The sequence below is a fragment of the Motacilla alba genome, chromosome 3 (genome assembly GCF_015832195.1).
Source record: "Motacilla alba alba isolate MOTALB_02 chromosome 3, Motacilla_alba_V1.0_pri, whole genome shotgun sequence".
In the NCBI taxonomy this organism is placed as follows: domain Eukaryota; kingdom Metazoa; phylum Chordata; class Aves; order Passeriformes; family Motacillidae; genus Motacilla; species Motacilla alba.
The window spans coordinates 71,641,947-71,764,866 of record NC_052018.1 but is presented as its reverse complement, the minus strand read 5'-3'; the positions used below and the strand labels follow the sequence as shown (position 1 = coordinate 71,764,866).

The 122,920-nt window shown below is 42.1% G+C and overlaps 5 protein-coding genes across 6 annotated transcripts; 4 read left to right on the top strand and 1 right to left on the bottom strand.

Moving 5' to 3' along the window:
• The first annotated feature begins 7,251 nt into the window (after positions 1–7,251).
• On the top strand, positions 7,252–31,017 carry ABCB10 (ATP binding cassette subfamily B member 10). The gene is made up of 13 exons (XM_038131937.1): positions 7,252–8,242; positions 15,564–15,764; positions 16,118–16,320; positions 18,004–18,138; positions 19,532–19,678; positions 20,424–20,559; positions 22,931–23,026; positions 25,483–25,692; positions 25,955–26,034; positions 27,769–27,949; positions 28,191–28,234; positions 29,734–29,768; positions 30,398–31,017. Exons 1-13 carry the CDS (start codon positions 7,780–7,782, stop codon positions 30,687–30,689), a joined length of 2,223 nt encoding a protein of 740 aa, XP_037987865.1. The 5' UTR covers positions 7,252–7,779; the 3' UTR covers positions 30,690–31,017.
• A 150-nt stretch (positions 31,018–31,167) lies between these two features.
• Positions 31,168–62,681, top strand: NUP133 (nucleoporin 133). Of its 2 annotated transcripts, XM_038131935.1 has the most exons (26): positions 31,168–34,054; positions 35,238–35,356; positions 36,154–36,257; positions 37,277–37,384; positions 37,811–37,942; positions 38,344–38,514; positions 39,138–39,293; positions 39,389–39,459; positions 40,039–40,186; positions 41,004–41,151; positions 41,821–41,978; positions 42,721–42,812; positions 43,790–43,953; positions 45,354–45,448; positions 45,563–45,787; positions 46,819–46,941; positions 47,397–47,496; positions 48,478–48,720; positions 49,909–50,042; positions 51,668–51,826; positions 53,243–53,378; positions 55,190–55,308; positions 56,784–56,864; positions 57,901–57,965; positions 60,320–60,408; positions 61,439–62,681. In XM_038131935.1, the coding sequence occupies exons 1-26, from the start codon at positions 33,870–33,872 to the stop codon at positions 61,573–61,575; spliced, it is 3,462 nt and encodes a 1,153-aa protein (XP_037987863.1). In that variant the 5' UTR covers positions 31,168–33,869; the 3' UTR covers positions 61,576–62,681. The 2 variants fall into 2 exon arrangements, with proteins under 2 accessions (XP_037987863.1, XP_037987864.1); XM_038131936.1 differs by lacking the exons at positions 60,320–60,408; positions 61,439–62,681 and adding an exon at positions 58,601–60,298.
• A 3,010-nt stretch (positions 62,682–65,691) lies between these two features.
• Positions 65,692–68,090, top strand: ACTA1 (actin alpha 1, skeletal muscle). The gene is made up of 7 exons (XM_038133613.1): positions 65,692–65,840; positions 65,921–66,063; positions 66,222–66,546; positions 66,689–66,850; positions 67,064–67,255; positions 67,375–67,556; positions 67,673–68,090. Exons 2-7 carry the CDS (start codon positions 65,935–65,937, stop codon positions 67,814–67,816), a joined length of 1,134 nt encoding a protein of 377 aa, XP_037989541.1. The 5' UTR covers positions 65,692–65,840; positions 65,921–65,934; the 3' UTR covers positions 67,817–68,090.
• A 20,821-nt stretch (positions 68,091–88,911) lies between these two features.
• Positions 88,912–103,097, top strand: LOC119699184 (centriole, cilia and spindle associated protein). The gene is made up of 3 exons (XM_038132307.1): positions 88,912–89,574; positions 97,017–97,306; positions 99,055–103,097. The coding sequence occupies exons 1-3, from the start codon at positions 89,070–89,072 to the stop codon at positions 99,226–99,228; spliced, it is 969 nt and encodes a 322-aa protein (XP_037988235.1). The 5' UTR covers positions 88,912–89,069; the 3' UTR covers positions 99,229–103,097.
• A 687-nt stretch (positions 103,098–103,784) lies between these two features.
• Positions 103,785–121,958, bottom strand: RAB4A (RAB4A, member RAS oncogene family). The gene is made up of 8 exons (XM_038132308.1): positions 121,813–121,958; positions 113,844–113,924; positions 112,619–112,733; positions 111,372–111,434; positions 109,989–110,143; positions 109,002–109,097; positions 107,280–107,440; positions 103,785–105,997 (listed from the first exon to the last, which is right to left on the bottom strand). Exons 1-7 carry the CDS (start codon positions 121,841–121,843, stop codon positions 107,325–107,327), a joined length of 657 nt encoding a protein of 218 aa, XP_037988236.1. The 5' UTR covers positions 121,844–121,958; the 3' UTR covers positions 103,785–105,997; positions 107,280–107,324.
• Positions 121,959–122,920: the final 962 nt, after the last annotated feature.

The window sequence follows — 122,920 nt, the reverse complement described above, 5'->3', positions numbered from 1 at the left end:
AGGGAAGAGGAGGAGGGGAGGGGGAAAGAGTAGGGGGTGGAAGTAAGAATGAAATGGGCTGAGAACAAAGTTTCCCATTAACATCTTACTTCTACAGCAGAATTGGGCTTATTACTGCTTGGGTTGCTCTGAAGTATTGCATGTAGAAGTGACAAGGGTAGAGAGACTTCAGAAGCAAATCCTGTTATATGCACATAGGCTAAAAGATGTAAAAGTGATTCCTGAATTGTTGGAAAAAAAATCATTAGTTATGTGCTTCAAACATATAAGCAACAATGTACTGTGTGGAGAGTTTTTGGTGCTCTTTGAAGGAAGCTAGGAAATAATCTAAATACAAAATGTCCGCAGTTGATTGACAGGCTGAATTTTAAGGCAGAATTGGGTGGAAAGTATGAGTGGAAGGAAGGAATATCATAAAGTTAGCAAAATTTGGACTGTAGTCTCTATTAGCTATCTAGTTCGGAAATATTGCACAGACCACTTTCTGTTTTAAATATATACCAAAAACCACAAAAGCACTTAAGCACTCAAATGATAAGAAACATCATAGTAGGATCTTGCAGTTTGTGTGTCCATGTGTAACATAGTTCTCAGTTGGGTAACTGGGTCCTCCTTCCCCTGCAAAACTTTTTACTTCATGTAAAAGTGGATGATGCTCCTGGATGATGCACAGGGCACAAGGCACTGCATGGTACCAGCTAGTGGCTGTCAGGAGATACTCAGACAAAGAGGACAAACAGACAGCGATCCTTTAATGGTTTATAGAATCCTGTCTTCTCACAGTTAGCTGTGTTGGGGTTTGGGGTTTGTTACAGTAGACCCCCTGACACTGGAGGCTGTGTAGCTGCTGATGCATTTGGTTCATCTAAAATAGACTCATCTCTTTTATTAATCAGCTATATACTTGCAGCTTCCACAGTTTGCTACAGCAAGAAGTTCTACACCTTGATTTTATGGGTGGGGGGGGGGGGGGAATTTCCTTGGTTTTGACATTTGCTATCTGATAATTTTGTTCTGTTCCCTAACCTCTTGAATTGAAAAAGACAATGAAGAGCAAAACCCCTTTCCAGGTTTCCAGGGTGTAAGGTAGTCCAGGGTACAGACAAAGTTAAGGTTAAAGTCCATGCTTAGTCACTGAATAATGAGGAATGGAAAGGGTATGTGCTCTAATAAATTGCTACACCTATTCACAGGTCTATACTAAAGTCGCCCTTCTCACTTTCAACACAGGCATCTCCCAAGCAGTGCTGCCACCCTGTTCAGTCTAAATGTCTTAATTCCTGAAATGGTAAAGTTCATTCTATTCCTCCCCATTCTTGTCACTTTGTGAAAAGATTGTCTCTTAAAAGTGTTTTAAAAACATTTTACAGAAATGGTATTTCCATTAACAGGTCCTTCAGGTTCACCAAGAAAAACAAAAAGGACTTCAGGCCATGTTGCTAACCTTGTTTCAACACTTGCTGCCTTTTGTTAGACTTCTGGGCTCTGTGGGTTCTTCAAAAAAGTCCTGAAATGGCCTTTCTTCTGAGTGGTGTCTAGTTGCTCATGGTGAGCCAGGCTCTAAAACTGTACCACTACAAGACACTGATGTGACAGTAAAATTAAGTGCCTGGATGTCCCTTGCCAAAGGGACAACATCCTGGCATGTTGCACATCAGCTATGGGGTTTTTTTAAAAAAAGTACTGGATAGGAGCCCAAACTGACTGAAATAACAACGTTCACCCGGCTCAGTGTACTTCAAGTACAAAATACTAATAAAACTTTTCCTCTAGACTGGTAATGTTTTTGCAACAATTTTAAACCTCTCTCTGGCTTTCTGTTTCATGGACACTGCTATACAACAGCACTGAGCAGCAGGTGAATAGAGAAGGTGATACATTCTAAGTGCACAGTTTAAGGCAAGGTGTTATTTATCTGTGTTATCCAGAAGAAGCAGTCTCAGGACAAGGAAGTTGTTGAACACGGAAGCTGAAGAAGTTATTTCTATAACTTGATATTATAAGCATTACTCTTGCATTAAGCTGAGGGTTAGGGGAGGAAAGAGACAATTTCAGAAGCCTACTTTATAAGTAGCCGGATTTCCTACCTAGTTCAGGTCTTTGCAGTTCCTTTTAGGATAAAATTGTCTTCTCTTTGCACAGGTTTGTGATTTTCATTGAAGTTGTGGTCTTCTGTTTATCACAAGCCTGATAACAATATTTTAGCATATGCAGATGGGAGATCAGCTAACAGCAGGGCTTTATAGTGTTTGGTGCTGTACAAGCACATGGGCAGTGGTCCTCTGACACTTTGCCTGAGAACAGGAGACAATTCCATCCTAATCCCTCTACTGGGCTGCCAAAGGGAGGAGGTATGCTGGACTTGCCATCCCAGCTCTGGAGAATGGGATGAGAGGCAGCTCAGGAGCCATGAGTGTCGGGGCACAAGACAAGGATCATGATGGTATCCAGTTCTACTTTGCTATCACTCCTTTCCCCAACGGAGTAGTGATGCTTCTGTTCACTGCCGCACATCATGCATCAACACTTACTTCAGCAGCCCTGGTAGGGCAGCAGTGGGGCTGGTCAGGCAGCTAATTGAAATGATCACCCTGCATTCCTTGTAAATGGCCTGTAAATATCAAGCCTGGGGTTTGGGTTGGGGTGTTTCTTGTTTGTTGTTCTTTTGTTTGTTCGATTTTTATTTGCCTGCTTTTTGTTTTGTTTTGATTTGTTTTGTTTTGTTTGTTTTTCCTGTGGCTTAAAATTATTTTACAGAGGTAGTCCGTAGCAGACTGAATTGCCTGTTTCCATCTGAAAGCAACCTTTGATCTTGGGATATTTTCTGGGATTTTCAGGGCTATCTTGAACCCCCTGCCCCTAATTTGGAAGCTGCCAGATCAGACTCCATTTTTACACTTAGACAAGCGGGCTACCTAGACAGCAGTTGAGTGATGTAGCTCTGTTCATAGATACAGCAATACCCCACTGAAATATCCAAAGGCTGGATTGCACATGAACCTTGGGAAGTTCCTGGAAGTGATGAGGTAGGTGGACACTAAGGGGAGAAGGGCTGCTAGATAACAAACCACTCCTGCCAGAAGGTGTTTCTTGTTCTCTGGACAGCATTGATATTACCTGTGCTCTCTGATGTCTGCCTTAGGCCAGCTCTGCGCCTGGCTTTGCAACAGCCACCGGTGCTTTGTAGTTCATGGAGAGGGACAACAGGGCAAATAAGGGCAGAAGCTGCTGTGTGCTGCTGCAGTGATAAACTGGGGTCATGCTGTAAGACAACGCCAGACAAACTAGTGCCAACTGCATGTGGAGAATGGCCATTTGTCTGGCATCCAGAAAAGCACAACAAAACTCATGTACTGACAAGCTGCCCTTTAGAACTAGCACAGATCCTTCCGGAGCTGCATGTACTTCAACACCAGGAATCTGCCAAGCCCTAAACATTCGTTCCCAGGGACTGGAGTTGTGAGTGCACATGTGACTTTGTAGTATTTTAGGTTAACACGTCACAACTTCAGCCCATTACTGGAGTTGAAGCAAGGAATGTTTGCACCGATTTTTTTTTCTTTTTTTCTTTTTTTTTTTAATGGGTGACTAGCTTAGCAGGAGACTTGTGCAGGACTGCTGCTGCTGCTTTTTGCCATTTTTGCTTAAGGCAATAGCAGAGCAATCCGCATGTGGTTAACAGACTGGAAAAGAATAGCCAGAATTTTAGGCGCTCTCCTCCCCCCTGGCAACTCCACTAGTGCAAATATTTCATGACCATTTAGGATGACTATGGAACCATCTATGAGTTTGGAGGTGGTTGTGTTTTTATATATTATTTTTTAACCCAGAAATAAAGCCTAAACCAAACTGGAGTGTAAAGCTGTGCTGCACCTAAACTTTCCTTTGCTAGGCAAATCTCCTTGTCATGCAGGAGGTGGGAAGTGCTTGGCTTTCTCTTTTCTTTTTAAATTATTTATCTGTAAGTCTCACTTCCCCAAAGTCTCTCAAGAGAATACATCCTGGGTTTTCCAACAGCTCTCATCCTGCAACCAGCATAGGATAGACACAAGTGCTGAGAACCTGCCTTTCTGAAGCACTGTTTGTGTCTCCATGGATAGTTTTATTGCACAGAGAGACATCTATTATTGCACTCAGCGACATCTACATGCAGAGATGCTGGAGCCCCACCTTGCACACCTCACTGCTCAGGTACACTGGGAACTGTATGCTCCATTCAGGTTTAATTTCATAATGGAAATGTTTCATTTTCCTTTAAATAGCGCTTTGAAAGAACATGTATTATGGAATTTCATGCTCCGTTGCTTTTGTATTGCTTGCTTCGCTCAATGCAAAGACTTTTGTCCTGTAGTGCCTGTTTTTCTCTCCCTGAAAATGCAGAGAGGCTACAAAACTATTTCAGTAACATGCAATAACTAAATAGAAATTTAATGTTTGCAGTTTAATCTACAACATCTAACCCCATCAGCTTTTGCACACCCAGTCAGATAACCTGGGGACAGTACAGGTTTGACAGCACCTGAAGCTTCACTGCAAGACATAAACAAGAAGGATGTGTCCTTCTTGTGGTGCTTTCACCTGTATCCTCCCCTGCGTTCACTAAGTTTCCCCTCTGCATCTTCCAGCATCCCATATGGGCCAGAGCTGCGGCAGGTCTAGCAAGACCCTGGCCTGTAGCATCACACCCAGGTTTGAAGTTTGCTCTGTCCTGTGTCCCAGACGCCATTTAATCCCCAGCCCTCCTAGATGGGGGGCAGCCACCCTGGGGCTGGTGTGGGGGACGCAGTGCTGGCCCCTGGGGTGCACCATGGCACACAGCCTGCAGTGGCGTGAGGCTCCTCAGGCTACAGCAGCGTCAACTCACCAACCCTCTCAATAAAATGTCCTATTTGAGTGTTTCCCCCTTTAACAGCCTTGTGTAGTGTTGCCCCAAAACTACACCAGTAGTTTTCCAAGTCTAGGTTGTTTAGCCTACAGGAAGCTCAGGGGTGACCTTATCACTCTCTACAACCACCTGCAAGGAAGGTGTAGCCAGGTGGGAGTTGGCCTCTTCTCCCAGGAACTCAGCAACAGGACAAGAGGACACAGTCTTCAGCTGTGCCACGGGAGGTTTAAAGTTGGACATTAGGAGGAATTTGTTCACAGAAAGGGTGATTAGACACTGGAATGGGCTGCTGCCCAGGGAATTGGTGAAGTCACTTTTCCTGGAGGTGTTAAAGGAACGACTGGATGTGGCACTGGGTGCCACATTGACAGGGTGGTGTTGGTCATAGGTTGGACCTGATGATCGCAGAGGTCAAACCAATTGATTCCGCCCCTCTGTTTAGGAAACGCGAGTTCGGTCGGGACGATCCGAAAGGCGCCGCCCGGGCCCTCTCCTGGCCCGCGGGAAGCGGCCACGCGCTGCACCGCCTTTTCCAACGGGAGAGAATTACTGAAAAAAAAAAAAAATCGCCCTAAACCCCTGGGCTTGGGGCGAGCGCAGCCCAGATTCCACACACTTCCCCACCGCGCCTCACAGGGACGGCCCGGCCGGCCCGCCGGGAGCTCGGCGCGGGGAAGCGGCGCCCACAGCCGCCCCGCGCAGGCCGGGCCCTGCCCCCTGGCGGCCTCCGGGCCCGGCGCGCCGCTGGATCACCGGCCTGGCCGCCGTGAGGGCCCTCGAGCGCTGGGAAATAGCTACGGGATTTCGGCTCAAGACACCACGGAGAGGGGGCCTCATTAATGTGTGTAAATAGCTAAAGGGTGGGTGTGAGGAGGATTCGGCCAGGCTCTTCTCGGTGGTGCCAAGCAATAGGGCGTCAGGCAGTGGACAGAAACTGATACACAGGAAATTGCACCTGGGACAGGTTGTCCTGAGAGGTTGTGGAGTCTCCCTCACTGGAGATGTAATAGAATCATCTGGACACAATCCTGTGCCAGGTGCTGTAGGAGCAGGGAGACTGGACCAGATGACCCCCTGTGATCCTTTTTAGCCTGACCCATTCTGTGATTTAATATACAGTATATACACCATGCCCTCCTAGCAGCGTCTCAGAACAGCATTATGGAGGGCAGGTAGGCTGGGTGTGGGAAAGGAGGAACCACAGGTTCTGGGGTGAGGCTGTGGAGCTACTGCCCTTGCACTGCAGTGGAAGGTTTCTGCCCTTCCTGCAAGGAAGGTCTATGGGAATTCACTCAGGTATCAAGGGAAGTTTATGCTAATTCACTCAAATATCAAGGGAACCTGGTACAGTGGTTTTCCCAGGATGAGGCTCCATTCTTCAGCACTGCCACTGGGTGTGCTAACCCCTTGATTTCCCTAAATACTGGGAATTTGGCTGTATCATTTGCAGATAAAAAAGGCTGTTCATGTTTTCTCGTTATCTTTTAATACAATTTTAGTCATTTATAGACTTGAAAGTGTGATTGTTCAAACCACTGTGGCAAACCCAGTCTCACAAACTGATGTTAACTAATTTATACAGAAATTTGACCCAAAAATTTAAAATTAAAGTACAGGTATCCCTATTCTGGGCACTCTGGTGGAGAAAACAGGATAGTCAGTTCCCTGCTCTGGCTGCTGGTAGCGTGTGGCCTCAGGAAAGCTATGGTTTCTTATTCTTAAATCAGGTTTGGGGCAGGAGATTGTCTGGTAAATGGTTCCCACCTTGAGCAGTGATACGTGAAAAAAATAGTAACGTTAAGGGGTAGGAAGGGACCTTAAAGACCATCTAGTCCCAACTCCCCTGCAACAGGCAGAGACACCTACCACTGGATCACAGCTCCATCCCAAACAGCCTTAAACTTTTCCAGGGATGGGGCATCCAGAACTCTGAATAACATGTTGTAGTATCTCACCACCCTCACAGTAAAGAATTTCTTCCTAATATCTATCCTAAATTTCCTCTCTTTCCATTTGAACCAATTAGTCCTTCTAATCCTGTGGGCTCTAGCCCAAGCATGGGCACATAAGGCCAGTTTATATCGATCCTTTAGACACCAGCCTGAGCATGGGATCAGGCACATAGTGTTCCCAAAAGGCAGCTCTCCTCTGGATGGACATTTTCCCTTGTTTGGACCAAGACCAAACCCATGGACACAGGCTGGCAAGGTCTGGTGGCCAGCCTAAGATGACGGGAGACATTGCAACCCATGCAGGCCTGGAAGGGAGGAACAGGGGAGGGGGCCAAGTCCCTGCTTTCTTCTCCTGGGATCGGCTGCCTCAGCTCCCGTCCCCTCCCAGGTGGGTCTCTGCCATCACTGGGTAGGGCAGGGCAGGGTCAAACAATCATAGACTTGTTAGGGTTGGAAGGGACCACTGGAGATTTTTGAGTCCAACCCCATGGCAAGGCAGGGTCACCTCGAGCAGGTGACACAAGAACACGTCCAGGTGGTTTTTAATGTCTCCAGACAGCAAAAATCCACGACTTCCTCAGACAGCCTGTTCCAGTGCTCTGCCACCCTCAACCTCAAGCTCTTCCTCACGTTGAGATGGAACTTCTTATGCTTTCAGTTACAGACACTGCTCCTCGCTGTCTCCAAGGGCACCACTGAAAAAAGTCTGGCACCATCCTCTCGGCACCTGCCCTGAGATATGTATACGCATTAGCGAGGTCGCCTCTGTCTTCTCGGGCGCCATTTCGGCAGGCCCGGGCCCCCTCCCGTCCTTTCCCCGGGCCGGGCGGCGGCAGAGGGCGCTGGCCGGGGCGGCCGGGAGGAGGCCGACAGCCGCAGCCTTATCAGCGCGCCGCAGGCCGGGCCGGGCCCGCGCGGCCGCGGGTTCCCGGCCGCCGGCCCATGGGCGGCGGCGGCGGCTCGGAGGCGCCTCCTCCTCCTCCTCCTCCCGCCGCAGACCCGCGCGGCGGGGACCCGCGACCGCAGCAGCAGCTCGGGTGCCGCGCCGGCCGCATGGCGGGCTACGCGCCGCGCCTGCCCTGGCTGCTGCCGCTGCTGCGCCGGGCGGCGCCGCCCCCCTGGGCTCGGGCAGCGGCCGCGGCCGCCGGGCTCCGCGCCCCGCCGCGCCCGCCCGGCAGGTGCCGGGCGCACCCTCCGCCGCCGCCGCCGCTGCTGCTGCCGCCGGGCTCCCCGTCCTACCGCCGCCGCCTCCTCCCTGCCGCGGCGGCGGCGGCGGGCGGCGCCCCGCGCTCCCTGAGCACCGCGGCGGGCACGGAGCCGCCGCGGGGGGCTGCGGGCGCTCCGCCGCGCTTCGAGGCTCGGAGGCTGCTGGCCCTGGCGCACCCCGAGCGCCGGAGACTGACAGGTACCGGGGCCGCCCCGGGGCTTTGCCCGAGCGGGAGGGGGCGGCGGGCGCCCCGCCCGGAGGGGCTGCCGGGGCCGGGGTGCGCGGCCGGGGTGCGCCCCCAGAGCGGACGCCGCCGGGGCGAAGGAGAAGGTCGTGCTTCCCCGGAGAACCGGCGCTGCTGGCAGCATCCCAGCACAGCGCGGAGTCTTGGAGCGAGCCTTCCATACGTGTGAAAAGCTAAAAACATACATTCTCCCGCTTCTTCTCACTTTGCCATCTCTTAATCTCTTGGTTTTTGAAAGGAAGGCAAAAGTTTTGGAAGTTAACAGAACTCTGTTCCTTTTGTTTAATGTCTCTGTGCTGTTCAGCACTGGCTTCACAATCTACCTGCAATAAATTTGGGCCCAAGACTACATGAAATTAAGTAAAAAGGGGAACCTGATGCGTTTATTTTTAAAAAATAAAAAGGAATTTTCTCCCCCAATAATTTTTTTGCTTAAAACTTTTCTAAGGTGTTTTGAAAATTGTTTATTTTCTAGTGCCTGTGCAATGAAACCAAAACACTGTGGCTGTATAAATTACACCTTTAACACTGATATTTTCAACATAGTATAAATGAAATTTTCATGACATTGCTTCTCATAGGTTAATATGATAATAGCTGTTGGTAAGAAAACAATATCAAATTATTATGTGCTTTGGGTTTTTTAAGGTATCTTTGTTGGCAGACAGCATGTGCACTGTCTCATGAGTGAGAGGCCTGTAAAAAAATGTAGGTAGTTCCCATGGAATGAGTAAATGGCGTTTGAGAGGAGAGGTGAGGTAGTTAGACATATAAAGAGGTGGTTTATGGAATACAGAATACTTTGCACAAGATTTTATTCACAGTGGATATTTACAGAGTTTCATTACATGTTGGTATTGTATAGCCAACATAATTTGGATCCAAATGAATGTTTATAGATTTTAGACCAGCTGCTGGTTTTACAATTAAGTTTTAAAAGACTGTGGTTTTTCCATTTAAATTTAATCAAGTAAATCAATCAGTTATTTTAAGGCTGGTTTTAGGACCCAAGGCTTCTAAATAACTGAAAATTTTGTTTAGTTCACTTTACTGGGCACTCGCTGCCAGCTTGTTTGTCACAGGCAGGGTTATGGTATGCTTGTTTGTAATTATGTTTTGAAATAGAGAAAAGTATCCTTAGTCTGTGCAGTCTGCTGATGGTTTTATCTAAGTAATCAGCTATCACAGTTGCTAAAAACCAGCTACGTGTAGTTTAGTCTTTTGAGATAACAAAATGGCCTGAATTGAAGTTTAAAAAACCCCTAACACAACAACTTGATCATATCAAGTCACGAGGATTAAAAAAAATGTGGAAATGTAGTAACTGCTTTTCAGTGTTCAGTTGGTCTTCATTCTGGGAGAGGAGTGAATTTATGTAGCATTCTTCTTTATTGACACCCTGCTTAAGGGAAAAGTTATAGTTAAGTTGTGATTAGGTGGGGAGATAGAAAAGCTAACAGGGAAAATGCTTTTGGTTATTATAGATTGCAGGGATAACAAATATGAGTTAAATGCATTGCAGGTGGTAGTAGGGCAATTGCACGTACCCATTGTATCTAAAATATGTTAAAATAGTTGCATTTTTGTTGCTGTTGCAGCTTTGTGCAGAGAAACTAGTCCTCAAAAACCTAGTGTGTCTGGGTTTTCTCCATTCAAAAAAGAGGAAGGTTAATGTGAAACCATTAATAATGAAACCTATATGAAACAATGAACAAGGGTAAAACTTTTAATTTCCTCTTCGCGTCCATATAACTGTTAAGCAAATGCTGTGAGATCTCTTCAGAGGTCTGCAGGTGCTGTTCAGTTCTGCAGGAAGGCCGAGTTCTTCCAGATTTTCTGTATTGTATAGAATGGGCAGCTGGGGTGTAGCAGTACCAGTGTGGAGTGCTGTGTGCCTTTCCTGGCATCCCACATGGCACGAGTCGTGATGCTCTGCCTGCTCCTTGCAGTTGTGAGCTGAAATTCAGTCACAGAAGGTGAAGTGGTTGCTGTGAGGACAGTGGGAGAGATTGGGAGCAGAGGATGACTTACGAGGAAGTTGAGCAAGCCTAGCTTCACCCATCTTGATGCACTGGGGAAGTGGTGTCATCTGATGAGGTGAAGGTGACCTGCTCCCCTTGTGATTGGCAGCAGAGGAGAAGGTCCCATCTTGCTCTGTGCAGGGCCTCTTCACCAACCAATGGCTCAGCAAGAAGCAGTGTGCTCTGGCCCAGACTTCCCGTGTGCTGGCACACAGCACCTCTTGCAGCAGGAGCTTCTGACCCTCTGGAGGCTCCTAGGAATGAAAATAAATGTATCAAATGTCATACTGTCCAAAAAAAAAAGAGAAAGTATCAGTGTAATATATTCCATGTCCAGTTACTTCTACAGCAGGGTAGAGCTATGAATGTATTTTAAGTGGGACATGTGTATTAAATTTTGTTGTTTGCAATTGAAGTGGTAAAAAGAAGCCCAAATACTATGGTGGGAATTCACTCTGTTAGTGACCATAGTTTTGTGTAGTGATTAGGAGTTTGTAAATCCCGTAATACCTCCCAGATTTAACAAAGGAGAGAAGTAATTGTAGGAATTCCTTGGCCATCTACTCTAGTCAGGTAAGGTAAACCTACATCTTCAGTTAAGTTCAGTTCCTGGGGAAGAGGACAGGGCCATTGTTGGAATTATTAAATCCTGCTCTGTGTGTGTGAGACCACAAACATGCCTTTTCAAAATGATCCCTTTTATATCCTCCTGCCTCCTTGTTTCTCCCCGTGAGAATCTGTCTGTTGCACTTTATCCAAACCACACACGAAGGAAACAATAGTTGTATTGAATTGTAAAGTAAGCACAAGGAACTCTGAAATCTTTAATTCCGTAGCAAAGCGTGCTCTTTCCCTCTATGAAACTTTATGTGCACCGAGTAAGAAGGTTTGTTTTGTACACAGGTGTTTTTAGAGGTATTCAAGAAATGTTATCTCAGATATTTTATTTGGTATTTTTGGCAAATTTGTAATAGCTGCTTTCCTACAGATTAAAATTTCAATTAAGTTAGGAAAGCACTGGTTTTTTCATAATCGGATTTCATTTTACTTTAAAATTACACCAGGTGATGCACTTTGATTTTTTTGGAAGGCAATTCTTGTGGTTTTAAAATAAATCGTAATTCCTATATGTATATATATGTACAGGTAACTTACTGAGTGTTTTCTCATGTGCAGTGGCCCCATTAAAATATAGTCTAGGTGCTTTTTGTTGTTTCTCGCCCTAGTTTTTCTTCTGATTTTGTCGGTGTTTGGTATGGAATTCACAAAAGGTCCAAGCCGCCTTGCAGCTTTACCACAGAAAAGTTTGTTTTTCTGTGTAATTGGTTGTTTATTTCAACTGTTAGCGAAGCTACTTAAGTAAGACGTTGCAGAAAGAGTAGCTGCTTATCGCTGTGATCAGTTAGGTGCTTAGACCTTAATTTCCTTGGGAAATGTTGTTGCTGTATTATTTGTGTGGACTGTGGAAATAGAAGGAATAATATAGCTAGGTTGGGCTGACATAAACACTGTCTTCTATACAAGGTAAATATGAACAAGTTAAATGCCTTACTGTAAAACCTACGATTAAAAAAGAAGTCTTACTCTCTCCTCCAAACCTAGAGTTATTTGTTACTTTCTATCATTTTGCGAACTGTATTTTTTTTTTCTGAGCACAGTAACACCGTTGTTCTTATCAATGTAAGGGGTATGGTTCTAAAAAGATCTTGCATAATAAGAGATGCAGTGCAGATGTCATGTGTGAATTTACTTTAACACAGAAAGAAAAACACACCACTCATACCTAACCTAGAACTATACAGAACATCATTAAGTGCTCACAATGTACTATGGAAGAAGATTTTTATCTTGTAGTAAGTATTTGAAGAGCTGACTCTTTGCAGGGTTGATACCCAAAAATATTGTGGTTCAGGATCCACTGAAAGGAAATTAGCTTTATTTGACCAACAAATATAAAATTCAGCAGTGCATCTTTCTCCCATAAAAGAACACTTGAAGAGCCCAATCTTCCTGAATGCACATTATAATGTGGTAGGTTTTATTCAGCACTCCAAATGCCCTTGTGGAAGGCCAGTCAGTGTTCAGCTTAAAAATTCCCCACATATTAAATAAAACTGCAGAGATAACTGGTAAAGGACAGACAGTCATTGTTACTGGTAGAAGGATATTCCTCACAAATCCAAAGCTTGTTTCTGACCCACCAGCCCTCCATATTTAAATGAAACCAGTACAGTACCTAAAAGATTTCAGGAAGTAATACTCATAGCTTATGGAATAGTAAAATCTAACTACTGTGACCTGTTGCTGGGTGACTGTGCCCTGCCAGATCTCATCAATACCTCATTTTTCTGCCTTTCATCCCTGATTGGCTTGCATGATCTTAAATCATCTGCGGTAAAATCCTTATGTATTTGTCTTCAAAACAGTCCCTCACCTAACAGGCTTGCAAGTATTTTGTCTTCACACACTTCCAGATACTATGCTGGGTGAGAAGGGTGTTCTGATAAAAACCAGCAAAATTAGAAACATTCACTGTCTTGGTGTTGTTTTTGTGTGTAGAAAATTAAGTCATGATTCTTTGGAGTCACTTAGTCTACGTTCTGAAGAGAGGTTTCTGATAGCTCTGTATTGCTTGTAAGCATCGTGGTTTATCAGTTACCTTGTCCTTTTAGGAAGTTGCAGGTTTGCTGTCAAAAAGCAAACCATGTCAGCCTTAACAGAGAGTGTGTTGATCTTAATAGTGATAAAGGCATCACTTTGTGCAGCAATCTGGATTTCTGTGCAAGTAGACAAGCAAAATGTTTGCCTTATGTTTCCAAGAGGGTTGCTCAGCTGCTGCTGCAGCCAGCTTTCCTGGTCATTTCACCTGTTGCCACTTTGAAGTCCTGGTTTTATAAGTTCCAGTGATCTACCTCACATTTTCTTAATTGTCATCTCAGAGCCTACCCAAAAAATCACTTTAAAAAATAAAAGGGTGTGTTTTGGGTCTTTGTTTGATGTAATTTTCTGGTTAACAGAGTAAGCCATGTGAAACTAATACTACAGAGTTTATTCTGACCTTTTTTTCTATCAGCAACAACCTTCAGTGTCACTGGCATGTCTTCATATCTGGTTGCTGAACACATTGAACTCCTCCCTTCAGCCAGTTATCACCATGACAGCTCCTTTGAAGGAGGCAATACAATGAGTGTTTGCTGGTTCCTATTTTTTCAACTAGTCAACATTTTAAAAGAAACAAAAAAGAGCAGCCACTTGTCAACTGTGCTGTTTTCTACTGCTGGTATAATCAACACAAGAGTTTCAGTTAGGGAACCTTATTTTACATGTGATTTGTGATTAAATTAATAAAGACATGTGTGTTTTCAGTTTGCTTTAGATACTAGTATTTGCTTTTCATTCAGTTAAGGCTGTTGGAAGTAATTACAGTGAAACCCGTGCTAGTTTGAATAAAGAAGAACTGAAAATAAATTCAAGCCACAAGACAGAAACATATGAGGGGTTTAGCCATACAGTCCTCTTCCCTCTGTGAATATTTATATCTGCAGTTCATATGTACTGTTCCATCCATAACTGAGAAATTGTCTGGACTAATGGAGACTGAGCTGGCATGCAGTACTGTGCTTATAATCAATGCTTTTGTCCATCTCCAGCTGCCTTGCAGACCAACCAGCTTTTCCTGACAGGAAATAACCTGGGTTTTATTGGATTTTCCCCTGCTGCTTCACAGCTTGAATCACCAGTGCTGCCAGGCTGTAAATAAGTCATTTATGTATTTTTCGCTAATAAGTAATATCCTTATGGGATGTGCCTATGGCATAGATCAATCAGTTTGCACCAGAAAGTTTTTCACTTTCTCCTCTGGTTTCTTATAGTTTTTATAGCTTCAAGTTAAAGATCCAAATCCTGTATGTTTCACACACTTGCTGGCTGGACTGTAACACAAGGGAAAGATTGCAAATAAATCTTGACTAAGAAGCACAGGCTGCAGCTATGCATTTTTTGTACTCTGAATTCTTCCTTACAAATACACAGCTGTATTTACACCTCAAGTACAAACTGAAACAAAGCTTTCTATGTGTGTGTGAAGGTGGTAAGAGGCATCAAACCACGTGTGTCAGGTGTTAGAAATACTGCTTACAGCAGTGTGCAATAGGGAGGCTGGCTGCTGTCTTCATCATAGAAGTGATACAAGAAGCTCAGTGGAATGGGTCTAAACTTCAGCACTTTCAGCACAGTATATTTTTTGTCTTCAATGACATTATTTGCTAGTAGTTTTGCAGCAGTCCTATGGATGGTTGCTGTAAGTGTGTGGTTGGTTCTTGGAAAACGATGCTATATAAATGTCATTGTTTGTTGTGGTTTTCATATCAAGTTTGTTCAGTTTTCAATTAAGATGTGGTTTTTTCCTAGCTTTCAGCCTTCCAAGCTTGGCTTGCCTTTTTAGAATTAAACTTTGTTCTTGGCTCAAGAAATTTCTTGGCAGATTTAAGTTCAACAGGCTAAGTTTTGGTCTGGTGTAGTTTTCCTACTTTGTGATACACCTTCAAAAAGCTATACAGGCTGTTCCATGGGTAATCCTGCACCTTGAATTCAAGAGCTCTGCTCATCAGCAAATGTACTTCTAATTAAGACTTACACTATATTTCTTTTAGACCAACAATAGTAAAGAGTAAAACTAAATAGATGTTTATAAAATCTAAAATAAAAATAAATTCTAAAATTTATCAGTTAAGAGAAAATCAAATTTGGGGGTTATTTTAGTTTTGGCTTTGTTTGGTTTTTATTTCCCAATAAAATTGCATAGTTCTCAGATCAGATCTTTACTTCAGTCCATTGTTACCTCAAAAACAGATAACTGGAAGCTTCCATACAGTGACAAGCATGAATAATAAAACCCAAACCAAACAGGAGCTGAAGGATTGTGTGTCAGAATTTGGTAACTGTCAATGTTCTCTAAGGGTGACACCTGTGAAAAGTTAACCTTTTTGGATGGTGCTGTTGAAGATTAGACAAGAGAAGTGATACCAGGATTGTAATTGTATACAGAGGCTTTTTAGAGTCTTAAAATGTGCCTTGCCTAAGTTAATTTCTACAGTGGCTTAAAATACCCCTTTCACTGGGTGTAAAAGACTGCTGATTATTTCAATTGGCACTTGCAAGCTTAATAGAAGTTTCAAGTGAAAAATCATTTCATTTGTACTATTAACGATCGTGTAAGTTCAGAATAACTTTCCTTTTTCTTGTTGATTTGCAGCTGCTGTTGGCTTTCTGGCAGTTTCCAGTGTCATTACCATGTCAGCTCCTTTCTTTATGGGGAAAGTTATTGACATTATTTATACAAATCCCAGTGAGGATTTCACTGACAGCCTGACCAGCCTGTGTGCCTTGCTGAGTGGAATTTTTTTATGTGGTGCTGCTGCTAATGCTACACGTGTCTACCTCATGCAGACTGCAGGTAAAAACAGAAGGAAAAGTGGTATGGAGAGTCATCTTGTTTTTTGCAGAGTCAGGATATCTAATGATCTTAAACAAATTCTTGGCCATGACCAAGAGATGATTTTGGCATTGGTATCTTTTTTTTAACCAGAGCAAAGGTAAACTAATAGTGCAAAGATAAGTATGCTGGAATGATTGCTCATTTTTATTTGCTGTTAAGTGAGATCTTAAACATCTCATCTAACACATCTTACCAGACTCTATTCCCTGTAATGTGCCTTGTTCGGTGCTGTGCAATCCTGTAATTTTTATATTGTTGGTGTCTGTGTAAAGTCTCTTCTGTTATGCTTGACTGACTTATGCTTTTGACAGGACAAAGAATTGTGAAACGTTTGAGAGCAACCATGTTCTCCTCTATTGTGAAGCAAGAAACGGCTTTCTTTGACAAGACCAGAACAGGAGAGCTGATAAACCGCTTATCTTCAGATACAGCCCTTTTGGGCCGCTCAGTGACTGAAAACCTTTCAGACGGGCTCAGGGCAGGAGCACAAGTATCTGTTGGGGTTGGAATGATGGTATGGTGGTCTCTTACTTGCTTGACACTACTTGTAGTCTCACATTTGTTTTAGTTCTATTAGGTGAGTGTGAGTCAGACCAGTAACAATTGTGTGCTCTTGGGTACAAGTGTATTTCACTGGTTCTCTACAACAGATGCAGAGATTATTGCAGTAGGTGATGTGCCTGTAGCCAGCCACTTGATGTTTACTCACAAGCAAAATTTGGAAGATGATGGATTGACATTAACTACTGTTTCTACCCAAAGTTATCAAACAAAATGTAGTAGGAAAATTGCTGAATTCCATTCTTTCTGAAGATACTAAAATCAGTGATAACATGCAGGTAAAATCAGTGATAACATGCAGGTTGCAGGTAAAATACAGTGTGAAGGGCTTGATAGAAAATCATTGAAGTTGGTTGATTCTGGTTAAGCAAAGGCAGCATTGCATATCTAATTAATGCCAAGGATTTTTACAAGTATTAGTCTTTCTGCTTTAGTCTGTCAGTAAAGAATATGTTTATGTAGGAACCTTGTTAATGGAGGCTTCAGTGCAGGGCATCAGTTAATATTCCTTGGTGGTCAGTTGGACTACATGAACATCTGACTTCTCTTGAGGGTTTTGTTTTTGGTTTTGTTTTGGTTTGTTTTGGGGTTTTTTTGTGGCCTTAATTTTTTTTATGCTTATGCGTTGGTGTGGTAATTTCTGCTGTCTACTTGGAGTTAAAACCAGACAGCAAATAGTCTCCTCATAAAAATAAGCATCCAATATTGTCATTATTAGAAACTGTTAAGAGTTTCCACTATGAAACTTTAAAGCTTTAGTATTTTGTCACTGGTAAGAATTGCTGATAAAAATGGCTTTCTGTGCTCTCTTACAAAGGGGCTCAAAGGCTTTATCTTACCATAGATAAAATGAGATAACTTTATATAATGCATTCTGCTCCAAAATACTGCCATAGGATGGTTGTAAGATGAGAGCCATAAAAGCTTGCCAAAGAAAGAAAGAAGATATTATTATTAAATAATTATTAAGCCTATCAATTATGTTGATTTTGAATATTTCTGGAGATTTTTGTTTTCAATAGAGAAAGCAAGCTGAAATTAAAACACATTAGATCTAATGTCAGTAAATGTTATGAAGAGAACCTCTTTAGGTTCATTACAAGCAATGATCATTACAAGTGATAAGTTTTTCAGCAATAAATTAATTACCCTGTTCCACCCCTTCGTGGGTGCTAGGGAGTACTGGTGACTCCATCTGTTTGTTTCTCAGTTACCCAGAAGTACAGTATGTTATTTCTCTACTCAGAGCTTCTGTATTACACCATTTGTTTAATTGTTGTGAAAGCACTTTAGAAACTGTATAATAGTTTATGTCTTTCAGCATCCCCAAGAGATTTCCTGGTAGGCCTGTTTACTGGCAGGTTAAGGTGCTTGACTAAGACCACACAGAGAACCAGTGAGAAAGCTAGAAATTAAATCCAGATGGCTTTCTTTATAGTCCTTTGTTCTAACTTCCCAAATGCTATGGAAGAATGGATATTTTGCCTGGAAAAAAAATTAAAACATGATAAATGAAAGCATGGCAGCACTAAATCCCTACTAGTTTTAGAAAAGTAGCAAGCGAAGTTGCACTTCAGTACTCCAGGGATTGTTTTTAATCTGAATGTTAAACCCTGACAATACCTTTTTCTTCTAGTTTTTTGTTTCCCCTAGCCTTGCTGCATTTGTTCTGAGCGTTGTGCCACCCTTGGCTGTCCTGGCTGTGATTTATGGCAGATACTTGCGAAAGCTTACTAAAATTACTCAAGATTCTCTTGCAGAAGCAACACAGGTAACCTTGCCAGTTAACTTTAAAGTTGCTCTAATGTATTTAAGTTGATATCTCTAAAGTTACAGATCTTCTGAAGACAATTGTACTGTTAGTTCTGACACTCTAGTTTTGCCACTGAGTAGTATGACAGGTAAATTTCAGTAACACTTATTCATAGTTCACAAAAACAACCATGCTTCCTTTGTCTGAAGCAATATAACACAAACATACTAGGCCTTCCAAATTTGGAAATGTAAGAAATTACAAGAAGCTTAGGCTTTAGCTTTGTGAGAGAAAAAAAAATTCAGCCTGTGAAGTCCTGTGGAAGTTGGTACCATGATTTGGAAACCACTTTTCTTGGATTATGGTTTTGAGCTTGAAGCTATCAGGAGCATACTAGATGAATGTTTCCTTTGCTAGCAAGTCCATCTCTGAAATGCATCCCTGATGCTTGACCTTACTGTCAGCTCCTAAATGTTTATGGGGCCTGTTTCTTAAACATTTTCCTCAAAGGCTTAGCATGGGGAAACATTATTATAAAGCACAGAAATATAATTAGGAAAGCTGTAGTTAAAATAGTCACAGTTGTCAGCTGTTGTAAACTTGGGATGTCCTTTGTAGAACTGTGTAAAGGGAAGATTATCCCTCTTCTGTTTGTCTGCCTCAGACTGTGTTGGTGGGAAGCTCATGCCTTTGTAAACCAGGTGTGGGACTTCATATGAACAAGCAATTGTTGTGTTCCATTCAAATTTTCAGGTTGAATGGAAGATGAAAGAAGGAGAATTATTTTTTTGTATCATACTTTTACTTACAAAAGGGGAACTTGTTTTTTCTAAGACCATCACAATGTCCATTAACAACTTAGTTACAAATTGGTTACAATTGAGGAATTTTAGAATTAATGCTTTGCTGTTTAGAAGTTAAAGTACTGAGCTGAAATGAGACATTCGTACTTGGGCTAAATTAATTCCCAGCATTGCTTTGATCAAATGAATGGAATTGTTTTAGGAAATAACTGCAGGCTTTTTTGCATGACTTGGTATGAAACAGAATATTCTTTATTTTTTCCCTTCCCACATTGTTATTGCATATTGTGAATAGTAATTTTCCTATGGGTGTTGTTCACACTGAATTTTTTAACCCTACTTTTGTATTTTTCTGCCTCTGCTAGCACTTAAGACAATCTTGAGGTTTTTTTAAAAACCGCCTGGGCATGCAGTTTGCTTTTAACTTAATAGAATTTAAAAAATGGGGTTTGGGGTGGGGAGAGGAAGGCATGAGAAATTTTCCAGTGCTATCCAAAGATATGTAGATTAGTGAAGTGATACTGGTTTAACTTTAAGATGTTCTGTAATAATGAGCATTTCAAATTGTGTGTCTCTGTGGATCTGTTTTGTGCTTTGCTTCAATGCAGTTAGCTGAAGAGCGTATTGGAAACATCAGAACAGTTCGAGCTTTTGGGCAAGAAATGGCTGAAATGGAGAAGTATACAAATAAAGTTGATTATGTGCTACAGCTGGCTAAAAAAGAGGCACTAGCTCGGGCAGGCTTCTTTGGAGCAGTAAGTATATTTAATGAAAGTAAGCAAACCATGTTATGCAAAGTGTCAATTATGTTAAAACTCCCAATGATACTTAAAAATCTGCAAGTAAATGATTGAGAATAAATTGAATGTATAAAACTGTGGGAAGACTGGACTTAAATAAGTCTAAATTGCTGTGAAACTGCATCTCAAGATAAAACAGTATGATAAAGTCACTGTAAGCCTCAATTTCTGCACCATGCCCCATAGCTGGGGACTACTTATCTGAGGCCACACCTTCTATTCAAGGAATTAAACCCATGGAAACCTTCCCCTACCCTTAGCATTTAGAGGTTTGGCTCCCCAGTGAGAGGAGCATCAATCATAGGAAAGTGGGGAGTGCACAGGTAGGGAGGCTTGGATTTTTCCATAACTGTTTGTCTAATTGAATTCTAAAACTGGAACATAACTGCAGACTATCAATTCTTCCTTGGTAATGGTGGTTGAGAATAATGTTTAGTGTTCCTTTGCACCATGGGGAAAAGAAAGCCGAAAAAGAGTTGCTTGCTTTTTGGACACTTGCTGGATAGCACAGTGCCGTGGATGTCTGGCTGGCTGTTGGCTGGCTTTACATTGGAATTGTTGAATTCATCTCAGTCCTCCAAAAGTCTAGATACCTATAGCGTAAGAGTTCTTTTCATTACAAGGAAAGTTCTACAACAACATCTTAGAAGATGAAATTTAAGATGTATGTGACAAAATCTGCCTTTTCCTTTTTCTTTAGACTGGCCTTTCTGGAAATTTAATTGTCCTCTCAGTGTTATACAAAGGAGGATTACTGATGGGCAGTGCCTACATGACAGTTGGTGAACTCTCATCTTTCCTAATGTATGCTTTCTGGGTTGGCGTAAGCATTGGAGGTACGGAACGGGAAATTAGATTTTCTTCACTTCAAAGCATTACAGTCATTATAGGGGTGGGAGGGAAGAAGCTCTTTAAAAATCTGACTTTCTTAAAAAGTCGTCCAAATAAACTTCTCAGTAAATGATTTTTTTTTCTGAAGAGTTAATGAAAATAATAATCTGTAACTTAATATAAGCCTTCTTTTTCCCCAAAAGAAAGGTCTTTTTTTCAAGGTGTGCATGTGACAGTATATATAACTTTAATTTTCTTAAGGTTTAAGTTAAGATACGTGCTGTATTGTGTAAAGCAATAAAATATTTGGGTCTATGTTAAGCGTACTCTATTTAGAAAGGCATGTAACATTTAGCTGTAATTCAGTATAGAGTGTCCTCAACTGGAATAGTAAACAAAGTGCAGCAAACTACTGCACTCCATGCTAACCTTCTGGTTTTCCTTACTCACTGACTCCTCCTGGAAGCCCACACTCTGTAATCTACTGGCCCAGCAACAAGCTGTTCATCTTTTTGTCAGAGCTGTCTTCATGGCTGCATACAGGAAAAAATGAAGATAAGTTGCTCAGAAGCTCTACAATTTACTGGAAGCATTCTTCTTTAAAATGAGCCTGTTAATACTGATAGGAGTAGGAGGGCAATGCAGCTTTTTCTTTTTTAAGATTAGGCCTGATATCACAGGGAGCACAAAGATGTGCTTGAGGGCAGAATTAAACAGACCTGCTTCCTTGTATATCAAAATTCCAGTGGCACCCATTCCAACTACCAGCCCCCTTTCTTTTCTGCTTAAATCACTAAATCACCAAACTGAAGTTTGGTCAGTGGAGAGGTACCTGACACTTTGAGAACATGGGGCAAGCTAATATTAAGTAAATGAAGATTAGAAGCATGCTAAAAATATCATTGAATTAACTTTCATTAGCTATAAAACATATTTTTAAATTCTAGGTCAGATTATTGTAGAATGTAGTTCTGCACAGAGCTCATTCTCATGGGGACTCTAAAGCCAAGGTGTCTTGCCACAAGAGGCCTGCTTTCCTAGATGCCTACAAGGCATATAAATCTTCCAAGTGCTAAGTCTGTTCTGTATATGTCATCAATACATATAGGAGTCGATGCAACAGCTGTGAAGTTCACAGCATAATCTGTGACTTTGCCCCTCTTTATTGCAAGTTTGCCATGTTTTCTTCCAAACACAGAACATAGGTTATGAAAAATAAGAATGTTTTCTAATTTGTATTTGCTGTCCATATGTAATGTTTTGTTTATGAGTGGTTGTGGATTTGCAAACCTCAGTGTTTGAGTTCAAAGTTGTTCTGTGAGGCTTATGCCTTCCCCTGCCATGCCCTGCTCTAGGATGTGATTCTTTGGCTCTTTTTTCCAAGCAGACAGCTTCTCGCCATGGCTAGTGTTGCAAACTTTCAGACAGTCCTCAGCAGCAGCACGATGAAACACCCTGCCTACACTTGCAGACTTGTGACCTTAAGCTGAGCTTCTTGCTCTGCAAAAATAAACCAGTAAATCCATTATATAGATACATTTAGATATACATATTTTATATGCACCTTTGTTTTTCTGCCCTCCTGAAATAACTCTTAAACACTTTACAGGAATTCTAAGATCATGAAATTGGTGTCTTTTGAAAGGCACATAATAATTTAAGAAATTGGACATCTTATATCTCTGTACTACTCCATTTTTAGTTCTGTGTTAGTTTCTGTGTTTATGTCAGCTGGAAAGCCCTTCAACCAAGCTACTTTCGAGATGATTCACACATATGCTAAGAGCTGGGACCCAGTACTATGTGCAGGCTTCCTCCTTAGCTTTTGCTTTCTCCAGTACTGTTTCACCTATTCTGGCATGGGAGACACATTTCATCCCATTGTCCACTCTCCACACACCTTCTCAAGCATCACTTCAGCTTTAGGTTTTGTGCCCTCTCTCTGCTGTGGCTGACTCAGCCAGTCTCCCCTGTATTAGTGTAAACATATCTGACAAAGAAGAGCATTCAGAATGCTCTGTTCTGCTGAATGATCTGGGAATATAGCTGGTTGAATGCAAAGCCATTTTCCTAAAGTTGGATGCTCTTCCTGACAGGTGAATGACAAAGGGCATACATAAGCTAAAGTGTATTAAAATTTTCTTTTCTTCAGAGTGATTTGTTTTACAGATATAATGAAGAATGGTGAATAAGGGTTATTGGCAGCTCTCAAATGAGACTAGATAGGATTTAACACATTTAAAAGTTTGTTGGAACAAAAGATCCTCTACACATCTGATCCTTCAATGCTGCTGCTGAAAAGTATAACGCTAACTTTATCTCTTCTATGTCTTCCATTGCATATGGATGCATAATACTGTTCTGCTTTTTGTTTAGGTCTAAGTTCCTTTTATTCTGAGCTAATGAAAGGACTAGGTGCTGGTGGACGTCTTTGGGAACTTATTGAAAGGAAGCCCCAACTTCCATTTAATGGTAGGTTCTTGGTTTGTTACTGTTTAAAGGTTGATTTTGTCTTATGGGTCAGCAATACTTAGAAGGGTGTGTGTAACACTTAAGGGTAGTACTGACTTACATCATTTGCAAAGAAACTAAATATAGTCATAATCCTTCTGACTTCACCTAAGTACAAAACAGATGATGAAAAATTCCTTTAATAAAAAAATTTAGAAGCCAAAAGTTTAGCTTAATTCATTACTTTTGGTTTAATTATTTTTTTATTTATTTAATTCAGAAAATTATTTTAAATCATATTACTTTCTAATTTATGTGACTGAGGGCATGGTCACTTCTAGCTTTTTGAAATTTCTTGTTGATGTCATCACTACTTCCTCTTGATTCTGCCTCAGAACAAAAAGATTGGAAAGGAGAAAAAGGAGAGGAGGGAGGAGCTCTTTGAGATGGCTGTATCTAATATTTCCGCTGAATGGTTTACCGTGCTCATCTCTAATGGCTAAGAAATGATCAGAGAAGCTTGCAAAACCAGGTGGTTTTCGTTAAGAGTATTGCAAGCTTAAACATTTCATACTGATCCAGTGAAAATCAGCCTATAGTAAGACATGTTGATATGAATCCTAACTTGCCAACACACAATTTGAGGCCTTTCAGCAACACAAACTAAACTGAGTTTTTGGGTTGTTCTGCCATAGGAATCAAGGACTAAGGCATGACTGGGGAATAAAAGGAAGTAAAAGGTAGGGCTGATAGGGGGACTTCTGCTTCTTGAAATAGTATTGATGTGCAGCTACAGCAGGTGTTGCTTTTGGAGTGATTTGCACCTTTCTCCTTGCAGGAATACTACCCGCATTTCTTCTTTATTTGAAGGGGCAAGATTTTATTTTTGCAGAACTCTGGTTGTTGCTGGTGACAGCAGATATCTTGGGAACAAATAATAATGTCTTTTTTCTTGTGTCTAGAATCCAAACAAGAGACAAGTACATAGCTTTTAGATATTTTTACAGCTATATATGTAGGAAGGACTTGTGGTAGCAGACTTCCTGTATTGCAGTAGATTCAGTGTTTCGGGCCATGGATAGACTGTGCAATAGCTGCAACTGAGACTTTAGATAAGTGATTACTTGCTACTGTGGTAATAATGAGGATTATGCTGCTAACAGGATTTAGCAAACACATTTCTTTTCTGAAAAGAAGGTTTACAGGCTATTGGGGAAACATTACAGTGTGTATGTCCATGGGTTAAAGTCAAGGAAGAAATCTGGAATTGTATGCTTTCGCCTTTTCCATTCCAAAGCTACTATCATTAAACTGAAAGCCTGGAGAAGAAATGGAAACCTGGGAAAAAAAGAGCAGAACTAGTGAAACCTTGATTGCTACTGATGGGTGTCTTTGTTTCCTATCCACAGTTACTTTTTAACCAAACATTGGCATGTGCTACCCTATGGTATGGCTGGTTGGGAGTTAATTGTGTGCTGCATCTGAAAAGAATTAAGGGTTTGAGCTGTGCTTCTCCAGCACAAACATGACTCGGGTATTGCTCTAGTACTGCCAGTTTTTACAAAGTTGGTGGGAACTTCATCTTTTGGGAATGCAGCCCCACTGTCCAATTAATTTGCTTTGTATGGATATGTGTCACTGGGTTTTAACAGGGCTTGAAGAAATTTTGTTTCTTTGTCTTAACTATTTATCAGCTTTTTCTAGTAATGATATTACGATACTTGTTTAAGTCAAATGCTGTGTTCCAGAAAGAAGCTGGTTTTATTTAACTTTGGTAGTTGTTAATTCATGGTGGTTTCATTTATGGAAAGTTTCACAAAGTGAAATTTTCATTTCAGTGAACTGTTGCCCAAGAGTTAGGCCTCATTGGTATTTGAATTTATTAAATATACTTTCCACTGAAAGGAGAAAATAAAACTAAAAATTGTCTATTAGTGCAACAAACCTAGCAACAGCTTTATTCCAGTGACAGGAACTGCTGTTGTTCAGAGGAGGGTGCTTCAGGTGACTTTTGTGGCTCGGTGAAAGGGCAATAAATGATTTGCAATGTTTATCTTTTTGTGTTCTCTGGCAACGGGACTTTGGCCTTCACCAATGCCTTTTTATTTCATTGCTTCTAATTGACAAAGCTTTAATTGCTTATAGTATGTTCACTAATTCAGATAATTCTATGAGAAGTGATTGTTGTTAGTGGTTAGGTATTAGCAAGATGCAAATTCTCCCTCTTGCTGTAAGTAGCCTACAGGTTCCGTGCTGGTGAGCAACCTGAAATTGCATTCAGGAATGATTGGTATACCACACTGATTCACTCATGGCTGAAATATAACCACTGTGGTCCTGAATTGTGGCTTGTAGTTATCCCTAGATTGAATGTGGAGATAGATACTTCTGTTGAGTGTCTGTAAAGCAAGTTCTAGGAGGGCTGAGCTAATTTTTGTTTCTGTTTGCATTTCTGTATTTTATTCTTTGTTATATAGAGGGAATCACATTAGGCAAAGACATATTCAGAGGTGCTTTGGAATTCAAAGATGTTGAATTTGCATATCCAACACGTCCAGAAGTATCAATCTTCAAAGATTTCAGCCTTTCCATTCCAGCTGGCTCTGTTATGGCTCTCGTTGGCCCAAGTGGTACAGGGAAATCAACAATTGTATCCCTTCTGCTGCGACTGTATGATCCTATCTCAGGTATGGTTTGTGTGTTGCCCTCATTTGCAACAATTAATGCTTTGCATCTCGGATAAACCTTATAAACTGTTGGGTTCCTGTGCTTGAGGTCCATGTCTCCTTCTAAGGTGTATGGTTACCTTGTGGTGGTGCCTGCATAGCTTTGCATTTCTGATCCACCAGTACAGTGTGTGATTCCCCAGGGGTTGTCATTCTCAGCTATTCCTTCAGACTCTTCCAGTACTTGTCAAACACACTTGACTTCACTGTTTCCTAACTTAAGGTACTATCACCGTTGATGGCGTTGATATCCGTCAGTTGAATCCACTGTGGTTCAGGACAAAGATTGGAACAGTAAGTCAGGTAAGGAAAAAAAAAAAAAACAAGTGGATGAAATAATTTTGTGATCAACTAGCTTTTCCTCACTTTCCTTCTTTTTAAAAAGACATAATATTGCTTCTCAGTAAAATCCCTCCATCTCACTGTAACTGCTGTTTCACATGCTTTGTTCTAAAAATAAGTGTTTAAAGCTATTCTGTAGTCTGTTTTTACATAATCACAGAGATCCAAAATGTTAGTTTAGAAGAAAAGTGTGCAGGTGGAGACTGGAAGGTAACTTGCTGTAAGTTGTGAAGGTATGACCAACCTAATGCTTGCTATAATTTGTTGAAGAAAGTAACAAAAATCTTAACACTTATTTACCTTTTGTATTGATAAAAGTTATACAATCATGTTTTACACAGCCATTTAAAAAACTGACCTTCTGTGCTCTGAGTAGTTTCCAGAAAACCATAATCTCCATTAGGAAAGCATGAACATAAAGCATGGTTAGCACTTACTTACTTTTACAGTGCCACCTTCCTAGCAACCTCCAGACTCTGGAAGTCAATGGTGTCTTAAAAATAAGCTATTTCATCAATTAAAATGTTCATTCCCTCGTCTCCCCAGATACTTCACAGTGCAATTAACTGTTAGGCTGATGTTCTGGTTAAAAGCATAAGAGTAATTGACTATTTGTTGCATTTCAAAACAACTTCTTTATGTAATAATACCACCAAAAGCTTTTGTGCAAAAAATTACTTTCTTGTCGGCATATTAGCATTTTTCTTTTTGAAAATGAACTGAAAAAGAATCTATTCCATTTAAATCACCAGTAGGAGGTCAATGCTGGTATTCAAAGAACATGACTGTACTTTTTAAATAGAGCTCACTTACCCTGTTTCAGACATTTTCCCATTGTACATCACTTGTCCTATCTCACAGTTCTCTGTTGCAAGTTTGAATACAAATTAAATGCACACAATGCCATAAAATCTCTGTAGAGATTAAGAAAGGAATCATCACTGTTGCAAATCATAGAATAGTTTGGGTTGGAAGGGACCTTTAAATGTCACCTAATCCAATCCCCCTGCATTGAGGAGGGACATCTTCAGCTAGATGTAGTTGCTCAGAGCCCCATCCTTGAATGAGCTGACTTAGAATGTGTCCAAGGTTGGGGCATCCACCACCTCTCTGGGAAACCTCTTCTAGTGTTTCACCACCTGCATTGTAAAAAATTTTCCTTATATCTAATCTAAACCAACCCTCCTTTAGTTTAAAGCCATCACCCCTTGTCCTATGACAACAGGCCCTGCTAAAAACTCTGTTTCCCTCTTTCTTAGAGCCCCCCTTTAAGTCCTGAATCACCACCATCAGGTCCCTCCGGAGCCTTTTCTTCTCCAGGCTGAAAAGCCCCATCTCTCTCAGCCTTCCCTCACAGAACAGGTGCTCCATCCCTTCCATTGTGATGATATATGGCAAAATACAAAGGAAGGGCTTTTGATTGTATAGCTCTTCCTAAAATATTAGGAATTGAGAGTTATGTTTTGTCAGTTAAAAAAGCAACTTAATTTTTAATTGGTTTTCACTGTCCATTTTGGTGTTAGGGGAGGAGGTTTTTTTATTAGTCTTTTATTCAATTAACTCTAGCTTACATATTATTTTTATGGATATTGTAAGTGGGGTCTTGTAAGTGAGATTTATATTATCTGACATACTAGATAACATATGCATACAATTACAGATCTACCATATTAGTTATGTGTTTGCATTTGTCAGGAACCAATTCTCTTCTCCTGTTCTATTGCTGAAAATATTGCCTATGGTGCAGAGGATCCTTCTACTGTGACTGCAGAAGAGATTCAGAAAGTTGCTGAAATAGCTAATGCTGCTAGTTTTATCAGAGGTTTTCCAAAAGGATTTGACACTGTAGTTGGAGAAAAAGGCATTTTGCTTTCAGGTACGTCTTTCTGTTGCTTATTTTAAAAATCTTCATGCTATTGAGTGATGCAAAAATTCCATCATTTTTTGTTACCACTTTTTTCTCCAAGCTGTAGCCTGCCGTAAGTATTAAGAGAATCCACCCCTCACCTCCATTCACCAGTAAAGTACATGGACCTAATTCTGCTCAGCCTAAGCATTCAGATAAAATTACCTGACATCTGTTTTCCTATTTCAATTTACTGATTATTTTTCCCCAGGTGGACAGAAGCAACGAATTGCAATTGCTCGAGCTCTGCTCAAGGTAAGCCAGCACCCAAACAACTATTTAACTACTTCTTGGGGAGAGGCAGGAAGGATTAACAAGGAGGAGGTATTTCAATGGGAGAGGTAGGAAAATATTTTAAAAAGGGAAAACTGTATCTTTTATGTTAATGAAGTTTGAAAGGGCTGAATGACTTAACTAATGACAACTTACTTAATGTCAGTGCTTCTCCCTATATTTTAGCCATGTTTTTTGATAGTTCTTGCCAAGACTGATGCTAAATCATTGTAAAATGGCCCATTTCCATAAGATGAGGTCAAGAATGAAGGGAGACTTTAAGAATATGGTGCTATTAAACACATACATGACATATCTGTGTTCAGATCTCTATCATTCATGGTTTAATTTTTCTGGGTTGCAGTTTACCTTGTCTTAGCTTTGAGGGGAGGTGGCCTGGATTTGGAACAAGGTGATATTTCAGGCACAATGTAGTGTCATGTTTTTCTCAGAAGACTTGTGTGGGTCTAGCTTCAGGGCAGGGTCTGTGCTGCACAAATTTGAGGGGGCTTCTGAGGATCAGATTGATAGAGAGTTTGGTTCAGGGACAGCCACTGGGCCTTGCGGGGAGGCAGTTTGGTGCTGATGCTCAACTGGAAGCTTACATCCTTGCTGAACACAGTTTACATTCATGATGAGCCACACGGGTGTCTGTAGCATCCTGGCATGCCCAGTTCTGCTAGATTAATAGGAATTTCATTACACCTGTTCTCTTTTACCACAAATGCTGAAAAGCTGATTGTATTTCAAGCCATGCATTTTATACAGTTCCTGGAATTAAAGACTTAATTTTGTGGAAGTAAAAAGATTGTAAAAAATAAATGAATAGTTGATATACTGGGATATATGAGGGTGCAGTGGAGCCCTATCTGTTCCAGATAAATATTAAAGCTTTTACTCTCAACTTTATCATGGAAGTTTGCTTATTTTCTGTAATTCACTAGTGAATTCTTCTAAGGGATTTGAGTGCTGGCAATCTAATTTTTTGTATAATCTAAATGGGAGAAGTTCTTAAATGCTAGTTCTTAAGTACTCTGTGTTTTACCTGTGAATGAAATACTGCTTGTTGGTAGGGCTTTGTTACTTTCAGTTACTAAAACAGTTTTATATAGCAGACTGACTGCAAGCAGAGGGAGCCTCTGTGAAAGAGCCACATAAGAATGTAGAACTTTTGACCACAGTGCTCCCAAGAATGCCTTAAAAATCGTCTCCTCCCTTTAGTTTGTATCTTTCAAATGGTTATCCAGGAATAGTATTCTGCTATTTTAGTTTGGGAAATTTGAAAATGGAGGAGTGCTGTTTCTGTTTGTCCTCTTAGCATTTAGATTTCTTAGAAGTAATGCATTGAATGACGCTCAGTTCTTTTGATGAAGTTAGTACTCTTACTGGAGTTTTAAGCTGTATAAATCCTATTCTGTATTGATATAAATATTCAGATCTTGTTTAATTGTTATCAAAACCAATTTTACTTTCTTTTTCAGAATCCTAAAATTCTTCTGTTAGATGAAGCAACAAGGTAAGAAGAAAAAGAAACTTAGAAATTATGTACCTGTAAAACTCAGATTTGGGATCTGTTTTCTTTTCTTTCCCTTTTCTTTCCATTTTCTTTTCTTTCTCTTTTCCTTTCCTTTTCCTTTTTCTTTGTCATTATACATTATCTAGCCCCTTATTGCTGTCTAGTCACAAAAAAGAATGTATGATTTGTTTAAGAAACCTATAATAAAAGCTGTTTATGCAAAGCAGAAAGGATAGCTGGTACACTGTGATTTTTTATGGAGTTAAATTCGTAATATGTAACATGATTTTGAAACATCTACTTCAGGCTTTTTTTGATCTTTAGTTTAAACTTAGATCCTAGTGTAAAAGAAATAGGATTATTGTGCAGTGTAATTGATTTTTTTCCACCAACTTAATTAGGTGTTATTTCTCAATGCTTATTTTTGCATATGAGAGTATGTAATGCCTATAACTTGGAAGTGAGCACTGAGCATGTTCATGAAACTTTCCTGCAGTTTCAGTGGTTCATCTTCATCACAAATAGAGAGGGTTTGCAGTTTGCAAAATAAGCCCCATGCATACCAAACCAACCTGCCTTACAATAACAAATATCCTCCTCTCTCCCATCCCCATCCCATTTGTCACTAGTGCTTTGGATGCTGAAAATGAGTATCTAGTGCAAGAAGCTCTGGACCGGCTGATGGAAGGGCGGACAGTCCTAATTATTGCTCATCGTCTGTCTACTATTCAAAATGCTGATTTCGTTGCAGTCCTTGGCCAGGGTAAAATTCTGGAATGTGGGAAACATGAGGAACTACTTGCAAATCCAAATGGACTTTTCAGGAAACTAATGCAGAAACAAGCTTTTCTTCAGAATAATGATGCTTTTGCATTGGATTTACAATCCAGAGAAAAGGATATATTAAAGGAAAATGTATGAGACAATATATGAATAATTACAAACTTCAAAGACTATAACTTATGTTTCAGTTATGTAAAGTAAATGTTATATTTTTCCAAAATGTACAAAATATTCTTTTGAAACTTAAATGTGTTTAAACTTTTTATTGAAAGCTTTTTAATAACTATTGTAACTTTTAAAAATGTCTGTCACACTGAGATAATTTCAGGGCATAGATTTTTCTGCTTGTGTTACTTTGAGGCTGTCTAGAATCTTGTTTGCTGTAATGCACTGTATGAAGATGTGCTCCATTCTCAAGTAAGTTCAGTATTTTAAAGGTAATTAAATGACAATCTGATCATTTTCATATCATTGTCTCTCTCTTTCCAAGGAACTTTCATGTTTTGTGCTTGTCAGTACTCTTAAAATGCTGGAATTCAAAAATGCATGACACTAACACACTCTGAAAGTAGTTTGACTTCCACTGCACTGTCCTTCCAGTTACTGTTTGTTCTGAAATGCGATTATGTGTTCTGAACTTGACTATGATCCCCATCTACTGTTCCTGTAGAGAATTACATATTAAAACACATTGTAGAGGGTATGAAAGCACAAGTTGGAGGAAAGTTCTTTAATAAAACAAACAACCCAATGGAAAAAAAGGCGACCAGACAAAAAAGCTGACTTTACCAAAGGACAAAGGAAGTATATTACTATATGAAGTCACATGGGAAAATCTAAAATTTGCATGCATTTTCTTCCCTTTTCTATTTTCCCATTTCTTTAGTTTCACTTCCTTTCTAAGATATCTGAAAGAACATGCCCTCCCATATATGTTTTTGTCCTTTGTAAAGGCATGTGTAATTTTTGTATTGTTAATTAAAATATCAGTGATAGAAATCATGAGTTTTGCCTAACTACTTTATTAGAAACAACTAGTAAACAGCCTTTTCAAGGGCAACTAGTAAAACAGCAGCATTACATTAATTTGAATAACTGCAGGGGGATATGTTTAGCAGTGAAGAGTTTGCCTCATGTTTCTGATTGAAGAGTCTCTTTCAACAGAATCTCTGGAGATGCAAAACCCCACAAGGAGATTTTACAAAGCTAGAAACTTCCCAGGTCACATTAAAACTCATCCATGCTAGGAAAACTTGTTGCTGGAAGACCTTATTGGCAATAGCTGAAATACCTAGTGCTGGGCAAGCTTAAAATGTTAGAGCCATTAATGGCACCTTGTGGAATATAGTGAAAATATTGGACAATTAAAATGAAATTACATCCAGATGTGATTGTATCTTCAGATAAAATTTTCCTAGAAGCATATGTTGTACTAAAGATAGGCAAAAATTGTTCTGACCCAATGTTTAATTTCAACGTTGACTATTAGTTAATGTATTTAGAGGGGTTTGCATCTTTAATCCTCACTCCTGTAATTTCTCCTTACGTGAGATCCAACGAGCCCCTTTATCCCTGTATTTACACGGGTTACAGGAATTACTTGCAGCTGAACTGAACTAGTGTTTCATGTCTTTTGTTCATTAGTTGTCCTGGCAGGTATTGCAGCCGACAGAGAAGTGGAAAAGCTACATAGAAGCTCTTCAGAAAGGCAAATGTTTGTCATAACAGGTACATTGGTTAGCAGATTATATTCGAGTTAGAACCACTCAAAAACTCCTTGGGATATATATGGAACAGTCAAGAGCTGGTTAAGTCTCTAACTGCTATCAGTTCAAATTATTTCTGTGTAGAAAATGAGATTTGAATGTTGAATTGTATCTCTCTCCTGAAGATGGAGCTCTTTCAGGACTGGGACAGCCAAAGGAAGCCAACTAATTAATTCCCTGATGAAGTGTAGCTGCGTATAGATAGGGTTCAATCAGCAAAACACAACTGCTCCTGCTGCATCGTTTAAAATATTTTAGGAACAAGCTGTGAAGAGGAGCTTTCAGTTTTATAAATAATTTAAGTGTCACTAATCGTGAATGTTGGGAAATGTGGATGTCATCTTGAATTTTCTTCCAGATTTTTCTGTATTTTCTTGTTTGTGTGTGAATTTCCTTGATGAAGTGACAGTGACCTGACGATTTAGCATCATATGTATAAAGAACGCTATATAGAAAGATATTATATTAATATAACAATACAGTGATGCTCCACTAAATTTTAGTATTTTGCTTTTTGCATAAAATCAAAGCCAAAGTAACTTATTTGAATGAAAAACACAAAGCACTGACACTGACAGGTACTTCATACTTCAGTCCTGCCAGATGAACCATCTCAAGTTTATCTCATCTGCATTTGGGTTCAGTCATAGGGGACCACAATCCACACAGAAAACCTAACAGCCCCGAATCTGTTAGCAAAGAACATGTTTTTGAAAAGTTATGCGATTTTTAAAAATATTTTATTTTTAGTTAATTTTATTTTAACTGATTGGCTTTGTTGATAATATTAATTCAACTCAACTTCTTCCCCAAGAGGGTGGTATATACTTACCTTCTGAAAGCTCTTTCATGCCAATCGATGCCACTGAGCATTTAGTTCCCCCTGAGGGCTAAAATCTATTTTTTATACCATAGAATAGCTGTAGTGCGTAGTCGGTATTTACCATAGATGTGAACTGTACCAAGGTCTGCACGGAATATCGTTTTGTGTATTTATTTATTTAATTAATTAGAAATTTGGGGATAAACACAGATATGCACAGGCTATTTTAAAGATAAAGCAACTCCTGCTGAAAAATGCGTCCTTCCAAATGGTCTTTGAACAGCAGCTTTTTGATCATATCCAGCTGGTTAGTGCCAGCTAGTCGCATGAACTCAGCGAGGAATGGACCCAAACCCACCCTTGAGAATCCTCCTGGGAACGCCCCGAAGGACGGAGCATAGCTTCAGGAACATCTGAGCGAGAGGACCGCGTTTCAGCTCGGCGCTGAGGAGCAGCCCAGGATCGCCATTCACCTCTCAGCGCGGGGCCGGACCGGGTGCCCGGCGCGAGCGGCCGCCGCGGGGTTCCCGCCGCTCCCCGGCCAGGGCCGCGCCGCGCTCGGATCCCCTCGGCTCTATTCGGCTCAAGCCGGAGCCGTTCGGCTCCTCCCGGTCACACTCGGCTCCGTTCGGCTCCCGGCGGTGCCCGCGCGGCCCCGCCCCCGCGCTGACGCGCTCAGCGGGCGCCTGGCGGGAGCGCGGTGCCAGCGCCGCTCCCGCGTCCCCAGCCATGTTCCCGTCGGCTCCCGCCTCCCCGCGGACCCCGGGCGGGTCGGCCCGCAGGACCCTGGGCAGCGCCGCGCCCAGCCCTCTCTCCCGGCCGGGCGGCAAGAAGGGCCTGCCCGTCGTGGCGGCAGCCGCCTCCCCGGTGCTGTTCTCGCCGGCGGCGCGGAGGAGCGGCTCCCTCTCGGCGCGGTGAGTCCCGCCCCTCGCCGCGCAGCCGGCCTCGCTGTTAGGAGCCCGAGCCAGTGTGGGGTACATTATAGTACTGTACATTAAAGCCGTACATACACGGTACCGCGTGTTCGGTGTTATGAATGCCTCTTACTAGGTTTTGAATTCGCGGGTTCCTCCAATATGTCCCTGTGTGATGCAAATGTGATACATGAAAATTGTAAGAACTTCCGTATTTAAAAAGAAGATAAAATTGTCAAAGTTCAGGCATTTCACACCCCTGCCCCTCTCCCCAGCTTCTTCCCCTGGCTTCTGCCTTCTATATGGATCAAAACTGAGATATGGCATGAGCCCCAGAGCAGTTTCAGGCTTCATAATCTCTTATCTCGGGAGCAGCTATTTGTTGTGTAGTTGAGATAAAGAGCATTGTCCATGTTCAGTTTTGGGGAACTTTTACTTCAAGCCTGCATAATAATTTTTGCTAACTGGGTGCAGGGATTGTCCACTAGCTATGAATCAACTTTTGCCATTTCACACAGGGAGGTCTGAGACATGATTGTGAGGAGAAATAAAAAGAGGGCATTAACTTGAAAAAGCAGAGAAATTTGCCCACCTCATTGTGTTCAGAAGAGACCACAGACATGTGCTATTCCAGAGAGAAGGTGGGGAAAGATGCAAAGGAGCTTTTATGAGTGGTAGGAAGTGCAGCCTCCACAGCAAGCTAAGGGTGGCAGAAGTGCTGTTGGATCTGAGCTGCCGTGGCTGTTTAGAGTGTTGCACAGTGTGTGCTGCCCTGCAGTGCCAGAGCTAGGGATGGAAGTAGACCCTGCAGTCAGAGAAGACTTTATTCTGTAGATAACCAGAGTGTAGAGAAGTTGAACTGTGAGTTGTTTGCTGGTGGAGTAATGCATATTCAAAGTCAGTTCTTTAAAAATAAAGAACTTTAAAATACTTTAGAAATAAATAAAAAACTTTTAAAAATAAATAAAGAACTTTAAAACTTTAAAAATAAAGAACTTGATGACAGCTAGTGACTTGTAAGGAAGTCCAAAGACCAAATTAATGGTCTAAGTGGTGTTCCCAGAGAAAGCATGTTTATTTTGCATAAATCTGTTTCTCAATAGATACTGAAGATTTAATGAAGTAAATGTCTGCTGATAAATAAGCAGAAAAAAGTTTACTGTAACTTTTTGTTTTGTTTAAGAGCGACTCCTACCAGAGTTATCCAGCTTCCTACAGCAACTGAGACTATTAACTATGATGTTAAGTCTTTTGGATCTTCTCTGCCTGTTAAGGTTATGGAAGCCCTGAAGAAGGCTGATGGTAAGAATTGATGTTATTTTTCCCCATGAAAATTGATGGGTGAGAGAATTCCTAACATGTCATTGATGCCATTGAAATGCTGACTTTACAGGAGAAGCTAAAATGTCTGTGCCTTGCTTTGAATCCAACCTGGTTATCTATGTAACAATATTTATAATAATGCCCCTGTGGGTGTGAATGCATGAAAATGCCCTTCAGGTGCTGCTTATGCAATTTATTGTAAAAAAACCAAGTGTATAAGGAAAGCTAATAGTGGGTTTTTAGTAGCTTTTACTTATTGGTTCTTCCTTACCTTTTTTACTTGTTTTGATTTTGCTGTGTCCTAGAGTGGATGCTTAATATTTTTCTTTATTTCAGTTCCCATTTGTTACCTCTTCCAATAGCCCTAGTGGTACAAAACTATCCCTGAGTTCAAGAAATTGGTCTGCTAAGCAATTTTTTCTCTGTGGATAAGTTTTTCCTTTATAGTAGATACAAGAGGAACTAAATATGTATCTTTAAAATAATGTTAAAATTGTTAAGCAATTTAGAAAGCTATTATAATCTGCCTAAATACATGGAAATGGGTTTGGGGGTTGTCTTTTCATTCTCAAAGGTTGAGGGTTTATCAAATGCATTTTTAAACTGGATGTAGTAATTCGATATGTTAATCAAATAGATGGAAATTCTAACATGAAAACTAGTTTAATAGAAAATATTTCTTATTTTCATATAAGAATGAAAGTTTATTGGTTTAAACATTACTCTGCAGCATTTTAAAAATCTGAATGCTTTAAAGAAGTTACTTTTTTATGTAGCTGATGACCAGCTGAGCGTTCAAGTGGATGAAAGTGGATGGGCCTGGCTGGTTCATAAGGAGAGGCTGATTATTTGGAAGATTGGTCAGTCTGCAGTAGCTAAGGTAACTGAAGGGTCAAGGTGGAAAGTCTATTTTATACTATTTCAGCTATGGTTACGCAGTTATGGGGTTGGGGGATTTTTTCAGCTGGAGTTTGTTTTCCCCCAAAGCAGCAGGATTTATATGAAGTCATGCTAACAAGAGCAACTGAAACTCAAGCTTTTGAGAGAGCTTATAATTTTTATATTCCTCTCTTCAGTTTTAATTGTCACCTTGGCACTAAGGTTAATTCTTCGTATTTTAATAGGTGTGGCTCTTAGGTTAGATAGTCTTGATAGAGATATTTTGATAATTAAAATCTAGTTGATAAGTTATGGGTTGGTTTAGATTATTCTGGGAGCAGTTTTCAACTTGCAACAAACCCCAAAAACATAGTTAATTTCAGAGGTACTGAACATATGTTTCACCTAGATTTCTTAGGTCAAGAATTTTTGTATCCCCTCTGGACAGTATTTCTTTCAGCATCGTTTCAGTGATGGTCAGAGGAAACAAAATCAAAGTTACAAAAATCAGTTTCTTTCAATCAGGACAATGTATGTTCCTTATACAGGTCCTGCACTTACAGGGGAGTGCCAGGTGAACACATTCTGTCACTTGAAGAGATTTTTCAAGAGATTAAAATTTTTCTGGTTGTTTAACTTCAAGGATGTAGGGGAGTGAGGAGTGTTTCCTCTCTCTACCCTGTTAGTACCTAATCAGTTCTCTCAAGAATTTCTAGTTAATTTTTGTTTATTATTGCATTAAGGAATAGTCGAATAACCCAATATTGTAGTGTGAGAAACACTCAGAAATAACTAAAGAAAACCAGTGATATTGGAAAATTTGAAGATGTTTTTTAGCTGTCTGCTGGTTGCGACAACCTTGTTGAAATTGTTTAATGACATTTTTTTGGTTCCTTTACACAGTGTCTGGGTTAGTTGAAATGTAGTTTTTAGCAGGATCAAAAAGTCCAAAGATTTTGTGGCAGAGGAATAAGTTCTTCCAGTCTCATATTTACTATGACGTCTCTTTCTTTCTTCCAGTTATCTCTGTGCAAGGAATTGCAGCTGCCACCCAGTGACTTCCAATGGAGTTCTAGTTTAGCAGCTATATCTTGTCTCAATGCTTCAGGTGAAGCACCTTCTCTTCAGGTGACCAAATTTTAAATTTTGGTGTTTAAAAGTGCCTTAAGAATAACTTTAAATATATACTTTTTTGTCAAAAGGATATATTCAAAGTATTTGAAAGCGTTTGATGGTATGCTATCTATTCAAAAGGTCAGGACTGATAGTTGACAAGTAAATACCTTTGAAGTAAACAAACTTCTGCTGGTCCTTTTAAATTGCACCATGTGCATCCTGTAGGATCAGATTAAATAATAGTTTTTCTAAAGATTACTTGACATGCTTTCATAGCAAACAAAAATGCAGTAAACCAAGAGGTGTTGTGTTAACAGTTTTGGTGTGTAAAATAACTTAAGTTAGAGCTGCAGTCTGATTTAATATTATTATCATCATCATCTAATATCATCATCATCATCATCTTGCCTGTTCTCTTAATTGTTTTTTCCCTTCAAGTCTCTGGCAATAATGGTTGCTACCAGTGAAGGTTCTGTGCGCTACTGGCCCAATCTTGCGCACGAAGGATCCTATACAGACACTTTCACAGACTTTGGAGGCTCTCTGTGCAGTTTCCTCACAGCAGTAAAGGTAAAACAGTATGATTTATATTAAAATACCAGTCTTATTCCTAATCTAAAGGTGGAAAAGTATGCCACACTTTATTAGTCTTAAATCTGCAATAAATATGGTTAAGGTAACACTATTTTTTGTCATTAGATTCCAAGGATTATGTGAGAGTTTAGTTCTGTTGTTTAACTGAAATTGAGTTTCATGGATAAAAATGTCACATAAAGCTAAGAAACTGAGTCTCTGCCAGTGCCAAGTACCCATGAGATGTTTGTCTTTTTCTAAGGATGCATTGTTTCTTGTTCAGCGTTTACCCATATGAACTGTCATAAGAAATTTTAGCTGACAGTAGAGTTTTCTAGAACGTGAATTTTTTTTATGTAGTTGCTTTTTTTAATGTAGTTGCTTTCTCTTTTTGTTAGGGGGGAAGCTTTATTTTGTCATCTTCCAGAGGTCAACTAGTCCGGTTGATACCTGATAGTTCTGGCAAGATTCATCAACATGCTCTGCCACAGGGACAGGGCATGTTTTCTGGAATTGGTAGAAAGGTTTCTTCTTTTCTGGGTATATTGTCTCCTGGAAGTGATGCTGTGGTAAGCTTGAGAAACATTCATCTTCTTTAATTTCTCTTCGTAATTTCTAGCCTGTGTTTAAGAAAGGAAAAAGACTGTGTAAGGATGTGTGATGACAAAAAAAACCATGACTCACTCACCTCATTTATGTTACTTATATTTCTTTGAAATTTGAAACAAAGACAGAAACCAAATGAATTTGTATGTTTTGTGAAGGCAAATGCTGGCTTACTCCTTAGCTCTGAATAAAAGGCAACTTTGGAATAGTAGTCCTTCCTGGGGAGTATGCAATGGTTGCATGTCCTGCCCCTTCCTAGTGATAGCCTCATTACTAATTGAAGAAACCAGCCTGTAATTCTTCTTTTCTGATTTAGCCATGCCAGGGGTTGATGATTGGCTTGAGTTTTGTCAATTAACTCCACAGAAGTTGGCAGGAAGTACAATAAATGTATTTAGTGCAGATGTTCTTTTATCTATAAAATTAGACTTTTCTTGGAAGTTATCATAATGCTCATCTTGAGTGCAACTTTTGTAGATTGCCCAAGGAAATGACTCTTTTTGTCAGTTGAGGGTGGGTTAGATTATTCTATTCAATTTTTCAGGCTTTCCTTTAACCTTTATAGCTATTTCATTTTTAAATGCAGATTTCTAGTGTCCTTTGGGATAGAGAGAGATCAAGCTTTTACATGCTAACAAGTTCAAATCTAAACAAATGGGAGATTGATGATTCATCAGAACGTTACATTCTCAGCTGGGATATCAACAGGATCCTGAAAGAACATATTACAGATGCAATTTGGGTAAGAGCCAGCCCAACTGTAAAGGCTCAGAGTGTTTGTTTTAATTGATAGCCTGTTTAAATACAGTTACACAACAGATATATTTCTTTTTTTAGGGATCTGAAAGTAACTATGAAGATATTAAAGGAGGAGTAAATATACAATACATGGATTTGCAACAAAATCGGTAAGGAAGTACACTTGCATCTGGTAAGACCTTCATTAATGAGATAAATATTTTCTGTTTTCCTGCAAAAAGTTCGTGTAAGTAATTGCAATTTAATTTTACTGGAGTGGAACTGTTGATTAAAATAAGCACCTTATATCAGGTAATTAGGTTATCCTATATTTCATGCTCTCATCTTTTTAGCATTACAAATCCTTTACCTGATATATGAATTCCCTTTACTTTTTTTTACTGTCATTTTATCAGGATTGTATATTTGTTTTGTCTTGACTTTAAAAACACAAAAAATAAGCAACTGTAATTTGTTCCAGCAGATGCAAAGAATTTAGTATCTCTTGCATTTGATTTAATTACATGAAATGACAACTGCCTTGGTTCAGTTTTGTACTGCAATATGAATACTGTTAATAAAGTGACTTGGAAGAACAAATAGCATAGTTTTTCTTTCTAAAAGAATAAAAGATTGAACAATATGTAGTTGAGATTGTAGTTAGAAAACCTTTTTTTGAGTGATAATTTATGAGCAAGTCAAATATGTAATAATCATCTCCCAGTGGTATGATATCTGTTGTTGAATAGTGATGGACTGGTCATACTTGCTGCAGCATGGCATCCTGGAGATCGTCCATGTCTTGTCTACTACACTCTGATAACAGTAGAAGATAAAGGCTATCAGATGTCTGATGACGTTGTTGTGGAGGTCACACAGTATAATCCAACTTTTCAGGTATGCTAATGGAGGTTCTGTTACTGACTTTAGATTAAGTTCTGTGTCAGGTTTTTGTCTAAAGGAAAATCAGTTTCCCTTGGAAGTATGTATTTGTAATACTCTGAGAAAAATGTGTACCAGCATCTCTTAATGTTTAATACTAACTATACTAACTGTATGTAAAGTTTATGCTTTGCATTTTAAGTTATAAGATAAAACCCTCAAGAATAAGTGTAATCTGATTTATTTTAATTTTTGTGCTGTCTTTGAAAGTTTCTGCAGAGTGATTTTATCACATGCTCTTGTAATCCATTTAGAACAGATCTCAAACTCTGAGACTCTTGTTGTAGGACGAGGAATTACAAGATCTGTTTTTTGGTCCTTGCTAGGCAGCTGGCTTGCTCAGAGGGGAGGACATTGGTTGTGTGTGGAGTACATTGTCTGTGCTGTGTCATCTGGAAGCATAAACCTGGGGATTAGATTGCTTTGGTAATCTTCTTCCACTCCTCCCTCTCTCCCCACTGCCTGTAATGGCATCTTAAAGGTCAAAGGTGGAAGAAGAGTGTGAAAACTGTTGAATAATTGATCTGTTTATTTATCTCTCCATGAGAAATTAGCTAGAATATAATGCATATGAAAGGGGAAAAAAACCCAGAATCTAAAATTTTAGGGCAAATTAAAAGTGATTTTGTTTGGTTTTTTAGGTTGTATTTTACATCCATCCCTCATTGTTAAAAAGTAAAATAAGTTCAAGCAGCATGGATTAGCATTTATAATTTTAAATGTTTAAGGGATTGATTACATTTGTGATATTGTTTGTATTCAACACTTTCAGTCAGAAGATGAGGTGTTGTGCTGCCTGGTAGTCCCAGATTACTTCAGCCATGCTGCTTACCTTTACAAGGAAGATGAAGTGTTTGCTTGTTCCTCTGGAACTGGCAGAATTTCCTTGCCACAGGAAAAAATCATATTTGGCATACAAGGTAACCTGCTGTGGAGGGAAATCACATTTTGTTGGTACCTCTTTATTCAATATTTTTACAATATTTAGATATCTCAGAAAGCAGTGTCGTACTTGTGCTCCTTTATTAAATGTTTCAGGTTGAGAATGTCTCCTGAGTGTATGGAGAAGTGCTGATGTGACAGCCAGTCACGCTATTACTCTACAGTGTTTCAAATCAAAATGAAGCAAATCCCTGTTCTTGGTATATGAAAGGATGGGGGCTTTTGCTTGTGGGGCTGTTTCCTTGGTTTTTCTCTTTCTGAACATTCACTGTGGGTTGATATTTTTCCTTGAAGTTACCTCAGTGCCAGATGTCTCTTGGTATGTCATCCATGACCTTCAAAGGTGTTTTCAAGTACAGCAGGAGCATCAGTCCTTAGTTAGAATTTGAATTAACTGAATCTTTAATTTTTTTCTTCATTTCTTCTCTTTTTTTCCTCTTTTTTTTTTTTTTAACACTCTCAGTATCTGAAAGTCTACATCTAGAGCAGCAAATAGTTCCACAATTTTTCTAAGTCAGGTGCAGTTACCAATTACTGTTGGTTTATTAATGACAAAAGTCAATAATTGTTTCTGACACTCTTAGGTTTTGGCCTTTAAATAAAGTGGTAATTATGTGCTTACTTTTTTTCCCCTCTCCTTATTTTAGGAGATAGTATTTTAGGAGCAGGTTCCTGTAATAGCCTTCCCGTCTTCTTTGCCAAAAAAAGTGGACTTGTCACTATCTTGTCCAGGGAAAATATTTCTGTGCTTCCTGAAGACCTTGAAGATGCCCTGTCCTCTTCTATTGCTGGACCAAGAAGTGAGGTAATGGTTATTTGCTTGCCTGGTTGAAAACAGGGTACAAATAAAGTGGGGGTTTAGGTCACTTTTGAATTTTCATTGTGCAAATCCTGGTTTGTTTGAGTTCAAAACTTTTTTTTTTTTTTTAACTAGTGACTCAAACACTTGAAATGAAGGCAGTTTTCAAAGCAAAAATTTTTACATCTGCCAGTTTGAGTAGCTTATTTTGTTTTCATTTGTTTCACCGTTGAGATTTCCATGAAATTTGCATCTTTTCCTTATAGGTGTGTTGCTGTCAATCACTAGGCCTAATATAACTCTGTAATCACTTGTTATTATTAACTGGTATTTTAGTGGAAGTCCTTTGTGTGACTGGGCTAATGAAACTGTTTTTCTTAACAAACTAATTTCTAGTTTAGTTTGTCTACAGTTAAACTGTTTTTGTGGGTGATAATATGCAGGAATACCTTTTGAATCCTGTCAAAAATGGTGTGTTTGAATCTTCAAATAATTATCATTAAAAATCAGATGGGCATAGTGATTGGTGTAAGTTCCTTTGCAAGATGGTGTGAATTTTGGTCAAACCTCTGTGTCACTTTCATTGTAACGTATCTTAGAAGTTTATGTTTGACATACTGACGACAACTGCTTCCAGGTGATAATTTTATTTTAAATCTGTGGCATTACTACTTTAAAAATTTGTTTTCATTTCATAATGAATATTATTATTTGTCTTGCAGCTGAAGTTTTTATTTTGCATTTTCAGAGTCCTGCATTTGATGCATCTGGTAGGCTAGAAGTTATAGCTCAAGAAGATAAAACCAAATTATTGAAAGCTGCTTTTCTACAGTACTGCAGGTAGAAATTGCACTTCATTTTTGAGACATTGTTTGCTGGTTTTGAAGGCACTCTGGTATTTGAGTAAGAGATTCTCTTGGTTAGGATATTCTTGTGCTGTTTTAGTTGTAGCTTTTTTTAAGACACACACATTTATTAGGAAAGCATTAAATGCACCTTGGGCTACTGTAGAAGGAATATGTGCTAGAAAGGAGCAGACTTCTGTAATCTCAATCACTTGTCACTTGCTCTGTATAAATTCTGTGGGTACATTTGTGACAGTGAAACAACTTTCAACTTTGCATTTTGACTTCTTTATTCTTTAGTAAGTGGCATTTTGTTGTTGAAAAAACTTTTTTGTCCTCATTTTTATTTGCCTAGCTGTTTTCAGTAATATTTTTGAATATACCTGTGGCCATGAAGATTAACTGGAAGGACAGACTTTGGGCAGGATGATTTTTTTCTTTCCGATTCACTGATATGGAAGAATGACTGGAAAAAAATACCCTGTTTGTCAAACTATCCTGATTAAAACAGTTGGAGTGTGGGAAGGCATGTGATGCTCCTGAAAGGTTTGATGTTGAGATGAGTGATGTAAACAACGGAGGAAAAGGAGAAAGAAGATAAACAGATCTGTAGGCTTAGATTAATTATATGTAGAGGGGACTGTTGTGAGCATTTATGTATTTAAAAAACAAAGCAAACAGCCCACACACCCTCTTAGGACTAATCTCCTTTAAGAGTCTTATAACTTGGAAAGAACAGGTTCATGATAACAGGAGGGTAGGAGTGCTTTTGCCATAAAACTTCATATGAGGTAAAAAATAATGAAGGGGATTAGACAAAGAGAATAAAGGATACTAATACAAGATCTGTAAACAGGCACAGAATTTAGACACAAAAAGTGTATCAGAAAATCCTGTTAAGTGAGGGTTTTTTTCTTTTTTATGATCCTGTTGGTTGATTTTATTTAACATACTTTGTTTCATTTATTTCAGGAAAGATATAGTGAATGCACAAAGCATGGTAATTGAGCTCTTTCCAAGTAATGCAGATCTGGAGTCTGATGCTGAGCTGGATAGAGCAGTGACTCAAATCAGTGTGGACTTAATGGATGATTACCCTGCCTCTGATCCAAGATGGGCTGAATCTGTACCTGAAGGTAAATATAACATGTTGGTTTTTGAGTTTTTTGGTTTGTGGTTTTGTTTGGTTGGTTGTTTTGTTTTGTTGTTGTTTGTTTTTTGGTTTTGTTTGTTGTTGTTGTTGGTTCTTTCTGAAGTAATACCTATAACATTCTAGATAACATTATACTTTAGGCTTTGCAAAGAAGTGTCCCTTGTCCTCTATCACCACTAGATACATTTCCAGAAAGACTTAAAGATGCATCTTTTGATATTACCAGATAAACTTGCAGTCTGCTGTGATTAGTTCTTGACTTCATACAGTAAACAAAAACAGCAAGGAAAAAATATTTCTGAGAAGGGTATTTTGTGCAAGGATCAGGTGATGTTACTCTAGTTAGTATTCCCATGATTCCTTTCAAATCCAAAAATTTTCCAAAAAATAGATGTGTGAAGAGACAGGGATTATTTGTTCATTCTTAGCCCTGTTGTCAGTGTGACTGGACAGCTTCAGGTCACCATGGATCCAGTGAACTGGTGTTCCTCTGGGGCTTTGGTATTTGTATCTGCCTGAAAGAGAACTAGAGAAATTGGTTTATGGGTATTTGTTGAACATAAAGGATTAAAACAGACATGTTTTCAGCAAGAAACTTCTTTGTTCGTGTTTTGGTGTCTCTTACAAGTTTTAATTTGAAAGTGGCCTCAAACCTCTAGGCAGTAGTTGCCAGTTACAGAGTAGAGGCTTAATTTGAAAGTTCATGTAAATATTTACATATGGATGATATTTTGTTGTTTTTGTGGGGCAGCCAGTTGGAAATTGCCAGGCATAACATCCTCACTATTTTCTGAATCAACTTAATTTTTTATTTGGCAGTCTGTCCATGCTTATTCCTGACTAAAGCCAGAAATGAAAATTGATAGCTTCTTGGAAATCGTCTTGCTAAGTTTGCTCAGTGATAGCTCTTCCAAGTTTTTGTCTTGATATTATAAGCACACTTAGTTTATACAAAAAATCTGGATGCAGAGTCAATTAGATCTGAATGCCTGCTAACACTGTAACTTCTAGCAGCTGTGGTCTAATGCATAATAAATTTAGCAATAGTTAGTCCACCATGAGGATAAAAATATGAGTCTGGATCCTACTAAAACTAGAATATGCTCATGAGCTGCTATTTCAGCGGCATAATGAATTGAATATTTCAGAATAGTACTGATCTAAAGATACTTTATTTCTTCTAAAAGCTTTTCTTCAGCCATGATTGAGTTGAAAAAGATTAAAAATAGCATGGTAAGCAGTATATAAATGTGTGTGCACATACTGTAAAAAGTACCAGTGTGGTACCACTATAAAAAATGACAGATCAGTTTACCTCAGAGGCACAAAACATCCAGAAATTAAGATACCAAGTGCTCTGACCTAAGATTTTACTTTTTTTAGAAGCAGCTGGTTTTAGCAACACATCTCTCATTCTTCTTCATCAGCTAGAGGATAAGACAAAAGCACATTCGTTCTTCATTGAGTTTCTTCATCAGGTAAGTTCTACTGTTGGTATCAGCACACACAGTTTATTATTTTGTCTTGATTCCTCTAGAACACTGTTTAAAGTGCATGGGGTGTTTTGTTTTGGTTTTTTTTTTTAATAAAAGGTTGGTGTGTTTGAGCGTCTGGGCAGTTTTCCAGTGCGAGGGATGCCGATGGCCACTCGACTGTTGCTCTGTGAGCACGCAGAGAAACTGGCAGCAGCTATTGTTCTCAAGAATCACCACTCCAGGCTGCCTGAGCTGGTGAATGCTGCTATACTGATTGCATTGAACAAAAGGGAATGTGATGTTCCACCAAGCCTTACCCCTGCTGATGTGTTCTTCAGGGAGGTAAGAAACCTGTGGTTCCTGAATTACTGTATAGCCTTGCACTTAGTAAATGTTACAGTTCTTTGAAATGTACTTTGAAACTTTTCCCTATAGAAAAACTTTTCCCTCTAAAACTGTAAAATTCAATTCAGCTTTACACAACTACCCTTTACATAGGGATAATGTGGTAGTATTTCCCTCACTTTGGTGTATGTGCTTTTTTGTATCTGCAGCTGAAATGCAATTTCTGACAAATTTTATGTAGCAGAAGTAAAGTTACAATTTCCAACTACCCAGCGTGGATAAGCAATGAAAAGGACAACTGAAATTCTCTAACACATAAGAAGATGCACGCTAAATTATGATTTTTAAGGGATGAACTGAAGATTATGAAGCTTTCCAGATTGGAGAGCTGCTTTGATGAGCTGTCCTGGCTGGAATTATATTAGTTCAGTCACTGACAATTTTTGTCCTTTCTAACATTAGTCAAGCTAAGTTAGTTCTCAGTTTATGCTGCGTTCCGGTCAAGTGCTCCATTTTTATTTCTTTCTTCCTTCTTGAGAAGAACTATGCACAAAACATTTATTCTTAGGAAGTTTTTTACTGCAGAGAACAATAGTTGCTAAGGGAGAAAAATAAATATAAAAGAAAACAGAAATAATAGTCTGCTATTTTAAAGCAGATATGTTATCCAGTATACTTTATGTAACAAAGATTCTGCTGCCAAATATTCCAGAAGATGATGGAGGAAAATGCTAAATGCTTTTTGTCTTCTGCTAACTTGTATGAAGTTGTCTTCAGAAATGAGGATTTTTTTCTTTTCCTTTCAGATTTAAGTCAAGAAAGAAGGTATTTTTTGTAGTTTTAAGTATTGTATGAACCGTAAGCTGGTTATCTCATTGTGCATCAGGGTAGTTGATGCCTTTTAATATTTTTGGCCATTTATGTGGTTAATACTAATGTATTCGTTTTCTATACAGCTCTTGGCTTTCAAGTATTAGCTGATAGTGGACATGTTTGTGTTCAATGTAACTTTTCTTTCTATCTTCAAGGTATCCCAGATAGATTCCATCTTTGAATGCTTATTAGAAGAGGAGGAACAAATCCTGAAAGACATGCCCATTGAATCAGTTGAGTGGGCCCAGATAGTCGTCAATGTGAACAACATCATTAAGGTACAGAACTGCCTTAACCAAGATGTTTGTGGGAGGGGAAGATAAGCATCAAAGGGCACAGAACAAGTTGAGTGTAGCACATCCGAGTTACTGACACGTGAAGAAAAATGAATGTGCTTTTCACATGTCCAAATACAGCAGGAAGGAAAAGACAGCCTTGGGTAGAATTAGGGACATTCCTTTCCATTCTGAGCCACTGTTAAAGATAATTTGAGAAGTTGCAGCTTTGTTGGAAGTTGTGAAGTCATGATTATATAGGAAAGAGTCAAGAGCTTGTGTTTGAGCACTGAGGTTTCTTGCTCAGTCAATCGGTCCCCTTCTGTCCAGCTGAGGAAGTGGTGTAGGAAGAATGTGGGTATTGAAGGAGCATTTCAGAATTACAAAAGACAGCATCTTTTGTGGTCTGTGTATACTGAGGTAGGCTTTAAAATGCTGACATCCTTACCTTTCAATAGGATATGCTACAAGCTGCCTGTCAGTACCGTCAGTCTAGAGCCTCTCTATATAAAACAGGAGAACTTCCAGAAAGAGAACCTGAATATATTCCATGGACAGGTGAGAAAATACTATTACAAGTTCATAAGTTTCAGAACACATGAATTTCAGTCTGAATTTTTAACTTTCTGTTAAAAGCTACTACAGTGTTGTCAGTGAGAGTAAGTGAAAATGAAGTTTTCATCTGGGGAATGAAATGGGATGAATCCATGAACTCCAGTCCAGTACTGATGATGCTTTTTTAAAACTTGCATTGCAAATTTGATAATAAAACCACGAATTTGGGAAAGAAAACTAATTTTAGAATTTTTGTAGGTTTTTTTTTAATGCATTGGTTCTGGTTGGCAGATCTGTGGGGTACATAACATTAAAATAAATCATAAAATATCATAAAATGTGATCCATAGCTGTTTTAAAAGGACTGATGATTCTCTACTTGCATAAATGTTGTTTTGTTTTGATGGTTTAAGAGTGTGGAAAACTATCAGAACAAATGTTCTCAGAAGCAAGCACTTTCCATTTGATGCTTAAGCTTCCTTGTAGCCTCTACATGTAAAACACATTTGTTTAGTGCTTCTAGGAAGTCTTGCAATCCATATTCTTCCTCACAAAAGCAGGACCCATGCAAACTCTTTTGATCTTGTGTTTTGATGACTATATCAAAGTATCTAAATCAGGTTAACAGAAGTTGCCTTTTCCTTGTGTGTATTCTCTTACTTTGCTTAGAAATAGTGCAAGTAATTCCTTTTCTTCTGGAAAAAGAGCTGATGTTGGTAGTTGGCAGCATAGATCTGCATAGTTCAGGCTTTTAGTTTACCATGTCTTGGCCCAGTTTAATACGTAAAAGTAGATGGGAGTAGTTGTTTATTGCTGGGGGTGGAATGATGACTGTATTACTTTTATTTTCAAAATTAAAACAGTTATTGGCTTTTTTTCTTGTATTTTTTTTATTATACATAGCAATGTTTTTCTTTCACTTTGCTACAGATTGCTGTGGTGATTGGATTATTGCTTTAATGTTCCCTGTGTTGTTTCCCCAAGCCTCCAGTGGCGTCCGCGCGGCAATAACGCGTCAGCACGGTACCATCCTGAAGGTGGTGTATCCCCAGGTGGACAGCAACCTCCGCAGTGTGGTGGCCGAGCAGCTGGTGGCTCTGCTGGATTGCTTCCTGGATGGCTACGTTGCTCAGCTGAAGTCTGTGGATCGTCTGGCTGATCAGGAGCGGTACAGCAGCGTGGAAATGGAATACGTCCAGAAAAGATCCGAGCTCTTGTCCCCTCTCCGTGAGTGCTCTCTGTGTTCTTTAACACAAAGATAAAGTGGTCCATTCGATGAGGAAGTGGCATCTGTGTATGAATTCTGCTTGCTTTACAGTGGCTTTCAGAGTACAAATGGCTGGTCTATGATTTAATGAGATAATTACAAAATAAAAGCAGATTACAAGTTAGCATCAAGGACCGCACTCCATGTGTGTACCTCCTGTTAAGACGCCTGGGTGATTGAATTTTTTGTGTTCTGCTAACTTGTTGCATTTTTCTGGCAGTTTCTTATCTTGTGCTGCCTGGCTGAAAGTAGCTCTGTAAATGGATTCTAAATGTTTATATTGTTGCAAGCTGAGATAAACCTACATGCCTGAAAGCTTGTTTGGTGTTTATCAGTGAATAGTTACTTTCTGAAGCCAAATTGTTTAATAATTGTACCCATTGTTTAACGTGTTGGATGTGGTCAAATCCTGAATGAGTAAACCACAGAAAAGTTCCCTTTTGAAATGGCATTAAGTTTGTGTAAACACATTTTAGTAGCTTTGGAAAGTTTTGGGGTTTTTTTTTTTGACTGCAGTAAATTATATAAGTAGAACAATCTAATGATAATTTTTGAATGTTCTTAGAAAAATCTTCATAAAATTATCATTGGCCACATTCATGTGCTCTGTTAGCTTATAAATGCATTTTATATCATTATGTTCAGTCTAAGGTTCATGTTTCCTTACAAACAGAACTAAGTCTTCTGCTGACTCTCTCATGTTTAACTGAACAAAAAGGAAGATTCTAAGTAGTTTCTCTTCAATGCATGCCAAATTATCCTTATTTGTTCTGTTCTTTTTCAAAAGCCTATGGCTGCTGCTTTTTTGCTTTGTGTATTTAAGTGGCTGTTATTGTAGATGTTAAGTCATGGGTGGAATTGCCTCCCCCAGTGCAAATAGCAGATGATGCTAACTTCCAGAGGAAATAGAAGACGTGATGCCATTTAGTATTCCCTTTTTCCCTCTTGTGCTGTGGGACAGAGATTGTAGGTCTGTGAGCGTGCGTGTGCACGGGAGATTTATGCAGGAGGGGTGATTTGTGCAGGAGGGTAATGTTCACTTGGGAATGTATGAGTATCTCCTCAATGGCAACACTTGAAACTTCTTTTCATTTTTCTGGTCTCAGAAAAAGGTGTTTTTGATAAACTTCTTTTTCTTGGTCGCTTAGTTTCCCTGGGACAGTACCAGTTGGCAGCTGCTTTAGCAGAGAAGTACTGCGACTTCGATATCCTGGTGCAAATGTGTGAGCAGACAGACAACCAGGCCAGATTACAACGCTATATGACTCAGTTTGCAGATCAGGCAAGTCTCTTCTATTTCCTTTAGGCAGTGTTTTATAAGAAGTTTGTACCTGAAATGTTGCAAAATATATTATTTCTTTCTGGGGTTTCTTTTTCTGTTTTTTTTTAATGCTTATGTAATTATGTATACGTACAGGGGTAATGTGGAAAATTGAAGTTGATATTCACTGTAAAATATTCAGTGGAGTATTTTACATTGGGAAGGCAAAGCTAGCCAGCAGAAATAAAGGTACTGCCTGTATGGGCAGTGTCTTTTCAAGGGGCCTTTTTGTGCCCCAGATATGTTCTCTCACTCTCAGCATTTTGTGGTTTCTTCACTCAGGTGCTGTTGTCATTACACTGTTGTTTTATTAAACTAACATAATATAAAATGGAGGATAATTTCCAAAAGAGATGAAATTGTTAAATCTGTAAATAGAAAAGTAATTAATGTGTAAAAGTAAAAGTAGTTAGGAAGAGTAGGAAGGTAGGGCTGTTGCTTTGGGGTTTTTTGCATTGTCCTGCTGTGTATTTGTTGGACTGTTTTTCCATTGTCTGTTAAAATCTAGTGTAAAAATTAAGTGTGCTGAAATATTAGAAAGCTTAAAGATGGTAGAGATTACTTTAAATGTGTGGGACTGGAACAAAAAGGTGTTAATTTGAGAACTGGTGAGATTAATTTGTTTAGCTTTCCATAACTATTGGGGAAAGAGAAATCCTGCAGTCTACATGTTTCCCAGTAAAGAGAGTACAAACAGGTTGTTTAAATAACAAAAACCAGAAGTATCAGTAACAGACAGAAATTACAGTAAACTTTTAAAATAGTGCATCTTAAAATGCTCAGCCTGACTGTCAATGGGGATAAGTTATCTTTTTTCCCCCTCTTCATATGCTTTATTTTAAAGGGGAAACGTAAAACTTCCAGAAAATAAGTTAACTGTGGCAAATGTAGAGATGAATAGATAAATCTAATGGATAGACTATCAGACTGATGGCCTCTTCAGACTTGATTTTTAAATTGTTAATGCAATTAAAATTTACCATTACTCTAGTATTGTCCTGAAAAGACTAAATTAAATCTCGAACAGAAATCCTGATTAGTTATTTCACATTCAAGTTTTTGAGTATAAAATAGGGTGGTTTTTCTTTTTAAAAAAGAGAGGTATTTTTAAACAATGCCTGAGAGAAGGAAGGTTACAGGATAATTTGTAGGTAGGAAGGAATGTTTCAAAAACAGTGACAGCTGAAGTAAACTTATTTATGAAAGGAAATAGTAAGCATAGAGTTTTGAAGGGGGCAAAGAAACAAGTCTGAAAATGAGACAAGAAGAATTGTGATTGATGTGATTCCTGTTCTTATGTATTAACATGAAGAATTTACTTTTGGCACTTCCATCACTTTAATTGAAGGATTCTGTGTTTATCAGCATCTGTTGCAGAGAGCTCATGAATGCTTTAAACACCTTCTATCAGGACTCTTAGGGGGATTTTTATCAACTCTGTAATTTCTGTTGTGTGTGTGTGTGTCTGGCTTTATTAAGCAGGTTCTTACTATTTTCTTACTAATTGTATTTTAAAAAGCGTTTAGAAGGCAAACCAGATATGAAATGTAACTTTTAAAATTTGTTCATATTTCTGTTATGTTCAGAACTTTTCAGATTTCCTGTTCCGCTGGTATCTGGAAAAAGGAAAGCGAGGAAAGCTGTTATCTCAGCCTATTGCTCAGCATGGACAGCTGGCCAGTTTCCTGCAAGCACATGAACATCTGAGCTGGTTACATGACATCAACAGCCAGGATTTGCAAAAGGTAGGGTTTCTTAAATACAGCCACATGGAAATACCACATATTGAACAGGTCAGGTACGTATTCAAGTAGGTAATTTACTGAGTTATGACTCTTCCCCATCAAAAGACGGCTTATCCAGATGAGTTAGGGGAAAGATTGCAGATATTAATTTGGTACTTTTGGAGTACCAAAAGCCTCCCTTCAGGCACCATCTGGTATCTCATGTAAACCACTGCACCATGTAATGGAAATTAGGGCTGCTTTTCATCCCTGGCTGGTGGCTAGTACTTTTTACGGAGGAAGTTTGGTTTGGCTATGTGATCACGACTTTGATGGAATTGGGGATTTATAGTGAATATCAATAGCATTATAATATTATCCAGCCAGGGAAAAACTGAAACTTCTCTTTCAAGACTAACATCTTAAAGCTAAGGAATTTGGAAGTATCATGAAAGTAAAAAAGCTATTGGTAACTTTAATCACTTACATTCATAGTTTAAAGTATTTTTAATAGCAAATATGCATGTGGATAGATTAATGTGACATTGTTTTTAAACATGATCATTTTTTGGCTTCCGGGCTTTCAATTTACATCCCCTCTTCTTGCTAGTCAGTCTTTCCGTCATTCTGCTAGACTTAAAAATGCATTTCATTTAACAGTTAAAAGTATTTCAAATAAAAAATGGCTTCTTTCAATCCACATGCACATTTGTTAAGCATAAAAACCATGGAAACATTTATCCTTCTGCAAATTCCATGTTCATAATGCTGTATCCCTCTTATACAAACAAAAAAGTCCCACCCACCAACCCCAACAAAAAAAAAAAAATAAAAACCACTCTGAGAATACTGTAATATTCCATTTGTGTCAATTGAGGTTTTCTATGTCATGGCAAAGCATTTTGAAGAGGGGCTAAGTATTCTAAAATATACATTTAATTCTGTGTAGGTAGTTTATTTCTGACTAAGTGCTCAGAAACTGTTCCTTTGTCTGATAAACAAATTCTTGCCTCTTTATTTGGTTACTGCAGAAGTTATACACAATTCTGGTTTTTCAAATTCTCAGATTAACAGGTAAAACAATCTGCATGAAAAAGTGTTCTGTCAAAACATATTTGCCTGGCTTTTATTGCAAAGAATTGAATTAGATCCTAAAGATACAATGTGTGAAGTTGCAGTTTATCCTTTGAGAATGCGGTAGGTTTTTTTTTATTTGCGATGAAAAGATTTTTTAAATATTTTGTTGGAAGAGAGATCATCTTCTTAAAGAGTGTAATGCAGAGTTTCACTGTGGAAATTGTACAACTTTTGAAACTAAGGGTTATAGTATTACAATCAATAAGTAGCTGGGAGACTTCTGTTCAGATAAAATTCTTGTCTGTTAACCCTCTGATCCTAATTTACAAAACTGATTTCTAACATCTTTATCAATTTTAGGCTCATAGAACGTTGCAGACTTTAGCAAATATGGAGACACGATATTTTGCAAAGAAAAAAACACTTCTTGGCTTGAGCAAATTAGCTGCGCTGGCATCGGACTTCTCAGAAGACATACTACAAGAGAAAATAGAAGGTAAGAAATAAAAGCAGGGCAAAGTGAAGAAAAGACTTAACTAAATTACTGAATTAGAATCCCATTAATTTTGGAGATTGTTGATTTTTTTTATGTTGAGGGTGCTGACTTAGTGTGGTAAGGATAAATGGGCTGATGATTTTGCTCATTTTAGGAAGCAAAAGGAAGACAGCATGAGGCACTAACCTCAGTGTTCACTTTCATCTGTGAGTTAGGACTACAAGCGTGGCAAATCTGTACCTTTCTGCTTTTTCTACTAATGTGTATAATATTAGCAAAAATAGCTACTGCACCTGTACTTTGAGTAGTAGCTGAAAGTTGTCGGCCATTCACACTGAATGTATTTTAATGAATCTGCATTTTGTATTTCAGATGCAAGGTTAAAACTAATTAATTTCTTAGAGCCCGTTTATAGAATGGCTTTCACTTTTGAATTCTTCTCAAGTCTGAGCTTGTTAGGCTATACAAGGAAATTCTGTAACTGTGCTGTAGTGCAGTAATGCAGTTGCAAACATATACAGTTGTGATCAAGAAGTGCTTTCTCAGGGTTTTGCTCTCTATCTAGGAAGGTTACCATGACAGTGTTTCACTGTACTCTGTCTGAAATTATGTGAACAGGAGAGGTAGAAATATCTATCCTGCTTCATTACCAAATGCAATGGTTCCACTGCTCTGCCATTCCTATCCCTTTGGAAAAATACTGTTTGTGCAGCACATGTGCTGTTCGTTTGAGAAAGAGCAATTTTGCTCTACTGGTTGAAGGATTCTGGCCACCAGGGGGAAGCTTTGGAATATGACTCAGGGTTGCTGCTCAAGCTTACTTCTGTTTATCTGCATATTTATCCATCTGTGTAATGAACAGATCTTAAATCCTGTTGAAAAAGCCTGGTAATAATTAGGTTAACTAAGTAGGCTTTAAAAATTATTTTTAGCACGTAATAATAATGTATTATCTGCCTTTTAAGTTGTATAGCATTGCATGAAATATTGAAGTTTAAATATGATTTTTTATCACTGTGAAAATGTCTATGCTGATGTGAAGAATATCACCTTTATATAGGAAAATTTTAAAATGACAAATGAGATCATCAAAGCTTTATTTCAATGGACTAGAGGACTTTAAAAATTTGTTCTGGACTGCATTCTGCAATACATTTCTGAGTGGCAGATGAAGTAGTTATTAAAACTTAAACTACTTGTGTGTCACTTTCTTATTGATAAAGAAAGACTAATTATTTCTGCCACATTTTGCTTATTCCTCTAAACAGATAAAATGCTCCACAGAATTAGTTTCCCTATACTCACATGCAGTGGAAGTTGGTGGGAAGGGCATGGTTCATATTGTGTGGTTGATACTATTCCATTTTGAATGTCTCAGACTAGCAAGTTTCTCATCCTAAAGCAGCTCATACTGGCAAGTATAAAACAGTCAAAAATTGAACAGTTCATGAGATGGGACATGTCCATGGCACATCTCCCTCAAGTTGTAACCAGCTCATTTTCCTGCGTATGCAACAGCTTCCATCCAATCCTCTGTATTAATTTTGAAGTTTTGGGGCAAAGTTAGAGTTATGCATTTTCATTACACTGGGAACATGAGTGGAAAGTAAGAACTAGTTCCCTGGGAAGGCAGTATTGAAGTGGAAATATTTCTGTGCTCTGGGAACGTGGATAAGAGTCCAAAGAGAATGTTTCATAACAAATGCTTGTAGGCTTGAATAATATTGTGGCTTGACAGTTGTTGTTGTGCCACAAAATTTATTATTACATTTTAGTAACATGAAACATTCATTTCCTTAAATGACTTCAAGAAATATCAGAGCAGGAGCGCTTTTTGTTACATCAGGAGACACTTCCCGAACAACTCCTGGCAGAGAAACAGTTGAACCTCAACGATATGCCAGTGCTGTCTGCATCTCAGCTCATTGATGTAAGTGTCCCATGTTTTCTTCATTACACAGGCAAACTTCCAGTATGCTTTCTGCCCCTATGTGATAAAATAAATCAGAAGGTCACAACTGCCTTTATCCCTTCTATAACTTGCTAAGCACATAAAGATCTGATACATGAATTAGTTTAACTTCGCTTAGTTTCTACCAGCAAACATCAGACTGATGGGTTTAGTCCTAGTTTTTTCTGTTGAATGTGTGCTTTGGGGTGCTGCTACAAGAAAAAGCAAATCAGATCAGTTCCAGAAGTTGATTTACTGGTCCAAACCAGTTTTTGGATGTGAGACAGTTTTTATCTTCCTTTATATTCTTGGTAGGGCAGAACTTGGAGGGCAGAATGAACTAACAATTACCTTAGTGGAGAAGGATGCTGCAAGATAGAAAAAGGAAGTACTAGAAGCAAGAAGAGGCTTTTGGTCACCTGTTGCAAAGAGGCACCAAAAGTCTTTCTACTTTTGTTTTCTTTTACAAGAATCCAACCCATAACGAAACAAAAATTAGAACTGTTCCAATACTGGGATAAGTACTAGTGCTGACTCCTTTTTCACACTCCTTTCTGGGATCAGCCAGGAACCAGTAGCCTTACTGATTCTTTCTTGTTTGCCACATTTTTTATCATCCAGTGGTGCACACAAAAAATACTCCATGAATAACAGCAGTACATTGTAAAAGAAGTCACTGATGTCTGGGTGTCAATTTTTCTGTATTTTTCTGTAATCCTGTGGAAAATCAAAAGCTAACATGTAAACAAGCGTGCTTGTTTACATTCTCTCATTTTCTTAGAACTGTGCTAATAGCAGATTGTGAAGTTCTTACCTGTGTCTTTAACTAAGGCTGTCTGTGGGATTAGGGAAGGGTAGGAAGTGTCAGTCAGGACTTGGCAAGTGCTGGCACCACAACAGTTTTCCTTCTGAATTCTCTCTTATTGTCAAACTAGTGTTAATACTTGCTACTTGCAATGCAAAAATGAAACTCAGAAAGTGTAAATTAAAAGAGTGTTAATTTTTCTTTGAAGTACTAATTTATAGTTGGGTGATACGAAATACTGAGGGGAACTTGTTGTTTTTAAGGGGTGAAAGGCAGCACATGTGCTGAAGTACTGCTTTGAGCTTAATTACCGAAATAATTCGGAGAGCTTATTTGTGGAGCTGAGCTCTGCCTACAGTAGTCCAGGAATGTTACAGCCTTAAATGGCACTTAAATTTGAAACCCAGCAGCCTTGTATCCAGTATCATTTGTCCACAGACCATTGTCACGTAGGTGGAATGCTGCTCTAAAACCTTAAGTATATTCCTTACTATAAAAATACTAGCGGTTGAATCAAGACATATTTTCATGAGAAGGTCATGGAAGTAGAAAATATGTGGTGGTCTTCCCACAGTGGGTTGTCCCTGATACCAGTTACGTTAGTTTGTAGGCTAAAAATAATTCTCCATGTTAATCTCTGATTTCATAGTTGTTCATATGTGATGAGAACAGAAGAGCCAATGAATATGACTTCAAGAAAGCACTTGATCTGCTGGAATATATTGATGAGGTAGGAAAACTTTTTGAAGGATTTCTAACCTAGACACTTTTTTATTATTATTTAAGCTAGGGTGGTGCATCTGTAGTTAATTAACATATTAGCTTAGTGTATGGTAATTAAAGCAACCCCTGATGTGTTTTTTCAGTTTGTTTTTAAGTCACTGGAGACATAATGCCAAATGTAGCTTAGATAATTAAAGAAAAATTACACTCTTCATCTTCACTTCCCATTTATAGTCTATAGTTTCTTTTTAGAGCCTTGCTTCCCTACAGGCTGTCTCCAAACAGGACAAAGATCAGCTGGTTTTAGTAGTTTAGTTCTTGTGTCTTCCCTCTTGACAGTTTCACTGATTGTCATGAGGTAATGTAGGATAGTCACCACTTTCTAACATGTAAATAGCTTTGAACCACAGATTTGCTTTTTTCCAATTGTATTTTTTTTCTTCTCAATAAAATAAATGTTACTTTAAACCCACGCAATTTCAAATTTTTTTCCCGCAGATATTACAATTCCTAACAACTTCTTGTGTAGAACCATTCAGCACAAATCAGAGGTGCTGGTTTCTGTGCAATGAAGAAACTGCCCTTTTCAAATCAAATGTATATCTTTGAAAACATTTACTAATATATTCGTATAACATATATCCCAATGTGGACACTAGTGCAGGTTAGTTAGCTTGGCCATACCGAAAACAATGCTTTGATTCCATTCATCATTTCGCACATGGTAAAATAAAATTTGCCTAGACTACAATGTTTTACAAATTGGTTTTATTGTGCCCTTTTACAAGCTGTGTTAGTTGGTTGTCAGCAGTCAAGTGGTGCTGTAGAAAGTCTGAATCCAAGTTTTCAAATGGAAACAAACAGTGTTTGGTGTTTCAACAGTCCAATCAGATCATCTGATAAAACGGCATATATTAAAAATTGTGTTTGGTGATTGAAGAATCTAATTCATTGGTGCAATCTGCGTGGCAGAGTGATTAGTTCTTTGTAAAAAAATCCTAGAGTTTTAATATGCCTGTCTTTTCTCCTTATATGAATTGAAGGAAGAAGAAGTGAATGTAAATGATCTTAAACTTAAAATTCTCTGTAAGGCTCTCCAAAGAGATGGGTAAGTATAAATATAAGTCCTGACACACAGTGTTTCCAGAATTATATTTTAGTGTACTATTCTCTAATTCACAAAAAATATTTAATTTCACAGGATAGGGTTAGTAAAGTGTAATGCATCTGATCAAAACATGTATTCTTATTTGTAAAGTGAAACCACAGCAAAAAAAAAAACCTGCAGTACTTTGTTGGTTTATCTCACTGGCGACGTACTGTGCAGTCCTGGCAGCTGATGCAGAAATGAACCCATGCAGCTTTTGTTCTTGAACCCTTTCCTGAAGTAAAAGAAATGACCAATGCTGAACTTTTTTAACCTTTTTTTTTTTTTTCCTATGAAGCATCTCAAGTAGAAGCTTTTCAATAAGATTACATAGCCAGGGGTCACTCCTGCAAGCTTTTATTTCACTCAGGTTTTGCCATTGAACCACACTGGCAATTTCGTGACCTTTTTGAGTTAAAACTGCATTTTTGGCTGTAAGAGATCAAAGCCTAAATTGTGCTTGGAAGAGCCACTCTTGTGGATGTTCAAAACCAAATACAGGCAGGATCCAGTTGGTCACAGGGATCTTCTCATCAAACAGTGGTACTGTTCTTTCCCAGGTTAAATAATGCAAATGGCATTTCCTTCCTTTCCAGCTCTCAGAAGTCTTCCGACTTTCCTAACTCCCACCTATGTTCCAAGAGGAAGCTAAGGAAGAAAAGATGAGGAGAGCATACATTCCAAATGCACTGTGCCATTTGTGATTAAAATGGAAAGAAGCAGCATTTGGATTCACACTTACGCATAGGATAGATTCCAAATGGCAGTGGTGTCTAGGAAAAAATTCCTAATTGCATGTCTAAGTTATGTCCATATATAACACAAATCACAAGCAGAGAGAGGTTCACGCTATTCCAAGTGTTTTTCATTCCTATAATTGTGAAGACAGAAGAATTCAGAGCTCCTGCATGGCAACAATCCAGTTATGGGTTTATGATCTATCTACCCTGGACAAGCACAGCGTTTTGAATGTGGTATTTTAACAGTTCAAACACGTATAATGCTGACAAGATTTTGGCCATCCTGGCAGCTAACCAGAGGCAATTTGAGATGCAGACTTTACACTGAATAGTGGGTAGAAAACTTGATGTCCCAGCTGAGCTTACCGAGAGGTGATGTTAACTTTCATGTGTGTGCAAAAGTAAACATTCGAGATGTGACAGTACCTACTTTTAAGGATGGCCTTAAAAGTTTCTAACTTGAGGGCTACAGATGGTGATAAGGTTCTTGGGTAGGATGGAGAGCCTTGCTGAGTCAGCTCCTGATGCACTGTTTGTGTCCTCACTGTCCTGCTCTGCCCAAGGGGAGAAAATCCCCCTTCCCTCCCTCCTTTCCTCACATTCTTCCCAGTGGAATTAAAGATGTAATCCTAGACATTTAGGAGCTGAAGAGACATCCAGGGTAAAACCAGTGAAGTACAGAGGATTTGTCAATAATAGCTTCTGGATCCAGGTTCAGATCTGTTACAAGCACGTCCCACAGGCCTGAGGTAGTTTGGGGAGTGATATGAGAACCAGTTTTGTCTGACAGCTTAGCACATGGAACAGGAAATTTTGGCAACTGAAAGGTTAGAATCAGAGCAAAACAAGTTAGGTTGGTGTTGAATTTAAACTGGAGCATATAAAGCTCTGCAAGGATGAAAAATTGTCATTTAAAACAATCTTCCTCTTAGAAAAATCTGTTTGGGATTTTTTTAAATCGCAGATGTGACTGGTATTCATGAGTCTTTACGTTTAATCACAGAGTATATACACTATTTGTTTTGTGATTGTGTGTGTTGTTTACAGGCCTGCAACTTAGATCTTGCAATTTTTTCCCATTTCTTTTCTCAGTGTTTGATATTTGTTTTGTGTTGATTTTTTTCACTTTAGAGAATTGCTTCTCTTGTTTCATTCTACTAAAAAAAATCTACACTTTCATCACCTCAATTGTAAAATATAATTACTGAGAATAGGTAGTTCTTATCTCAATGGATAATACTTTTATATTATCAAAGAAATAATGTTGTTTGGTTGGGATTTTTAATGATTTAAAGATGGGAAACATTTCTCTTCTCCTCCTCCTAACTAGACTACATTATAGTAGAGCAGTTTTGTTCCAGTTTTACTGGGCTAATGACTAATTAAGAGGGATTTTTTTGTAGGAAAAAAACTCTTGCTTTGAGCTATAACCAAGCTCATAATGCTTCCATATGGACATGTATTAATCACCTTTGATAATTTATGTAATTTTCCGGTGCTTTGGTTTTTTTCTTGTTAGTGTTCCCATTATTTTGTCTGTGTAATTCTTTCCCAAAATTGTTCTTTGACTTGCAGATGGTCCTGTTCAGATGGTAGAGATGATCCAATTGAAGCATCTAAAGATAGTATATTTGTGAAAATACTACAAAAGCTGTTGAAAGAAGGTAAAGTGTACTTAAATATAATTGAGTGTCTTGAAATTGTTGTTTCAAAAGCTGCTTAAGATCAATATGTAAAAGTAGCATTATTAAGTTCTCAGAGTAATAAAAAATTCATTCCACTAGGCAGTTAAAATCATTTGGAGCTGATTCTATCTCTGTAAACTGTTCAGGGAGATAAGAGATGAGCAGATTTCTTGGTTGTAATCTTAGTATCTTTAAGTTATTTCCTCAGTAGAGCACTCAACAGATTTTTAGCACTTGCTTCCTGTACAGTAAATAGGTCTTCTGGGGGTAAATATGTCTCTTCTGTAAGATGCAGGATAGTAGCTAACTGACTGTCACTCAGTAGAACTTAATCTATTTTAGCCAAATTTTTTTTTGCTTTTGTTTTTTCTCTCCAAAAGCCAAAACAAAAAAAATACACCTCCCATTCTCCACTTAAAGCTGACTATAGGAAGTTATGGCCACGGAATTTACAGCTGGAGGAGGGAGGGAGAGAAGGGAAGCAACTGGGAGTCAAAGCATGTTTCAAATATTACTGCATAGAAACTTTTTGCAGAATACATAAGGCTTTATGTGAAAAAGACAAAACTTAAGTACTTCAGAAAAGTTCCAGTTTTGTGTGTTCAATCCTGTCAATTCCCTTGCATTTTTAAGAATTGCACACCCTGTGCTGGAACTGTTGCAACTGATATATAGTTATTGTATGACTGATCTTTCTTTTCTCTTGCCTTTCTTTTTTATTATTTATTTTTATTTTGGGGAAGTTATATGTAAAGACTTGGATTTTCAGTTTAATCATTGAATTACTGAACTCTAGATTAAAAAAAAAAAAAAACAAAAAAACAACAACTCTGTTTTACAGGTTACTTAAGCTTTATTGTATTCTTGATGTGTATAATAGAATCAGAGCTTCGCAATTCCAAAAGAGTAATTTAGCTGTGAGGCAGACAGGGTGTTTACTTAAAAATGATATTAACTGCTAATATAAAGTACTTTAATCAGGGATGTAATAAATGGTTTTGTTTTGTAGGAGTTCAGTTAAGTGAGTATTTACCAGAGGTGAAGGACTTGCTTCAAGCAAATGAACTCGGCAACTTGAAATACAACTCTTACTTCGAATTCGTGTTAAAAGCAAACTATGAACTCTATGTTCAGGGACAAGCATGATTTTCACTGGGATTTTAAAATATTTTTTCTAAAGAACTCTTGAATTCATGTTTACTTTTTTATATTCTGTTTAGTTTTTTGCTAAAGGTTTTGTGATGAAGTCTGTATGAGTAATATACTTGGTCTTAAATACATTGATGCTTTAGTGGGGGACGTAGAGTTGTGTTTTCAGGCGAAATAAAAATAAAGTTTTCATTTTCCATGCCTTTCATAAACTTGCTGTTTTGTTCTGTATCTTGATTAGAACATGTCCTGTCTGAGATTCAAGGATACACACAGGGTGAAAATCACACACAGGGTAAAAATCAGGGACCCACTGCAGAGGGTGGGAAACTTGTGTTGTCACCACTGGGGCTGTGATTTCAGATCAGAGAAAATAATGAACACATTAATGCTGGGTGATTGCATACATTAGTTAAGAAACAACGGGTTATTAGCTCAGATAACTCCTCTCTTTCTTTGTACAACACTTTTTACTGTAGAAACTAGGTAAGTTTTGCATTAAAGGTTACTTGCACAGAAAGGATAATTGGTTTGTCACTGATCACTCAGCTTGTCTGCAACAGAAAGGGATAAAGCACAGTTCTCATTCAAAGCCTTCTGGTCCAGTAAATACTCCATTCTTTCATTTCAGATCTGTTAAATTAAACTTTTTTCAAACATTTTAGTATTGTATCCATTTAACTTCCCTTTAAGCTATTTCTAGCATACGTGTAAAATGGGATTAGCAGCTCACCATGCAGTCATTCACAGCAACTGTTTGTGCCTAGGCTCAGAAGAAACCTCGAAAGCAGTTATGAAAGTGTGGGAGTACAGCATGATCTTCCTTACTCCCGTGCCTTGGTATCTACTGGTAGGCACTACTAATTTCCTTTTTCCTTTTTAACCCCACTGCCCCAGTTAGTTATATCTGACATGGGAATAAGTTTTTAAAAAACCAATTTCTCAATTATTCTGATTAACAGCAGGATTTAGTCTTTCAATAAAAGTTACTGCAATCTGATGTGTTGCACCTTTCTTTTGCATATAGCTCAAGAGCCAGAAGCTGACTGCAGACCAACTTGCACGCCCTTATGTTTTACTTGTCTGGCTCCATGCCTGCTGCAACAACTTGATCTAACAGCTGAGAAGGTCAGAAGTTAAATTGGTTGAAGAGAATCCAGTTTCTAGTTTTAAAAGCACAGCTCCCCTTCCGTGGCTTCCCCTCCTCCCTGTACTAATACAGTAAGCTGGGCTGAGAGTCTGAACATGTTTGGAAGAATAGATTTATGTAGAGAGGTTCAAACTAATATGGGAAAGAAATGCACTAGCAGTCATCTTCTAAGATTGTTCTAAGCAGCGAACTTTGCTCTTCTGCAGTCTTGCATGGCTGGGAAGTGTGAGTGTAACTCCCAGCTCCAGCTTCAAAGGAGTCACACTTGGAAGAATTCCACGTGTTCGCCTGAAAGTCACTTTGAGGGCGGTTTCGCATCGATAGACTTAGCAGGGTTTTGGGAGAAAGGGACTAATGGAAGAAGTGGTTGCTTGCCCCTGCCAAAATATGTTCTGCCTTAACTTTTGCTGGACTCCTGAATTTTGCTTGAAGAGCAATCTCTTTGACTGTCCACCATATGTCACTTTGGGGATATCTCATGTCTTCTAGACTGTTGGCCAGATCTCTGTGTTCTGTCAGGAGTGGCAGGGCAAGCCCTGGAAAGCTTGCTCCAGATGCAAGCGGTTCTGATCACCCTTATCCATTAGTTCAATGTGCCTGGGTTCCCTGCTGGATCATGTTTGTCGTGGTTGGTGTAAAACTATTATCCAGGTTTTTGGGAAAGGATGAGCTAGCTGAGTGGGGTTTTCAACTGTTTTACTCTACTGCTGGGTTGGGAGGCACTTGGCGTTTATACAACAGCTTTCCATCTGACTATTGCCAAAACAGAAGGCTGCTTACAATGAGTTTACTTAAACAAAGCCTCATTAAAATAACTTCCATGTCTAAATAGATGTTTAATGTTCTTGTACTAGTAATGTTGAACTGGTTCTCTATTCTGTTGGAAAGTTTGAAGAGTCTGGGACTCAGCGTTATTCCTCCTCTCTGTCCTCTGTTCATTATGTAATAAACTGTGCTGGTGCAGAACTCGTGTCTCAGATTACTGCTCCAGGAGGATGCCTTCATTTACCACTGCATATGGAAGGTGGCAAATGCCACAGCTTTAGCTTGTTTCTAAGTGTAACAAAAACAAACTTGTGACAAAAAGATGAGGGTTAAAACTGTGTGAGGGGGATTGATAGCTCCTCTTGAATAAGGATATACGTTGTTTCTTAAATAGTTATTTTCTCAGTAATGGAGAGTGCACAAGGTACAGGAGGTACACATTTGCATCCTTGTCGCCAGAGCAGCAAGAAAGTTTTTCAGTTGTCATTCGTGATCAGTTTCAGAAGCTATGCATGGTGGATAGTGAGTTCTTTGTGCCCTGTACTGGAAACTTAACTCCAACTGCTTTCTGACTTGAGACAAAAACCACATTCATTTAGTAAATCCAGATAAACATCAGATCTACCTGCAGAAAATTATATTTTACCCAGAAATGGGAGAATTTAACATTGCCATTTGGGCACTTTGCTGTAAACTAGATTGGGGTAGAGAAAAAATAAAAGGGAACAGAAGGGATAGAGTGGGTTTATGCTTGCATCATGTTTCATTGCAGGATTAAGGATGTTTATCTTCCAGCGATGTTCAGGTTTCTGTTATTTGATTTCTGATTCAGCACAACCAGCCGTAGTTTGGAAACCACAATGAAGCACTACAGTTCTGTAAATAGATTTGGTGGTTGTGATGCCTTTAAGTGCTCTCAGGCTTCCGATTTTTGTACTGCTGGTGTTGATGACAGAACTGAAGAATAATACAAGTTGAAGAACAGGGCGAGAGAAGAGCACATTTTAATAACAACTTGACAGGAATTCAAAATCTATAGCAGAAGGAATTAAATGGCTGCCAGAGGTAAAGAAGAATGCTGCCAACCTAGAGGATGCAGAAGTTAAACAGAGGAGAAGAAAGGTTGTCTGTTGAGCTGTCTGCTCTGCCTTGCAATGGAGGAAATCACCTGCAGAAATACCTTCACTCGCAGGAAACTCCTCCCAGCACAGTGCTTCTAGCCTACTATTCCTCTTCCTTCTTGCCTGACTCCCTAAATTTTCAAAGGATTTACACTTGACCGATTGTGTCTTCAGAGAGGATCATGAAGGTTGATTTGCATCAACATAGTGTCAGGGCTGCAAATCTGCTTGCATTATTGCCTCTTCCTTCCATTGGAAACCAAGTATCTGTAAAATCTTCCTAGTGTCCCACATGGAATCTCTGCCTAAATACCCGTAGCTGAAGGAGATGAACTGTTCCTTTTCACTTGCATAGTACCTTCAGCTCGTCAGAGATGACTTGCCTGTGAGAGCACACTCCTTTTGGAAAGGGTGAGCCACAGGGATAGCTGAAGGGTTCCTGTGTTGCCTGGCCGAGCTCAATGGCCAGCAACGGGCACTCGTAATGGCACCAGCATTCACGACTACGTCAGGCTTCTGGGATCAGACCACGATTAATCCTTTACCGGGCTTCTCTTCAGGCATTTGTCTGACAGATGTTATCCTGTGCATTTATTTTCCATTTTTAAATCACAGCAAGGAAATGATGCGCGGCTTTAACTGCATGTGTAAACTTGTGGGTTTTGCATGGGCTGTTGCCGTGCACCCTGCAAACCAGAGATCTATCTACCTTGTCACTTCTTCTCTCCCAGTTCCCTTTCTCCGCCTGGGCTCTCCTACAGCTATGGGAAAGACCCGGGAGAGACGCGTTTCCCTTCGCAGCCCCGAGCCTCGGCACGTGGTGGCCGCGGAGCCGATGGCCGCTCGCCTCCTGCCCCGCTGAGCCCCGCGGGGCTCCCGACCGCCCCCACCTGCTTTGCCCTTAACGGGGCCGGTGCTGCCGGGGGATTATTTCGGCCCCGGCCGCGGGCGGTGGCGGGGGGGGCTCGGCAGACGCGCCTTATACGGCCGGGCCCGGCTCACCTGGGCCGGGGCCAGGAGCGCCTTCTTTGGGCACCGCCGGGCCGGGGCCGCGCCGGGCCCGACACCAAATATGGGGACGGCCGGGGCCGCATTCCTGGGGGCCGGTCGCTGCCGCCGCCCGCCGTGATAAAAGGCTCGGCGGCGGCCGCGGCGGCCACGAGTGACCCGGCGAGGAGCGGGAGCCTCTCTCTCTGCCCGACGCGCGGAGCCCGCAGCCAGCCCAGGTAAGCCCCGGCCCCGCCGCCTCCGCCCGCGGCTGCCGGCCGGCCGTGAGGCTCAGCCCCGCCGCCCTGTGCCCCCGCAGACACAGCCGAGACCATGTGTGACGAGGACGAGACCACCGCGCTCGTGTGCGACAACGGCTCCGGCCTGGTGAAGGCTGGCTTCGCCGGGGACGATGCCCCCAGGGCCGTGTTCCCCTCCATCGTTGGCCGCCCCCGCCATCAGGTACGGCGCACTCCCCCTCCGAGCCTCCCCGCACGCCCTGCCACAGCCGTGGTTGCGGATCCCTGCTGCCTTCCAGCCCCTCGCGTCCTGTCTTGCTGGGGAGCCCCGTGCTGCTGCCCGTGGAGAGGTTGCTGAGCCCCCGCTTTCCTCCCCTGCAGGGCGTCATGGTGGGTATGGGTCAGAAGGACTCCTACGTAGGAGATGAAGCCCAGAGCAAGAGAGGTATCCTGACCCTGAAGTACCCCATTGAACACGGCATCATCACAAACTGGGATGACATGGAGAAGATCTGGCACCACACCTTCTACAATGAGCTGCGTGTCGCCCCAGAAGAGCACCCCACTCTGCTCACTGAGGCCCCCCTTAACCCCAAAGCCAACCGTGAAAAGATGACCCAAATCATGTTTGAGACCTTCAACGTCCCTGCCATGTATGTGGCCATCCAGGCTGTGCTGTCCCTGTACGCCTCTGGCCGTACCACTGGTGAGTGCAAAGTCCTGCTGGCTCCTCTTCCCCGAGCAAGGACACCCAGGACCAATCCCCTACATCTGACAAGCACTCTGCCCCCCAGGGCCATGTGTCCTGTAGGACACATCTCTCATACGGCTGCTTCTTGTCTCCCCAGGTATCGTGCTGGACTCCGGTGATGGTGTGACACACAATGTCCCCATCTATGAAGGGTATGCCCTGCCCCATGCCATCATGCGCTTGGATCTGGCCGGCCGGGACCTCACGGATTACCTGATGAAGATCCTGACTGAGCGTGGCTATTCCTTTGTCACCACAGGTAAGCACCATTCCCTCCTCCAAAATGGTCCCTCTCGCTTCCAACCCTCGCACTTCTAGAGATGCTCTCACCCCGTTGCAAGCCCCAAAAACAGTCCCCGGGGGGAGCTTATGTGTGGCTGGGGGTCTGGAGTCCCAGCAGACCTATGGAAGCAGCGAAAGCGCTCCCTGTTCCTCTTCTGCAAACACTGATGCCTTTGCTCCCCCCTGACAGCTGAACGTGAGATTGTCCGTGACATCAAGGAGAAGCTGTGCTATGTGGCGCTGGACTTTGAGAACGAGATGGCCACCGCTGCCTCTTCCTCCTCCCTGGAAAAGAGCTACGAGCTGCCTGACGGGCAGGTCATCACCATCGGCAATGAGCGTTTCCGCTGCCCAGAAACCCTCTTCCAGCCTTCCTTCATTGGTGCGTGCCCCCCTCCCTCTCTCTTCCCTTGGCAGCTCTCCCCTCTCTCCAGAGTCACCACATAGAGCTCTCGCTTTGCCCTTAACTTGTGCCTGCCTGTTTCCCCCTGCTGCCCCCAGGTATGGAATCCGCAGGTATCCATGAGACCACCTACAACAGCATCATGAAGTGTGACATCGACATCAGGAAGGACCTGTACGCCAACAATGTCATGTCCGGGGGTACCACCATGTACCCAGGTATTGCTGACCGCATGCAAAAGGAGATCACAGCCCTGGCCCCCAGCACGATGAAGATCAAGGTAAGGCTGGAGCAGGAAGCTCCTGGGAGCAGCTGCATGGGGCTGTGCACAGCCCCGTGCCTGGCACCCGCAGCAGAGTGGTGTGTACTGATCCCAGCTCTCTCGGTGTTTTCCAGATCATTGCCCCACCTGAGCGTAAGTACTCTGTCTGGATCGGCGGCTCCATCCTGGCCTCCCTGTCCACCTTCCAGCAGATGTGGATCACAAAGCAGGAGTATGATGAAGCTGGCCCATCCATTGTCCACCGTAAATGCTTCTAAACATGTTTACATGATCACTTTGCCAACCACGCTCAGGATGACAACCTTCAAGGTTGCAGGCGGCCGAGGGCCTGCAACAGCCATGTAACTTTCTATTTTGTAACAATTTCTGGTTACTGTTGCTGCAAAGCTCCATGTGACACAGTGTATGTAAAGTGTACATAAATTAATTTATTTTATCTCGTTTTGTTTGTTTTTAAAACCAAAGCCCTGTGGAAGGAAACAAAAAACTTCAAGAAGCATTAAATCATCGGTCATTCTGTCACACCCCTAATGCTGTCGTTTGTCGTCATTTGCTCGGGTTCATCCATCACTCGTGGACTTGGTGTGGGGGCGCTGGGCGGTGGGGCTGAAGTCCCCAGATAGGAGCAGGACTGGGGAGGGGACAGGACCCCAGCCAGAGGAGCCAGCTCTGTGCCTCCCTTGGGGTGCAGGCTGCTCGGTGGCACTGAGGGCGGTGCGGGGGTGGCTGTGTGTTGCATCACGCTGCTGCAGGGGGGTGCCCCGGCACTCTGCAGCGTGCCAGTCCCAGGCGGGAAAGGGTTACCCGGAGCCTTTGCTTGCAAAACATTTCTTTTGGCTCAGCCTGCCAAAAAAGTAGCCCTGGCATGCTCCCGAGGAAGGCAAGGCTGGGGCTGAGGGCAGGTGGCGAGTGCAGGTTAAATAAAGAGCTTTCCACTCCACTTATGGGAAACCCACCTGCCATCGTGTTGTCCCCGGGGGGCTGAGGGCAGCCAGGGCCACTTCCTCACCCTGCCTGACACGCTCGCCCTTGCCAGTGGTCACGCATGGGGAGCTGCCTGCGAAGGGACCACCCCCTCCTCTGTCCCCTCGAACCACCCCTTCCCGGGATCACATCCCGTACTCAGGAACTCCCCAGGAGCCCGAAGGAAAATCCCAGGGGCTTCCCCTTGCTGCGGGCCTTTGCCTGCCCTGTTTGCCGGTGAGGAGGCAGAGCAGAATGGGGAATGAGAGGAGGGAAAGATGTCCCTGGCCTGTCTCATTTCTCTCTTACTAGGGGGCTCCGGGACCCCCCTTTATTTCCAGCATTCACACACACACACACACAAACACACACACACACCCCAGGTGTTCCCTCTGGGAGCTCCACTCCCTCTGGGAGCCATCCTAAAGCCCTGCCAGGCTTGGCACATGTTCCTGGGGCAGGACATGTGCAGGAGCCGTCAGCCTTTGAAGGAGGAGAACTCCCGGAGCACAGGAACCTATCATGAAAGCAGTGCCTGAGTTTTGGGGTGTTCTTTTGCTGTGGGAGACAGCAGTACTAGGGGAAAAAAGAGATGATTTTCAGATGAACTTCCAGCCCAGGGAGGCTTTTTTGCTCTGCTGTGGCTATGCTATGGGTGGATTTGTTTTGCATTTTGGCTGGTTTTACTTGCATTAAATGAGCCCCATACATGAGCTCACTTTTTTGTTTAGCACATCCCAAAGCAGAAGCTTGTGGGAGGAGCTGCCGTGGTCCTTCCCTGGTACCTGAGAGCAGGGAGGGCCACAGGGCAGCCCTAAGGACTCTCAGTGACTGGGGAGGGACTAGTGGCTTCTCAAAAACAAGTTGCTTCTCAAAAAGCAAACACGAACTTCGGTTGCCATTTGTGTAATGGCACATACTCCATCCAGCAGTTCCCTGTTGGGATTTTGGGAGGTGCTCAGCATTAAGTCCTCAGTACCTGACCCCTGATCTCAGATTTAGTCGTGGCTTAGGTGGTGTTATGAGATGGATTTTAGGAGCTACTTCTGCTATTTAACTAAAAGATTGTTTTAAATGCACAGATAAAAGTTAGCTTAGAATAGTAGCCTCATGAGTTAGACTGCATTCACAGACTCCACTTTTTCACCTATAATATTAATTTATGGCCCTAAACCCACAATGGAACTGATTTTTGAAAGGGAGAGTGAGGCAGCCACTCATTTCCAGCCTGATCAAAATCAAAGGGGTCAGGAGATGCTTACTCCTTCTGAATGAAGGCCTATATTTCACAGTGCCAAACTTGGGTTTAGGACCCCTCATCAGCACAGCTGTGGGCACAAGTGCCTTGCACAGAGAGGCTGATGCTGCCACTGGCATGTCATTTTCTGCTGCCTCTAACAGCAGCATTTGGTCTCACTCTAACCCACAGCATCAGGTACTCTCCACAGCCTCTATGCCAATTTCATCCAGTTGAAGATAAATGACCTAAAGTACATTCTTACAGTTGAAAAGAAATGAGTGGTTTACTGTTTTTGTTTCTTAATCAGTGAACGGGGATGCCATGAGTCTTCAGCCTATGAAACCACCCTGTTCAGGTTTTAATTTCAAACTTAAACACTCTCTTTATCCTAAAACCTTTTATTCAGGCTTGGGATTTTCCATAATATTTTTAGCAGTCAAAGACACAGATTGTTTGGAAACAGGTGAGTTGGATTTTCATATGGCTCAGAAGCCCCATTGCTGGGAAGGTGGCTTGGAGAATATTGCTTGTGCACAGCAGCCTGGGTTTGGTCTTTATTACGCAGTTCTCAGGAATTTCATTACCCTCCCTGTGCCTCTAACAGCACTGTTGGCAGCAGACAAAGGATCCCCAAGACCAGCATCCTCTGTTTTGAGAAAGGCAAAGGAAAAAATGGGGCATCAGAGGAGTAAAAGGGGATGGAAGGAAGGATGCAGGATGCTCACATACTGTGGGAGGGAGGGTAACGAAGGGTAGTGGCTCTTCCCTGCACCAAACACATCCTTTGGGGCTGCAGCTCACTGCTTGCTCCACAGACATCTGGATCCAGGGCTGGACCAGTGCTGGGCAACCCTCCATAACTTCAGTCTACATCCAGTGGGCAACACAAGAACCTGCCTTCGGTCCAAACATCACCAAGGGATGGAAAATCTCGAGAGAGGGAGTGTCCTTGCAAGGCCAAAAATGATGTCAAGCTGTTTAGATGAGCTTGGGAGGCACACTCATGACTGGGTTGTGATGTAAGCTTCCCCCAGGTCTGCAGATGCCTGGGCCATTACCTCAATTATATAAGGAGCTAAGGGAAAACCTGGGTTCTGAGAGAAAGTCTTGAGGGAGCCTCTGAACAAAAGAGCACAGGAAATCCTGGAGACAATGAGCACACTGGATGGGTTTCCTAATTTTATTTTGATACAGATTTTGCTGAAGTGGAAATCTGCCTTGGCACAGAGAGTAGAATGTGGCCCAGGATGGGTTACCCTCCCACAAAGGTGACGGCTTTGTGCAAAGGGAACTGGCACCCCAGCGTGCTTCTCCCCTTGGGTTCCAAAACTGCAGAAATAAAAAGCACTCTGACACGCAGTATTTACTGGGCTTGGCTTTGCTGGGAGGACCTGAACACCCCCTCAGACCCAGCATCAGTGCAGCCCCACTGTGTACTCTGCTGACTGTGTGCCTCCCATGGATGTTTGGCCAGTAATATTTACTCAAAGAGTTTTACTAAAGAGACAAAATAGAGGCCACCTGAAAATTAGCATTGTTTTTCACAAGAAAATCTAAAAGTGAGGCATTAAAATGAAGACCTTCAAAGATTCAAACGATTTTATTTTATAGGAAAAAAATGATTGAACATTTCTTGTTGGGGCATATTTGTTTATTTATTTATTTTGAACCAAACAGGCATTTTTTCTTTTTTTTTTTTTTTTTAAAAAAAAGGAAAGAAAATAGCTATGCAGTTGTATAGATTTTCATGGCTCTTCTCCTGGGGCTGAAAAATGGAGTGCACAAGGGTGATTGTAACCTATTGATCAGCCAGTGGATAACTGCAGGCAGTGCTGGTGTGCAGGGCTCCCATGTGGGACAGATGCCAGTCAGTGTGGGCTGCTTTGGCAACAGGACCATTGGAAATGTCCCCCAGCCTTGAGCGCTTTCCTGGGCATTGCTGGTGGCTTTGGGGATCCTCTTCAGACCTTCATGGCCAGAACGTATTTTGGAGGAACCGAAAGGTTCTGGCTGCAGTCTAAGGGAAGTAGTTGTATCTGCAGCTTGCAATGACTCTGTTTTTCATTTGTCTAGGATCTGAAAAACAAAGCAGCTGCTGATTGCCATGTGGCAGGGAAAGCTGAAGCATTGCTGGCTCCCACTTGGGCTGTGGGCTTTGTGTGATGGGGATGAGCAGATGTTGGAGAAATCTTTCATTTCCCCCCTCCAGGGCACCCTATGAACCCTGAAACTACACTGCCCTGTGCAGAGCCGGGGCCAGCAGTGAGCAAGCCCCTCTCGCTGTGGTGTCTCTGGGCAGCTCACCCTTTGTGCTTGCAGGGACCACGGCCAAACCCCGTCGTGTCTGGGCTGCTCAAGGCCACGCTCTGAAAATAAAGCTGCAGCTTGGAGGCAGTTCTGGCTGTTGATGTTCAGGGAGTGCCACAGGCAGCCCGGGAATGAGCCTCTCTGTAACCCCACCTCGGGGAGCTGCATATATATATAGATCCCTGGAAGCAGTTTTCTTCCTTGGCACATCACTCCCACCCATAACTCGCTCCAAACAAACACTCCCCGCTCCCCTGTGCCTTCGCTGCTTGGCTTCCAGCAGCTTCTCTCTCTTCCAGGGTAAACAAGGCTCTAAAGTTGAGAAATCTACTGCTGGAGGGAGGAGGGAAAGGGGGGTAGATCGCCTTGTAAGAAGACTCTGACACATGCTCAGAGATGAGCAGCCCAAAGTCAGCATCAACAGGCATCAATCAGCCCTGAGGCTGGCTCACAGAGACATGAGGAGCTGGCCTGTGTTTGCAGAGGAGCTCACGCCCTGTCACACTCCTGCCGGGGTGTCCTCTCCCCAAAGCAGAAGTGCTGTAAGGCTTCAGGTGCAGGTGTGTGAGGACATCTCTCTATGGGCGTAGCTCTGTTCTTTTCCCAGGGGAAGAGCTGCCCTGGTGCACGCAGGCAGGGACAAGGGGGCAGATTGATGGTGGCCGCAGGAGAGTCGCCTTCACCTCACACCACTGCTTCCTCAAACCCCCTGGACACAGACGCTATCTGATCTATTGGAGTGCAAAATAAAGGGAGCTTGCACTGCTGTTTGTGGCGGCCAGCGCTGAGCTGCTGGTGCTGCATTGGGTAGGTCAGAGCTGGGAAGGGGGAAGGGGCAATGCAAGAACCACAGCACTGCCAGCCGTGCTGAGGGAGCAGACAAGGGCACAGCAGTCCTGCTCTTCCCAAACCTCCCTGTGGCTGCCTGCAGAGGGAAGGAGGGAGATCTGAAGCAGATCAACACAAAAGAAGCCCACAAGGTTTCCCAGGGCAACTGTATCTGCTTCTGTAAGACTTTTAAATTCCCTTTAGCGACAATTATCACAAAAAATCGTTACAATAACAAAGGCATAAGAGCCTAACCTGTTTAAGTTTGCTAGCATTGAACAATGCTGTCACTGGGTGTCACCATGATATTTTTATGAAAATCCTTTGCTAGGATTTTTCTCCTATTCTAGCTGGGAAGCCTCAGAAAGGAAATGTAAACAATAATTATCTGATGGCTGTGGAATGTGGTCCGGAGGTTGTTTATCAGCAGGTGCATCTTCAATTGATCTCACATGAATTGTTTCTACTTAATGACCAATCCTTCATCCAGCTGTGTCGAGGCTCTGAGACTCACAGGTTTTTGTTATTCATTCCTTTCTATTCCTTTAGAGCCTGCTGATGAATCCTTTCTCTCTATTCTTTTAGTATAGTTTTAGTACAGCATTTTTAATAAAAAATATATCATAATATAATAAATCAGCCTTCTGAAAAATGGAGTCAAGATTCTCATCTCTTCCCTCGTCCTGGGACCCCTCGAACACAGCCACAACTGGGCTACCTGCCTGCAGAGCACAACCAAAGGGCACTGTGGGAAGCCCTGCCTGTCCTGCACTGCATTCTGTGCTGAAAATTAGGAGGTCCAGGTGCTAAAGCTGCCCACTTTCCTGCCAGAAGTTTTTTGGAGTGTTGTGGGGGGACTGAGGCATTCCAAAGGCAGGGTATTTTCTCTACAGGGATTTCTTGTCCTGGAAGCCCTTATCCTCAACACTAGATAAACTAAAAAAACCAAAAATCTACTAAGAGCTATTAGAAATTCCTTATCCCAATCATTTTGAAATAATGATGGTGTTCTTCCTACTTAATCCTAGCAGCACTGCAGCAGGTGACAGGCCATGTTTCTATGACTGCAGGAACCAAGCAGTTCCCACTGGAAAGTTGATTTTCTTTCTCCTTTCTCCTTTCCCGTACCAAGCCTCCATCACAGTTTTCCTCTGTGACCATGAGCAAGTCAACATTCATAGCTCTGTTTGTTGCCAGCAAAGTGGCTTTCCTATTTTCCATCTCAAAGGAAGATAGAGAAGAATAGGAATAGCTAATGCCCCAAAGGGTTTTGAGATGTTGTCATAGAAAGTGTTTGGGGAACGTGAAATACTTGTGATCCTAAATTTAGCTCTGAAAGTCACACAGACCAGTTTCCTGGCACAAATACCAGAGAAAGTCTTGAAATCTGAACATTTTCCAATTGCAGCCACAAGCTGGAGGCTGCAGTAGCCACAGGTGTTTCTGGGAATCTCTGGCTGTGCCTCCTGCAAGTCCTTTGCCTTGCTGAGAGCCAAGACCTCCTACTTCCTCCCAAGTTGTTCCCACCAGCAACCCAAAACACCAGCAGTTTCTGTCCTTGTTCTGGGTGTGGTGCCTCTATATTGGGCCTCCAAGAGCCCTTGTGATAAGATTACTTTTCAAATCTAATAGAAGTGACAAATTTGGGAGAATTACAGTGTTCAGACCAGTCTACTCAGGGAGAATATGCAAAATCTTTCTTGGGATAAATCTTTTGGGGGAAACATGGTGATTGATTTAGATCTTCTGCTTTGAGATGTATTCCTTCTTTTCTTAATTTTTGTTAGTCCACTGAAGACAGCCCATCCTGGCCAAGACTGCATGGTCAAGATGTTATGATTCTTTTTTTCACATTTGGTGGGTTAAATGCCAGACAGGTTAATAAAGAAGATTGGTTCTGCTTAGACAGCAAAATATGGTATAAAGTGGAACTTGGAACTAAATTCCAAAATCAATTTTAAAAGGGTTTAATTTAGCCCTTGAGGTACTTAGCTTCTGCTGACATGGTGCTTTATCTTTTTTAGTGCCTGCCACACAAGCACCTGAGTGGAGAAGCACTTGTTTGACAGAAAGTTGGTGTAACTCCTGTCACTAAATGTTGATCAGAATCCAGAAACCAGGTGTGGCTCTGCCCAAACTGGAGGTGCTTGGTTTCTTCACCAGTTGCAGCTTCCCGTGGCAAAGGCTGCAGCAGGACCGCGGGCAGCCCGGGGAGTGCACCTGCTGAATGTGCATCACTGTTTAAAAATAAAAAGGGGAGAGAAAAGAATAACATGGAAAATATTGCAAGGTCAGCAGATGGCAGGGGAAGGGCTCATGCCTGGGCAGGGGAGTTTGGGCAAGGACAGGACAAATACTGGGATGGAGGCATAGCCACGTAAAGAGGAGGTGTCTGGGATGTTCTGCAGCACAGGAGTAATGGAGAAGGCTCCGGGTGCTGCGGTGATATTACACTCCGTATTAATTTCTACTGTTTGTGTGTGCTAGATTGGCTCCACTTCAGCATTGCAGCAAAGTTTCAGGCTGTGTACCCAGTCTCAGATACCCTCTGCTGCAATGCAAACGTGCTGGAGTTCATTCAGCCCCACTGAAGCTGAGGGGGACCTGCAGATTTGGTTAATTTTTAAGTGCTTGAATGATCGGGTCCAAGATCAAGTAAAAAACCTATAGCAATAAAAACAATCACAAGAGGAAGCAGAAAGGAGAAAGAAGGAATAATTAATTTTGCAGCTGTAGGTCCAGAACCTGGCATGGCTTGAGGCATGGAATATATAAGATGTATGCATTGAATCAATTGCTTGTTCTGTAGAGATTTTACTGCTCACTTCATAATTCCCATCTATTTTTCTCCGTTTTCTGTGGAAGAATCTGTCTGAATTAGGAATCAGTTGAGCAAATGAGGGTGTAGAAGAAAACTGAAGAGAGTTAAGACCCAAGTCTGGACCACAGGTGCTCTGTAGGAGTTGCAGTTTGGACGAATCAGGTACATGGGTGGGGAAAAAAGCATTAAGAGAGAAAATGTTGTGTGACATAATCGTCATGCCATTGACTTTGTGCTGGGAAAGAGTGCTGAGCTGCAGAGCTGGAAGCAATGACAGGCTCAAACTCCAAGGAGGTGTTTTCCTTTCTGACTCTGGTTTATCTCTGACCAGCACAACGACAAGTGGCTTTGGAATAGTTTTGGAGAAAGTAGCAGGAATACACTGACTGCACATGGGAAGGGTGCTTTTTATATGGGAGGTGTAACCATAAGGAGGGTTTGGTATTGCTAAATGAATATTTAAAGCAAGTGTCTGATAAGTTCTTCACTGGCAGTTTGACTTGTGAATCATGTTGCACAGTCCCCAGCCATGCCCCTCTCTATTTATAAAGTCATGCCTTGCTATATCTGACTCTCTAAATAAGCCTTTCAAGTTGTGGAGGGGATTCTAGTGGCATAGTGTGGGAACCAGGGAACAATTTGGCGGGGTAAGGAAAGTTAGAAATGATATCACAAATCACTGCATGCTGACTGCCCTCTGAAGACCAGATCAAATAGGCTGCTAGGCTTTTTCCCCATGAAAAAGTCCAGGAGGCAGGGGTGGATGGCTTCAGTCTGCTGGGCACAAGGTGGAGGAAGAAGAACAGGGTGAAGGTTTGTCTGAGCCAAGCCCCTGCAGGTGTTCCAGGATGCGTGGAGGAGCACGGGGAGGTCACTCCAGGGAAGCATGCCAACAAACCCAACAGCCAGTGCTTTTCTCCCTGTGCACAGTGCCTGGAGGGAGGCTGGGGAGCTGCTGGAGCTGCTCCCTGCCTCATCTATGGAGTGGAGTGGAGCCTCAGGGGGTCCCTGCTGGCATCTGCCCTGGCCCCTGCCACACACGGGAGCCCTTTCCAGGTCACTGCCCCCCAGCTGGCTGTGGCTGTGGGGTGCCTCGGTGCTGACAGGGCTGAGATGTGCAGGACAGGAGGGACACATCTCCAGAGCTGCATCCTCCTCCCCAGCTGGCTGGAGCTGCAATAAAGTGTGTTTCCAAATGCTGACAGCATAGTGGTCATCAAGTAAGTGCAGGACAGGGGAGATGAGGCAAAAGGACATGAGGAATGCAGTGGAAATTGTACTGGGAAGCACAGCAGGGGTGCCAAATAGGTAGAAGGAAGAGCCTTGACCTGCTTTGTCTATCTCCTCTTCACAAACAACATGCAAGGAGGGACAAACATGCAAATTGCTTTTAAAGAGTGGTTTGGATGAATGCATATTTTTTTCCCTGCCAGTCCTTTTTCCATAGTGGTCATCTGCAAATGACTGGTAAATGAGAGATGTGGGCTGAATGTGGGACACAGGTACATCCTGAGTCTGCCTTTGCAGAAGCATCACGTGTAAAGGTTACCTGGGGAGACAAATGCCATCACTCCCTCCTTCCTCCTTCTTCCTCCCACTTTCTATAATGACATGATGTCATATGGCCTGGAATATCACTTTGGTCAGCTGTCCTGCTGTGTCCCCTCCCAGACTCCCATTCTCCCCCAACTTCCCCACCAGTTTGGCAGTACCAAAATCAGAAAAGGCCTTGGCTCTGTGTAAGCCCTGCTCAGCAATAACAAAAACATCTCTGTGTTATCAATCCTGTGTTCTGCACGTATCCAAAACACAGCCCCATACCAGCCACTGTGAAGAAAATTAACTCTGCCTCAGTTTCTTGGGAAGCAGATAGGTGGGGTTACAGCAACCCCTGTTTCTGAGACTTTAGCGACTGAAGGAACTGGTTTTATTCCTGCTCCCCTCTTTCTGTGTGCAGGAGTTAATTGCCTTCTGCTGGACGTGGTTTGGCTCTGAAGGATTTCACAGGAAGCCAGTTTCTTTCCTGTCCAGCTCAGCAAGGCAGCGCTGCCACAGTGTTCGTTCACCTATCCTGAGTGCCCTCCTCCAAAGAGGTTTTGGAGCAGACAATGGGTCTGAACACCACAGGGACAGCATTTGGAAGCAGTCACATAGGGCTCTACACCTACAAATGAACGATTGTTTCATTTGCTTGAGCCAAAGGAATATGTTTCTCTGGTCTTTCAGGGCATGGGGAGCAGGACTGTGGGCTTGACAAGGGTGCCCACACAGCTGTGGGAGTGTCAGGAGCACAGGCCAGAGCCCCAGACTCCCAGTCTCCTCTCTCAGGAGTAAAGCCAGCCACCTCAGCAGCCACTGCTAGCAAAAGGGCCTGCTCAGTAAGCTTCTCCTGTGAGCTCGGCTCAGCGAAGCTTTTTTAGTTCTGTATCCCCCAAGCTTCTCAGAGTGTCCATCCTCTCTGACCCAGAGCAAGCGGGGCAGCAGGTGAATGTCTGTGCTGCGGCAGAATAGGACAAGCTCCACAACCAGCTCCTTTTCTACCCTGCCCTTGGCCCCCTTCAGTGGCAAAATCAGCACATAACTCTTTTCCAGAAGCAGCCTGGCTGATGCTTACAGTGATGCTCCTGGCCATGGATGGCTCACTTTGTGTGCGGTGGCAGGGACAAGGGGGTCAGGGCTCCAGGGTGGATATTTGCAGGGAGGAGTCTGGTTCACAGGAGGCTCAGGCTGGATTCCCACCAGCAGGCTGGGGAGATGAAAGCCAGCCTAACACTGCTCTCCAGAGCCAACAGGTTCCCCGTGCTGAGTGGATAATTCATTATAAACAATACATGCAGAGGCCAGCACACTCTAGGGGAGCAGCTCACAAGTGGTGCACAGGTTCTTTTCAAGAGCATCCATTTGTCAAAACCTCAAGATGATTTCTGGTGCCTCAGAGGGATGCTGAGTTTCAAGCTGGGGCTTTTTCCACTGGGCACAGGTTTTGCTTGCTCCCTGTCCTCTGAGAGCTGATCTGAGTGCCAAGCCATGTAGCAGCAGAACTGAGGTACCCTTCTTGTAGGGATGCTGCAGGATCCACAGCTGCTTTTTGATTGCAGCTGGATTTTTTGGTGACTGTCATTGTGAGAAGGCTGTTTTGCTGGAGGAGGGAGAGCACTAGAGGGGACAAGCAGGTGCCTGAAGACAAATATATCAAAATTTTAATCGGGGGAAATGGCTTTTCTGTATTTTAAATCATTACTGGGTTTGCTGAACAGCTGGATTTCCTCCCAGAAAGTGACGAGGAAACCTTTAAGACACGATGGACAATTTTACAAAACGCTGTGTGATGTGGGGGGCTGCAGGTACACACCCTGCTCCCCGCCAAGGAGGGCTGGTGCTTTAACTACGCAGCTGGAGCAGGGCTGGCGGCTGTGTGTCGCCTGCTGGCCATACAGCAGGGGCCGGGGGAGGTGCAGGACAGTGCCAGACAGGCCAGGATGGCTGACACGCAGCTCTGGTGGCTTCACGGTGCTGCTGACAGGGCCGAGCCCCTGCCGCAGGGCTGTCCTGCCGCCGGCGGCCACCAGCGGGTCACCGGCATGCGCCTCACCTTCCCCCCAGGGTGTCCTGCCGTTCCTTGCCTTGCAGCAGCATTTCTGCCTGCTCCCTCAGGCAGAGCCGGGGGGATGCCGAGGTTGTTTAGGCAGGCCCAGAAAGTCCTTTTCCAAAAGGAAAACTGCAAAGCTGGTGAGCGCTTGGTGGTGCTTAGCGCGTATGTGCGTGCCCGGGAGGCTGGCAGGGGTTGCTACCAAGGCAAAGGAAGGGGCACGATAAGACTTTAATCTCCCTCCTCAATCTCCCTCCTCACTGGGGGATAAACGAGCCCTGACTGCGGTGGCATTTCCCAGCCCGTGGCCAAAAGGCTGATCACACGCCTGTCCCTAGCTGCCGAGAGCTGCTCTCGGGGGGTTTGCACATCTGCAGACTCCGAGGGGTTAAAAATAGATCCCACCCCGCTGATGGCACATTTTATGTCCATTTAAAGGTGTGCCATGCATTTCCATCCTCCCCGAGACCTGAGCAAATGCCTCCATGGTGCTGACATTTTGTTCAAGGCTCTTTTCTCTTTCCTAAGCCCACGGCTGCCCGGGCTGGCTCCCCACTCTGAGCGCTATTTCGGGGGGCTGCGTTTGCCCCCAGCTGCCCTGCTCTGAACGAGCAGCTGCAGTGTGACCGCTGGCATGTCTGTGGTGCCCCTGCCGCAGTCCTGCCCAGACACACAGCCAGCAGATAATGGGTTTGTATTCCTGAGCGAGTCAGGGAGCTGCTCTCTAAACGAGTAAAATGGTTTTAATTTTTATTTATAAGCCAGAGAATACCTGTTAGAAAAGCACCATCCTTTTCGCTACCCGTTCGCGTTTGCCGCGTTGGGATGGCTGTGCTGCCTTTCGGGGTGGACATCCCAGCAGCGTTCCCTGACGCACGTGTCCCTCCAAGCGTCCTCCATGCGTGCTATAGGAAACATCTGGGGCTGGACCTTTGTGCTCCAGCCAGCACAGCTCGAGTGAGCCCCAGCCCTGGCCCAGCCCCTTTGGGGCTGCAGAGGTGGGCTCCCGCAGTGCCCCCCTCCCCAGCGGCGGCAGGGGTCTGACCCAGGGGTGCCGGGCATGCTGCCGCCCCGGTGCAGCTAGGGTCTGGCCCCGCTCAGCGCTGCAGGGCAGGGAATTTCCCAGCCATGGCTCCTGGGAACAAGAAGGCTGCTTAGGGTGCGGATGGGGTGATTACAGCACACAACCGAGCACCTGAGCGTATTTGGAAGGAGCAAAAGCAAAGAGGAGCTGCTGGTGGTTCTGCTGTGGAGAAGAGCAGTGAGTGGGGCTGGCATTGATGTGGTGGCACTGGTCTGCACCCTTTGAGGCATGTGCTGCTGCTGCTTTGGCAGGGAGAGGGGAGCAGGGAGCAAGGCAGGAGCCCATGGCAGGGGGATACCAGCAGGTTTCCTTCCCAGAGCGCTGCTGGCAGGAGCCGTGTGCTGCTTGAAAAGGGGCTTTCTCTGCTGGCATCCGCCAGCTCACGCACAGACCAGGCCACCACCTCATGCCATATGAAACCCAAGAAAGCTTGGATAATCTCCAAAGGGTGGATGAAATTCCCATATCGAGCAAGCTTCACTGTAGCTCTGCTGAAGTCCAGGGAGGTTTGCCTTTGTGGGAGGACCTGGGTACTTTTATAAGGGGCTCCATTCCTCCCCCAGGAGCCCCCAGCCAGTCAGCGTGGCTGAGACCATATTAGGGTGGCTCCCCCTGAGCCTGAACTGCTGGTTTCCACCAGGTTCCCCCCAGAAAGGCTCCCTGCAAGCTTCCCCCCTGCACTGTCTTAAAGAGGCCGTGAAGGCAGCATCTTTGGGGTGAGAGGCAGGGACAATGGGACCCCACTGCTCGTCCTCCAAGCCAGCACTTGTCCCAGATGAGTAAAAGTGAGGACAAGCCAAGGTGCCAGCTGGGAGAGAAGAGGGAGCTGTCAGCCTGTGCCCAGTCTACTGCTTGTGATTTTCCAGCTTGCCTTTGTCTTCCTCACCACCATTTCCTGTTTTTTCTGCTGCCCCTGTGCAATTTTGGAAGCAGTTTAGAAACTCAGCTCAGCAGCTGAGCCTTACTCCTGTTCAGAGCTGAACCCTTGATGTGACTGGCTTTATTTGGGATGAAATTTTGCACCAAGAGGCTGGAACTCCTGCTCACCTGCAGGGTACTGCCGGGGGCAAGTAAACCCCTCTCAGGGGCTTCTTGGATATTTTTCCTCTTGCCCTCATTGTGGCATCCTCCTCCCTGCCATGTGCTCATCAGGAGCTGGGGGTCCTTTGGGACCGCTTCTCTAGATGATCTGGGAAGGAACTTCAAAAACATCAGTTTTTCTGAACTCAGCCTTCAGTGACCAATCTCAAACCACATGGTCATGGCACTGGGATCTGTAAAAGGAGTTTATGTTCAGATTAGTTTGTTTTTTGTTTTTTGGTTTTTTTTTTTTTTTTTTTTTTTTTTTTTTTTTTTTTTTTTTTTGTGTTGAAGACCCACTTGGTTCCAGGGGGAGGAACAATGAGATTAGGTTACAGAGATTTCACAAACTGACAGTGAAATCAGCCCAGAGCCAGCACTGAGCTGCCAATAATTTCTGGTGTTTAAAACCAGATTTGGTAATATGAACTTGAGCCAGCCTTGTTCCCGAGCCTTCTCATTGCAAATCCTGTGAAGCTTTTTCAAGCATTAAATTATTCTCTACAGATCATTTGTTATTTCCCATCAATTTACTGCTTGGGAAACTGATCCATCCCCGTGCAGGCTGCTGTTAGATGCAGGACTGGCGCTGGGCCACCATGTGGGGAATTGTGAGGCATGGGTTCCCATGCCGAAAGAAACATCCCAAAGCTGTAGGAACAGATTTTGTCCCCATCACCCAGAGTGATGCCTCTAGCCCAGCAGTGATGGTCTGAAGGACTGGTCTTTCAGAACTCATCGTTTCAGCAGCACTCCCTTGCTGCTGTGAGATAGGGAGCAGGTTGCAGCACAGGTGTCTCTGTTTTGCCCCCAGAATTTATGTTCTTTCAGTGACAGATGGGCTCTCAGACATAGCCTTTAAATGGTGGAGATTTTGAATCCCTTGCTTGTGGCAAATGCTGTACCAGCCTCTTGGGTGTCGTCCAGGGCCAAAAGAAGGAGAGGAAGATGTACTGGGACTGAAGAAGGAATGTGACCAGAAACAACAAAAGTAATCCTGTCCAGTGGCCAGATGGCTGCCCCCAAGCTCCAGAGGGAAGGGAATATGAGCCAAGGGCAACTTTGGGCAGCTTGAGATGAGACTGAAGGAAAGTGTGTGGGCACAGATACCTCTCCATTGCCTGTCTCTGTCTGAGTGGGTGCACTCAGGCTGCCTCCTGCCCTGACTCACGGAGGTGGCATCCTGCAGGTCTTACTGAGACCACGAACTCTGGAATGTCTTGCACACTGCAAGTGACTGTGTTGGACTCTGCCCCTTGGTGCAAGATGCAGGTCTGCCTTGATGACTCTTTTGGGAGCAAGGTCCCACCACAGGGTGAACTGCCTCAATCCCTGTTTACCCTTTCTTTCGGGGAACTTCATAAATGACACGGGTTACTCCTGACAGACTTTCAAAGCCCAGGCATTTTCAGACTGGGTTTCTTTGTTTTGAACCACCCCTTTAAGCATGGTGAAGGAGAGGCGGATGGAGGTGCCCACAGTGGCCCCAAGCCTTCAGCAGAGCCTTTAGTTTGGAGGGAATACATGTGGATTTTTAGAGAGCAGCCAACTCTGGATTTACTCCCCATTCACTAGCCTCTTGGGGAAAAGAGATGTGGTGAGCAGTCACGTCCACATGTGCCCACACCCCACTGCCTGTAAGGAGCTGTGGGAAACCCACAGTCATCATGAAAAACACTCAGGCTGTAGCTGAGAGTGGGGTGTCCTTCCCTGCCTGTGGAGCTGCACATTGGGAGCCAGCTCCTTGCCTTGGCCATGGGACAGGAGCTGCTGAGCAGAGACCCAGGGGTCACCAGTGAGCCTGCTGCTCACTGGGGCTGCTCAAGCAGGACATAAAAAGGGACAGGTGGGAAATGTCTCCCAATACTTTTGCCTCTTACTCAGCTGGCATGTAAACTTGGATTTTTCTCAGACTGAGTGGGCAGCCTGCAAAAGCATTGCTGGGGGCAGTGCCTTGACAAGCACCCTGTTAGTGCAGGCTGTAAGATCCGTTCCCTTGCTAGGAACTGTTCACTTGACCAGTGAACAGAGGTGTGCAAGCTTGCAACCTTAAGGGGCCAGGAAAAAAAAGGGGGAAAAAAGAGCTGATACCAGCATGGACTTTATTCTTTGCCACTGAGACAATTTAAAATTGGGAGCTGAGCTGTGTGAACAGCCAGCCTCACTGTGTGCCCAGTCCAAGATTCAGGACTGCAGAAGCCAGAAGGCACTCAGATAAGGGTGGGAAACGCCTCTCCCTGCTCCTGGCCACATTCCTAACACACAACCCAAGGAGCTACATCTCCCTTTTCATCTTTCAGCAAGGTGGATGGAAAGCATGGACCTTTGACAAGACTCAGAGGAGTTGCTAAGGTTGCTGTGAACTCTGCTGCTGTGGGTGCTTGGAAGCACAGCCACTAAGGTGTAACAGCAAAAAGCTTCAAGCTGCTCCAAGAAAAATATGAGACTTGCACAAATAACAGGATTTGTGATCAGAGCTGCCAGAGAGGGGTTGCAAGGCTTCCCCAGCAGGTTGCAACTCTCAACAGCTGTGGTCAAGTTTCCCAGAACTCTGTATACCAGGATCAGGCAGTTCTGGGAGACTTCTGCAGCCACGCGCACTACTGCTGACTAACCTGTCCCTAAGAGCATTTGAACCAACTCTTCTGATCCTTCTCCCACGACAGTGTTACCCTGTGGGCAGCTGGTGCAGGCCTAAAAGGGATAAAAGCCCATGAAACCAAAGAACCTGCGCCTGCAGGATTAACCAGGCTACTATGAGCAGCATGGCTTGCTTTGTGAAGTGACTGGGACAGCTACCCCCAGTATTTGGCAAAGATACACTGATCTGGGTGAAAGCAGAGTTTACATGTCTAAAAAGATTGTGGTTTTCCCTTCCTGCCAAATTTTCTTGCTGATTTGTAATTTATGCTGTTACATACTTTAAAAAAAAGCATTTCTCTTTAAGAAGCAACTAATTTCTTTTCCCTGGTTTCTTTCTCCTCCAGACTTTATTCAAGCAAACTCAGCAGCCCAGTTTCAGACTCTGACAGCTCCTGATTTGGCTGGAAGCCAGTCTGTGGATCTGAAAGATGTGTTGACATGTAATTTTCCTATTCTTACTGCATATGAACTGTCCACTATTCCCCTTATTGCCTGGAGCCAGGAGAGGTGCAGGGTAAAAGACTGCAAATCAAAACCATGTGGAAATGACCCATGTGATTACCCAGCTTTTTTCTGGACCATACTCTGCAAAATAACATCCATGCTCATTTTTCATTACCTGCTGCTTTTTGCATAAAACTCAGGCTATCCCTCTGCTCTTGACTTTGCTGTGTTTATTTCAGACAGAAATAAGGCTGTTTCCCAGCTCAGGCTGCTGTCCTCCCTGGTGGGAATGGTGCTGGGATTCAAATGGGGGTAGTGGAGGAAATTGGGACTCCTGGGGTTTGGCATCAATCACTCATATGTCATGGATCTGGTCAGAAACTCTTGACCTACCTGGCCACCTGGTTTACTAGGTGTAGAAAAACAATAACAGGGATTAAGAGGCATAAATAAGATCCTCAGGGAAAAAGTGTTTAAAAAGAAAAAAATGAGTTTAGAATTTCAGTGTTATGATTCAAGTGGTGTCTTTATTTCATTTTTTACTGAAGGCAAAAGTATAGCAAAGTATGTAAGGGAGGAAATTCTAATGTTAGTATCAGCCTCATAAATGTTGTACTTCCTCATTTAGGAATCATTTAATAACTGGCTATTCTCAGTACGTGGAAGTCTCTGCCATGAGGTATTGAAGCCAAAACTCATTAGGATTAAATTAATAATAATGTTTATACAGCTACACTGAGACTATCCAGAGGTGCTGTGTCGAGGACAGCAAATGATTCTTGTCTGGCACATCCAGGGCTGCTTGGCTGTATCTGCAGGGGTGAGGAAGGAGTTGCCCCAGACGGTCTCAGCCTCCTGCCCTGGAGCTGCAGGATGTCTCTGGAGCTGGTTTGGGATACTGGGCCCTGTTGCCTGGCGGCTGCTGCACTGTATGTGTCAAGATTAGATTGTGGCATGGGGAAGGTGCCTGCAGCCACATCCAGGCTTTTGCTTGCACCAGCCTCAGGTAATGTGTGAAGTTCAGTATCAGTTCTGCTGGGTGTCTCTGCACACTTCTGTCACAAGTCTTCTCACACAAGTGGTCCCCAGCTGGTCTGCAAGCCTTGCAGCTGCCCCTTCCCCAGGCACTGGAGGATGTACAGGCAAACTGTTGGACTGGGAGGGTTGCACTGTGAAGGAGAAACCTGAGCAGGAGTGTGAAGGTGCAGCTTACCCCATACCACACGGAGCTGCTCATTGTCATGTCAGCAAGAGCGCTAAGCCTGTGTGGTACAATGGAGAGGTTGGGTGGAGGCAGCTGCTAACAGCACCCATCCTCACGTGTTAATCATGAAACATTGACACCTTGCACGCTGTTGTGAACATTAGGCGCCTCCTCTGAAGAGTGCAGAGTTTAGGGGGAAAAAATTGCAGAAAATGGGAACTCACAGACTGTGTGCCAGGATGTGGAACCTGTCATACTGGCATTTCCTGTGTGATGGAAGAGACATGGATTAATGACTGGGAAGTAGGTTTATGAGCACCCCAAGAGAAGTTTGGTGCTGCAAAAGGCAATCCCTTCCTGATAGAGAAGCCATCAAAGAGCATCCATATACCTCTGATACAACTGTGCCTTTTAAAACTAGTGTCATGGTTCAACCCCAGCTGGCAAATCAGTACTGCACAGTCCTTGCTCAGTCCTCTCACTCCTTGGTAGGACGGGGAGAAGAAACAGGAGAAAAGAACAGGTAAAACTTGTGGGTTGGGATCAGAACAGCTCAATGGTTGAAATAAAGTGAAATATAATAATACCAATTATAATAATAACAATAATAACATATAATGATGGCAATAAAAATGAGAGGAAGAGAGAGATAGAACCCAAGAGAAACCAGTGCTTGCACAGTACAATTGCTCCCCATCCACTGACTGATGCTCAGCCTACCCACGAGCAGTGACCAGTGGCTCCTGGGTAACTCCCCCCAGCTCATACACTGGGCATAATGTTTTACAGTGTGGAATATATCCCTCTGCCACTCTGGGTCAGCTGACCTGGCCATGCTGCCCCCCAGCTTCTGGTGCACCTGGTCCCTGGCAGAGCATGGGAAACTGAGAAGACCTTGATTTGGAGTAATCAATGTATTACCAACATCATTGTCATACTGAATCCAACACACAGCACTGTACTAATTATTAAGAAGAAAATTATCTCAGAAACCAGGACAACAGGGAACAGAGGTCCTTTAGGAAAGGAAAGATTGATATTATAAAATATGCGGAAAGAACAATAGCATTTTCATAACCATGAGTGGCCAGCTGAAACTGTGCAGGTTGGTTCAAAAAGACATTTTTGTACAAAATACCATTTTATAAAAGGAAAGGAAATTCTGCAACCCCGAGACCTTTCCTGTTTATGTGAATCCACTCACATCATCTGCTCATGTAGATTGAGAACTGTATCAGAGTAAGAAACCAATCCAGGTTAACTGGGGAGCAATCTGCTCTCCTCTCTAGACAGCATTGCTACAGCTGCTTTTTCTAGTGCCGTCTCCAGTTACAGGTGTTTATAAACCTGTTGTTCCCTGTTATTTTCCAAGAAATACCCTCTGTTACAGCAGGTGGTGCTGAGGACATGGCTGGACCCCAGTGGGACCACTAAGGGCAAAAGGAGAAGGCACTAGGGACAACCCAGATGCCACTGGAGCCCTCTGTGGGGAAAAGAAATGAGCGAGGCAGCTCCCAAATATAATTCTCAGGACAGCACTGGGTGGGGGGAGAAAACTGCTGCATCTGCCTGGTTTTATTCCAGGGAATTATGCAGGCAAGGTTCCTGCATGTCTGCCTTGGGCAGGGCGCCATGAGTGTCATGGCATGGAGAGAAGAGCTCTCTGAAGAAGCTCCTCTCTCGTTTTTGAGGCTGTTGAGCAGGGGTAGGTGCCCTGATATTTCTGTGCCTGTTTTCCCAGTGAATACACTGCCCAGACTCTCCTTCCTGGCAGCCCTATCACCACCCACCCCTGAGAGCAGCAGGCAGAGCTGAAGGGAGCTGGGGAAGTTAGGACGGGTTTTAAAATGGGACTTAACATGTTTATGGATGCAGATCTGCAATGTGTGTGCCTGCAGCACCAGGCACTGGGTGTCACTGCAATTGGCCTCTCCTGACTGCATTTTTCTGAATTGCAGCTGGACACACTGGGTTTCTCCAACATCCTGCTGTCACAGGGCTGTTGACGTAACTGCAAGGGCTGGGGGGCTGTGAGGGCTGCAGGGAGATATCCAGGTGCTTCTGCAAAGATCAAGCAACATCTATGTCTCCCTCACTCCTGCCTGGGCACCACGGGGTTGGAAAGCCTGAGCCAGTACGTGCAAAACCAGGGCTAAATACTCCTCGATCTGAGCATCGATTGAACTAAGTCAATTTGGTTATGCTAGCTGTATCGATGATTGCATCACTCTGCCGCGCAGGCAGAGGTGCTGTGTGTAACATGTCTGGGTCACCGTTCACCATCCCGGGAATCTGTGCCAGCTTGTGTTTTGGTTTTTTGGTTGTTTTTTTTTTTTTTTGTTTTGTTTTGTTTTTGTTTTTGTTTTTTTTTCATTTGTGTCAGTCAAGTGACGCACAGGGCAAGGCAAGGAAAATACTGTTTGCTTTCTTATTAGTTAAAAAAAAAAAAAAAAGAGAAGAAAAAGAAAAGGAACCGTTTCCTAGAACTGTTTCTGAAAATCCATCAGTGCCCCCGTGTGTCGGAGCGGGGGCTGGCCAGGAGGCCGGAGAGGCTGTGTGCAGAGGCTGCGCATGGCAAGGGCAGTCAGGTTTGCAGGTGTCCGAAACAGGGCGCTCGCAGCCCGCCGGGCAGCGGGTGGGGCCGGGCGGGGGGATCGCGCTGTCCCCTCCCAGAGGGGCGCTGTGAAGTGAGCGAGCCGTGGCGAAGGCTCTGCGGCAAACAATTTTCAAGGACAATCGTGTCCCACAGGGGCACGATTCGCCGCGATGCCCTAAATACGGTGTGTGAGAGAAGGAAATATCCAGAAATCGCTGAAGAGCCGAGGGTGCGTGTCCGTGTGCGGGCAGCCGGGAGGGCGGAGGGCGGCTGCGGAGACCGCCCGGTTTCTGCGCTTGTCTCTAAAGCGTTTCGTATCCCCAGAGACGGCGGCCGCCCAGCGCAGGGCTGGATTAGGCGAATCCTGCTCTGGCGACGGGTTTTTAAAGCAGATTAGTGGAAAATGGAGAGAGGTCCGTGTTGTCGCAAAGGCCCTCTCCTCCCTCCGGCCGGCCCCGGCTGCCGCGCATCCTTTGCTCTTACAGAAGCTGCACGGCAGGCAGCAGCTCCCCCGCGGCTTTGGGTGCCGCACGCAGATGGAGCTGCTGCTGCTGCTGCATCAGTTCTGACGCACTGCACGGACTCGCTGGGCTTCAATGTGCCCCGGCAGGCGCCGAGCAGCGCCAGGCTGCCCCTCAGCTTTCCCGGAGCCTCACCCGGGCCCCAGCACGCCTACTGCCGGGCCCAGGGCTGCGGTGCTTTGGTGCACTTATGATCCATTTTATATTTTATCTAATTTTCACTCTATGTCATCCCGTTCGCTGCGCCTCACGGCCCCGTCCCCCGCCTTCAGGCATCCCTCCCCGTTCGGGGCGGGGCCGGACGCCGCTGTTTGGATTTAAACGTAGCAGCGGGAGGGGGCGGGCTCGGCCGGTGGTTCCCGACTCCCGGCTCCCGGCTGCGGCTCCCGGCTCCGCCATGGTGGTGCCGGCGCGGCGCGTCAAGACGGAGTACATGAAGCGCTTCAAGGAGCCCAAGTGGGAATCGTGCGGCGCCTGCTACCTGGAGCTGCTGCACTACCGCCTCAGCCGCCGGCTCCTGGAGCAGGCGCACCGGCCCTGGCTCTGGGACGGCTGGGAGCAGGACAGCGGCAGCGGTGGCGGCAGCACCGCCGGGTCCCCTTCGCCGCCGGGCGCCGGCAGCCCCGCGGCCGCGCGGGAGGAGGAGCAGGCGGCGGGAGCGGCAGCGCCCAGCGAGGCGGGACGGGCGAGCCCCGGTAGGGAGCGCGGCGGTGGCGGGGGGGACACGGGTGTCCGGGGCGGCCCGAGCCCCCTCCCCGCGGCGGGGCCGTGCTGCCCTGCCCTTCTCCGCGGGGCTCGGCACAGATGGCTCTGGCCGGGCCGCCCTGCCGCGGCTTGGGGGCCGATCCTCCATTCCGGGAGCGCCCGGGCCCGGCGGGGTGACCGTGCGGGGGCACCCGGCCGCCGCCTGGCCCGTCTTACCCGCCCCCAGGACATGGCCCGGCGGTGGCAGGGCCCATCAGCCGGGCCCCGCTGCGTCCAGCCGGATCCCGGCTAGGCCTGCGGAGAAGCCATGGCTGCGGCGTCGGAGGTGTCTCTTTAAAGAGCCAAGTGGTGGCAACTCTCATCCTGAGTCACAGCCACTTATGTAAACTGTTGCCATGGGAGCCAAGCATCTCCGCAATTATATAAGCGGGTTCTCCGGCAAAAGCAGCGGCAAGTTGGACTGTATGCCAGTGGCTGGCTCTTAACGCAATTGCTTTCCTGGACCTGCACGTGTAATCTGGCTCGGCTGAGCACTTGGTTCTTAGTGCCACCTGAGGTTTGATCTTGGGTGCGCAGCAGAGTGGGGTCAACTCCGTAGCCTGAACAGGTGCTGTACTGGTAACATTTTGTTCTCTTCTAGCACAGAGTAATTCCCTTCTGTTGTCTCACGGTCTAAGAGAGTGGTTAGGCAGATAATAACATGGTCAAGCTTCTCAAGCTGGTATTTTTTTTATCCCTAAGATATAGTTTGTTACCTGTAGTGAAAGAATACGGTATCTGGCAGCTATTGACTGGTGTTTTGAAATGCCTTTTGAATCAGCTGTCTCTCTGTTGTACAGTATCAGGGAAAATCCTTGAGAACTGTTCAGTTAAGGCTCATGCTGCCTGGTTGTTGTTGTTGTGGTGTGTGTTTTTTTTTTTCCTTCCCTCCCTGGAGTTAGATGTGCTTGTCTGGAGTGGGGAAACAAATCTGATCCAATGCCCTTTGGGACCTGAGCTTTCCAGAATGATTTGTATTCTGATATTCAAGACTAAGCTGCATTCATTGACCTTAAGAATTCCACATTATACAAAAGCTTTAGCTGTGTTATCATCTGTTCCAAAGGCTTGGTGTTTCAGCGCATACTAGTGATGTGGGGTTCTGCAATCAGCTGGGGGCCCTGGGGTACCAGGTCTCACGTGGGGTGCACATAGCTGCTGGTGTAATACATTCCACCTCCCCAAAGGTGGTGTTCTGATTTCAGCAGGGATAATTTTTTGCCTGCTAGCTGGTACAGTGCTGTGTGTTGGATTCAGTATGAGAATAACGCTGATAACACACCGATGTTTTTAGTAGTTGCTTAGCAGTACTTACCCTAAATCAAGGATTTCTCAGTTTTCTATGCTCTGCCAGCCAGCAGGTGCACCAGAACCTGTGAGGAAGCACAGCCAGGACAGCTGACCCAAACTGGCCAAGGGATATTCCACACCATAAAACATTATGCCCAGTTTATAAACTGGGCGGAGTTGCCCAGGAGCCCCTGACTGTGCATCACTGGTTTCTCTTGGGTTTTAGTCTTCCATTTTCATTGCTATTATTATATTTTACTTTATTTCAATTACTGAGTTGTTCTTATCTCAACCCATGAGTTTTTCTGATTCTTGTTCCCATCCCACCACAGAAGGAGGGAGTGTGTAGCTACGTGATACTTCTTTGCTGGCTGAGGTTGAACCACAACAGCTGTGCAGTGATGGAAGCACCCCAGCTCACCAGTATGTAACAGAGTATTAGTGGGCCTAGTTTTGCTTTCCTCAATCAGGCCTTGAGGAAGCTAGACTGGGAGCATGTGTGGAAGAACTCCATAGTATCTCAGTGACAAGAACTAAGGAATTGCAAAAGATCAGGGAGTGGTTGCATGGGAAAGGGCGATGCTCTCTAAAGGCTTGGCTTTTAGTGAGAGGAGGTGGAAGCTGTTGAAGCTGCACTCAGAACCTGGCATTCCCAGCTTTTCTGATGCACTTTGAATATGTACAAGCCTGGAGCAGTTGTTGTAGGGACCTGAATTTATTTTCATTCTTGTTGAGCCTATCAGTAGAGCACAAAAACTTACTACGATCTAATGGCACCAGCAGTTGCCAAGGCTGCTGGGCCAGGGTGCTCTGCTCACTCATTAGCCTGCTCCCTGATTCCTTCCCTGACTCCTCTGTAGGGGAAGATCCAGCTGGAGTTACTTGGTAGTCTCATTCTGGTTGGGATTTGGCAGGGAATAACAGCTGGCTAGCTGCACAGGCACTGTCTGCAGTCAGTGATGGTGCAGTGACTATCCAGTGCATCTTGTTGTTTCCTTAATCCTGCAGAAGTGGCAAAGGGACTGTGGAGCACCAGTGGCCTGCCAGGCTGCAGGGTTTTGGGCAACTGTGCTTCTGTAACTGATACACCTTTGCCATGGATGCTGGAAGGGAATGCCTAAGGTTTTGCTATGTCCTTGCTATTTTATAGTGGGAGAAAAATCTGTACTTCACATTCACTTCTTTGCCAAATGGCTTAGAATAAACTTAACTTCTGTGAGAATTTAAGAGCTTTGCTAAGTGTTTAGCAGAAGGACTGAAAACAACTCTGGTTAGACAGCTGGATTTAGTGGATATTTATTGTATCTTAATGCACTTATAATATATAAGGAGGTGACCCATTTAGTATTGGACAATCATAAGGATCCATTTTTCTTCTGCTTAGTGGCTGGCTAATTAAGGCATGTGGAAGAGATAACATAGAAACTACCACTCTGAAGCTTCTACTATTAAATTGTCTTTTTTTTTCTTTTACTCTGAAAGAACTTAATTACACTGAAGTGCTGTGGGGGTAGCTGAGTGTGCTCATGTTGATGACATCTTTTGTCTTCTGAATTTGACATCCACCCACATGCTGGAACATCCTAGCTGTTACCTGGCTACTGCTGCTTCCTGCTGTTTTGTGAGGAATCTGATTTTTGCCTGAGTGGTATTGACAGTGCTTGTTGCCAACACGGCAACAAGCTGGTCAGCACTAATGTTGTTTAATATCTGAGGTAAACACAATCCATAATGGCATTTGCTGCCCTGGTTTCATCTTTCTCTCATTGAAATGAGCCTGTGTGTGTTTGTAAAAGTTGTGAATGCTTCTGGTGTGTGAAGAGGAAGTGGATGTAGGCAGCTTGACTTTAATGTTCAGTGGTGCTGGTCTAAAGCACTGCCAGTGTGAATCCCTGGGGCAGCACATGGACAAAAGTGCTTTGTTGCTGTGTCTTGCACTGAAACTATGGCTGAGTGATACTAAGGTGCGCTCGGAGGCAACTTTGGGTTAATTCCTTCTGGCCCTCCACTTGCAGCAGCTGTTTGTGGGATTGTTCTGTGGAACATGCTCAGGCACAGATTTGCTTTAAACATAATCCCACAAAATCTTGACCTAAATGAACTGGTGTAGTTGTGGTGTAGACACATCCTCAAAGCTGTCAACAGAACCCAGTGGGCTGGTAAGTAGAAGACAGAAGCTCCTGGCAGCAGTGCTGCCGTCAGACCAGTTGCTTGTGAAATGACACTGCTGCACACACATGCAGGATGAAGGCATCTTTCAGTCCTTATTGCCATTTTGCCTTCAGCATTTTTGTGCAGCGGTCTTAAGTGACAGCAGTGACAAGCTGCCATCGAAGGAGTTGCCTCAAAAGTATTTGCAGAGTGACTGATCTGGATTAGTGGAACTAAACAGAAGATCCAGTTTCAAACTTGTTCCCTGATCTTGTCTGTCATCGTGCTGCAGGGGCACTTACTGGCCCATGTATGTGGGAAGAAGCAGTTTGTGGTGGGGGAAGAAGGCAAGGGCGTCAATTCAGGGGTTTACAGTATTGTTAATTAAAGTTGCTCCCATTTTTTTTCCTGTGGAAACAAGCTTTGCTATCAAGCCAATCCAGTAATTACTTTCCAAACTCTGCTGCAGATGAAGCTTGCATGAATCTAATCAGCTCTGAGCTGCTGTGTGGCTGCTAGCTCCAATATTGCTCACGCAAGATCTGCCTTGAAGAAATGATGTTGCAATCTGTTCCATCTGTAGTAACTTACTTTCTACCCAGCTGTAGTTTGTTGATATCCACAACTGGTTATATACAGCCCCTTCAAGAGGTGTAGGAGACCTGCCCCACTTGGGGAGGTGTCAGTACAAAAGCAGGAAACTCCAGTTCTGCCTGCAGCAATGGAAGCATGAAATGCTTCTCTTGGTGCTGAGGTAGTGCTTAAGGAGTCAGCATCTCCATATAGCGATAATACCCCTGTGACCCGGCCCGTGGGTCTAACCAGAAGGCTCTTGATATCTGCAGTAAGTCATCATGGCCTTTGAAATGGGGGTCCTGTCAGCCCCCAGGGGTGCAGTGTTATGGGAGACAGCAGCTCCCCTGGGTTTTTCCTGCCTGAGCCAGGAGCGGAGCTGTTACGCAAGCGGGGCGATGCAGCAGGGTTTAAGTGACCTCTTCTGGGCAGGAGCTTTCAGCAGCCGTGTTGGGTGGGCCTGTTCTGCTTGTTAAGCACTTAATCCCCTCCTGTCCATCCAGTGTGCTCTGCTTAGCATCCACGATGCAGTTTTAAACGTTTCTAGCTTTTCCCCTCTCCTGTCTAATCCCTGTAATGCTGCAAGTCAGTCAGTTCTGAGTTTCCTGTGTCTGCTGGAGCTGATGCATGGTGCTCTGCATGGGAAGGAGACGGGTAGGAGTTGCTGGTGCCTGGACTTCCTCCTGAACAGCTGGGTCTAAGTCCTGCTGTCAACTGCTGCTCTTCTGACTTCGTGTGAAAAGTGATGCCTAAGAAAATGGCTTGGATATAAACTGTAGTTTTAAATGAAAGGCTTAAATAGCTGTTAGAGATCTTTTGCCTTCACCAGCTGAGTTCTGTGTAAATGGCATTGTAGCAGTGGGTTCATGGAAACCCCTGCTCTAATAGCAGGTGCTCATAAATGCTACAGCACACTCTGGCATACAGCATTTACTGTAAGGCTGTGCACAGGCCTCTGCATGCCATTTACCCATATGCTTTTATTGCTATTTTGGGACAAGCTGGCTCAATCATTTCTGGACCAGCTGGAGCTATATCCTGGTGAGCAGCATCCCCAGGCATGGCTGTTGCCTTGTTTTTTAAGGCTGAACTATCCATGTAATTGCAGAGCCTCCACTTTCCTGTATTTTTAAGTCTCTAAATGCCACTTCTGCTGTTTATGAAGTCAGTGTTGCTCCATCCCCCTTTGCAGAGAAGGAAGATGACATTTTCCTTTGAATGGAGGATGGAACAGCTTTCCAAAATGAAAGCACTCTTGTTGCAGAATTGACAGCAATATGTTCCCTTTCAGAGTTTAATTTTCTCAAAACGGTGCTTCCTTCTGATAATGGACCTAAGCAGTCCCTCCTTTGGAGTGGTTGTGCAGGGAGAGCTCAGATAATATTTTGTAAGGGGATAACTCTGTGCTGCCTGTTTGCAGCCATGATGAATGAGCTGCCTTGTTTCAGAGTGAAGCTGTGTGTTCCAGAGCACAGGGAAAACAAGCAAAACAAGTCTAATACCACACTGAGCTCACTGCTGCTGTCTTTTACCAGCCTTGTCTATAATAACTGAAACTACATCCAGCCAATGTTTAGGTATGTAAAATTAATCTAGTCATTTTTGCTCTCAACATGCCACTACTTTGGCCTTGACTAATTTTTTTTTTTTTGGTTGTTTTGTGATCATTCAACAGATACTCAACAGAGCTCTTAACAGATACAGCTCTAAATACTTTAACATTGCTGGCCACTCTTTACCAAATACTCAGCTGCACTGCAGTATCACCTGTAGATGAAAGCTACACCTGCACATCATGGGAGATGGTTATTGGCAAGCCTGAACAGAGCCCAGCACCAGGGCCTCTGTGCTGGCTGGCAGCACGTAGAAACTGTGCTGGCCAGGCTAACAGCTAGCAAGACAGCATAAGGCTGGCCTTAGGGGAATTCTGGGGCATGGAACAAGCCTTGGTATCTTTACCCTGCAAATGCGAAGCGAGTGCTAGAGTAAATGGATGCTTAATCAGTGTGCCAGGCGGGTAACTTCTATTTCATCAGAACTGGAAGGATACAGAGCTGAGATTAAAGCAGCGTTGGATTGGGCATGCACATGCTTGAAATCACAGCAATTATCAGGAATGGTTGCTATTATGTCACAGGACTGGCAAGCCCTTCTGCTTTTAATGATGAAAGCACCTGGGTAAAAACTGCAGTACTTGTCTGTGGCCAATCTGTCAATATGTAAGCAAGCTCTAAACCAGAAGAACTCCCTATGACAGTGAAAGAATTCCTTCTGTCCATACCAGTGTATGCTGGTGATGGCTGAATGTGCTGAGACTTGGAACAGAGGTGGTGTGGAGCTGGTCCCCACCAGAAGCATGGTTTTCTACCATGTTGTGGTAGAAAACTTGCAAGTTTGGTGTGTTTATATCAGCAGAGTTTGAGTGATCACTGTGTGAGTCTAGCAGAAGGACAGCATCTAATGATCAGACTTGAAAGGAATTGGTTACTAGTGGTCTCCTATACTCTTGGGTGAATAAAAGGCACGTGTCTTGTAGGTGATCACACACTATAGAGCAAGAAGATTGGCTCTTATGGAACAGTTGTTTCACTGTGTTTTTATTAATTAATTAATATTTTATATAATGTTGTTTCAGTCTTCAGTGATGATCTAAAACTGCAGTGATTCAGCCTTTAAATTCTCTCTCACAAACCCTACTCTCCACAACCAGTGCCTGGTGGAGGACTATTGCTGCCCCCTTGCTATGGAAGGCTTAAATGTGTGGGATAAATGAGCCTTGGGGAGGAATGCCTGCAGAGTGTGGTACTTTAAACATACAATGTAATTCACTGATCAGGTAGCAAAGGTGATGTCTACTACTTTGTGGCATTTTGCTTCACACTGTCCTCTCCTTCATAAGCAGAAAACCATAACAGAGATCTATGTACAAACAGGGAGCTTGAAAATGAATCACCTTTTTCAGCAGAAGCTGATAATATGAAGGATTTAATATTGCACATAGTCTTACCAGACTTCATCTCTGACTGGCTAGCAGCATCCATGTGGCATTCAGCACTCCATCTGTTGGCTGTCTGAGAGATGCAAGGATGAAATAGTGAAGACAGAAGATCACTGGAAACAGTCTTTAAGTTCTTCCTGGAGCTGTTGGTTATCTGTAACCTCACTAGTTAAGGCATTTTTTAGTAAGTGAAAGCTGTATTGTAGTCACTAAAGAAAGAATGAAGACATTTAAGCAAGGTATATGTCTGTTGCTAAGTGAGCAATGACTCCTTGAATTTCTAAAAAAAGCACAGCTTCAATGATGTATTGAGAAGCTGTGCAACTCAGAAATTATTATTTTGTCATTGGGAGCTTAAAGCATAACCTTTTTCTTCTTCAGAGAAAGAAAAAGAAAAAGAAGATCAAGAAAAGCAGGAGAAGGAAGAGCAAGAGAAAACTGTAGAACATACTTCTGTAAAGGAAGCAGACAAAACCAGCCGTACAGGACGACGTCCAAGTCGAAGTGCCTTGTCCAGTCGTAATGATCGAAAATCAGCCAAAAGTCCCCAAAGGACAGATGCACCAAAGGAGAATAAACATCCATTTGCTCTGTATGGGTGGGGAGAAAGACAGACGGATACTGGGAGCCAGAAAACTCACAACGTCTGTGCTTCTGCTTCGGTGAATGAAGTAAGTAAGAACTTCTGTCTCATTAGTGCCTACAGATGTCTCAATAGCTAGGTAAAACTTCTCAGGGGTCCCTTTATTTGAATATATGGAGATTCCAGCAGTAGGTTCTAGCAATAAACCTGAAGAGTCTTGAGATGTCCAAATAAGAGCTCTTTACTGCTTCCCAGGTTTGACTAATACTTGCAAGTTCTAATTAAATCTGCCTATTGTGTTTGTGGCTGTTACAGTGTTACCAGCAAAACTAGCTGTTCCAAAAGTATTTCTGCATTCTGAACTTCATGAGAACAGGAGAAGAGCAGGCAGTTAGCACCAGGCTCCCTACAGCAGGCAGGCATATAAACACTGGGGAAGTGCTTGTGCTGTGGAAGAGTGACTTTTGCTGGGGCACTTCTAGACTAGGAGCCTCACTGAGATGGTACAAGTGCTTTTCTGCTAAGATGTCTTGTCTAGCAGCCTGTTTTGGTGGCTTGCCAGTAGGAAATGTTGCTTGCAGCAGAATGGTCTATCAGATGGCTGATGGATTTCAGGGCTGGTGTAAATATTACCAAAATAGCACAATTTAAATTCATGTGGCATGGACAGCACCAGGATTCTGCTGTACTGGGGCTCTGTTTCCTAGCTTAGAAACAGCAAGGGAGTGTTTTAACAGATCCATTTCTTCTCTATAACTCTCCTAGGCTGGTAAAACACAATCATTAATGCATCCCTGCCAGTGTCTTGTCCATACCCAGATGGAGCTGGCCTTTGATGAGCTGTTTTGGAAGGGATTAGAAGGCCAGGCTTTTCCTTCCTGGACAGCTCCTTTGAGTGAAAGGAGGAACTTTGGCCTTACAGCTTTGGAAAGAAGCTGCCTTTTCTGATAATGGACACTTATGCTAAATTGATAAACTTTGGTCAGTGCTCAAAATAGGTGAGTGGTGCTTTATGTTGAAGCCTAGAAGAGGCTGAAGCCTGACATGAGCAGAATTTTTTTATATTTTATCTTGGACATTGGATATTTCTTACACTAGAAACAGTAATGGAACACCTCAGCTCGGGTCTTGAGTTTGGACTGAACCAGCAGAACACTTCTGAAACACTCCCAATTATGTAGTGTTTTGTCACTGAGGATGTTTCTTTATGTAGGAACTGACCACTTACTGCCTGCTGAGGTTACTTTTTCTTGCATGTTTGAAAGGTGTTACTTACCCCTTATTAAGATGGGAGACAGGGTTTTCAATCTGGAGATACACACACAAACTGGCTCTTCATATTAAGTTTTGGGGGAAATATGATAATTTATTAATATAAAAATGTATGTAATTGTGTGTTCAGCACATTGTTCAAAATGAAGATCTTTAGTCTCTAAGGGATCTCTAGGGTTTGGTCTCACTAACATGGCTTAGGGATATTAGGCTTAAGGGATGCTTAGGCATATTGAGGGCTGTTAAGGACTTTAAATGATAGAAACAGGGAATTGAAGTTTTTAGAATTCATCTGAGTAAGACTATGAAACATTCAAGATTTTTGAAATCATTTAATAGTTGGAAGTGTGAAAGATAATGCAGAACACAATTTAAAGCATTTCTCATGGTAAAAGAAAAAGAAATATATGTTCAGTTAGTGGTTCAAATTAGAGAAGAAAATATAACCTTGCTCACAATCCCTGTTCCTTGGATGGGGACTGGGACAAATAAAAAGTGATCCTCGCCATTCCTGAGGGGTTCCTAGGCTATTCTCCCTCCATAATACTAACTCTGGTCTTTTAGATTCACGAATCTGCCCTACGAGCAAAGAACAGGAGACAAGTGGAGAAAAGGAAGCTTTCTCAGAGGCGAGTGCGATCAGCAGAGGCAGAAAACACTTGGCGAGCAAAGCCCTCCCCACCAGACAACCCTTGGATGACAGAGTACATGAGATGCTACTCAGCAAGAGCTCTCTGAGCCTGGATTCCCTTAGGCATCCTCAGAAGAAGTCACGCATATCAGGACACTGGTGCAAGGAACCAAACCACTTATGCAAGGTTTTTATAGGGAGTTTCCAGCTGTTAAAGTATTTGTTACAATGTTTTTATCTTGGCTACCTACCTCACAGTGGGGTGTATCCTTGGAGCCATAACATTTGAAGAGGCTTTTAGATATAACTACCCAAACTTTTAAACAATTCCCCTTTTGGGAATTTTTCTAATGCTTCAGTCAGTTTGTTTTGAGGGTGGGAGGGGGAACCTTAGCATACAGGGAGTGAAAGCAAACACTTTTTTGATCATGGTTACAAATAATCTGTTTTCCCTTATTTAAAGTACAAGTCATGGGGAGATGGTATTGGGGAAAGACTTCAAAGGAGTGATGGAGGTGCCTTTGTATTTATAAAACTATTTAACACTTTTATGACAATAAGGATATGAAGACAGGCAACAGGAAGCCAGCGTGTCTGGTAACTAGCACTAATAAATGTAGATGCTTTAGGCAGGCAAATACCAAGTATTGTCTGTACGCAGAAACTTTAAAAACAACAACAAAAAAACCCAAACAAAACCAACTTTGTTTGATTAGTGAATCAGCTGATGCTAACTTTTATCACTCATTAGAATAAACCACTCATTTTCAGGGCAAGAAACAGCTACAGGATCATTTTGCTGTAGCTGTTCCTGTTGTACCAAATAACTAATGTAGACAATCATTATCTGATAGCTGCTGCTCAATCAGCAGTTACTTGTTCTACAAATAGAGCTGTACCACTGTACTAACCTCGTGGTCACACTTAGTCTGTACTTAATCATGTAAATGCATTTATTCAAGGAGAGGGCTGGCTCCTTTCTGGTGAGGTCTATTTTTAACACTTCAGAGTATCTATTATGCTCAGTGGGGGTCAGAGTGCAATATGCATTCCACTTGGAGGTATTGTACAAGTATATTGCTAAAGGGTTTAAACTTGAAAATTGTGTTGATAAAACTTGTAGATGATGTCCTGAGAAACTTGCTGCCTCTTGAAATTGGTGCAGAACCCCTCACTTATGAGGGGATGGGTAGGGGTAAGGGCTAGGCAAAGGAGGGGTGTATCCTTTAGTGAACAAGAACATATAATGAAGTGTGAACATTTTTGTTTTGTAGGTCCCACTTCTACATAGTAAGACAGTCATTGTGATATCCTTGGTGATTTTGTTTCCCTCAGGGGGCTGTAAATTATCTTTTTTTCAGTTTGCTAACTACGCTTTAGGCAGATGATTGCTGTAGTTGTGAGCTTTGAAGTTTTGTTCAGATGTGTTGTGTGTTAGTTACATGTGTTGGTTATCTCAGTTTCATTGTTTTGAAGCTTGTGTTTTACAGGCTGGACACGTTCCCACAGGAAGCATACTTGCACTTCTAGAGCAGAAACCTGCACTAGTTTTAGCTTCATTCCACAATCTCAGTGAGTAAGGAGGACTCTGGAATTACTATTGCAACAGAGTACGCATGCTTAGTGAAAAGTCTGATTGTGTTCTTGAAGAAAGTAATTGTGCAAAGGGTCCAAGCACTGCTGCCTCCTAGTGTCTATTACATCACTAAAGGTTTCATTACTCACAATTTAAGTTTTGTTAAAATGTCCTAAAATCCATGGAATTATGATCTGGTTTTGTTTAACCTGCCTTTTAAGCATAAAGCTATAAAAATACAGACCACTCTTGTTGAAGGCTACCTATTTAAGATCTTACAGCTTTTAAGTCTGGGAAAGCACAGCATGATTAAGAATGTTTTATATGCAGCAAAATCCCTGTAGGGGATTTCGACTGCTAAGTAAACCATAGGCTAGAACTTCCTGAAACTTTAGAACCGTGCCCAAAACTGGAGAAAACTACTCCAGAGAATGCCTTTATTCCATACGAGATTCTTTTGATTTCCTTTTATGCTGTGTTTTCCTCTTTAAATAACTGCTTAGCTTGCTTCCGATGCTGTTGCAGTTCCAGAAGCCACCCAGGCTTTGCACAACAGTGTCAAAGCACCAACTCAGTAGTGTTTAACAGCCTTATTCAATAAAAACTTGCCTGTTCCTGTTGCCCACACACTTTGTAGGCTTTATGTAACCACAGCAGATGGATTGTGCCCTCAGTGCATTTTGTCACATTCAACAGTTTCCTTGACTGTGTAGGGCAGGACTCATCTTGCTATGCTTTTGAAGATAGCTTCTGCAGTTCTCTCTTCCCACAGGGAATGGAAGAGCCAGGATGACTATGCGCCTGCCTTAAGTACCTGTGTTTGGATAAGATGTATCTCCCATTAGGTGTTGGTGTGTTCAATAATTATAGGAGGCCCAAGTGTCTTCTGCCTTGGATACTGGGAACTAAAACCATCTCCAACAGGCCTGTTCAGGTCTTCAAATGAGACTTTTCAACAGCATCAGGGCTGTTGTGTACTGAGGAAATTGTCTAGTCCTAAAATCCTTGTGGGTCATCTTGTTCCCCACAAAGATGACTTACTAAAAGACAGCAGATACACTGGCAAGGTCTTGTGAGTCGTTGTTGTGCTTTTTCAAATGGTCCGTAGCCAAAACAATCCTGGGTGCTATGTTGGTACTATCTGGGTTTAAGTAATACAATACCTGAAGTGAGGGGTAAATTATTCTTCAAATCAGGTAGCCTTCCTGCATTTGGGTATTAATTGACTACAAAGCTACTATTTTGCTTAGACTATATGAAATAGTATAGTTCTAATCACTGCAAGCTCTATGTGTGAAGTCATTGATCTGGAAAACTGCTGGTGCTCTGCCATTAACAAATGAAAAGCTAATTGCATTGTAAAGCAGAACTTTCCAGATGTAAAAGCTTTAAGTGTATTCCATAGATTCCTACAGGAGGTGGCCATTTGCTTCAAATTTGACTCACTGAAAACCTAGTGAATGTCTCCCTATCAATTAAGGAATTTCTAAACATTGTCTTGCATGGACTCTTAAATTTAGCAAAGTGGTGAACACTTCTCACTCCTGTTTTAGAAGTAAAACTTTTTGGTAAGAACACAGTAAATACTCAATTGTCCAAAGTCTTCATTAAAATGACTGTTTATTCCTTTGTTTCTGGAAGTACTTAGCTAAGTGAAGCAAGAGTTTTACAATGTGTAATGCTGCAGTTTAACTATAGTGTTGTGAAGACTAGTTTACAGTGTAAAATGTTACCATGAAAACTGCATAAGAATGTTCTGTAAAATACAGTAGCATGCCTGTTCAGTCACTGCTGTCACATCTTTGCAACTATGAAATACAGACTTTTTCACAGGAAGCTGAGATAGTAGTCAAGGTGATAGCTAAACTTAGAGCCAACCTTAACAAAACTGAGGAATAGTTTCTGGTAAGAATTTTATCCAGGTAGCACATGCAAATTTAAATTGAATTTTTAACACACAGGGAAGTGTATCTGTTCTCATTTTTTTATGGCACAATGTAGTGCCACTGAACTATAAAGGACTCTGACTTTTTTTTTTTTTTTTCTGTGATAGGGACCAAATGCTAGCAAGCTGAGGGCCTAATGTATGGTAACCTGGATGTTCCAGTTTCTTTTCCAGCTCAGTTAGTGCACTCAGCAGCAAAGCCATAAATGGAGCCTGACTCAACACCTTGACAAGTAGCCCCATGAAATTAGGGGTACAAGTGAATGGGAAAGCTGCCTCAGCTATTGTTAGCACTGAATTCACTTTAAAAACAATAGGGATATACCATCTAAGCTTGAAGCAATATGTGTTTTTTAAAGTTTTTAAACGGTATTTGTTTTTAATGCTTCTGTATTGTCTATTTTAATAGTGTAGTGTCAACTTGTACATGTGAATAAAATCAGTGACACAAAGTGCCTGGAGTGCTTGTACTGTGCTTTTTGGGATCTCAGATTTATTTTTTCCCCCTCTTATGGGGTACTTTAGTCCCTGCATGCAAACTGTGGCTTCTGCTTGTCCCAGATACTCTCTCCTGGAATGTAAGTGACAGGTTTCTGTATGATTAAGGTTGGGTATGAAGTTACATTACAGTTACTATTCCAGCCTCTTATGTTCCTCCTGTAACTCTTCCAGAGATTCTTAACATCCTTTCCCAACCTGAATCACTGTTTTTCCCCTACAATGATAAGAAAAAAACCCAGCTGTACTAGCTATCTTAAATGCTATGCCTTTGAGAATATAAATGTAAAGCTTTGGAGGAAAAAATACAGCTTCCTGTTTTCTCTTGGTTATCCTATGAACAGGTATACTCATGCCAACAGGAAAAATTAAGCTTTTCAAAGCTGGCTACACTGAAGTTCTCTATGCCCAGGGATTCTTCAGTAAATTAATGAGACTATTTTTACTGAAGATTTACAATGTATTTATTGAGATTTTTATAGTGTCAATTCTTCCAGCATATAAAATATAATGGAAATTAGGTGTACAGACTAATCAGGCTTTTCTATGGCATTTGCTTTTTATAGGTCTTACGGGAACTCATGAGCCATACTGCAATACCTATTTGAATACAAAGAAAGGATGAGGCAACTGTCAATTCTATGTGAGTTTCCCAACAGTCACGTTACTGAGTTCACTTAACAGACAAAGCTTGTACAAGTAGACAGGATTTGCTAGAAGAAAATCAAGGAAGATTCTTTATTTGGTGCTAGATACAAGCATTAAATGAAATAGTGTAGGCCAGCAGACTCATTAAAAGGCAAGACACAGGCTTTTAATAAGACATTTAAATCTCTTAATGGGCTGAACAGCTAAAGCTCCACATCCAATGAGACCTCAGCTATAGGTACCTGGTGGTATTTAATGTAAAACTCCCACCCATCTTGCTTTGTAAGAATTTTACCCTGAAAACATATGTAGTCTATTTATGACTTAACTGTTCAGGTGAGCTAGGTATCAACTATAATGCTAAAGCTTGAAATATGGCATGATGTTTATTTTTAAAATAAAAGACTCTCAGAGGAGCAATAGTAAACAATAGAGTTTGCACTGCTGAGAGCTATTGCTTCCAACAGTATTTCTCTAAGGAGTTGCAGTTTTAGAAAATTTCTTTTTAGAATGTCAGCAAGATATGCAGCATAAAAGGCTGAGATACTACAAAACATGCACATTAACCAGGTTAATGTGTATACAGTGAGAGTATACATTAAAAATGGTAAAAATATGTCCAAACTCATTATAATGACACTAGTCTTTCCTTCCAGGCAGGATGGGGACAGCTTTAAGACAGTTACTGAAAGAATAAAACTGCTTACTGCTTTTTAAACCAGAGACACTTGACCAAAATAATCATAAGAACCAAGTATAAAAGAGGCCTTGTATGTAAAAGGGACAGAAAGAAGTAGAAAATCCCTGTCAAACCCCTGAAATTTCTATTTATAAGCAACAGTCCTCTGCTCCTTTCAACTGCTACTGTAATAAGGGAAAGTGGTTTTGATCAGTAGCCAACAGCCCTTCCACCACTCTAACAGTGACAGGAGAACAACCTTCAGCTCTGCTTGTGCTGTGTCAGTGTGCCAAGAAACCTGATTGGGTTGTGGAATGGCATGTGGTGGAAAAGTCCACCCAGTGCCTCATCTTTTCCCAGCGTCCCAGAACTGTCGGGGGTTTTGGAGCCATCACCCTCCTCATCTCTGGCAGACAACACATCCCAATTAATAACTGGCTATTTGGACTGGTGGAGGAGACCGCTCCATCCAACTTCCTAGTCCAGAGGACTTGCTTTTGGTAAGTATTTGCAGTTCTGAAAGCCAAACTGAACTGAGCAAGGATTAAGACAGGTAAACTTCTTTGGAGTTCTCTGATGTTCTTGAAAAATACAGTTATGATGCTTCAAAAAATACTTCACACACTTACCAGGAAGAGAATACCATTGGGAATAATTGTTATCAGTTCTGTAACAAATCCAATCCTAAATACAACAATCAGAGGAGTGACACAACATGAAAGTTTTTGGACCCAACAGCCTTTTTAAACCTAAACCCAGGCTTTTTAAGTACAAAGCATGCTTAATTCCATTTAATTCAGAAATAACCCAAGGTGCATACTTTTCAGATAAGTATCTATTTGAACCACAAATGTCAGGACAAAGGGATTAAACAGAACTCCAATTTCATGAAAGATGGTATAGCTCAGTGTAGCATTCTTGCTCTGCTCTTGTGCTTTAACTTGCCTTTTCTAACTTGACTATCAGGATACAGAAGTATGGGTCATAACCATATGTTAAGAATTGATCCTGTCAACAGCTTGTTAGAATGTAGCAAACTGAGTAGGAAAAAAATAAACCAACAACCTCTCACTGACAGTTGCCAGTGGTTTTATAATTCAGGTTGTAAATACAAACTATTGTGCAACAAACAAACGTGACAAAGCCTACCTCAGTTAAATTTGTTTATATGATAAAAAAATAAAATATTGAACTGCTTATAGTGCAACATTCTAATAGCATACATAAGTATACCATGCTTTGTAAATTTACTGTTACATTATTTACAGTACATTGCAATGCTTTAAACTAGAGGTGAAAGAACAAAAACAGGTAATGGAAAACATTTACATACAGGTATGAGGCTTAATATTGTCCACCAAACTATCCAGTTCACTTTGCAGACTTGTGTGTTGTGCACATTCCTGCCCCCTACCACAGGACACCTTTCTGTCAGTGGTCTGCTCCATTTGTAGATAGTGGAAAGATGTTTTTAAAAACTGCATAGCCTTCAAGCTTTTCTGTTTCTTCAAACACCATTTGCAAGGACAGCTATAAAATACATAAGAACTCTATTAATTACCCATATCTGATCAATCTGAAAACAAAGCTCTTGAAATAAGATCAATAAATTTTCATTTCTGTAGAGCCATACCAAAGCTGAACTTTAAAGCCCTTTTCTAGCAGTCTCTTAGTTGAAGAATGGAATTTTCTAAGAGGAAAGCAGTTCAAGAATTCATTATTTAAAATTCTGGACTTTAATTGGGAGCTAAGCTCCCAGAACACAGGAAAAAAATATGAGAATGTAGAATTAGGTGCTGCCTTATTTAATGTTCCATAAAGCTTCTGCTGTGTGCACTGCTCAAGCTGATGAATGAACACAGTAAAAGTGATGCAGGAAGTATGCCTGCAGTACTTATTTGATATCACTGTCCTAGTACTAGAGAAATAATGATTAATTATAGCAGAATAATTAACTACACAGGGAGAAAGGGCTGTCCTAAGAGCATAGTGCAAGGAGTTACATAAAATCCAGTGACTATTGAGAAATTTCTAAAGGATAACTGTCTTCTAAACATAAGCAAGACTAACCACAGAGCTGTTCTTAGGAGTTTATGTGACTTATGTCTCTTCTACAACTGCAAAAGGGAAAAATTCTTCCCTCATTTTCTCTGAACAACATCTTTGGAACAACTTCAGAACACTGCACACCTGTTTCCTAGGCTGCAACAGCTCCAGAAGAACTACTTTAGATGACAACACTGCTTAAGCAGCAAATAACTACTATTCTCTTCTTTACATTTCTGCTAATAGCAGACAGGAATCAGAATAACTTTAGGCTGCTTTTAGGTAGCGGCAAAAAAGTCAATGGAAGTTTGAAATTTAGTGTTATCTTTAATTTTTGAGTCTCAGTGTTTAAGCCTCATTTTCAGAAAAGACTTTATAATAGCTTAGGACAAGATACTGTACCATACATTTTGTGAATGCTTATTTGATTGTTCCCAATGCAACAGAACTGATTCACTTTCTCCACAGTGCATTAGGCAGCTATTAGGCCTATAATGCATTTCAGGAATAGAGAATTTTAAAATGTTTTCCCCAGCATTACTCAGATTAAGCGAAGATTTAGAAATACTTCAGTAAGAGCTCTAGTCTTCCCAGCAGATGAAAGAAGAAAAACCAAAGTATAAAAACACCAATCCATTCCACTGTGCATTATTTCAATAGATTCTCTGTAACTTACAGGCTAACTGTGAACAAGACAAGCACCCAATACAGCACATTTATGAAATATGCTAATTTGCCCACCACCCCAGGACTTCTGTAGCCTTACCTTCTGTATCTAAAGTAAGTATTTGGGATTTTGTGTTTTGTTTCTCTAACACCCACATTCTTGAGCACTTTGTGCTTGTGCTCTGCGTGGTGATCTCAGCTGTCTCAAGGCAGCATCTCCATACTGAATACCTGAGCCCATTCTTTCTGGATCCAATTCTCCTGATGAGAAACAAAGTGGTCAGAAGAACATAGATCATGTGCAAGTAATACATTCTAAATTAAGTTAATGCTTAGATTAGATTAAAGAAAAAGCATAATTATATTGTGATCTATTTATGGAGAGATTATCTCAATTCTGTCTGCTTTTAGGCAATTTCAAACCTGAATAATTTTTTCCTCTAATTTAACCATATGCCCTTGATCATGATGACAAAGCAATCTGTCTCAGAGCTAGGCTGCAAACAAGAAATGCATTTGCACTACCTTGAGCAAAAGAAAGGTCTAAAATGTTTTCTGGAAATAGTTAAAAACTTCCTGCTTTCAGAGGCTCATAGCAAAGAAAATAGTACTGTAGATACCAAGCCAAACAGAAATTGATCAATCTGATAGAAGGATTCCGAAAAGAACTGCTCCCCAGGGAAAATGATCAACTGTTCCAGCTTCTGGTATCCACTTCTGCCTACTTCATACCCTCTGTCTACAGGACTGTTCTTATGGCTGTATGATGGTCTGGCCAAGAGAGACATCCATAAGATCCTTAGAGTCTCCATTTTTGCATGATTCAATGGATGTGTGTTGGCACAAAAAAAGCCAGTTCACAGAAAATAAGACTTAATTCTGTGGTGGCAGTGCCTCTTTAAAGCAGTCATCAAACTACAGTATCATGAAAAACTAGCTACACTTTCTTTTTTCATTTGGTTTTCGGGTTTGCTTAGGTTCTTTCTGTTTGTTTGTTTAAAATGAAAGCTGCTGTTTGGCATTGATTTGATGCAGTAATCAGAAAATTCCTTTGAACATATAATATCATATTATTTTAATCTAAAAATTTGTGTTTGGCATTGGAAACATGTAATTAGAACCCAAGACAGACTTTTCAATATGGCCAATACTTAAAACTTTAAAGATATCAAGCAGCTAGAAAAAAGAAAAACTGGAATGCAAATTAGTTGTAATGATATCTAGCACACAGGAGCCTGTCTCCAGCAGAACCCTGCCCACTTGTGTTGAGAAGCTTCTGGTATATTTCTAGATCTGCAAAAGTAAAAATGATTTCAACAGAGAGGCAGAGAGGTCACTTCAGAGAAACAGTTGCTAGGAAACATCCCTGAAATTTTTAGTATCACTGCTCATACTCTCTTGACTGTATTTCCTGTTACATATGAGAAGCAGAATTTAAGTTATGACTGCCCTGATATTAGGTTTTTATTCTGGACTACAAAAACTGTCTAATGTCAGGCTTGGTATTTGTAGGGATGCAGCAACCCACAAAACACAGAACCCACACTCACACCTGATGTTAAGGTAAACATCACCCACAATTCACACCACCACCCCTTTTTGGATATAGAGGTCTCACTTAGACATCCATTCCTATTAAACCATCTGAGGAGTAGCTAGAAAACAAATAGGTCATTTTAAACAAATTGGTTATTTTACCAAAATGAAATTTTTGGGTTTTTTTTCTTTAATTCTATTAGAGGATTTTGAATGATGATATTTCCATGTGCACTTTTTATTCATTTTCAGATAAAAGATTTAATAAATACAAAACTTAATTTACCTGATTCAATTTTATTGAGTATTTTCCTTGCACACTGTACAAAGGCCTCTTCAACATTTTCCCCCGTTAGAGCACTTGTTTCCAAGAACATCAGCTCTGCATTTGACCAAAAAAAAAAAAAATCCTCAAAACAAGTCTGGAATAGCAGGTATAGTAATTTAAAGCATGAAATCCAGGAGAAATAAAATATTTTTACAGAGATCTACAGTCAAAAATCATGGTCCAGAAAAACTAACTTTTGATGGAAAAACCACAAAAAAATCCTCTATAATTTCAGGCACCCTGGAAAGCTGGAATCCAAAGATAACCTGGGGTGTGCATGCAAAACTGCACTTGAAACCAAACTTCATACAGTTTCCCATTAATGGAGGTTATATGCAAAAGCATAGCCAGTAACCGGAGTTGGTAGAAAAGACTTTGATTGATAAAAGCAAAACCAGATTTTGCTGATGGGAGGACTGCAGCACAGAAGCTCAGACCAAGACTGGCTTTAGCTGACACAGAATCATGTCCTCAGACTGGAAGTTCTGAATACTACAGACCAGGTAATCATTGTATGGATCCATGCCCTGCACTGAACTCAGTTTTCAATGAGTAAAACTCATTGCTTCAAGCTGCAGCACACCCCATACAACTTTGTCTGTTATCTAGAGTCTTTAAGATGCTGAAAAATGGGAATTCATGTCCTTCATTTTCTCCTCAGCTGTCTGGGGGCAAGGCAATACCTGAAGTTGTATTACATTTCCTATAGAATTTATCTCCACATAGAGGGTTTTATTAAAGGATCAGCTGTGAGCGGAAGAACCACTGATAATGAGACTTAAGTAGTACACATAGTTTTCACTGCAGGCACCGCCTCTCTGGGCCTCAGGTACTGACAGAACTCTTTTCTGTAGACAGGGTACAAAGTACAGCCTAACTGCACAAACTGTAAATGACCTGAAGGATTATGAATCTTTGAATGCTACACGAAGGTTTTGTACTTACCATTTTCTTGTGCAAACCGGGATGCTTCTAAAAAAGTGACTTCACGATCTGCATCAAGATCCTTTTTGTTTCCACACAGTATTATCACAATATTTTGACTTGCTAACATTCTTGCATCCGTCAACCAATTAGTAAGTGCATTGTAGGTCTCCCGGCTGTGCAGGAAATGAAATCCTTTATTAGGACACACTCACTTCTCGTGAACAGATCACCAAACCAAAACTCAGACAGCAAATCTGTGTTTGTGGCAAACAAAATGCTGCTAGTCAGGCAAGGCACCTACACATCTCAGTGTGCCAGTGATGAACTGGGAAGAATATCAAATTCCTTCATGAAACTATTTAAAAGCTTGAATTTTTATAAATCAAAATAAAATTAATCACAATATATAAACACACAATTATAAAATAATCACAATTATAAATTGTAAAAATGTGTTACTGTGAAAAGCTAAACTTTTAAGCTCTTATCTAGTTTTAAACTTTTGTGCGTGACATTTTGAGATAACAGAATGAGATATTGTTCCACTTGGAATTCAACTGATACTTAAATTACCAGTGGGATTGTAAGAATTTACAAGGCTTGCATAGATGTGCATGCCTGAACTTTCACACCGATGTCAGGACCTACACTGCAGGCAGCCACCCTGCACACACCACTTGCCATTGTAGCAGTGGTCAGGGAGAAAGCTTTCAAGCAGTAAGACAGACAGGTGACTCCAGCTGACCTTAAGCACAGAACACAGATGTCAAAGTCTGCTGAGAGAACCCTTCACTCACAGAACAACAAGCAACAACCTAGCGAACCACCATTAACCAACCCAAAACTCATCTGACAAATATCAGCCAATGGTGGCAGGAAGAATGGGAACATGTGTAATGGTAAGGAGTTTTATTGGCTGCCTATAATACAAAAACATTGAAAGATGCAGAGATGAACAGAATTTTGGCCTACAGTTAAAGAATGCATAGGCAGAGCTAGATTCTCAAGAGGATGACCTTCTATCCCAGCACACTAATCAGCAGTTCCCACAAGAAACGGTGCACCACCTTGGTTAAGGGTGGCTGAAGTCTGCTCTTGTTTCTGTGGCAAGGCTTGCTGAGCCAGTGGCTGCATGTAGTCCACCATTATTAGATCAGTGACTGGGGGGCCAATCTCCACAAATTTGCATAACCCTTTAGCATTGTTCACATCTGACATTCACAATATCTCATGTAAGCAAGTTCCAAAGCTTAAATACGCACTGAAACAGAAGTACTTCTTATACTTTTTTCCTTTTCTTCCTGCCCAATCTTCATTAGAGCATTAGGTACTTGGGGAGGAATCACTGTGCATTAACTGGATCTGGCAGCCTATGAGCAAAAGAGCTGTTGGCTTTCTTACCTGGTTATATCATAGACAAGCAAAGCACCTGCAGCCCCTCTGTAGTAACTCCTTGTTACAGACCTGAAATAGAATCACAAATACACACTTCTGTGGTGCCTTCACTGTTTAAAATCTGGGTTAATATAACACAATCCATATTATGAAACAGAATTCTTATTTACATATTTAAAACAGAACATGTTTTTTACACAATGTTATCAGCTGTGCAGCAGCAGACTAATTACAACCAGGATTTTGATGAAGCACTTGGATTAAATATACCTGTATGAGGATTCTCAGAGTCTATTATGATCCATGTGGTGCTGAAGGCATACAAATCATCATATTACATGACCAGATACAGAACTGGAGGCTGATATCTGGCCAACACACTGAAGAGACCTCGTTAATGAAGACTATATATCACAGCCCAGCTTTATTTATCAAAAGTATATCCAAAGGACTTGTCTGATCGAAGACGTTTACCTGGATTGCTGCCCAAAACTCAGACTTCTACCACCACACTCACCTTTGTTAATCAACCCCTCTGCCAAAACAAAGAGACCTCCGACATACACTCCATCCCCCCAAATATATTTTAAAAAAATTGATGTCCTATTCGATGGTGAATGTACCCAGGAATCCATTAGATTTTTACTAAGTTTTATCTATGCTTCAGATGTAGAACAGTTAAAATACAGCATTAAAAGTACACTGTTTGTTATAAGCTGACAAATTGATTGTTTTTTCTCTAAGAAACTTTCTCTAAGATATTTCAGTCTTTCTAGAAATGTATTCACCCCAATGAATTTGACTGATTTTTTTTCTTCTCTAATAAAACAGTATATAATTACACTGTGCAACTGCTTTCATGCAGATTTTGAACAGCTTACAGCTTCCTGACATTTACTTATTCCAACCAATAGAAGGTCTCCTAAATACACAGTTAAGGGCATGCTCTTAGTTAAAATAGTTAATTATGAATTTGGCTGGTGAACAAGATTTTAGCCACCTATTCCACTCATACACCTTAACAGAAAATGCCCAATGAAAGAAAGGGCAGAAACTCAGATCCTGCAAGGCAGCACTGCTCTACCAAAACTGATGGATCTGTGTCCTCTGTCCAGGTTGGAAGGTTAAGATGGAAGCAGACAAACAATTCCACTGATCAAAAAGCTTTGCCTGCTTACAAGCAGAGATAAATAATATCCACCACTCACAGCAGCAGTTGTAATAACACTTAATAAAATGGCTTAAAAGCGTACCTGAACCGCTCTTGTCCTGCTGTATCCCATATCTGCAATTTTACATATTTACCACCAACATTTATGATCTTTGAACCGAATTCCACTCCTATGGTATGATTTGAGTCATCTTTGACTACGAAAAAGAAAGAAAACAAAACTTATAACTCCTTAGTGTTCAAATTACAAACTTCCTGAACCATTAAATTCAGTGCAGCTCATAAGCTCACTGCCACCACACAGAAATGAATGTTCTTACAATTTTTGACAGTTTAGTCAATTCAAACTTACTACTAGAAAGGCCTGCTTTAAATAATTTCCAGTTCACTTTAATAAGTAGCAAGATACTTTTTGTATGCTTTTTTCCAACTGTGTTTTTTAACACTTTGATGCCATTTAAAATTGAAATTAATGAGAATGCACACAGTCTTGACCATGAATATGCAAGAACCAATTCTTCTTTAACGCACAAAGTTGATAACATTTGCTCTATGTATGCTGTTGATATCACAGAATCTCAGCAATTTACAGCTGCCCTTACTAGAAGCAAGGGCTTGTTTAAAGTTCACTCAGAATCAAGCCATGTTCCTTAGTGCTTACACATCATAATCCGTAAGTATTCCTCAAGAGATAAGGGGAATTACTGTTTGGCTGAGAAAGACAACAGTCACCTTAGATTTACAAAGGTTTCTAAATGCATATTATTTTTGCTAAATCTTGATGCCAAATGTACAATCCAACAGAAATTTTTCTTTTATCTGTTCATCTCTCAATAACATTCACAATTGAATCTCTATCAGTATTTATCATAGACCACAGTCCTTAACAAAGAAAACTGAGTTACTATTTATTTCAAAAGATGCTGCAGGCTTTCTAAATCTACTTAATCAATTCAGCTTTTCTTTCACTATTTTTTCTAAAAGATCCAAGTATCTACTATATATCCAGGGAATCTTGCAGCTGCAAATTATACCTCTCACAGAAAGTAAGTCTGTATTTCCACCAACATCTTGTTATATTTATTTGAGAATAACAGAGAGTAATGCTCCATATTAGGCTTTAGATTAAAGACAAACAGTGAGCAATAAGAATTTACAGCATGGTTCTGAAGATAATGCTTTACTAAAATCTTCACCTACACAAATAAAAGAATCAGGGGAGCTTCCTTACCAATGATAGGTACTCAGAGCCTTTACCTCTGGTACAAGGCAGTGGAGAACTCTTACTGTCCTTCATATGTACTTACATTTCTTTTCAATGAATTGGTGTAGCAAACAGGATTTTCCAGTTCCAGCATTTCCTATCACCAAGAACTTAAACAGGAAATCTGAAGATTGAAAGAAAAAAAAATTTGCTAAATTTTAGTATGGGCTCACATTTTTGTGACAAGATCAAGCTCACAAGCCAGCGATTCTCTTGTAGCTGTTATTTCAAAGAGAAGGGAATAGATGACAAAATTAGCAAAATAGCAATAAATCTGAAGAATTATCCAGTGTCTGCAACAGTGATGTTACACAGCAAGAACTAAGAATTCTTCTTTATGGAGAGGAAAGAAAGACAAAACAAAGCAGAAATAGCTGAATCTGAGTTCAGTTAAAATAGGCCCAACCACAGGTAAATGGTTGGCTTGTATTCCAGGAATGAGTTTTAAGAGCATGTAAGGTATTAACTATCATCAACACAAATATATAATGATATCATTTCTCAAAATCTAAAACTCCAGAGAGGGGTGGTCATGGTTTGTTTTTTATGTTTTTGGGGTTTTTTTTTTGTCTGTGTGTGTATTTTTTTGTTGTTGTTTTTAATTTACATTAATTTGAAATTTTCTATTAACAGTTTAATACTCATACTTTGTTTTTAATCCTTGTACAGCTGGGATGACCACAGTATTTCTCTGCAAAATTTAGAGGGAAGAAATAATTTTGATTCTGGGATGCCTAGTTTCACATTTCTTCCAGATGCTAAATTAATATACATGTATTTCTGTTACCTATTTATGAGCCATTTATCTCAATGTTCAATACACATGTTCAAGATTTATGGCCCATTTCTATTGTTTCAACAGTTACATAAAATGCTTTAATGTTACCACCACAAATCTGCTTTCAGTTTTGCTAAAGACTGAAGAAAGCTTCCCTTTCTTACAGCTCTCAAAAATGATAAACTGATTAGAAAACTTACAACTGCTTCCCCAATATACTACCACCAAGGCAACCTTTACAACTCATGCAAAATTCCCTATTTATTTTTCTACTGGCAGCAGAATTTTTACTCTTTATTGCACAGTTTCTCTAAGAAACAGAGCAGGTCTCCAGAAGACATCTGGTAAGCATGCAAGGAAAATTACTTAGTTTGCAATATCAACATAAATAAAACCACTAATTTTTTAAGAATGTTCAAAGCTGTCAAGTGGGCTACATGGGTATTGATCCAGGGAATGGCCAAATAAAAAGAAAACTAAATTATGCTAAGTAAGTCAAAGAACTGATAAAATCCTCTACCAGGACTCATTTATGTACTTAGTTTCAAAAATCAAATTTAAGATGCACACAAATCTACAAATCTATTCCATTTCATGAAAGAGTTACTTGTTATGGTATATCAAACACTCCCTAGCAATGCTAAAAGGAACAAGCAAGTTTCTCAAAGGCAAAGAAGATTCCCACTGTTAAAACTGGAAATGTCTAGCATTCTTCATTTTCACCTGTCTTCTGGATTTTATTCATATTTAAAATGAGGTAATGTTTTACTCAGAATTTTTGCTTTTTTACATTTTGTCCCTCTTGTTTCAAATGCTGTAACAGGCTCAGAAAAGATTCTGAATTTTACCCTTCTCAGAAGACGGCTGTTTCTTGCTCACAAATATGACCATTTACATGCTCAAGACTTTCTGTTCCAAAATCCTCTCATTTGTCACGCCCCCACCCAGCTGCTCATGCTTTCTGGATTAAAAAAAAAAAAGAGTTACAAAAAGGATTTTCCTTCAGGTTGTGAAAATTTTGTTAACTCCTCTGAAGAAGGGTCCTTCATGTCATGTCAACTGCAAAACACGCTGAAGCTGAGAAGCCTTCACTCTATCAAGTCTTCACTGCTAGCATGAAATGTAGGTGTCATAAATAGCCCAAAGTGTTAGGTTAAGAAAAAATGCATCTCAAAGAAAGCCAAGTTTCAATTTTTATGGACCAAATATCACTGGTTAGCTGCCTTTTACAGCATTTTGTACATTTAACTATTGTGCGTGAGTGTGTGCATGTATAATATCACTGGTTTTAGAACTTTCAGCATACCTCAAAATGCAAGATATTTTGAGACATAGACATATTTAAAATAATCTGTTTCTGATTCTGTCCTTTTTCCAAACATAAATCTGAAATCCAATTAAAACTGGTTCTACTTTGCATCTGGTGAATGCTGTTTGTCAGATTTTCTCCTTAAAAACAATTATAAAATTTATGTTTACCTTCCCTTTTTCTCCAACAGAAGACTCGTGTTATTGACAGAAGTACAACGGCTACTGCAAACCTAAACCAGGGAAAGACTAAAACCAAAACTCTACTCCCCTGCTAATTTGCACTGTAACTGCAAGCACTGGTTGTCAGATGTGGCTCAGGAAGGCGTGTTCGTGCAACCCACAAACCCACACTGAGCAGCAAACTGAACACACTGCTCCCTTCTGCAGACAGGCTGCAGGCCACCAGGCCTTGGGACAGCCATGCCGCTGCCAGGCACTGATCTGCAGGAGCATCAGAACAGCAGTGTATTTTTCCTGAGGTGCTTTAAGTTGAGGTGCTTTATAGTTTGCTCTGAAAGCAACAGTGCCGTTTGGGGATTTTACATTAATGTCTTTAAATTGATAATATCTTTCAGCAGCACTTCATAATAGACTCCTAATTTCTATCCAGATTGTACTGTGGCAGACAAATTTAAAATTTTATTATCCTACAAATAAATCACTTAGATGCTAGTTCAATGCATGCTTATTTAGTAGACAAAAAATAAATTTCCATCTGACAAAATAGCAGATGGGTTTTTAAGATGAAACTTGAAACTAGTTACAATTCACTTTTTCCACAGTATCAAAGTAAGAGAATTTTTTTATTCCACCAAACTAAGAGAAATGTGTTTTAGTCCACTTCATAAAATTAAAATGTCAGCCTTCTAACAAAAAATTTAAAACCTTTCTGCACCAAAGGCAGCAATGTTTCCAAACATATGTAGACTTGAAGACACTGTTACCTTCACAAATATAACCATGCATCTGTCCTTTTAAACTCCAATTTTATGTAAATTAGTCAAACTAACAAAAAGCTTTTAGACTTATGTTATCAGTTTATCCATGAGCACTGGATAACATGGATCAGAAATATGGAATACTCTGCACATTTAATCAACTGCAAAGAAGGAAAAAAAAAAAAGGCTCTGCCAATACCAAATGTTAAAAATACCAAGATTTAACAAACTTTTAAGTTCACAGCCCAGCCTATTAACAAATAAAGTAATACCAGATAAGAACAGGGAAAACATTTTTCATCTCATTATTCTGCAACTTCTTTCTTATAATGTCATTCTGTATGACAACCAGTACCACATCAACTACATTTTTATTACTTATTTTAGCACATGTTTTAGGACATGAAATGTTTTCTCTTTTAAGTTGTACAGATGTTTGTAAAATTTAGCACAGTTTGGAAGCACAGAAATCAAATGAGACTGGGAAGACAGCTTCTTTTAGACCATCACTGTGGACTTGAACTTTATATATTCATTCTTGGCAATTTCAGCAAATGCAACTCACACTCCAGTGTTTGCACTACTGCTTAATTGCTCTAGTTTTCCTTTTTGGTGTCCTCTTCCCAAAAGAGTTAGTTCATTTCATAGCTTTTTTTAATCTCTTTTTTTTCCCCTATTGACAAAGCAGCTCAGAGCTCCAGCATTCCAGTCAGCTGCCAACGCTGTCACCCTAGAGAAACTTTTCTTTTGAATTCTGTTGTTCCTCCTTCAGAGAAAAGCTGAAAAGCAACATCATTCAGACGTTACAAACGCTTGCTGCCATGCTGGCTATTGAAAAGGTCTAGAAAAGTTAAAGCACTTTGCCTTTAAATAAGATTGTCTTTATACAGAAGGGGTTTAGGATCAAAACTGAACTCTGTGCTAAAGGGAAGAAAGGTTACAAAACATGCACTACAAAAATCATAAGGAGATGAAACACAGCATAGCATGGCTGTTTAAGCAAATAAGGCATTATAAAGAATCAGCTTACTTCCCTCTGAGAGCTACATGCATCACCTGATCCCAAGCAGGGTAGGGGGTGCAGGAAATAAAACATTTTCTAGCACAGGCAGAAAGGAATAAAATTGTGGCTTCACCCTAAAGATGCACCAGCAGCACAAGCTGTTAAACTACATAAATGACATAATATCTTTTGTGTTTGTTTTTTTTTCTTTTGGGGGTGGTGGTGCAGTGTGAGCTGAGGGGAATGGAGAAGAGAGACAATTGTGGGCTTTGACTCAAGCACCAGCAAAAACAGATGGTTGATGTGGCAACCGCCCCCAGACATCCAACCTCCTCCTTTGACTGAAGTCTGCTCCAGCAGAAGAAATAGTCAAATAGCTTCTGAGATGCTGTAGCTTAGTCCTTAAAAAGCAATGAGAATTAAATGGTTTCCTTCACACTGCTAATACAGTAGGGTAGGGGGGAGTCCAAAATTGTATCCCCAATCTGAGTTTGAAATCCTCCCAACTCCTGGCTATAGAGTAGACTTTATATTCACTCATGCTGACCCTTTGGAAACTCTCATTCATGCATAGGATAGGAGGAAAGAGTGCACTGAAGCATTCCTACTGGCACATGCTGCCTCTAAATGAAAGGAGGAGCTATTCCCACTGCTTACTCCTTTCTCTAGCAGAAAGTTAACAACATAAACAGGTAGAACAGATCAACCTGGCTCTGTTCCAATCTGCAAAAAGGATGCTTCAGAGAGGGAAGTTCTACTTTCTTACAAGTGAAAAAGCTATGCTCTTGAAGGAATAAAATCAGATTTGAAACAAACTGAAGACCAGGGTGATAAATGCAAATACCATCAGGTAAGTGGTGTGGGACGGGATGGCAAAAAAAGGATGAATCAAATTGTCCAGACAAAACAGAATTATTTTCAAATGGATGGAAAGACTATACACTCTCTGCCAATGATAGAGATTGGTAAACTTATGTGACCAGACTGGGGTTTGTAGGTGCTGGTGGAAAAAAACACAAGGAACTAAGGAGTGAAGAGATTTGACTTGAATCTTACACATTGCATTTATTCAATGCTCATACAACTTCCATCCTTCTACCATTTAAAATCCAAAGGTTGCTTGGCATTTATTTATTAAAATAAATAAACTTTCTGTCAGGCTGTCTTTACCACAAAAACATGCTTATTTTGCACTGGGAAGCAAGCTAAAACACGCATGTGTTGTTATATGGCAATTATCTACAGAAAGGCCATTACATCTCAGAAAACTTGAGTTAAAAGAGTTTTCCTATGAATAAGAGATCTGTTTCCAATGTTAAATGTCAAACTTCTAAAAGAATGTCCCTTCTCTCCCAAAAGCAGCAGGAAAATGTTCTTTCTAAACCCAGTCTCAAAATTCATGGAGTTATCTCATATTCATGTTTTGGTTTGGTTTTGGCACTTTGTATGGGAATAAATTGCACACATAAGAATTGAATAGATACTGATTTGAACACACAAATAATTGAACAGATAAGAAAGCTAAGAACAGAAGATACACAACTGATGTAATAGATCTGCAGGAGTGAAAATATGAACTGTAAGCAAAATTTAGTGTCAAGACTGAGAAGCTGCAGAACTTTATTTGAAAAGAAGGAAGAGACAAGAATCTCAATAATTGACAGAAGGAGTTGTGAAAAGTGAGTGAACAGGAAATCTTCAAAGAAGACAGGATTTGACATGGAGGAAGAAACTAAGGGAGGAGAAAACCCAGCAGACATGAAATTAACAGCAGTGGCCAGTGGAAAGGCTCTTCACTCCCTATGGATTGAGAAAAATATTGAAAAAAACAACCCCCCTTTCAACAGACAGAGAATATGAAACCTCACAGCAAAATTGAAGTCATATAAAAGACACAGCAAAATGACTTTGGGAAGAAAAACACCAACCCAACCACCAACCAGTTTTCTGAGCCTATCTGTATAGGATAAACAGCTTGTGGTTACATACTTACAATGGGTCATAACTCAGGTGACAAGAAAAATCTAATTAATGACTAAGGACTTACAAGCTACAGGGATTCCAGGAGGGGGATACAGTGACCCCTAGTCTCAGTCACCAGGAGAAAACTGACCTAATACTTCTCCCATCCTCCATGGCCACTGTAACAGCCGGTCAGCAACAAACCACTCTTTGTTAGGACACTGAGCACATTAAATCCAGAGAGATCATCAAGCACAGAAGATCCATAATTTAATCACATGGTGCTGCTAACTTTGATCTGTCAATGGGGCTGCTATATGTGGACAGGACACTGCAAAATTAGTTAGTGACTATTGTTATGGTCAGCGATTGTAGAGCCATTAGTTAAACTCCATGCTATAACTGAGCTTTTCTTCTTCTGTGTTCTATAGAACTCGATACTCTCAGGCCTTCCAGCTCTTTTTTTTTTTTTTTTGTAGCCTGTGTGTGCACAGGACAAACATGGAAACTCCAAAAGGTAATATATCTAACAAGAACTAAACAAGTAACAGGAACAACCCACAACTACAAAGCTTCCATTTCAAGGGCTTGTTTTCTGACATGCCAAAATAATATGAAAGTATGAACAGCTCCAGTGGTCTTACTATCCCAATTCTGCAGCACTGGAACAATGCAAAAAATGTTTCAATGTTCTGGTTTAAAATAACAATCATCTGTTTGGCTTACCTAGAATTATTACAGCATGAAAGGAGGAGCACCACTGAAATGCTGTCATCTCTGGTTTTTTACTAACGCTTTTGCTCAGAGACCACCATAAGCATAGCCAAAGTGTTCTAGATCACAGGAGTATGGAGCACGAAGTACTTGTTTAAACTCAAATCTAGTTCATCAAACCACAGCCCTCTGGTTTCTACGTGTAACTTTTACATGTTTCTAGAACAGATGGACAAAAGAAGCAGAGTTTGAGAATCCTAATGTTGGGACTTCAAAGGCTGTCCCACACTCTTTCCTCTTTTTGCCCCTTAGTCCTGTGCATTTGCTGTACACCGAAGCACTGACCAGCAGGACAGAGCATCAAGCACTGATGACTACAGTATTGAAAATAAAATGACAATCAGGTCACTTGGCCTACTCCTGATGGACACTCCAGCCTCCAAAACAGTTTCCAGAATTGTTGTGTCCAATTTTGCTTTAACTATTCAATTCTGATCCAACTCTCATGGACTAGGAATATGAACCTACCACATGGCTTTAGAATATGTTCATAGGTACAACAGCATCTTTATACTGGAAAACATTGCAGAACTGTATGGCATGGAAAAGGTAGAAAATAAATCTATTCAAAGCAGAGATTCAAGTAAAATTATAAAGAAAAGAAATTAATACTATTCAGTTGCTTCTCATCTCCTCCACCTAGCCCGCAATACCAGCTCTGCTTGCCTCTTTGCCTCCTTTGACTTCTCTTTGATGCTTCCTAGCGACGCACTGGACACACCCTGTCAGTGCCTGCACTCCGACTTACTCCATCGGATGTTTTCCCACCCGTAGCAGTCGGACACCCATTCCAACGCAGGGACATACGAACATACCCACTGATCTTTTCCCCCCAGCGCACTCTCACAGGCAACTCTGACGCTTGCACGTCTAAGACAACAGGACCGAATCCCTAAATTGACCGCAGAAGCACCCGCCGTCCCCAAGTAAAGGAAGGAGCAGCTTTTCCCAGCGGACACGCACTGCAAGTTTCATGCTGGACTCCCGGGAGGAGAGTCCACAGCAAGCAGCGCCCAAGCCGCTCCCTGAAGGATAACCCGGAGCGCTCCTGCCGGGCCAGCCACGGGCGGGGCAGGCGCTGGGAGCTCAGGGCAGCGGCGGGCAGAGGGACCCGCCCGAGCCCGGGCAGCCCTCACGTCACACCGGCTCCTTCCCCGCTCCCCAGGGGCACTGCCCGGCGCCGGGCCCGCTCCCCCGGAGGAGAGGAGGGAGACGGCGATCCCCTCACCCCGCCCCCGGATCCTACCGTAGGTCTCGGACATGGCACTCTGCGACATCCCGGGAGGGGTGACCCCCGCCGCCGCTGCTGGCTGCCCGCCCCGCGCGGGGTCGGCGCTGACGGCGGAGGGAACCGAACAGGCCCCGCCGCCCGGGCCCGGCTCAGCCCCGCCCCGCCCCGCCCCGCCCGCGCCGCTGCCGCCGCCGCGCAGGCGCGCCCGGGCCCCGCGCGCGCCCCGCCTCCCCGCGCAGGCGCGGCAGCTCGCGCCGCGGCCCCGCCCCAAAACACGGCGCACGTGCCCGGGCTGCTCACCCCCCCCCCCGCCCCGGTTCCCCCCCAGGGAGGGCGGCGTCCGGCGGGCGCTCCCTCAGCGCCCCGGCGGCGGCGGCCCCAGCGCGGGCTCCGTACCCCTGCGCAGCACCCAGTCACACACCGAAGCGCTGCTCCCGCCGTTCTCCGCTTTTTATTCCAGTTGGTGCCAAGCAGGGCGCCGGGCGGTGGCCCGCGAGAGGCTGGCTCCGCGGTGACAGAAACGTTGCGCTATTTATACATTTTAACAAACAAAAGGCGGCAGCGTTCCTTGGTTACAAGTTACATAGCTTTTCTTTTAATTAGCTCTCAAACCCCTATTTGCTCATCATCCCTCTCCTTTCTCACAGTAGTTATTCCACAGGCGCAGTTCTGCTCTCCTTCCGAGTCTGGGGTCGGTTTTGAGTAGGTGGTCAAGGAGTAGGTGGTCAGTGAGTCGGTGGTCGTGATGTCCCACAGTTGCCTTTCCCCCAGGTACTGCTCAGTCCTGCTGACTTCACTCCTGGCGGCTGTCGTGTAGACAGCCCATTCAAACTGGGTTTGTCTTCCCTTTTCCTCGTAACAAAAGATTTGCCGAGCATACAATGTTCACAGGGCAATTGCTTAACCGTAACTGCGCAGCTATAGCTACTGATAACAACAACAAAAAGTTGCCAAGTTTGGTTCAAATCTTCCGGGGCTAGACACCAGCAGTGCCTGGCCTGTATTACTCTTTCCTGGATGTCTTAACTCCTCTGCCAGCCCTGGTTAGTCTGGCAGCAAAGGGCAGCACAGCTCCCACCACAACAGCCTTTCCATCGATGCCCTTCCTAAATGATACTTCCTG

What these genes read in the sequence shown, in the direction of transcription:
- ABCB10 (XM_038131937.1), top strand. Translation starts at nt 7,780, where the DNA reads ATGGGCGGCGGCGGCGGCTCGGAGGCGCCTCCTCCTCCTCCTCCTCCC. An exon ending in AAAAGGCATTTTGCTTTCAG is followed by an intron (nt 27,950 to 28,190) that starts GTACGTCTTTCT and finishes ATTTTTCCCCAG; the next exon opens with GTGGACAGAAGCAACGAATT. An exon ending in CTGTTAGATGAAGCAACAAG is followed by an intron (nt 29,769 to 30,397) that starts GTAAGAAGAAAA and finishes ATTTGTCACTAG; the next exon opens with TGCTTTGGATGCTGAAAATG.
- NUP133 (XM_038131935.1), top strand. Translation starts at nt 33,870, where the DNA reads ATGTTCCCGTCGGCTCCCGCCTCCCCGCGGACCCCGGGCGGGTCGGCC. An exon ending in AGTATAATCCAACTTTTCAG is followed by an intron (nt 40,187 to 41,003) that starts GTATGCTAATGG and finishes CAACACTTTCAG; the next exon opens with TCAGAAGATGAGGTGTTGTG. An exon ending in CGAGCTCTTGTCCCCTCTCC is followed by an intron (nt 48,721 to 49,908) that starts GTGAGTGCTCTC and finishes TTGGTCGCTTAG; the next exon opens with TTTCCCTGGGACAGTACCAG.
- ACTA1 (XM_038133613.1), top strand. Translation starts at nt 65,935, where the DNA reads ATGTGTGACGAGGACGAGACCACCGCGCTCGTGTGCGACAACGGCTCC. An exon ending in TTGGCCGCCCCCGCCATCAG is followed by an intron (nt 66,064 to 66,221) that starts GTACGGCGCACT and finishes CCTCCCCTGCAG; the next exon opens with GGCGTCATGGTGGGTATGGG. An exon ending in CGCCTCTGGCCGTACCACTG is followed by an intron (nt 66,547 to 66,688) that starts GTGAGTGCAAAG and finishes TTGTCTCCCCAG; the next exon opens with GTATCGTGCTGGACTCCGGT.
- LOC119699184 (XM_038132307.1), top strand. Translation starts at nt 89,070, where the DNA reads ATGATCCATTTTATATTTTATCTAATTTTCACTCTATGTCATCCCGTT. An exon ending in GGCGGGACGGGCGAGCCCCG is followed by an intron (nt 89,575 to 97,016) that starts GTAGGGAGCGCG and finishes TTTCTTCTTCAG; the next exon opens with AGAAAGAAAAAGAAAAAGAA. An exon ending in CTTCTGCTTCGGTGAATGAA is followed by an intron (nt 97,307 to 99,054) that starts GTAAGTAAGAAC and finishes CTGGTCTTTTAG; the next exon opens with ATTCACGAATCTGCCCTACG.
- RAB4A (XM_038132308.1), bottom strand. Translation starts at nt 121,843, where the DNA reads ATGTCGCAGAGTGCCATGTCCGAGACCTACG. An exon ending in CCAATTCATTGAAAAGAAAT is followed by an intron (nt 112,734 to 113,843) that starts GTAAGTACATAT and finishes TCTTTTTCGTAG; the next exon opens with TCAAAGATGACTCAAATCAT. An exon ending in CCGGTTTGCACAAGAAAATG is followed by an intron (nt 109,098 to 109,988) that starts GTAAGTACAAAA and finishes GGTCAAATGCAG; the next exon opens with AGCTGATGTTCTTGGAAACA.